Raw genomic sequence first — 138,096 nt, 5'->3', positions numbered from 1 at the left:
GGCAGCTACATCTGCAGGAAAATGGCCTCGGCTGAGTGCGAGGGGATGGGGGATTTTCTTCCTTTAGGTATCTGCCCTAGAAGACCAGGGGGCATGCTTGGCTAGAGAAGAACCTTTATTGTTCAGCCGCTCGTTATTTTGTATGTTAGAGAAGTTGCTATGAAACCACTCCCTTTTCTCTGTACCATTATTGGACTAAATATACTTTGGCTCCCGGGACTTTGTGAATTGTCTTCGGAGCGTGAGAATCTTGGCGGGTGCCCTCAGCTCCCCTCCAGTCCCTTGGCACCAGGCTGGCTCCTTCTCCCCGGGTATCTCTGCAAAGGCTCCCAGGATTGCAATAGGGTTCCTTTCGCTGGGTTGGAACCATCCCCGCTCTTCCACTGTCCCTCTGTCCATGACGAGGGTGGAAGAGTTTATAGCCCCACATCCACGCGTGGGAGTGGCTGTGAGGGCACAGGGTGGCAATGCCAGATAGTGCCGGTGGTCTGGCTAGCGGCCATCCTCAAGGGCTCCAACCTGGCGCACTCAGACAGATGAATTTCGAACGCCAGATGAGAGGATCTAAGTCCAGGCGTGGGCAGATGTGAACCGCTGGAGTCCGCTGTGTGCGGGTTAATTAGGCTCTGATTCCACTCCCGCCTTTCCGGGTGAGCCACGACTCTCAGTTTTTAGCTGATTCCAGAGTAAATAACATCATGGAAGTACAGTCAGCTGTCGCGTATGTAAGAATGGGATTTAGCCTTCAACAGAGTCACATATGTAACTGCTTATCTAAAGAAGACATAAAATACAATAAGCTTTGGAAAAATTCATGATTCAGCAAAAAGGGAGTAATATGCTTACCCAGAGATGCAAGTTATCGACTAGTCTGCATTTGGCTGGTGTTATGTTTAAAGGAAAACACTGTATAATTCCTATTTAGAAAATGTGTTCACGGTATGGATAGAAAGACATTAGTTCCATCTAACATGAAGAGTAGCAAATGTCTCTCGTCATGAAAGACAGCAAGTATTATGTATACCTGAGAAATGTATTCTAGGCACTAGAACGCATTTTCTAGACCCCGGGTTTACTGGGATTTCACCAAATAAACTTTTAGCAAAAATGCGTGTGCTTGGCGAAATGAAAAGCTAATCAGGGAAGACGGGATCACATCACGGTATCGAGTAGCGCTCTGCTGGTAGGTGGTTGGTTGGTACTGGGAGCACCCGCGACATGGACGAAGGTCATTTTAGCATGCTGAGGACTCAGCCGAATCCAGCTGCCTCTTCCTGCTCTAAAGTGATCACAGATCCGTGCAGATCTGTGCATTGCTTTTTTGTGAAACGTGTCCCCAGGGCTGTCCCTGCGGGGTCCCACCCACGCAAGAAGGCGGCTCTAGCCAAGCCAGAGGTGGGATGCTCTAAGGGGTGGGAGAGGTCCCCCGCTCCCCTCCTTGCTCCAGCAGAGGGATGAGCATAGGGTGCGCCAAGGCGAGAGGCACATGTGCGGTCACACAGACACACTAGCCAGGGCCAGGGGACACAACGCTGGCTTCAGGTGTGCGCGCCTGCCGCCCGTGGGTGCGCGATTCCCGGCTGCGCTGACGGCCGCCCCACTCCCTCCTCACCCACTGCCGCTCCATGTGCACACAGAGCAAAGGAATACCGACTGCCTAAACCCCCCCCCGTCTGTGCTCGAGGGCTGGAAAGAGTGATGAAGAGGAGCCGAGGCGGGACGGCGGAGCTGCCCGGGGGCAGGAGGCGGCGGCGCGGCCGGGCGCAGGTGCGAGTGTGCCTCTGGGCGAGCTGGGCCCAGCCCCGGGCGGGTGCTCAGGGCCGGCCATGGCCTTCCCTGCCGGCCACGGGCTGAGGGCAGCGAGAGCCCCGAGGCCGTCCTGCAACCACCCGGCCTGCTGGAGGAGCCAGAGGGAAACGGGATGGCAGCCACGGGACTTCTCCAGCGCCCGCTCCAGCCCCTCTCCACCGCATTTGACAAGACAGGGTTTTCTCAGATCCAGTGTTTTGGCTTCAGTTGTTGGTGTTGTTTGGGGGATTTTTTCCCCTCTCCGCAGGCAAGACTTCCACTCGTGGCTCAGGTGGAAATCTTCCAGCTAGAGCCATCCTCCCCTCCCGCCAGTGCGGTGAGTCCCCGTGCCTCTGAAGACATTTCCTAAGACAGCCGCGAACACAGCCCCGAGTATGTACAGTCTCAACGGAGCTAAGGGCTGAAAAAGAGAGGAAAAGAGTTGAAGACAGAGCTAGACATTAGAGATAAACTGCCTCCATCAAGTCAATGTTTTAATCACTCAAACCACTTCTGAAAAGGGAACCAAAAAACTCTCTTGAAGAATGTACTCAAACAGCTGTCTTCCAGTAAAGGCAAACATGTCCAATGTTTCCTGTATGATTTTTTTTCTCTCTCTCCCTCTTTTTTTTTCTTTTTTTTTTTTTTTTTTTTTTCTCTCTAGATACCGCTCGCGGACGTCTTTAACACTGAGACCCTCACTGTTTCCCTCCCTAGGTGAAGATACGACTTTGGGCTCAGCGTGGGGAAAAAAAAAATTAAAAACCATTAAAAAAATAAAGACCGTGCAACTTCTTGCACAGAGCAGCAGCGTCCACTTCTGTCCCCGAGCCCCCCTGGTTGGATGTAATGTGTAAATGTCACGCTATTACAAGAAAGTTATGGTGAGAAAGGGTTTTTGGAAACGCTTTCTCTCTCTCTGTAAAGGAAAGAGAGACTTCGGCTTCTTTCCGACAGCTTTTCAAAGGGAAATAAAACAGCACAAAGTGGGCCTGAAGCTCAGGAAGAACTTTTTTTTCCTTCCTCTAATGAAAAAGGTGGAGGGATAAGTTTAATTGTAATCAGGCTGCAACAATACACCATGTGATCATGTGGTAGCAATTATTACAAGCTCACAGCAGAAATAAAGAGGATATGTTATTGTAGCTTACTGTACTTTTTCTTTTCTTTTCTTTTCTTTTCTTTTCTTTTCTTTTCTTTTCTTTTCTTTTCTTTTCTTTTCTTTTCTTTTCTTTTCTCTTTTTTCTTTTCTTTTTTTCTTTTCTTTTCTTTTCTTTTCTTTTCTTTTCTTTTCTTTTCTTTTCTTTTCTTTTCTTTTCTTTTCTTTTCTTTTCTTTTCTTTTCTTTTCTTTTCTTTTCTTTTCTTTTCTTTTCTTTTCTTTTCTTTTCTTTTCTTTCCCACTGGTAGATAAGGTGAGAAATTAATTTACCCTCAAAATGCTAAATCTCGAAAATCGGAGGATAAACCAAAGAATATCAAGGAAGAGTAACTTGAGTATAATTTTGTCATCTGTTCCTATCACACGTTCAGAACATTACAACTAGATGATGGAATCGACCAGATAAACTACTGCACGGCCAGCCAGGCCTCCTCCTTATCAGAATTTGCTAGGGGAAAAATAAAAACTTTCTCACCACTCTTGGTGCGAAAAAGCAGACCTGATGGCAAATAAGTCCATCTCAGTTTGCATGGCAAAATTAATTTAAATTATAAGGGGGGGATTTATCACTATGTTCAAGCAGCTCACGGCTGACAGAGAGCCGGCAAAGACTTCTCCTCATCACTCCATTTACACGGCAGTGTAAGTAAAAAATTTTCTGTGGGCTACTAACATCTAATGCCAGACTTAAGCTGCTTCCACCCGCCACATATGAACAGAAAGCTATCACACACACCCTCTCCACCGAAAATACTACGGAAAAAATGTATAGCAAAGCAAAACAAATCAGAAAAGAGACCTCTCCTGCAAAAGAGATTTCAAGATCATTCCCATTTTAATTTCTAATCACATTAAATACCTCCAGCGTGTTTTCTGAAGCTGAAATACGAGAAAAAAAAATCATAAACAAAACACCACCACCCCCCCCCCCAAAAAAAAAAAAAAAAACAAAACACTGAGTGAAACGATCTGCTGAGACCTGGTTGCATTAAGATTAGATCGTGTCTCACACTTGGGGTGGAAGCGGTGACATTGTTTTCCAGCACACCTTTTTCATAGGAGGTGCCGTTTCAATGTTTGGGTCGACTGAAATAGATAGGTTCGTATCTAGTGTGAGCCTGAGGATTTTTAGGACGTCTTCACAAATTTTCCCGAGCTCTTCCCTTTTTGCATTTGCTGTTACAAATTATTCTTATTTTGTAATTATCACAACACCCCCCTTAGCACGCAGTGGGAGGGAGAGAGTTAAGATGTCCTGCGAAACCCGCTCGTAAAGCTGCTTACTTCCATTAGAAACACATGAATATCCTGAAAGACACAGTGTATTCAAAACGGACTCAGGAATGTTTATCTCAATCCCTGATGCTTTAGAAATTGTGGAAGAAAACAGCCGTGACAGTACTGCTCCAAACTACCCTTCTGGCAGGTAAATTTCATTTGCTCCTGAAAATCAAATTCGATTAAGGCTCTTGGTCCTGCTATCACTTTACTCCCGCTTCTTCCAAGAGTCCTGAACTCTACAGGGCGATTATTATTAGTGACTAAGATCATCCTCTAGCTCCTCCATTATCAGCTAAGATATTTTATCGGGTTTAGAAGGATTTAACTCCGTGACAAACACATATTTTCAGGAATCAAACGCGATCTTTTTCCTTCATGCTTATTAATTAGCTCGAAGCAGTGCATGGAAAAGTAAGAGTGGATTTCTTTGGGCAACAGTTTGGGGTTGGGCTGGATTTTTTGGTGGTTTTCTTTCTGTATTCGTAGATTGTAATAAACCTACAAGAAATCAGTGCTCTCCTCAGCTGGGCATTCCCGCGGCAGGGCTGTGGAGGGTGCGTGTGTGTTATCACACAAAGACGGGTCTGGGAGGGGGAAAAAAAACCTTTTTAGATACTGAGCCGACAAACTCTGTGTTTTCAAAACTTGTCTTTCAGCTGAAAGGACTTCTGGTTTCTCTAAGAGAAATCTTAGGGCCTCTTTAGAAGTGGATGAGTGGCCATATTCCTATCACATACAAAGGCTTAAAAATACTTTATATTTTCACGTTTAAGGCCATATTGCTGCAGTCCTCACTGGCAAGACTATTCTTAGCTTCATGGCGCCAGGAACACACACAATGACCTGTTTTAAAGCACTTGTAAGGGCCAAATTCCGCTCTCGCTTACACCTGCGAAGTGGGTGAAATGCTTCTGACCACTCTCTATGCAACGAGGTTAAAAAATGCCACTTCAGCATTTTATAATACCTGAGATGAGCATGGCCGTGTACAGCGATGGGTGACTGCCATCAGTTAGAAATTGCCTGCCTATGAAAAGATTCAGGACCTTTTAAAATCTTCCTACTGATCATGGTTGTTCATAGTCCCTCTCCCCCAGGAATTAAAACTCTTCTTAGAGGAAACGATTCAACAGATGTATTTCTCTCCAAGTTGTTTCACACTCTATATAAATGCAAAGCAGTTCGGAGGTTTGCATTAGTTCTCCTGGAAATCGCTATGGTTCTACCATGTGCTTGTATGTGCTGTATTCTAACATTATTTCACAAGAAAAGGACAAAAAAATAATTGGAAGAAGCTTTGATTGGTCTGCTGGTTGCATGTATGGAAGAATTTAATTACCAATTAACTTTTCTAAAGATGCTCAAATCAAATATTGGCTTCAAGTAAACTCCTTTGTTTTGGTTAATTTATCCAGCTCATCCCAAGAGTTACATTGGGAAAAGTAAAAGCTCTTCCACAAGTTGTAGGGAATGGTATAAGTTCAGGGCAAGGGGGGTAGGCTCGGGAGTGTTTTTATCCTTGGTGTTCATTACAAGGTCCGCGATTTTCGAAGAACATCTGTTCTGCCCGATTCCTTCAGTCCTCACGATTCCTTTCTAATATTTAATGGCAGATACCATAAAAGTAGGAAGAAATTATAGCAGAGGAATGAAAATTTGGTATCGGAGGCATCAAAAATATCTGACGAGGCTTTTCTGTTCTCTCGGTGTCAATAATTTATTAAAAGTCATCTAAATGAGGAAGGGAAAACAAAGCGTGGAGTCCCGTGTCCAACAACAGTTTTTCTGCACCCTGCAGATGTCATTTTTGCCTATTTTGAGGAAACAGTCCCGTTCCCAAAATCCTCCTCACATCATGGCAAACAGGGAAAGAGAACTGTTGTATTACTGCTCTTATCATCAGTGACAAGCATGGCCTTCTTCCATAATTATTAAATAGACCTCTAGAGTGAGTAAGAGATGCGGAGAAGGGAGAAAAGTAAGCTCTCTAATCTAATCTCCCTTCTTCTTCTAGCATACAAGGCTGGAACAGCCCCAGGAGGGTAAACAAAATAAAATAACAACCACCAAAAGTCAGCAGACCGGATGCTCCCCCTTGCCCCCCGCCCGGACACCCCACACACACTGCTCGTGCAGTTTGCACCGGGGCTGAAAGCTACGGCTTCACAAGACTTCTCCCTCCTTATGGAAAGGAGCTTGAAAAGTAGAGGCAGATAAGCGAGAAACTCTCTGCGGCTGAGGGTGAGGGGAGTTTGGAGAGTGGGGGCGGGCTGGGGAGGGAGCGTAGATGGGAGCTGGTGAGTTTAGTGTTCTCATGGCTACCCGCTTTTTAACAAATCAGACAGATCTTCGGGCTGTGAATGACAGTTCTCACATTGGCTAGACTGCAACTTTCACCTTGACCTTGGCCTCTAGCCGTGTCTAACCCGTATGTAAAACAGCGCTGCCCCATAGAGCTGCCTCCCCTTCCCACTTCTCCTCCCTCGTCCTGCAAAGCGATTTTCAGAAGCAGCCTCGAGAAAACCGAGGGAAACAAACCGAACCAACTCATGGCAGTCAAACAATGTTTGGCCGGGGGAATCCACAGGTTTCAAAACTGGAGCCTGAAAGAAAAGGGAAAATATGAGTGGAATAAATATTTGCTTTTGGCCATGAGGAAAAATGCGGAAAAGAGTGTGCGAAGTCAAAGTGGGAACATTTTACTGGCTACAATTAAGGGAAAAAGCGGCTAAATGCTGCCAAATTAGGAGGGGGATGACAGAGACTTCAGGTATCCCATCTCAGGGCACGGAAAAAGCACCTTGAAAAAATATCCCTGGGCGCCAAAGAGCTATTTCTCATGGCTGGCAGCTCTGCGCTAGGCAAGGAAAAGCCTGCTCGGTAACAATGTACGTCCCGGGATTGCTCTGCGCTTGTAGCCATGAGGGCAAAACAATACTACAACGTCAATGGAAAGCACAATAGGATAATAAATACGCCGAGCTGTCAGACTCAAAACAAAGCAGCACGCAATTGGGGGAAAAAAATTAGTTTTCAGGATGGGAGTATTTGTGGCTGTTTTGTGCACACGCGTGAGGGCTGAGAGCTGTTAACGATGAGACGAACGCTGCTTTAGGTCAAGTTTATTGATAGCTCAGTGATGGAGGGTTCGGGGTTCAAGGCTGTGTGCAAAAAGCTTGGGAGAACAGCATTCGCGCCGGTGGGAGGTGGGAGGATATTAAAAATTGAAATTATTTCACCCTATGAAAAATTCATCCCGAAAAGAGAACGGAGTTGTTGGTGGTTTTTTTTTTCTAAAATTCACTTGCATAGTGGTACGGCCTTCAAAAAAAATCCCTATTTTTCAGACGACAATCCGTTTTGTTTTCCCAGCACACACATACACACAAAAAACGCCATGAGTCCGTGCACACATCATGCAAGCCGACGCGATATTTTACAGCCGAAAAAGATTCAAGTCGAATCGTAGGCCCAGGGTTTTATTATTACGGCAACAAATAATACAGCTGTATCACGATGAATATCCAGTTAACTCTCCCACTTCCCAAGACCTTCCTAAAAGATAATCACAAATAAAATGGGGATTTCCCGGTCAGTTCCTCTTATCTGACTTCTGAGACTTTGTGGCGAGAGGAGCGAGATGGGTCTTGGGCTTTCGACGGGCGGGAAGGAAGGAGGAAAACACCCAGAAAAGACCCCGGGAGGCTCCGTTTCCACAGCCTTATGTGTCCCAGCGTTGCGCGCGAGGAACGATTCTCTCCTCCCTCAGCTTGCGGTGGGCTCTCCGCGTCACCCGGACGGGGCCCCGCCAACTCTCCCGGGGGAGAGGCGGCGGCTCAGACCGGCGGAGGAAGGGGGTAGAAGGGGTGCGGCTCATCTTCCCCCCCGAGACGAGGGGAGGCCTCCGGGCTTTACGCGGCGCTCGGGGCGGGGAGGGCTCGAGGAAAGCGGCGCAAGGAGAAATCAGGCGGGGTGCCAAGGGGAGCCCCGCACCTCGGGGGGTGCGCCGCGGCAACAACGGGGCCAAAAAGCTCACGCCTCGGTGGCGAGGGAGGGCCGGAGGGAGGAAGGGAGGGAAGGAGAAGGGACGGGGCGGCCCCCCCTCCGGCGCCCTCGTCCCGCGCGGCAGCGGGACCGCGCCCGCACCCGTGCCCGCGCCCCGGGCCGGGACCCAGCCCCGCGCGCTGATTGCGTTATTTAATTATCTCCACTTTATTCCCTCAGATGTTTATCAGCTGCTTTGCATATCACGTGGGGGCGGGCGGGCCAATGAGGGCCGGCCTGGCGCGACGCTGGCGCGTCAGCCCTGGTCAAGTCCCGGAGATTGAGTATCTCTTTTTTCAGTCTTTGGGGCTTTTAAAAAAGAGCCACTAGTCTCAATGCGGAGCGGGCTATGACAGCCTCCGTGCTCCTCCACCCCCGCTGGATCGAGCCCGTCATGTTCCTCTACGACAACAGCCTGGATGAGATCAATAAGAACATGGACGGGTTTCACGCCGGCAGCAACTTCGCGGCGGCGGCGGCGGCCAACCCCTGCCGCAACCTGATGGCTCACCCCGCGCCCCTGGCCGCCCCCAGCGCCGCCGCCTACACCTCCAGCGAGGCCCCCGCCGCCGGCATGGCCGAGCCCACTGTCAAGCAGTGCAGCCCCTGCTCCGCCGCCGTGCAGAGCTCCTCCGGCGCCGCGCTGCCCTACGGCTACTTCGGCAGCGGCTACTACCCCTGTCGCATGACCCACCACAACGCCATCAAGTCCTGCGCCCAACCAGCCTCCACCTTCGCCGACAAGTACATGGACACCTCGGTCTCCGGCGAGGAGTTCACGTCGCGGGCCAAGGAGTTCGCCTTCTACCAGGGCTACGCCGCCGGGCCCTACCAGCCGGTGCCGGGTTATCTGGATATGCCCGTGGTGCCCGCCATCGGCGGCCCCGGCGAGCCGCGCCACGACCCCCTTCTCCCCATGGACAGCTACCAGCCTTGGGCCATCACGAACGGGTGGAACGGGCAAGTGTACTGCCCCAAGGAGCAGAGCCAGCCGCCTCACCTCTGGAAATCCACTCTCCCGGGTAATACACCTGCATGGCTCCCCCTGTCTCTTCTTTTCATCCTGCCCCGCTGGCCTCTCCCGGCTGTCCCGCCGGCAGGGCTCCGTGATAACCCGTACCCAGCCGACCCTTCGCCGTCCCGCCCGCCGTCCCCGGTCCCATCCCGCCCCGGTCCACACATGCCCCAGCGCCGCTGGAAAGGCACCGGTGCCGCCCCCTGCCCCCCGCCGGCGCACGGCACATCCCGCCTCGCCTGGCCAGCCCCGGTGCCGGCCCCGGGAGAGGAAACAGCTGAAAAGGGCCGCGGGAAGGTCTGTGGTATTATTTTCCATAGACCACGAAGTAAGCGAGCTGTGTAAATCTCTGTAGTCCCTCTCGATCCTTTCCAGAGTCCCTGGCCGAGCTACACGGGGTTTGTTATTATTTGTCTGTCTGACAGAAATGAGCCTTTCCCTGCCTAAAAGCTGCCTGCGGCGGCCAGGAGAGAGGAGTCCCCAGTGCTTCAGCCGGGCTTTATAGTAGCTAAATCGGAGCGGAGCAGGCGGAGGAGTGTGCTCTAACGCTAGTCCTTGTACCTCTTGAAGATGTCCTAACCGGTTCGAGCGATTTTCTAACGCTTCTCTGCACGGTTTTTCTGTTCCAGACGTCGTTTCTCATCCCTCGGATGCGAACTCGTACAGACGTGGAAGAAAGAAAAGAGTGCCTTACACAAAGGTCCAGTTAAAAGAACTCGAAAGGGAATATGCTACAAATAAATTCATAACCAAAGACAAGAGGAGGAGGATATCGGCGACTACAAATCTATCAGAGAGACAGGTCACAATCTGGTTCCAAAACAGAAGGGTCAAAGAGAAAAAAGTGATCAACAAATTGAAGACTACCAGTTAATGGATTAAAAATGGAGAAGCAGCAATTCAAGAGTTTCAGAACTTTTTTTTTTTGTGTGTGTGTTCAGATTAAAGTAATTATTAATAATAATTAAAAAGAGAAAAGACAATGAACCTCTTCTTTCAGAGCAAGAGATCTGTATCTTTGGAATTATAGCCTTTCTTTCTTATTCTTCTTCCTTTTTTTTCCTTTTTTTTTTTTTTTTTTAACATTGCTGTAGCAAAATGGTGAAAACTGACAGTTCTCCTGAAATCCCAAACAGCCAGCCAGTATCACTGACAGACTATACAGCCCACAAGGCCAGCTCCGAGAGATCCACTTTCAATTAGACACGATTTTCTGAGAAACTTGTAAATACTTCTAGGACCCTGCTATTTGAAAGAAGACCCTTCGTGGCCACGATGCGAGAGCTGGTTAACGTGAGGAGGTCGATGTGGACACATGATCTGGTTTTCTTCCATTGCAATCCAAACTGTATGTTGAATGACTGCTCAGGTAAACCATAGTGAAACAATTACAATTACTGTATGTTTTTAAGCAATGCATTTATTGTCAAAAAGTAATAATAAACCTCGAAGGTACTGAATAAGGATTTCAGAGACATCAGTAATGAAGGAAGTTCTGTGGAAGATCTGTCTTGATAGTAAATCTAAACATCGCAAATTAGTGAGGATAGAAAGGAAAATATTTGCTTGGAGATGTCTTTCGGTTTTATTTTTTGTTTTCCACAGAATAATTCTTGTCATCTAAACTGGGGGTTTTTGTCTGTTTGGGGGTTTTAATTTTATTTTTTTTTTTCTCCTGCAGACCATACAATAGATACATTTTAAAGGACTCTGCCTATTTTAAACCTGAAATAATCTTCAATAATTAATATTCTAAAAGTCCCCGGAAATTTTTAATATTTGAATATTGGCATTTCTTTACAGTAGGAAAAGAAAAGTCCTGGGGAAAAAAATACTCAAGAACTTTGAACTGAAATACATTTTTTTTTCCCAGAAATATTTTGATTTATGTAATCTATATTTGATCTATAAGTAATTAGTCGTTTCTCCTTGTTTATTGTCTGTTATGAGGCCGCAGTAGAATGTTTAGGGATTCTTTTTACAGCACCTTTTAATCCAATCAGTTATTTCAACCAGCACATTATTTTGTTTTTATTCACTATAAGAAGCTATCTTGTAAATAAAAAAAAAATCAGCGCACTGTGAAAATGTACTTATGCACCCTTTTTTTTTATATATTTCTACTGAAAAAAATGAAAACCCATGAAGTGTAGAAGTATAGTAGTATTAATACTGTTAATAAAATAGTCACTGTAATAAAACCTGAAAGAAATACTCTCTATTTTTTCCATTCCTACGCACATTTAATAGAAAAAATATAACGTTTCTGTCTTATGATTGTGATACTGTTGTCTTTCAGTATGCATCTTGTGTATAGATGGTGGATTTTGTTTTATTTTTCTTGGCGGTGTTTATCTGCGGGCAGGCACGCCTGATAACCAGCGTTCCTAAACTATAAATGTTTCGGTAATGTTAAACAGTGGTTTTGCAGCCGCGCTGGGGGACGGGGGGCGGAAGACCAGGATGATACGAGCGCAGCTCTGCAGCCCTCGCCGGGAAATGGAGGCCGGCGGCCGACCCCTGGGATGGGGGCGCGCTGCCCAGCCTGCCGATGCCTCGACGGGGCGGTGGGGGGGCTGCGTGGCGATGACAGGACGGGGAAGGCCCGAAACCTTGACCTTGAGGGAAAAAAAACCGATTTGTGACCTTGACTTTTGACAGCTCCTGGCGCCGGCGACATCCGCGGGCCGACAGCGCCACCTCGTGGCCAGCGCGGGGCAGCGTCCGCACCTGGCCGCGCCCGCGCAGCATCCCGCTCCGGGAGCGCCGCTCCGCCCGGAACGCCGTGTAAAATGTCTGTGTAAAGTGCCTCTGGACGTGCAAGGCAGGGCTCGGAGCAGACTGTGCTTCGCGTGCTCCCTCTGTCTCGGGCGGTGGCAGGGCAGCGGCGGCGCTGAGCCGGGCTGACACGGTGCCCAGCCGGTGCCAGGCTGAAGGATGCCTGGTGCCGTACGAGGAGCCGCAGGCCAGCCGGGATTGTGAGTGGAGGGCGACTTTGGCAGGGCACAAAGAGAAGTTTGCCTTAGCCCCCTGTCTCCTGCGGTGGTCTGTAGCTCTAATTAGAGCTATTGGGGAACCTTTACGGTACATTTAGAGGGTATCATATACCGCGCTCGCTGTGCGCTTCTAGCCTTACATTTCTGAAATTCAAAAGGACCCACCTCTGCAGGGATCAGCGCAGAGCGATTTCCGTCCCTCAGATCTGACTGTAACGCGTTCGTGCGATAACTGACATGAAAACTACCTGCAGGAGTGGGATTTATTTTCCAGGAGGCTTTCGTGTCGGGGGCTTTGCCCTGAATTCGGGATTTTTGCCTTCCCGCCGTGTGCGGCCGCGCAGGGGCTGTGAACCGCTGTGGTTTCTCGGACTGCGAAGCCCTGCGGTTTCTCAGGCCGCGGGAAACCCGCGGCCGCGGAGCGTGGGAATTTTGGATGCATCCCTTCTGAGGCCGGTCAGGGAATTTCTGAGCGAGAAACCCCATCCTGCTGCGAAAATAGCCTAGGAGTGTCACATTATTGGCAGGCGGTTCCCAGAGCATGCAGTTCGGTTGTGCTTTGGGGTGACAGGGTGTCGGCCCCCTGTGACAAGCACCCGGCCTTCCTGTGGCCTGCGACACCGTGCGAGGGACCACGGGTAGAGATCCACGGGCGCAACCGCACCCGTCCATGACGGGCAGGGCCCTGGGCTGCCCACGGGTGTGGGGAACCTCTGGGGAGCCAGCAGTCTCCAGAACCTCCGCGGTTGCCCCGCGGCCTGGGATTTTCAGCGGAGCTGGAGCAGGCAGAAAACTCCTGTCTGGAGCTGTTGTAGCTGCAGGAAGCCCTGATACCCTGCTCGAAAGTCCGGGGCTGTGGACTGGCGCCGGGGACCTGTCTCCCACCGGCTGTACCTGCTGCCCACGGGCTGTCTGCCTCGGCCGCAGGCACCGGACAGTCGCCTTTCCACCGTCTACTTGCGACGTTTTCTGCTGAAGGGGAGAAATTGCCTGCAGAAGGCCACTAGTGAATTACACTTGTTCTTCCTCCGAGTGAATAATTTTGTTTATTTCGTTATATTTCCTAACCTGTGCCACTTCGCAGCCTGTGTAATTATTGCACGAGACGCCGCAAATTATATTTACTTCAGGTGGGAGTTGGGGGTGAATACAGAGGACTGAATCCTGCTTACCTTAGTTAGGATCTTCTATTTTCAGACCTTGCCCCGGAGAGATACAACTCAGGGACGCCTTGAAAGAAGCCCACAATGAGAACATGGCCGACATTAGTATCATTGCAGTTTTTTGTTTTTGTTTGTTTGGGGGTTTTATTTTGTTTTGGGGTTTTTGTTTTTTTTTTTTTTGGTTGGTTGGTTTTGTTTTTAAGGTAACTTTTAATCGGAGCTGGCGTTTGAAGATTATGTTTTCGCACTGAACTACCTACCGTTCAAATTTGCTAAGCATTTCAAGACTGACTGTGGATTAGCGAATTTAAATTCCCACTACTGTTCAAATAGCTCAGCCGTGTATATATTTCACAGGGTAAAAAGGGGAGCGTTTGACTCGCGATCGCTGGCAGGAGTAAGGTAACATTTTGGATCCGACCCCTGCTACCATGTAAGTCAGCATCGAGGCTCTCGTAGGCTTTAGCAGGACGAGCAGGTCATGTTTCCCGGCCCCGCAGCGGAGAGTCCCCATCAGGGAAGCGGGACCCCAGGCCAGCGATGGAGCCCTCCCCACCCCACAGGGGTGTCTCCCCCAAAGCCTCGGGCGTGCGGCGGCCGCGGCGGAGGCTTCGTGCCCAGTCCCGCGGGGAGGCCGCTCCGAGCCGAGCCGCTACTCCTCCTCGGGCCCGGCTTTTTCTGGAGAAATATCCCACTGTGCGAGTGGCTGGATCAGGTGAGCAAAGACAGGGAGCTCCGTGCCTCTCTCTCCAGGACACCGAGAAGAGGGAGCTGAGGGGAGCGGAGGTGGCCGTGGGAGCACTCCGCGGCCATGCGGCGACTCAGGGCACCAAGACCGTGGGGTCTGCGGTTTTCCGAGTCACCAAAGATTCGCTCTCCGCGGGCCTCGCGTGCACTCCTGCCCTCGTTTCTATCGTCCCGCGTGTCCGCCTACCCACGGCTGCACCCGCGCAGCCCCCCGGGCCTCCATCTCTCCATCTCCCTCCGTCCCTTAGCCGTGTAGATGCGGCCTCCGAGCGTGGGGGAGAGCGGGCATGTAGGTGTGTGTGTGTTCATGTTATTTATTACCTTCATTTACCGTCCAAAAGCTGTTGGCACATACATTTTCAAGTACAAATTGCTGTTGTACTATATATTCCCCTCTCACCAATCCGCCGCCAGAGTCCTAAAACACATCCCTAATACGTTTTACAAGTGAATATTATCACCAACGAAAATAATTAAGCAACGCGATGCATTAATTCACGACCTCCGTCCTCGCACACGATTCGAAGATAATTATTATTTATACTCCCCGCGTTACAGAGAATGATTTAAAATGGTGGTAGGGAATTTACTGTGCCTAGATTGCTGTGTAGAGTTACGGGTGCAAGGAGTTTTATTTGCAAACGTTAAGAAAATACGCCGGAAGAAGGATTTGGAAGGAAAAGGAACACAAAATTGAAAAACTAAACGTATGTAAACATAGTACAGTCTTTATTTTCTCAGCTTCCCTTGAGTCAAGAAAGTTAGGTATAATATTTTAGCAGATTGGAGAGAGATGCAAGGGACAGAGGGAGCAAGCTATTGCTTTTACTATATATTTAGTGTATTTATCGGAGCACTAATATCAGAGCACCATTTCATTCCTAGCGCAAAACGCGCAATATAATCAAAGACAGAAAAAAAAAAAAAAAGTTCCGTTTCACTTCAATCTCCACGTAGTTCACTTTCAGTCTTGGATTCAGAGACATACATTTTAACTCCCAGTGTCTGGAAATGTTAGTTTATAATCTCCTGATTCTTGGCTTCGTGGGTCTCTCAGTTTTCCCATGAGCAGAAAATGTCCTTAAGTCTTTGACGCGGACAGACAGGTATAACAAATGTACACTTTTTCCCACCCAGCGAATAATCCGGTATTTCATCTGTCCCCGCCTAGAGCACTTGGCAGTGGCAAAGATGGTTTGCTATGGGAAATAAACCTTGACAGGAGCATATTTCTGAAAAAGAATAACTCTAAATCTATTTTTTTGGCTACCTTTTGCTCAGAAAGATTCCCGCTTAAAATACCCCGGAATGTTGTTCTTAATATTGAAATGTTAGGAAAATCGCCTGTTACTTCCAGAAAAACGAGTTTATACATATATAAATATATATATGTCTGAGAGAACGGGTAAGAATCTCGGCCTCTAGCCTATACATTAAAAATATCTACGGTGTAAATAAAATCCCATTCCTGGTGCATTTCGGCATTCTCCGTGGGCAGCATTAGCAATAAAATCAAGACAGCGTTTAATACAAAAAAAATATTGGCAGGCGCTAAAAGGCCGTTTGTCGCCATTCATAACATTTAGATGAGTTTCAATGCACTTCCATGAGGATCTGAAGAGATGTCCTTGCCTACTCTCGGCCCTTAAAGGAGCCCAAATAGAAGAGGGGGAGGGAACCAGGGGGTGGCTTTCCCAGGCGGGCCGGGGGGAATGTGGGGCGGTGGGTGCCGGGATGGGCCCGTGCGCCCCGGCCGAGTCCGCAGGGGTCCGGCCGCGGGTGTTCTGGCCACGCCGTGAGCCTTTCCCTGCCCCCTGGGCCCCCTCCCCCTTGAATGCAGTTGATTCATGAACTAGGGTACGAAATGCTAATGTTCATTAGGTCTATCCTCCTCCTTCCTCCCTTCGGCCTCCTTCCCGCCCCCGCACCCCCAAAAAGAATTTATTTTCTCTCTCCAGTGGATAGCTTCAACATGGCGTACTGCAAGGCAGAAGCTTTGCCCGTTCCTAGATCTGAACTGTGATTAAACATCCCCAAAGAGAGCATCTCTCTTCCTCCCGCCGCTTCCCCCTCCCTTCCCTCCCCTTAGCGTAAAGCGCCCTCTTCTACGTAGGAAAGGTCAAGTCCTACAACGCACAACCCACGGTCATTACTGTACTGTGACCCGGGGTGTACTGGGGAGGAACGGCCGGGTGTCTCGTGATCAAAAACACTGGGACTTTTTCTTTTCTTTTTTTTTCTTTTTCCCTTTTTTTTTTTTTTTTTTTTTTTTCCTTTTATTTCTCCTACTCGTGCGATGAGAATCCGTGGAATTAGACATCATTTTATCCTCCTGCAGCCACCTTGTGTGCAAATCGCCATCGGAAATCCTAAGGGACCACGAGAGAAACAGAGAGAGGGGGAGAGAGAGAGAGAGAGAGAGGGCGGGGGGGAAGAGAGAGAGGGGAAAAAAATAGCTATAATAGTAATAGAAATAATAATAGCAATAATCGTCATTAGCCTGTGATATCGCTGCATTTTGCCTGAAGCTGGCAGGAAGGACGATGTGCCCCTGTGGCTAGATTTCTCTCCATCTAAAGGCAAACCAACAGCAACTAGAACAAAAAAAAAATACGAACCCCCACATCAACAGCAACCCAAGACACTGAAAAATCGAGAAGGAATGTTTGGTGGACCGTGTATATTTAATCTGTAAGAGAGGAAACCAAAAAATATGCAATCCATCCTCACTGAACTGGAGATCTACAGCCCAGCGCGGGATCCTAACTGTCAGTCTCCGTGGGGATATATTTTTGCACAGGAGAGAGACTTCTGGATGCTGGGGTAAGATTTTCGTGCTCTTCCTGGAGGCGGCTCAATGTTTCTCCTCTCTCCCTGCTCGGTGGTGAACTAAGCAAACAAGCCAACAGCAAACACCCACCCGGTCCCCTCGCAAAAAGCCTCCTGCATGACTGGAGCAAAGTCATTCGGGAGGCCTTTGTGGAGAGTTTCCCAGGCCCCTGCTCTCCCCTCCAGCCCACCCACCCGCCCCACTCCGTTTCTCCCACGGGGTATGAGGCCGAAGTGCCGCTTCTCCTGCGGGGACCTGGGGGCAGGCGGCTGCCTGAGCTGATGCTAATTGAGCCGAAGAGCCAGTGGAGAAAAGTAAGACTGTTTCTCCAAGCTTAGGTGCCGGCTCCACCTTCCCCAGGGATGCTGCTTTCCTCTCTAACATAGGTGGGAAGCAAAGAGGTCTCTTGGCAGGAAAGTGCGCCAAGAGAGGCTGGGGTCAGAGCCCAGGACGAGAGCAGACTCGCAGATAGAGCTGCTGGTTGTTTGGCTTTGTGCAGCGCCGTGTTGTACTGCGGAGCTGGGTCAGGCTGCATGGAAAAGCGTCTCCTGGTTTTTATCCCCGGTTGTTTTATTCCCGTGTACTTGCCTCTGAAATTATTTTAATCATTCAAGTGTCGGGGAGGAGGGTGGACGGCTGTGTGTGGAAGAAATATGGGGAAGGATGTTTAACCGGTCTGCTTTTCGCCATTGTTTGTGTGTATCTAGAGAGAAAAATGCCAGCCGGGCATTGTAACCTGTCAGTTTTAATTAATCTGAATTTCGTCGTAATCGCCTTGATTTGAACGCACTAAGCAAATTGCTTTCATTTATTCCTGATCGTATAAACCGACCTATATGATCGGCTTGGGTGAGGAGTAATGGAAAAGCGGGTTATTCCCATCCTGGCTTCGAAATGCCTTCGGGTAGGCGAAAAAAAAGAAAAAAAAAGAAAAAAAAAAAAGAAAAGGAAAAACAGTGGGTTTTGGTACTAAGCAATCTTGCATGGACTTCGTCTCCAGATAGTGGCTCGTTTACATTTAAATATGTGCAGATTTCTAAATATTGTGCTGCATGACCACTTGATGGAAAAAATAAAACCGAAAGAGAAAGAACGATTAACACCCGCACTTCGCCTGGTCCCATTCTGGATGTTCTGCCCAAATTCACTCGGGCCCTGCTGCAATGCGGATCTCTCATGCTTATGAGACCCGATTTCTGAAAGGATTTCTATTAGTATCATCATTTGTTGAAAAGTCGGGAAAGTGAAACAAGCGGGACAGTGAGCGGGCTTCCACCCAGGCATAGGCAAGAGCAGCCATATTAGGCTTAGAGGAAGAGCTGTTTTTATGGGTATCTTTGCTGTACATATGAGAGAGGAGACGAGAAACGATCCTTACGAGCTGGCTGAGTTGTACATGGGCATATGATCGCATCCTAGATCGCAGCACGTACTTTAGGCTCATGTTATACAAATAGCTTCCTATAAAACTTACACAAGTACAGGTACCTTAATTATAATACAATTCTGAAAGTCGATCAAAATATGAAGTTGGAGCTTTGAAGTCGTTGATTTGACAGTCCCGCTATAGTGATACTTCCTGTACCCGCCCCCTAAAGCAAGCATCGATGTAGAAATGTCTTTAGTTCGGTGGGTTTCACGATATGGGAATAAGGCTCTCCTATAAAGTTAGCAGTGGTACAGTAAAATCTGATGTGTTTCTTGGCGAGTTGGGCAAAATAATTAAATAAAAAATTGAAATACCTTTATAAATCATTGTTAAAATTTAATGTGCATTAGAGAGAACCTTATATCCTATAAAATTCAATTTAGCTTAGAATCCCAGTCAATTACCTTGACGTCAATTTCTGTGGCATAGTGTGGATCTCGGCATCTCAGAAACAGTCTAGCTACGACAGGCTGGGCTCGGCCTTGAGGCATTTCACTTTCTGTGGCTTTTTAGACTTAATCTAGAGGGCACATTATATATCTCATAGCTCTTGTGCGTTGTTTATATCCTGAATTAGAAGGCAGAAAATGCTCGTTTGCCAGAGGCAACGCGATAGGATTATTTTTTCTTCTCAGTGAATATATTTCCTGGATTAACAAATCTAAGGTCAAGTTCAAGGCATCGATTCTAGCAATAGTTTTAAATGTAAGTCGACACGGGAATGTTTTGGCGGACTTTTTTTTTTTTTTCCTTCTTCTTCTTCTTCTTTTTTTTTTTTTTTTTTAATTTTTATTTAATGCGTAAAGCGGCACTTTCGGTTGCGGGTGAACTTTGCATGGGAACATCGCCTGCGATATGGCAGTCCGCAGGGATAACTGTCGATTACTAACACCTCACTTTCAAGGGATCACTGGGGATGTTTTCCTAAACCGCTTTGCTTAATTTTTCATAAAATACATTGGCAAGAAAGGGGACTGGTACCTGCCTCCTACAAATGGTGCTAACGACACGGCGCTTTGTGGGTCTGGGTGGGAGTGGGTGGAAGTGCCCGCTCTTCTGTACCGGCGCACTATAAGCAAGGAAATTTGCTTTCGCACCAGTTTAGAGCCCGCCGCTGGCTCTAGACACCCCTCTCCCGCAGACTAAGTTTGCTAGTAGTCTCTTGCACCTGTATCTGGATAGACCGGTGGAGGGGGGGAAGTGACTATGTGTATGTTTTCTTGTGCTGGGAAAGCCTCCGTGAGTGTTCAAGGGGAGAAAAAGAGACATTTATAGAAGCATCATCAGTCAATCAATTTCTGATATACTAGTTGGTCTGAGAAAATCTCTTCTTGCCACCCTCTGATTGCCAATTCCCCAAGCATTGTCTTTCAGGACTAGGCTCCGAGCAGTAAATGTAAACATTTTAGAGGTGTTCAGAGCCCCCAGACCCTGGAGCTCTGGGCTGGGAAACCGGGGGGTGAGGAGACACGACATTGTGAGAGACTCCCCGCGCGTTGGGAAGGCGCCGGGAGGCTGTCAGAGCAGCAAATCGTTCGTCTGCTGGTGAGCAAGAGAATAGCTGCCGAAACATGAAGTTTTCTATCTAGAAGTAGCTTCTCTCCTGAAAAAAAGCCCGCAATATTCGGGCTACTTGCGGCTATCATAGAGCCCTCAGATGTTCATCAGCTCAAAGGGATGCAAAATATCATGATTGGTGTCCAACAACGAGTATATCTCTGTAGGTCCGTAGTCGTTTAATCCCAAAATTCAAACTAGACGGGAGGCTTGGTAGGAAAAAACCCAATCACCCTCTTCATTTCAGCAACTTAAAAAGACACAGAGGGTGACAGAGGAAAGGAAAGGATTTTGCTAATTTATATAAAAAATTAATCTAAAGTATTCTAGCCCAGATGAGTGCAGCCTTTTGGGGTGTTCAAGCCTCTGAAACAATGTAATGTAAAAAAAAAAAAAGAAAAAAAAAACACAGAATTAGAATGAATCGTGTTTACATCTGCTCGTTCTCTTTACATGTATTCTGCAGTTTCCTAGCAAAATCACAACCACGCCGCGTCACGTTTTGGAAAATACACACATAGCCACAGTACGGGGCTTCCACCTAATCCATATATACACATACACAAATACATACAATAATTCACCTATTATTTAAATTATTTAGCTAGCTATTGTAGCACTTCATTCTATTGCAATCTTACGGAAACATATTTAGTAAAAAAAAAAAAAAAAAAAAAAAAAAAGAAGAAGAAGAAAAAGAAAAAAAAAGTATACCTATAGCTTCTTTCCATAACAGACAAAACGGCAAACTGGAAAGAAATGCCTTTTAAGAACTGCTGAGCCTGAGATATTTAAAATACAAATAATTAACAGGTTTTTCTGAAGCTGCATTCCTGGCAAAATTTGCGACGAATTATCGTCTTGTGCCCCTATTTGCACTGGTAAGGATGTAAAGACGGTGCGCTTTTTTTTTTTGTTGGCAGCGACATTTCAAATTCCCTAATGCTACGCTTTTCTAATAAGCCTTTGTAGACTGTAATCAACCCTCAGTTTTACAAAACACTGCCCTAACTCCTTAGATATTTTCTCCTGCTCGAGTCGTAATAGCCCTCACCCTCCCCGTGCGAGAGAAGCAGCAGAGATTGAAGCCAGCGATCCTGTAATATTTTAATTAGCTCCTCTTGACGCAAATTCCTTCCAGCACACGTTCCTCCTGTTAATTAGAGGTACCCACCCTACTGGCAAGGTAAATGGTCGGCTTCAAATATTTTCCAAGCAAAGCCTGGTACAAAAAGACAACAATTTAGATACAATAGAACTTGACCTTTTGGAGAAGCAGTAGTGAGTTAAACAGTTCCCTTTGCACACCATCTGTATATGTAAAAGCTAGACTATCGAGGCGTCCTAGTTCTGTTTATATTCCTCCAAAGAAGAAGAGATGCAGCTTTTTTCTCCTCCCTTTGTTTAGCTTAGCTATGGGTAAGAGTCTCCCCACCTCTTGGCCACGCTTCTCCTTTGCAAAACCGTCCTGCAGCAGAGGTTCCAAATTCAGAGCGGTTTTACCCTCTCTAATCCGGTCGAAATACATGGAAAGGCGTAACGAATGCATTTTGCTTCTCCAAACGAAATGCCTGCCTTTGTTTATGTTGTTCTCAGTGAGGTTAGAGAGGGGAAGGCTCGGTTTTCCCCCTTCCTCAACGCGGAAGTCCCAATTACTGTATTAAAAGAGCAATTCAACATTAGACCAAATAATCAACATTGATAATTGTGCTGAACACAGCAACTTAACAGCAGGCTCCCTGCAATTACCCACACATTCCGGGACTTAAGGCGTACATTATCTCTTGTTTCACTTAACAGCAAATAAAGCAGAGAACAGCCTGTGCCTTGGGTGTCTACTCGCTCCCAGACGAGCTGTGCCCCCCTCGGTTTTCCCCATCGCCCTTGGCGCTTGCTGTGCAGGCGGCACCCGGAGGCGTTTTGGGGTCCCCCTGCGTTACAAACCCGCTTGAAGAGAAATAGGCTGCCGGCTTTGGAGAGGTGGGGGAGAGAGCCAGAGCGATTCAAAAGCAGGCATCGGGGCTGCACGTGTGCATGCTGTGCAAGCACATATATGCCCAGACACACGCACACCCACGCACACACACTCCTATTTCCAGTTGCCTTCTCGCCCTTCTTGCCTTAATTTCCCTTTGTTTCCCAGAGGCAGCCCCGACCTCTGGCACGGCGAAGCCTCGCACGGCGCCGCAGCCCCCGCTGCAGAGAGGAGCGGCAAAGAGCCCCATACAAACCTGTGCCAGCTCTGCTCCCCATTTCTAGCCCCAAGGTTTGAAATTTATTGAAATGCAAGAGGGCGGCTGCAGTGAGTCCGAGGAGGTGGCGTCCCGCGATTAAGTGTTGGGCAGCTCTGTCATGTCTGCTCTGACACAAGCTGAAGTTGACTGCCAAAGTGCTATAAAACCGCAGGTCAGTCTAGAACTGTTTTCGGTTCCCCTAGACGCGCCGTGTTCAATTATAGCCTTAAAAGCCCTAATACAAGTGCAAGAATTTGTTTGCCATCACACAGAGGCGGGGCGAGGCTCGGCAATGGTGGCGCCTTTGTTATCTCAAAGTCACTGAAATCCTTATACATTCCTTTTTGTTCGAAGGGAGGAGTGTCTGCGTGTGTGCAGGGTGTGGGGAGAGGTTTTCATCGACGGAATTGAACGGTGCGGGGTATACAGGGAAAATAACCAATGCTCGGACACCAAAAGAGGGCTTCCGACCCCCCAGTCCACTCCACCCACCATCCCACCACGACCACCCCCCGCAAAAAAAATAGGGGGAAAATAAATGAGAGCAAAATTACAGCATTAAGGAAAAAGCCAACCAGAGCTCTGGCACACCCCTCCCCACCTCAAGTTTAAAAAAAAAAAAAAAAAAAAAAAATTAAGAGGGAGAGAGAGAGGGAAAGTCCCCAAACCTTTTTACAATCCCTAAACGACATTGCAGTCTTCTGCTAGCGGTTTTGACGACATGCAATCTCTTTCCATCCACTTTCTAGCAAATATGTCAAGCTGGAAGATTAATTCATTAATTTCAAGTTCAGCTCACAGACGTGCAGTAAGCATAAGAAGTTCTTGCAGCAAACCAAAATAAAGAGTTCATTACAGGGATACGTCCGGAGCATTTGATTTGTGAAGGGTTACCCTTGTAAAATAAGAAAAAGGCATATAAACATTAATGCTAATAAATTAGTTTACTCCACTACAAAGTAATTACTTGATAATCTTGAATTTACAGCTTGAATTCAAACGCAATAGTTAACTGTAATGTAGGGGAAATACATAATGAGAATATTTTCTCTCTGCATAACATGATTAGATTTGTTATTGAGTCGGTTACGATAAGCTAAGCAATAAATAAACAAATCGATGTTGACATTTAAATACCGAGGATCTCCAGAATTTAGTAGAGAACTTTCTCCGGATATATAAATACTTCCACAGCACTGCAGAGGAAGAGGGGGAGGAAATCCAAATATTATTTCCCTAACATTTTCGTTTCCCTTCCACTAGCCTCCCAAGTCCACGGGGGCATGGATCTAGAACTTAGTCTGATGTCCTAAGAGTACCGACTTCACAATAGCCGTTTGCCACCCTGTTTTTCTATTTTGATAAAATCCAGCCGGAACTCAAATATTTCTTTTCTGAAATCGAGAATCAGAAGAGAAAAAAAAAAAAACTTTCTCCGAGAGCTTAGGGATGTCCGTGCCTCAAAAGGTGCTGTATTCTTTGGCGTATTTCTGTGTTTTCTTTGGCTCTGCTCATTCGGAGGGGTGTGCATTTTTATTGGCAGAAAAGTACTTTTTCGTCTCTGCCCTGTACAATCCGCTTTCTATATCATCCCTTTCATGCAACAATAGTAAAAGTTTAACCAGGTTTTTAAAATAGGTCTCCCTGGGTGTCAGCCTTCAGCGACGACACGAAGCTAAAAGGAAAGTATCTCGGTACGGCGAGTTTGTTCCTACGGGTTAACAGTATGTCAAATAATTTTAACTAAGCTTCTGGCAATTAAACTCGGAGTGTTTGTCAAGCTGGGGTAGCCCAATATCCACTGGTTTTCCAAGCATTTAGCAGCAGAGTTGAGGCGGAGAGACCAGCGAACAGTTTTTAGCTCCGTGGTCTGGATTTTAAAGGGCTTGCTGGCTTTCTGGCGTTGCGACTGAGGCAAGGGATGATTTGGAGAGGGTGAGGAGGGGAAACCTGCGTCCCGGGGACCCAACACTGTTAACTACCTCCGGTAAAGCTTGGCTGAAGCCGCGCGGGGTATTTGAGGTTAATATGTAAGTAAGGGAAGGAAGACACTAAGCGCTTCGGAAGTGAACATGAATGCAAGCATGTAATCTATTCACCATGAAAATCAGTAAAGACTTGACCCTGGCACATTCTTCCTAGTAAGGTTTCCAGAAAAACCCTGAAGAGTGAGGGCTTTTTTTCCTTTTTTTTTGTTTAGGGGGAGGAGGGAAAGCTCAAACCGATCCCCCGGGAAAAAAAAAAAAAAAAAAAAAGGAAAAAAAAAGAAAAAAAAAAAAAAAGACGTTTTCTTCAGGAGCGTTTTCCCCCTCCTCGTAAACAGCTTTCCACAAGAAAGCGTGAGTGCATCTCTGCTACGGTGCCCTCCTTCTCGGAGCCTGCCAGCGAGCCGCCGAACGCCCCAGCAAGCCCACAAACAAACAGAAAGGTCTCACCTAACCCTGGGGGGAATTGATAAGCCTCTCTGCTCCAGAGCCAGAGGGTGCCAGGGACCGGGCGGCTAAGTCTGGGGCAGTGGCAGGGCGGCTGTGTGTCCCCCTGGGCTCCCCCCCGGCCAACCTGCGCTCGGCTCGCCCCTGGGCGCTGGCGACGAGCTGTTGCTTTCCCCCGCGACGGCCACAAAGGGAGCGGGGCCCGGGCCCGCCGCTCGTCAATGTCAACGTCGGGCCACGTGACCGCACCTCCCTGCCGCCGCCGGGAGAGCTCTCCACGTCAGCCTACGTCTCCCCATCTCTTACTTCACGGATCCGCTTCAAAGGGGCAGCTGCGTTAGAGAATCATGTTAAGCTCAGCTAATGCGGAGAAGCCGAGGTAGCCCTAATGATGGATTTTGATGAGCGTGTTCCTTGTTCCTCTAACATGTATTTGCCAAGTTGTACTTACTACGTCTCGGGTCCTGATTTTTCCAGCCTCCCTTCTTTTTTGCCCCAAACCCCGTCTTCTCGCCCTATGACATACTCCTACTCCTCCAACCTACCCCAGGTCCAACCTGTGAGAGAAGTTACCTTCAGGGAATATGCCATTGATCCCTCCAGTAAATGGCACCCCAGGAACAATCTGCCCCACTGCTACTCCGCAGAGGAGATCATGCACAGAGACTGCCTGCCTGCCACCAACACTGCTAGCATGGGCGAGATGTTCGGCAAAAACACAGCTAACGTCTACCACCCCAGCACCAACGTCTCCTCCAATTTCTATAGCACGGTGGGCAGGAACGGGGTCCTGCCCCAGGCTTTCGACCAATTTTTCGAGACGGCTTATGGCACGGCGGAAAACCTGGCCTCGGCGGACTACCCGGTAGACAAGAGTGGCGAGAAGGCGCCCGCGGCCGCCGGGGCGGCGGCGGCGGCAACTTCAAGTTCGGAGGGCGGCTGCGGCAGGGCGGCGGCGACGGCGGCGGAGAAGGAGAGGAGGAGGCGGCCGGAGAGCAGCAGCAGCCCCGAGTCATCTTCCGGCAACAATGAGGAGAAATCCGGCAGTTCCAGTACGTATAAAGGCAGCGCCGGAGCGCTTTTAGGAAAGGCAGCTTGAAATCTAGCGCACCGCCGCTGTTAAATTTTTATATGCTGTTTTATAAGCATATAAGGTTTATGAAGGGCCTTTAGATTTCCCCCAACAAAACTTTGTTATAAAAGGCGAGATCACGTGTTTAGTGCTGAAATTGGCCGTGAAATACCCACCGGGCAATGGATGCCTATTTTTTTTTCCTTTTTCTTCTCCTTTTCCCCCCTTTTTTCTGCTTAAAAAAAAAAAATAAAATAAAAAAACAGTTCAGTGGTCAGCTCTTGAAAATATAATAACGTTAGTTCTGTGCCTGTAAATTCGGCAAAAAAAAAGGAGATCCTGACTCCTTTGATATCAATGTAATCCAGTGATTTTATAAAAGCCATGTGTTGCACCAGAAGTCTAGTTAGGAGCTGAATTCAAAGCCCTCGCCGTTTTAACGATTGCGCTAGAATAGCGTTTAACAGATAAAGTAGCCGCCTGAACTGTAGCAATATATTAAAAGAAGCAAATTAACCTAAAGCTGGCCTTTTTGTCTAAAGGAAGCCATTTTACTAAGGCACTGTGGCAATTACGTGTTGCCTTCTGTCCAACAGTTTGTTACTTACAATTGTTATTCAATCTGTCAAAGTCTGATTTTTTTATGTGGGCTTTTTAAAAGGCAAAGCTAGTATACGGCCGGGGGAAAAAAATACCTCGACAATGAACTGTACCAGAAAAGGAAGTTTTTAAAGGGATAGCAGCTACGTTTAATGTAAAGAGTTCCTGAACCTTGAAACCTTTTATATTCTGCTTAATGAACTTTAAAACCGTAATGGCTAATCGAGAGGAGAATACCTCGATGCGGTGGAGAACGTGCTTGAAAATAGCAGGCTAGGGGGAGAAGGAGACGCCTCAGCCTTGGGCTCAGGGGTTTTTCCTCTGCTCGGGACGTAGGGACGGGATTAGGCCGGGGAGCGAGGGCGAGATCCAAGCGGGTAGGGGCTCGGGGAGGGTTGGGCGCGGGCCCCCCCGCCCGCTGCAGCGCTGCCCGCTGCAGGCAGCCAGGTGATGGCTGCTCCCTGGGCAGCTCCGCGTGCGGGGTGGCGCCCGGCCGAGCAGTCTACAAAGGCTTTCCTCCGCCTCGTGAAATCCGCAAGAACCCCCCGCCACCGCTCTTTCCTCCAGCTGCCCTCCCCGCGGAGGAAGCGAGGCCGGATCCCCGCGTCTCGGCGGGGGTTTCGCCCTGCACGCTGCCCGGGGCCGCGGCGCTGCAGGGGCCGGGGTGTGCCGGCCGGTCCCGGGCCCGGCCGCACGCACCCGCCAAGGCGGAGGGCTGGCGCCAAGCCCCAGACCCACCAACTCCGACCCCGGAGCGGGCAAACCGCGTCTTTTCCACGTTAACGTGCTTTCCCTGAGAGCACCCCCGTCCCTTCTCAGCCCCCGCCGCCCGCCATCGCCGGGTCTCAAATGTTTCTGCCTTTTTTCGCTCCACAGGTGGACAACGTACACGTAAAAAGAGATGCCCATACACCAAATACCAGATTAGAGAGTTAGAAAGAGAATTCTTCTTCAGTGTCTACATAAACAAAGAGAAACGCCTCCAGCTCTCCCGAATGCTCAATCTGACCGACCGTCAAGTCAAAATATGGTTTCAGAACAGAAGAATGAAAGAAAAAAAAATTAACAGGGACCGATTACAATATTACTCAGCTAATCCACTACTTTAAAACTCATAGCGTTTTTCAAGATGAGATTAAATTCAGATTTCGCCCTTGACAAGGTCAAGCCAAGGGGTTACGTGGAGGAAGGAGGTGTGTATCTGACGGGACTAGAAGAATCTAAGGTTTTACACACATGTAAACCTACTCTGGAACTGCGATGATGATTTTTTTTTATATATATATATTTACATATCAACTGGAATCGATTTGATTTTGACACACATGGGATCCATTTCTAAACGTGCACGTCACCTCTGAGTGCAAAATCCATACCTCTTACCTTTCCAGGCACTGCGGCTCACCCTGCCACCGCTTTCGGCAGGCACGGGCGGGGACGGTCCTTCTCCATCCCCGGACTCGCCCATCCTCGGCCCTTTCTCGCCCCTGTGCTGCTGTGGAACAGCTGTCTGGAGATTGCCAGGTCGGGCTCGCCCAACCAGGACCACTGCAGAATATAAACTCTGCGAAATAATCTTTTGTTCTTCCTTAGGAAAATATCTGGGTTAGAGGCAGTGTTCCATTGCTCATGGGTTTGAAATAAGATTTGAAGGACACACACACACAACTAAAGAAAGGGGGGGATGTCATGTCCACACCTTCCTGGGGCCAACCGCGAGTAGTTGTAATATGGATGTAGTGATGGTTATAGTAGTGTTTCCTTTGGGGACGTGGGATGGGATGGGATGGGAGCGAGGGGAAAAAAGACCGAAATGAAAAAATTAATTATTTACTTTTAAAAATCAGGTATAAATTCGCCATATGTCGTAAAGAAACAATCACTAAAAATAAAATTAGAAAAATTTAATTAGCTCTTGTTTTATTTATGACAACAGACTATGCGTTGCCATCTTTTTGGAGACAAATCATACACAAATACTAAAAATAAATCGGCAAAAAAGTGTGAATTTCAGCATTTTAAAAGAAACAACTCCTTAAAGGAAACTAACCTTCTGGCTTCTGGCTCACAAACTTTCTTCAGGAAATACCTGTGGAGAACGACAGTTTAGCAAATACCACACAACACTTAATTGAAACTTGGAGTTGTGCAATGCACTAACATTGGATGATTAAAATAACTCTATTGCATGTTCGTTTAAAGGTGACTAGTGAGAAGTTTAAACAGAAGCCAAACAATGTAAATATGGTAATTTTGTTGTTGTCTACTTTAAATGTCATGAGCTCTACTTTGTCGCCCAGTCGACGTATGCAAAGAATGGAGAGTTGTTTGAACTTATTTTAAATATCTATAAATATATATATTTCCCTGCAGGAACCAAAGCGTGAAAAAATGCAATTTAAAAAAAAAAAAAAAAAGAGGAAAAGAAAGGAAAATATTTAAAATTCTATATCAGTTTACAAAGGATACCGTGTTCTATCGTTGAGGTAATTTGCTGTCGAGAATATCTGAATGTATATTTCATACAGGAATGGTGTTTTACAAGACTTGTAAATAATAATAAAAAAAAAAAGAACCCATGACCTATTTTGTTCGAATGCCCTTTTTTTTTCCCCCTGGTCGGTTTTTTTTTCCGTGGTGTTTTTTTTGGTTTTTTTAATTGTTCCTTTGGGGCTAAAGGGTGTGGGATTTCTTTACATGTGCAACAAAGTGGTGATAAGAATGTTTTTGACTAATAAATTTTACCAAATGGATGTAATTTCTTTGTCACAATTCACAAAATGCAATATCTTTATATGACGTCACTGTTTTCAATATGTATCATCTATATGTATATACAGTTTTCTTTTAATAAGCGCAAGTATTTGGTTGCATGTATACAGTGGAACAGCGCACAAGGAAAATAAAACAAAACAAACAAAAAAAAAGGAAACTTTATAGTTTTACTCTGGTGTTATGTTACTACATGTTCTTTTATCCGATGTAACTCTGGGACCCGAAATTCCTCGTGACCTTCTTCGGCCATTTGGGGCGAATTACTCTTCTTTTGTGAACTTCATCGTTAAGTCTTCTACTCTGGAGTTAACAAGTGAACCTAGGCTTGTTTGAGCATACTTCCAGCGGGTCACAGGAAAAGGAAAATTAAGTGTGTACATAGCCGGCTACGTGTTAGGCCTTCTCCTCCTCCTGCCAGCACTGGCGGGGCAAGGTCCTGTGCTCCAGGGTTGGATGTGCCATTGCTGTTTGCTCCCCGCCACATGTGTCCAGGAGAAATGCCTGTCGGTAGTATTTGGGACACGTTTTATAAGCTGGCACCAAAGGGAAGTTTCAAGCCAGCTGATGGATGTGGCCAGAATCTGAGAGCCCTAAGAAAATTGTTGTCTTTGGGGAAAAGAATCCGCGTGGCAGTGTGGTGGAAATGGGCTGTTTGAAATTGTCCTTGATCTCCAAGGCAGGGAGGGGGTGGACTGAGGCGGGCAGCGGGGGGAGGAGGGCTGGAGGGAGAAAGCTGGAGAGGGCAGGGGGGAGAAAACCCCAAACACCAAACAATAGCTGAGATAGGAATGTGTTTTGAGGAGAGTATTTGAATCTTTAATGTTGACCCTAATCCTAATCAGGAGAAGAAAGTGGATTCTGTTTTTGCATTGTTTACTGGCTTTGAACTTCTGTATTGCTTGGACATCACCCATAACCTTGAGGTGAAGGACCTACTGACTTTGGGCCTTTGTTGACCACCGCCACCCGGCCAGACAAGGTTTACCCAAAGGGAATGTCGAAAAGTGAAGGGGAAAAGAGGGGACTTTGTTTGTTTGTTCGTCTAGTATGCAAGGGGAAATGCCAGTTAAGAGGAGACAGACAGATGGATGGACAGACGGTGAGAGAGGGATAGAGGGATGGATGGAGAGCTGAATGGCAATGAAAGTTAAGCCTGCAAGCTTCCTTTCCTGGTTAAAAATTAACTGGTATTCAGAGCCAATCCTAGAGACAGTAAAAACATGGAGTTTCTGTGGTCGGGGTTTGGATTTCCTAGCCCAATAAAATCGCATCCTCTGTGTTGCTGTGACATTGCGGCCATAAAAACTGTCCGTGACTCGTCCGCTCGCCTGTACCAAACGCATCGCTCTAAAGGCAGCGGAGGTTCGCCCAGAGGTTTTTACCCCGGGAGGTGAGCCACCATTGCTCTCCGCCGCCGTCTGTCCGTCCCCCCGCCCGCCCGCCGTCCTGCCGCGGGGCCCCGGCGGGCGGGCGGGCGGGCAGACGGACGGACGGACGGGCGGACGTCGGCCGCGGTTTAGGGGCTGCTTTGCCACAAGATGGCGATCTTCAGATCAATGTCAAAGCCGCCCGGGGCAAGGGGAGCAGCCCTGCAAAGGGAAAAAAAAAAAAAAAGAAAAAAAAAAAGAAAGAAAATCTTGGCCTTTGTTCACTTTGCATCCCTGGAGCCACACGGGTAATTATTGCACTTACCGGGCTCCGCTGTACAAAAACCCTCTCGGGATGCCGGGGGAGGGGGGAGACGCTGGGGCTTCTCGGTGGAGTTAAAGCCTCTGGGCTTTGGGTTAGGAAATGCGCGAAGGTAAGTGTTTTATACATCTATCCGGCATGGAGAACGGTGAGGAGTGTGCGGTGACCGGAATGGTACCCTGCGATGTGGGGTGGCCCTCGCCCTGACCGCTGAGCACCGCGGAAAAGAAATGTAGGGAGGGGAAAGGATGCAAAAAGTTCGTGATTAAGATGTGAAATAATATAGAAGGGACTTTCTAAGCTGCAGTTGACCTTTTATTTTCTCTTAGTTTTGGCCAGCCGCGTGGAAAATCCACGTTATCTGGAAATATTTTTTCAGAGTAACTTGTAGCTTTCTTCCACTTATTAAAAAGAAGAAAAAAAAAGAAGGGGAAAAAAAAGTGTAGCATTGGAAATATTATGAAACTTGACATTTATGTGTGGAACAGTAGGTGTCTTCAATCAAATAGATCTATGGCAACACAGTCAGCAAATGACAGACAATTCTGACGATCTTATTAGTCTTGAACTATAGTTTAGTTAGGGTCGTTTGGTAACTTTAAAGGGTAGTCTGCTTCCTTGCAGCTGGACACAGATTGTGGTAAACAACTTTTGACATACTTATGCTAAAAACTGTTTATGTGATTGCATATTAAGCCAATGTTCGTGCAAGACCAGATTTAGATTTCTATTCTTTCTTTCTTTCTTTCTTAATCAGCACATATGCTGTAAACAAACAATAGTCACTCATTCTCATGTGCTCAGGGCTGCTCTGGATTGTAGCTTTGAAACTCTATCCTCTCTACGAGTACCCCTAACTCCAGGTTACTTTTCATGCCCATAAAATTTTCACATGTTTTTCTTATGTCTCCATTTGAGAAGGGTGGGCGGGAAGGTGGTATTGCATGGAGAAGGTACTGGTTTGGCTACATACTTTAATACACGTGTTTCTCAGGGCAGAGTTTAAAATATCTGCCCGAAAAATTTAAAAATATTATTTTATCCTTTATCTTCTATGTATATAATGCCTGTTGCCTGCAGTATTTTTTAAATTATGCTTCCAGGGGACTGTTGCAAGCGTAGTTAAAAGCACATGCTCAGTCGACAGAGAGCAGTTTCAGATGATTATTGGAACCTATCGATTTCATCAAAGATGCTCCATTAAAAGCTCGGGGATGTTGATCCCTTTTGACTTCCCTCAGCAATGCCAGGACGCAAGAAGCCACGTGAGAAGCAGGGAGATTTGAGGGTCCCTTTGCAACGTTTCATTTTACACCAGTCAAGTTAAACTCCGCATATTTGATCAAATATTTATTTTTCCCCTTGTTGTTTCCCTGTCCCATTCAATACTTGGCTGAATAAATCAAAGGGACCCCAGCAGCAGTTAAAGCGCCCTCTGGTTACGAATTGTTTACTGACGGCCGCGGTCATAGGATAATATTTTAAAAAAACAAGCTTGTTTCTTACAATAACTGTTTATTATTTCACATTATTTGGGTTTGCATGTTTTGGAGGGAAGAGGGGAAGCCAGCTCAGTGTCTACACTGTGTTTAATTAATCGTGTACTCAACTTCAGCTCACATACCACATCCAAACCCCTGGGAGGCTTTTTCATAAGCTCATTGGGTTTGTGTTTTGTTGTCTATATTTTTTTAATTTTTTTTTTTTGTTTGGGTCACAATCTTTTCATTAAATGCACTGAAATCGAAACTTCTGGCCAACGTGTGTGTCTGACAGCCAAGCTATACCACAACCAAAAAAAAAAAAAAATTCTATATGCATTCAGATCTTCTTTAAAGGGAAGACAGCTAAAAAGAAAAAGGAGAAAGGCTACAGTTTCAAATGCTTACTAGAGCTGCGCGGAGCATCTCTCGCAATAGAAGGGGTACACTTAAAAGACAGACTTGGGCACGCAGTATTTTCCCCACACATATATAACCCGATACCGTTGTTGCTTCTGCATGGTGTTTGGGGCTCTCTGGACAATAGAAAGCCCCGTTGTTCTCGTCAGTGCCGGAAAACGGCGAGGAAATAAAGCCCTAATGAATTGGTTTGGGTGTATTTTGTCCTGCCGCACACTAGCATTTGAAACTCGTCAGAATTACTTGCAAAATATGTTCTTAATCCAAATAAGTAAAACGATACATGTATAATATAAAACATGGTTAGGCGAGCAAGCCTCCGGATGGCTGGAATAAAATTAAATCGCAGCCTAATTTTTAACAAGATAATCCGCCAAAACAAGCCAACCTCCCCAGCAGCACCACCAGCGTGAAAGAATTTCTAGTAAAGATAAAATTAGTGGGGCCGTCATTTGTCACCTAACTTGGCACAGACGCTGTTCCTAAACCTCCTGTCTGAAATCCGCCTTCTTTGGAGCAAATCCAGAAAAGAAAAAAAAAGGAAAAAAGGAAAAAGAGTAATCTGGCACACACACACGTTCCAGGGAGCTGACAGTTCCAATATTAAATAACTATAGTCTGATCGCATTAATTTTTGGAGCTGTATAAAATGTAGTCCACGGCTGTATTCTCAGATAGGCGGCGCATGCACTCCCGCACAGACTGCAAGGCCGTTTACGTTTTCACAAATTGCAGCTTGCCCATGTCTACAAATAAAAGCATATTTTAATTAGCTCGCAAAATGCGTCTCTGGATTAACAGCGCTGATCTTTTGGGTTATACGGGCCAATAATAAAATGATAAATCACGGTTTAACACGATACGTTTTGAGATTTCCAGTCAGAGTTTGCTTAGGCAGAGCTGTCGGGTTTTATTTATTCCCTTTTTGTTTTTAATTTTAGTTCAACCAATAAAACGGCTTAACGACGCTATTAATGCATCTATTATATTTTTCTTAGATCAATAAAATTTTATTTTGATAGTATTGTCTATGTACGCCATGAATTTAGATTCTCCACGAAAACACCTTCTCGCTGGCTTTGATATTTATCAGAATTTTATTTGCTCGGTTTTATAGACCCTCGGATAGCTTTACTTACAGAAGTAGAATTAAAAAGAAAGTAATTCTCCCCTGGCGTCCACAATATTCTTTAAAATTTCTTTTAAATAGGGGTTAAGTTCCAAGGGACACATTGTTAAGCGCTGGTAACGCAGTAGCTGCACTCAGCGCATGCCAAATTAGCTCAGTTTAGTCAGAATTGACCATTATCTTTTATAGTTACGAATCAAGTGAACATTATTAGTTTTACTTCGCTGGGTTTGATGATGCTGGTTACTATTTGCCTTGGCCTTGTTAGCGATTAAAGAAAGCGGAGATAATGCAGCGCCGAGCTGAGTTCATGATCTAGCCGGGGTCGGTGCCTTGACCATCAAACCGGCTCCGTTTACTGCGGTCAACACAACACCCCACGGCAGCTCCCGCGGGACCTGACACGGGGGTGAGGTAACCCACTGCTGCAAACCCTAAACGGGGAGGCTAAAGAACACCTTCAAAAATTCTCACCGGCCACCGTGCCTTTTGTCTGATTCCCCTGCATTAGATCGCAGAGGGAGGAGAAGCCAACTCGCGTCTCACCGATGCACTCCCAGTCATTTCGGCTGACGAGGATTGCAGCGTACTTTTTATAGTACTTTCCTTCACTTTAATCCAATTTTTAAAAGGGAGCTGCTTATTTTAAAAACAGCTTTGGAATGATTTCAAGCGTTTCTCCTCGGTTCCGTATGGCTTTTAGATTTGCAATCCGTTTCTATTTAATTTGGCAAATGCAAAATAAACATACCGCAAGAGCGGACTTCCCCAGAGTAATTTTTATACCTGACCTGTGTAGAGAAATGTATTTGGAAGGAGGCGCTGGGGCTCACGTTTCTTTTTATTTAGATCTGTATTTATGAAGCTAAGCCTATTGATAATAGCCTTCCTGTATACCAGCCAATAAACCAGTTCCTTATGCGGTATTAATTTTGTTAGTAATGGCATGGCCCTCATAGGAATCTGATAAGGGTTCGTCCATCGCACATTAACGCATCCGAAGTTAGTCGGGTTGGCAAATCACAAACAATATTGCAGGAGGAAATGCGGGAAGGAAAAAAACCTCGAAGGGCTTCTATAGGCTGGGAGATCTACTCCTGTCACCGCATCCCACGGGCTGGTCAGAAGGAAATCGCGCTGTGATGCTCGCCCCACCACGTTGGAAAAATCAGGCGCCTTTCCACAGAGATTTTATGGGTGTTTCAAAGTTGTAGCATCCTCTGCCTGCCCTAGTGCTTCCCGGGGGCGCGGAGGGACCCCGGGGAGGGCCCCGCGGGAAGGGACACTGCCCTCCTGCAGCAAGGAGGGATTCCTCCAGGGAAATGTCACGCTGTGGAAAAAAAGCTTTTCCCCGTGGCAGGCAAGTCTTGCGAGACAAGATCACGTGGGGCTTGACAGATCCGAGGGGGAAGAAGTGCTCCCTGGGGGTTTCGAAGGCCGAGGGTAGGGGCCGGGGAATTCGGGGCACCGCGCCTGCTCCGGCACCACCTCTCCCCGCGGGCAGTGGCCCCAACACCGCCGCCGGTGCCCTCCTGGACACGGCAGCCGGGTGCCCGGCAGCGGCTCTCGTCCTGGCCGGTGATGACGCCCGGTCGGCGGCCGCTCTCACCCGCCCGACCTGCTGGAAGCGGAAACCGGCCGATGGCTGCTTCTCCAGGAGGAGTGAGGGAGAGAGGAGCGAGTGATGCTCCTCAGGGATGGGCAGCGGGAACTGGGCAGCCTCAGGCTCCCCTTGAACTAAAGTGCCCTTGGTTCCGCAGGCCAGGCAGTGAGGCGACTTCAAAATGGCATAAGCGAGAGATGATGGAAGTGAAAGCAAGTCATCATTAAGCATTTCATTACGAAATCTATCTGTCTCTCTGCCTGCGTCCCTGCCTGTCTGCTATCTGTCTCCTACCTCCGCCGCAATTACATATCGACTGGACTGGGCTGTCTAGTATCTCGGTATTTATCTAGCTACTCTTATTTCTATTATTTAGTACATTGCTTAACGGAGACGATGCTTTTGAAGAGGCGAAAGTGAAAAGACCCAAATGGAGCGGGAGGGAGGGGAGATATAAAAATGATCGTCCAAATATAAACACATCAATAAACACGGTGCGCAGCATCCTGCGAGGATCCATTTGAACTGCTCGCGTCTGGATTCTTTCTGTGACATATGTCTGGCTTTATATTTTAAATGGTAATCAGACCTCAGTAAGAATCCAGCGTTAACTAAAGCATTAGAAGCTGCAACCGCACAATCAATCCTCCCAGAGTGGCATTGCTCCCTAAGAGATTCCTCAGCGCAGCGGCGAGCATTTTATCTCCAGGAAAATTAAGCCCAGCCTGGCGTCGTGGCGGTGATGTTAGGCTGCAAGCAGCCCCCTTCCTCGGTAGTTTAACGCGGGAGGCACCAGGCCCCTTTACGGTTTCCAATGATCCGTGATAAACAATAACACGTCTTTTATTTCTTAAAAAAACGAGACAATCAAATAAAATGAGCAGAGGCTGGGCATAAAACACCGGGCGAGCCGTGGCTTTATTAATTTCGTGTGACACATAGGCTGCGGAGGGAGGTGAGCAGGCATTGCTTCTGGAAAGCCCAACCACGGGGAGAGAGGAGCGATAGTAAAAGCTTCATCTGGACACGGCCTCAGCCTAGGTATAATAAACATCAGGACCGCCGGGCTATTTTATAGCGGTGTGTGTGATAAGAGGGGAGCAAAACTTGGAGCCAGTACCAGAACAGCCCTTTCTTTCCCCTTCCCCTTCCCCTTCCCCTTCCCCTTCCCCTTCCCCTTCCCCTTCCCCTTCCCCTTCCCCTTCCCCTTCCCCTTCCCCTTCCCCTTCCCCTTCCCCTTCCCCTTCCCCTTCCCCTTCCCCTTCCCCTTCCCCGGAGCGCGGCTCCCGCCTGGGCGCAGGCGCTCGCCCATATGGTGGAAGTGCGCCCGTCTGTGTGTATGGAAATCCATATTACACATTAATATACATCTATCTTCCAAATTCAGAGGTCGACCTGAGAGCAGCTCTGTGCATACGAAACCAGACGGGGAGGGGTTGCTGGGGAGGCCCGGGCTTCCATTGGCTGCGGGCGCCTGCCGTGGTGCGGGGGTATCTCTCATCATATTCAGCATGTTTTGCACAAGAAATGTCAGCCAGAAAGGGCTATCTGCTCCCTTCGCCAAATTATTCCACAACAATGTCATGCTCCGAGAGCCCGGCTGCAAACTCTTTTTTGGTAGACTCCCTGATCAGCTCGGGCAGAGGGGAAGCGGCGGGAGCAGGAGGCGGAGGCGGAGGAGGAGGCGGCTACTATCCCAACAGTGGTATCTACCTGCCACAGGCGTCCGATCTGTCCTACGGGCTGCAAAGCTGCGGACTTTTTCCCGTTCTGGGCAAACGCAATGAAGGTACTTCTCAAAGCATGGTCCCCAACTCGCACTCCTACGTGTCAGGGATGGAAGTGTGGCTAGATCCTCCCCGGTCCTGTCGCATGGAAGAGCCGGAGAGCCAGCAGGCCACCTCGTGCTCCTTCGCTACAAGCATTAAGGAGGAGAGCTCCTACTGCCTCTATGACTCAGAGAAATGCCCCAAGGGCTCGGCCGCCACAGACCTCGCTCCCTTCCCCCGGCTGAGTGCCGAGGTCAGCCCAGCCAGCGGCGGCGGCGGGGTCCCCGTCCCGGGCTACTTCCGCCTCTCCCAGGCTTATGGCACTTCCAAGAACTACGGCGCGGGGCCAGCCGGGGCTGCCCCTTTCCCTCCGCAGCCCCCCGGCCGCTTCCAGACGCCTCCATCTTTGCCTCCCGTCCCGGAGCCGGGGAGGAAGGAGGATGAGGAGCGCTCCCCAAGCCCCTTGGCGTGCGTCTCCCAGAGGGAGGACGAGACTCAGGCTTCATCTTCCACCGCAGAAGAGCTCTCTCCAGCTCCGTCAGAGAGCAGCAAAGCTTCTCCAGAGAAAGAGCCTGTAGGTAAGCAAATGATGATGGTGATGGTGGTAGTGATGATTAAAGAGAAAAAAAAAAAAAAAAAAGAAAGAAAGTAAGAAAAATAGTCGTTGAGGATCATAGTGGCATTGAAATGCGAAAGGAGGATCCCAGCTGCCCCGCGGGGCTGCCAAGAAGCGCTGCTCAGACTGACCTTCTGAACTTTGTAATATTCGGGCATGGGGTTGCCGTAAAAATTAATGTCCATCCTATAGTTTAAAACCCTTAGAGCCTACGCTATGGGCAACTTTAGCCTGCATGCTGCTAAAACATATAGAAAAACAAGATCAATCTCTCCCCCGTGATGTGAAGGTGCCTACCAGATAACAGAGATGTTTGTAAAGCATCCAAAATAAGCAATAGGCAGTGCCAATAAATAAACCTATTAACGCGGTAAGTTATATTTTACGATCCAGAATGCTTTTCGGAATAACAACCGCGCTGAAATGTGCCATCTATGAGCTGCTATCAAATTAGACTGATGAATGCACGGCGAATATCCTTCAGCATCTACACTAGATAACAGAGCTGTTATTTATACTTTTCCTTATTTATTTCCCTTTCGTGTCCCCATGGCAAAAAATAACTCCCCTTCCCGGACGGCAGACTTAGCAGGAGCTTCTCTCCGTCCGCCTTTTGGACGCCCTTTTATTCCTTTCAGGCGACCCTTTGGAAAGTAGCATTTAAAGAAAAGGGGAAAAAAAAAAAAAAAAAAAAAAGGGTCAGCGAAAAACTGTTAGAGAGCCAACCCCAAACCACTAACCACTCTAAGCCATCAAGGGACTGGTGTTACCTCTTTCCCAGTCAGTTCCACTGTTAGAAATCACCTCAGAACGTTTTTATTGTTGTTATGACCGTATTTTTTCTTCCCCGAAATGGTTGGAAATGAGAAGGCCAGGGCGAAGCTCTCCGAAAAGGCAGGGGCTGAAGGCATGGAGCTCCGGCTCCCCAGCTCACCTTGTTTTCCACCTCCGTAACACGCTTGCAAAATCCGGATCCGGAGGCTTTGTTTTTGGTTTGGTTTTTTTTTTTTTTTTTTTGGAAGCAGGTGCCTGGGGGTAAGGAAATAAGACTGCAGGCCCTTCAGCAACTGGCCCCAGTACCAAAGGGCTCGGAATGGCCGACAGGGAGAGGGTAGGAGCTCGTTTTGGAGGGTCGCAGATAAACTACAATCCGGATCACCATGCCCCACCAGAGGCTGTCCGGAGGTTTTTGAGCAGTGGCAGTTCTTACCCACACCTATCCAAAACCTTCGGGAAACCGTTCTGAAGCTCTCGGTTCCCTCAAGGACGCCCTGCATTCCAATTCTCCGCAGCTGGCGGAGCGAGCCCATCGCACACACAGGCACAGGCACACGCACAGACGCTCCTTCCACCTTCTCCCCCCCAGCTCTTTGCCTCCTACCCGATGGTAACGTCCATTTTTTACTTTCTCAAAACTAGGCAATTCAAAAGGAGAAAATGCAGCAAACTGGCTCACGGCAAAAAGTGGCAGAAAGAAACGATGCCCTTATACCAAGCATCAAACTCTCGAGCTGGAAAAGGAGTTTCTATTCAATATGTACCTGACTCGTGAGCGTCGCCTAGAGATCAGCCGCACAGTCCACCTCACAGACAGACAAGTTAAAATCTGGTTTCAAAACCGCAGAATGAAACTGAAGAAAATGAACAGAGAGAATAGGATTCGGGAGCTCACAGCCAACTTTAATTTCTCTTGATGAACCTATAAACACATCTTTATGGTTTAAAGAGCCAGTATCATTTTCCTAGGCTGTATTCATCCGCACCTGTATGGATTAACGATTTTAGGCTCTCTCAATATGTCCTTAACCTCTTAAGAGCTACTTCGGGGGGTGGGCGGACTAAAGTCACGCTAAAGCACAAAACGCAGTGTGTGAACCTCCCCTCTTCCTTCAGCCTTTCCCGGGGCCAATTTGTTCCTCTAAGCTTTGAAACACAAAAATACCATTTCAGGAGCTGCAAATATGTTTCTCCCTATCTGTCTCTCTGAAAAGTAAACAATCCTAGTTAAAGGTGCATTCTTTTAAAATATAAGTGCTGTAACTTGGACTGTACGTAGCTGCACAATGAAGAATTTAAGCGTTGCCATATTTCTATATATTGGGAGCTTTCCCCTTCTCTGTTTGCCTTTTCTCCCCCTCCCCCTTTTTTCCTTCCAAAAGCGGGACTTAAAATAATGAAATGCAGGCATCCTTTAAAAGGGTTTCACGGGAACGGGTGTTAGGAATGATTTTTCCTTTTTTTTTTTTTTTTTTACACTTTACCTGAAAAGCCAATATTACAGCTTTAAATTTGGCCAGGAAAATGAAATATCTTCTCTTTAAAGGTATAAAAGATTTCGTTTTACTCATGGACTAAATTATTACACTTACCTCTGAATTTCTCTCTCTGGTTGTAGATATTTACTTAATGTAGTTTTGCTTAAATATGTGAATTTGGTGATTTTCTTTTGTGTCTATATATAACGTTACCATTGGTAACGCGTGACAAGCACACAGAAATTCCCCCTTGAAAATAAAATAGTCACTTTTATCCTCACTAATTTCACTGAAAGTATATATCCTGAACATCAGATGGACTTTCTGAGCCAGAGTCTGAGATTGCGAGGGAGAATATGTTCGTCTTCCTTTATACTGTGAAGTTACATTCATTAAAGGGTCAAACATATAGGTCAAAAAAATTAAAAAAGATTTAAAAAAAAGAGAAAGAAGGGGAAAAGCTATAAATACAGATATGGATAAATGTCTATTATTATTAAAATGCCGATACTGTTTTAAGCAAATGCATTCTATCGTTATTATAAATGTTAGTTCTAGCTATATCTAGTTCTTACCTTAAATCGGAATAAATTAATATTGTAATGCTGCTGTGCGTGAAAAAGACGATGTTTATGTTCTCATAGAAGAATAAAAAAAAAACGTGGAATGAATCCTTTTAATTTTACCTCTTTTTGTGACTGTTTATCCTCAGGTTCTACTTTATGTCTTCGAGAACTTTTACAACAGGAATAGTTGCCTAAACCCCCTGCAATTACTTTAGGAATCTATTTAAATATTACCTAGACGGTCGTAATTTGTCTGGGCCATATAGCGATGGTGCTCTAAGGTTTGTCGGCTTTTGTTCAGTTTTATGACTTGCTAGTATATCTGGATTGTTGCTGTCTTGAACGAGTGGTTTCAGTTGACTGAGGAACTGCATAGACTGAGGAAGCAAATTACTATTTCTCGAGGGTAGGGAAACGATATATTTCTTCTCTTTTTTTTTCCTTTTATTTTTTTTTTCCTTTTGGTTAATCGAACACCTACAAGTGTGCGGAGATCTTTAACTCCAGAGGACGTTGACAAAATTCTAGCTTTATCTCAGGGCTGAGAAGAAATCGTAAAGGTGAGATCATGGGGGGGGGGGGGACCCCAGCCTCTCCTCCCTGCCAGCGGGCCCCACCAGACAAGGCTATTCCCTACCTGGCTGCATGTGGAAGAGCTTATTTCACACAGGCTGCTTTTTTTTTTTTTTTTCCCCTTTTTCTTTTTTTTTCTTTCTTTCTTTCTTTCTTTCTTTTTTTTTTTTTTTTTTTTTTTTGCATCCTTTCTTCCTTGCTGCATGTTTAGCTAGTAGGGTCTTGCACAAAGGGAACGCAAAAGGAAGGCTGGAAGAAAAGAGACAGCTAATGCTTCCTTGCAAGTGTATATGTATGCCGGGAGGAGGGGGGGACAGACTTTGAACCCGGGCTTCTTGGGAGCCGTTAGCTTTTCGTGATGTAACATTGTCGTGCACGGCCCTTCTTTCCCCGATTACATCTGCATGGAAAGGCGAAAGCTGCCCGCGCGCGTGTGTGTGGGTGGTTGTTATTATATTTTACTCTTGTTTTCATTAACCCACCCGAGGCTGGCTGGGGGGCGCGGAGGGACGCCGGCGGGGTGGGCGGGAGGGCGAGAGGCATGTTTTAGTCACGTTTCTGGTTTTATTTTCGTAGCGGGATCCTTGCGTTAAGGACCACGGCAATGGGGAAAGTAATAATTAGCGCCTGAGAACTGCTCTGTGGTTTAGGTAGTTTCATGTTGTTGGGGCTCCACCTTTCTCTCTACAGCACGAAACTGCCTTAATTACTTCAGTTGATATCATCACCAGGTATGCTTGGTGCGAGGGTCCTTTCTACCCGAAGAAATCTTAGCGCTGAAGTGAACTGTAGGCGTCAAGTCCCAATGCCATTGTTTCCCATCTGCAGCGGAGCCTCCTTTGATTCCTCAGATAAACACGGCAGCCGAGGGGGGAAGCTTGACAAGTTCTTCAAGGTTAGCTAGCTCCTAAGCGAGTCCCTGCCTGCTTGCGGGTTTTTAATATATCTCGTTGGCTGCATTCAAGGTCAGGTGCGTTTTTGCATTCCGCTCGGCGTGGGTCGAGCTCGGGGGCCGGGGGGAGGTGGGTGACTGTTTTATTTTTCAATCTGAATTTATTAAAAACCGAGAGACCTGAAAGCGTGCCTGGGGGAGGGGGTGGGGAGAGATCAAATCTACCTGCCCCACTCCAGGCGTCATCAAAAACTGGGGCCCGGAGCTCAGCGACCGCGGCCGGGTGGACCCACCGGCGGCGGGGGTGCCCTGCCCCGCCGCGGCTCTCGGCCCCCGTGCTGGGGAGGCTGGTGCTACCGGAGCCTGGTGCCGGCTCCGCGCTTCTGCCGTCGGGCCCGCTACCTCGGGGCTGCCCGGGGGCGCCGGCTGCCCCGCGGCCCGCAAGGCCTCGGTTACGATCACGATTGCAGTGCGGGCTCTCCGCGGCGGCGGAACGGGCAACAGCGACCTCTCCGGGCCCGCTGCCGTCGCCGCCACCGCCGCCTTTTGTGTTCGCAGCGCGACCGCGGGCAATGGGCGGGCTCCCGCCGGGCCCTCCGCCAGCAGCCAGCGCCGCCGCGGCCGCGGAGCGGAGCACCCTTCGCGGAGGAAAGGAGGGCGGGGAAAACTCACTCGTTGCTCGTTTATTTCTATTTATTTTTTAGTGGTCGTGATTATGTTTGCCTTAAAAAAAAATAGCAATAGTAAAACCTAAGAACTTTTTCGAAACTTCAGGCTGGGCTGCAGGAGCTCAGACGAGTTTGGAATAGCGGATTTGTGCCATACTCAAAAAAGCAGTCGTCCCCGGCCGGGGCAGGAGCAGAGCTCTGCATTGCAGTCAAATTTAAGTGCTTGTGTTTGCCTCTCCACACCAGGTCTGACGGGCTATCTGCAGTGTCTGTGTACATTTCGGGGAGTGTATTTACAGTTCTGTGTTTGTGTGCGTGCCTGTATGGCGTCTTTTGCCTCTGCCCTTTTGATTCCCAGTTGAATCGCCTCGTCCTGATTTTGGACTGCTTCCTCTAAATTCTGAATCATTTTTTCTCTTCACTGTGCCAAAACCCCTCCGTGGCTTCGTACCACCACTGGTTCTGTGAGAGAGCTCTGCAGTGGCAGGAAACCCTGGGAAAGGCGATCCTGAACTTCCCGTTCAGGAGAGATCGCCAAGGCCCTCGAATTCCTGCCCCGCGCCCGGGTATGCTGAGCGCCTCCGTGGTGCGTGGCTAATGAAGCAGCGCTTGCAGATGCCCTCCTGCTTAAAAAACCGACGGGATGCTTCCTGATGCAGCTGGGTGCTGAAGCTAGCGGAATGGGAGCTCTGCTCGTTCGGTTATGTTGGGATGGAGGACAGGGAGTACTTTTATTCGGACACGATCGCTCCAGCAGTGCTTCGTTCCTGGGAATTCTGGTTTCATATAGCATTTTAATGTCAATGTCTGTTTCTGCCCTGTTTGGGGTCTTTTGCCCCCGAAGGTGCAAGTCACCAAAACCTTAAGTAATTTGCAAAGTAAATTGATGAAGCGAAATCGCCTACGTGGCTCTATGAAAAATGTACTTTGGGTGAAAATGGATCTAAAACGGAGATAAAAGAGTTGAATATCCCGGCATAATTATCAGCAACGTGACCGCGTGAAAAAGATCTAATTGTTTGCTGTATTTCTCCTCTTACTTTCTGTACAACCTCTCCTGCCTCTTGGATGTTGGCAGCGAACAAATGCGGAATTTTACAGGGGAAATAAAAATGGAGTCACGTTCTTTTAAGCGCTATTGTTATTGTTATTCATTTACTATTAGTTTTGGTGACGAACCAAAAAAATAAAACCCGCTGCTGAAGTTGAGAACCCAAATTCGAATATAAACATCCAGGACTCCTGCAGCTAGAATGATTTTTTCTGAATGGAAAAAGGAAGTTCTACAATCACATTTCACCACAGCTGACTCTTAATAATAAATACAAATGACGTGGAGTTCCGTCTTTCCAGGAAAGAAATACAATTATTTTTTTCTATTACGGAGTGTCTATACAATGGGGAAAAAAAAAAAAAAAAGAGAGAGCTTTATTTGCATTTTTAAAATTGTTAGAAAATAACGGCCCCCTTGTTTATTGAGATCTTGAACTGTTCCACGATTTTCGAACTCTAATGGAGGATAATAGTTTCATTATGAGCCTTTGTAATTTTGAATGTGGGAGAGAGCGGTGTTAAAATAGGCCCTCTGTAAGATTTCGGATTAAACTGTTGAGAAGACATGAAAAGAAAAAGAAAGAAGGAGAGCGAGAGAGAAATAGGGAGGGAGACAGCCCACATAGCGATGTAAAACTAATTAAAACCACACTTTCGTATCCACAATATTTACACGCGATTTTAATCATTACTCAGTCGTCCCTACCATTTGCTGGGCTCTATTTTCAATACAAGATATTTCGAGTAAATTGAGCCTCTCACGGAGATTTTTTTGTGCTCCCTGCATCTTAGTGACCGCGCTCCTTCGCCAGCCACGGGGATAAACAGCGTGAATGTCCGCCAGGGAGAAACCAGGGAGTCGCAGGCATGTTTGCCTAGAGCTCAGCCACTACTTTAATTCCTAACACTGGACTTGGATCTGGCCGCCTCTTACTTTCCCCCGCGCACCCTCCCCTCCTTCTGAGGAGGACTGTAACCCTCCGCTCGGCTTCCGATGCCGCTAGCGTGTGTCCTGCAGTCACAGGAGGTGCCAGCAAATAAATAACTATATTTGCACATAAATTTGATTCACCAGAATGCCGGACGGCCGGCTGCGAACGCCCTTTTGATAGCCGCCTGGAGAAGCAGGGTGCCTTTCGGCAGAGGGGAGACGGGGCATTTTCTCCCCTTTCCCCCCGCTGCTTCCCTGCATAGTTGAAGAATTAATTGTGGTGATAAATACCGCCGCCCGGCTCTGCCCGCACTCCTTCCATCCCGGCCAGGACGGCGGCTCCCCTCCGGCCGTCGCCGCACAGCCGCCCAGCCCGGGCTCCTCTCCCCGGCCTGGCGAAGGGGTCCCCGGTCCAAGGGCAGGGGCTGCGGGGAGGACGAGGAGGGTGTTTCGGTCACTGCCACACCGTGCCCGGCGGGGTGGGGTGGTGAAGTGCAGTTTGGTGCGGGCCGGGCTAAATACCGAGCCAGCGCCTGCCCCTGCCCTTCTCCGGCCGGGCGGGGAGGGCCGGCTCTGCGCCGGGGTTTCAGAAAGGGGATACGTTGAATTTGGCTTTCCGCTGCCAGCTCTGAGCCGAACGGAACGGTATTATTTACACTGGGTTCCCAAACTAAACACAATAGTATAATTTAACCTTTCCAAGCACTCGTAAATTTTTACTGCTGTGAAACACAGCGATGCAAATGAGCGCGCTCATAGTTACTGACTTAATAACAACCCCGTGGCTCCCGAAACAATAACTCCTTATGAAATATAATAAATGTATATTTAAATACAGTATACCGCAACTACTATTTTGCTCCTTTTATTGCTTCTGTTATTGTATCATTTTATGTGAAGGTCTCCGATCACAAGGGTGGCGGGATTTTTTTTTCGCGGAGAACACGACCCACTGATGGGATGATTAATTTTGATATAAAATAGTCCGCTTAAACGAAGAAAAAAAAAAAAGAGAGAAAAAGAGAGAGAGAGGAGAGAGAGAGGAAGAGAGAGAGAAAGAGGGGAGGGGGGCTGTAATACGGAATCTGATCTTTTAATCTCAGTTGGCCGCAATTAAAACAAACCCCGCCGTATAACTCAAATATCCCTTTGCATAAAAACATATGGCCTCGCTATAAAAATTATGGCTGGAAAACACTGACCCATTAATAGCCCGCGGACTGATTTATACTTTATTGTTCTGCTCCCCCGCCACGTGACAGGCGCAGCCAATGGGCGCCTGCGCTGCCCTCAACTTATTACTGACTCTACTTCTCCGCCAGCACCAAGTTGTTACGTGAAACCCGCAGCCCCGAACCGCGGCGGGTCCGCCGCCGCCCGCCCGCCCGCCATGTCGGCTCCCGGGACCCTCAGCAATTACTACGTGGACTCCTTCCTGGTGCCGGAGGGGGACGAGCTGGCGGCGTCCCGCTACGCCCCCGCCCCGCTGGGGCCGCCGCCGCGGCCGGCGGCGCTGGCCGAGCACCCCGAGCTGGCCCCCTGCAGCTTCCAGCCCAAGGCGCCCGTCTTCGGCCCCCCCTGGAGCCCCGCGCACCCCGCCGGCGCCAGCGGCGTCCCCGCCGTCTACCACCCCTACGCGCACCACCAGGCGCCCGTGGCACCGCCCGACGGCAGGTACATGCGTTCGTGGCTTGAGCCTGTGCCGGGCTCCTTGTCTTTCCCCGGGTTACCTACCAGCAGGCATTACGGCATTAAACCTGAACCGCTGGCGGCCAGGAGGGCTGACTGTACCACGTTTGACACTCACACTTTGTCTCTCTCTGATTATGCTTGTGGTTCTCCTCCAGTTGATAGGGATAAGCAAAGCCACGAAGGCGCATTCTCTGAAAGCAATGGAGAAAGTGAGGCAAACGGAGAGAAACCGCAGATCGATCCAAGTAAGTGGGACGGCGAGGGTAATGGACTTCAGGGCTCTGCGCCGGCCGCGGGGAGGTGTCGAGGCGCTGGGGCTAATTACGCGGCCGAGCACCGGCCGCTGCCGCCGCCGCTGCGCCAGCCCGCCCGGGTCTGCCATCTGCAGAAGCCAGCGCTGCCTTTCTCAGGCTCGAACGGGATCTAGGACGGCTCTGGCTTTCCAGGGTGAAAGGAAAACAAAAAACTACCCTACAACTGCAACTTAAAAGAAAAAAAAAAAAACATTAAAAAAAAAAAAGGAAAAAAAAAAAAAAAAAAGAGCGAGAAAGAGAGATGCAATAGCCGCCCATCCCCACTCCTGCCCCCCCAGCAAAGTCAGCAGGACGTGCTCACATCCTCCTGCCTCGCCGCGCTCCCAGGCGTGGGCAGACGCCGGGGAGAGGGGTGCCTAGAAAGCACTGGATGTGAATCAGATCTTTTTTGAGACGGCTCTTAGGACAGGGCGGCTATTGCTGGGCTGAGAACAGAAACCTCGCCGTTGACTTGGTTCCTCCCCTCCCCCTTTCGTCTCCTCGGTGGAAAACCCCGGGCTGGATGCTCCCAGGACTACGAGAATGGTGGCAGAGCGCCCCGGGATTATTATCGCGATTAACGCCATGCGAATAAGGGTCCTAAGAGGGCGAGGGTTTAATTATGCCAGCTGTAGATTAACTCGCCAGCTCCCTGAGTTTTGCCAGGGATGACACAGGAGAAGGTAGAGATTAAAAAGACAAACAATTTCGATGACATGCTGATCTGGCTGGTTACTCCCCGGGCTGGCAGTTTGAGGTGTGGGGAGGCCAGGAAGGAGGGAGGGAGTTAGAGAGTGAGGAAGAGAGAGGAGGAGAAAGTATTTAAAAATTGTATTCTCTCCAAACAATAAAAAAGGCCAGGGGAGGCGGGGGCAACGGGGCTTTGCCGCGTGTGGTTGCGTGTGACCTTCCCATGTGTCTGTATTTTGGAGTCCATTGTGCCTCACGAGCCTCTGTGCCTGGGGAAATGAGAGCCACGTCCTAAACACGAATACCGGGACACCTGATGGGCTCTTTCTGGGTGGATTTCCCTCCCAGCCCCCTCCCTCCACCTCCCACCCTCCCCATCAGCCTGAACTTTTGTTGTTTTCGTTGTAGATAATCCAGCTGCAAACTGGCTCCACGCAAGGTCCACGAGGAAAAAGCGATGCCCTTACACCAAGCATCAGACACTGGAACTGGAGAAGGAGTTTCTGTTCAATATGTATCTCACTAGGGACCGTAGATACGAGGTAGCCAGACTCCTCAATTTAACAGAGAGACAAGTGAAAATCTGGTTTCAGAACAGGAGGATGAAAATGAAGAAAATCAACAAAGATCGAGCGAAGGACGAATGATGGTGACACGTGGGTTAAAATGAAAATGCTTAAGTAAAAGAAAAAAAAAAAAAGAAAAAAGTTAAAACAAACAAACAAACAAAAAATCATCCCCTCGAGCCCTGCCATGCAATGCGTCTGGGTCCAGGCCTCATTTTTCCCTTGGCAAATTCTGATTATGATTGTACAATGATAGTCACAGAGGCCAGATTGCCAGGAGAGGTACAGTAAGACTTTTAATTTTCTAATAGGAAAGAAAAAGGGGGCATTAGCACGAAAAGGCTGTCTAACTGGCTTGTATAAATCTACCTGTTTCTTCACTTATGGAAAGAGAAAAAAAAAAAAGAAAAAACTACCTTTTCATAATGCACAACTATTTACGGACTGTATAGTTTAGTCTACGTAGTTAATTTTATTCGCTTTTTGCGTGGCAGAGAGATCTCTGCTCTAATACTTGAACACTGTGTTTTATTGTGGTAATTATGTTTGTGACTCAATTTATGTGCTTGGGTGCTGTACCGGATGTAATGGTGTAAGCTAGAATTCAATTTGAACTCAGGTTGTTTATTATAAAAATTGCATAGAGTATAGCTCTGTAGTGTATTAAGTCTTTTCTGTATAATTAGACAGTTAACCTTTGATTGTAAAATATATATATTATATATATCCCAATGCAAAAAAAAAAAAAAAAAGGTAGAAAAAACCGTTCGTTCGGGATGTCTGGGAATTACGGTTCTCAAAATATGAAGCAAGTCATTTTAGTATGCACAGTTGATACATATATAGTACTGTCTTTGTCGGTTGTATATATAATCTATATATTAAAAAAAAAAGTAAATAAACAGACTAGCTTAAATATTGTTTTTGCACCAGTGAGCAGTTAGCAGATTTCGGAGCTATACGTATATGTGAAAAGGGTAACTACCTATGGTTTATGTTTGAATTTTAATCGAATGATTTGATGGTTATTGTAATGAAGGTTAATTTTATTGATAATAAATTATACATTATAAAAACCTACATTTGGTTACTGTAAATTTGTATCGATTTGAAAAAAAAAATCTGGGAAGTTATGTTAATGCAGAACGTACACTGTCTATTTTGAAACAGTTACCTCATGGCCTACTGACCAAATCGTTGTGTTGAAATGATATTTAACTTTTTGCCAAATAAAATATATTGATTCTTTTATATTTTGTGATGTTTTAAGATTATTGAGGAGAGATTCTTCCACGGCACACCGAATCTCGCCAGCAGATATGGCGGGGCTATTTCAGCTGCAGAGGCGAGGCGAGGAATGGTATTATTTTCGAGCCAAGGCAAACTCACGATTTTATAAACGCAGCCCCCAGGTGATGGAAATTTGGTCTTATTTTTATCCGAAATGGACAGATTCCTGTCCTAAATGCCATAGCTTCTCTGAGGGTAGGGATTTCTTCCCCGCTTCGGGGCGTGATTTGGTAAGTTGGTGCTTAGCAGTGCGCGGAGGGAGCCCCTCGGATGGCAGCGGGGCACGGTGTCGAGCCAACGCCGTTTTAATAAAATTCGCCGCCGGGGCGGGGGAACTAGGACCGAACCAAAATGTCCGACGTTCTTTAGCGCGGACAATAATGTAAATCTGCTCAGACAGCGACATTTAAACTGAGATTGTTAATTAGCCTCCACCAGAAAATGTCCAGCGCTGAGTGTGCTTCCACAACCCCTGTGAGAAGGCTCGCCTTACCGGGGCGTTCATTTCAAATTCCCTGCTAGAGATAATTGCCCATGCAAAATATGTTATTTCAAACGTCATCCACTTTTTTCCTTCCCTTGCCTTCATTTTTGTATTTTTTTTTCCTTTTAAATGTCCCATGGCAAATAAATACAACCCGTTGCGTTTTACTAGAGCCTCAGATTATATATGTATTTATAGACAGATATAGAATCAGATAAAATTTTACTGACAACTATGGTAGAATTTATGGTGTCAATTTTAGTCGCTGATTTAGCCGAAGGAAAGCGGTGAGCTGGCAACAGTCTACAGCAGAGAACAAGAAATTGTATTTATTTTTAAAAAGAGAATGGTGATTTCTTTGGAGTGGAAGATTTCCATACATCCCCTCCCCATTGCACCTACCCCTCCCCCGCCGCCCCAAGCCAAACCAAGCTCAGCAACAAAAGAAAATAGCAAAGTCTATGAGCTTGCTGAAATTTACCCTTGTTTTGGGCGGACATCTTACTGCTCACGGTGGATATCCTCCATAACATGAATCGCAGCACAGCTCTACATCACACAGACCCTTGTTTGCAAATATGGCGAATAACAATAAAATCCTTCTTGTTTTATGAAGCTACCTTTACAAATATATACATATATATATATGTATATGTATCTGTATATGTATACGTATTGGAAGCAAAATAGGACGGAACTCGCTTATGGTCTTGGCAGAAGAAGTTGTTGTTAGGAAAATTCAGAGCCATACTACAGTGCAATAAAAGAAAATGACTGCTGTAACCGTTTATGGGGTGTAAAACGCTGCAGGGCTGAAGACAAAACTTAGGGAGCCGGCAAGAAGTTTACAGATGTGCAGAACTGCGGGAAGAAAAAAAATGCTTTCGACTTCATCTTAAAAAAAAAAAAAAGGAAATAAATCCGAGGTAAGATTTGATGAGTTCTAATTAGCAAAGGGGAGCTCGTTCTGGCGTGCACACACACACAAAAAAACCCCTAATTGATCCCCGAGTAAGTATTTGGGGATGCTGGGACGCCCTCTGTTGTTGCAGACAGAGGCAACTTCAAAGAATCAGCATTAAGAGTGTGTAATAAATGACGGGTCTGCAAACTGTCTGGAATTCGGCTCTTAATGAGTTTACAACTGTCCAGCCACAATTAAGATTTTCTACAAAAGCCTTTTCATTTGTTTTGTCTGGCTGTTTTAGATAAAGCGGGAGAGCGGAAATAACAACCTTTTATTGGCCTTCCCGTGCTTAAATCCAGGCTGGGCGGTGGACATTTATCTTGCCGCGGGCTGGCGGGCCGGGGCGCGGGCTCCGGCGGGCCGGGCCGGGCGGCGGCGGCGCGGCAGTGGCGGCCGAGCGGCGGCAGGTGGCGCTGTGAGCCCGCGAAACGGCGCCCGGCCGCCCTCCGCCATCAAGCGCTCGGCCGCCTCCCGACAGCTCCTAAAATGTCGACTTTATGGGAACATAACTGGGCTTGGAAGAGCTGAGATGGTTTTGACAAAGGCCGATAGGTTAGAGGGTGCTTTTTGCCCCCCTTATCCCCGAGTTTTTTCTCGCCTTATCCCGCCGACCGGGCGCCGTCAGGGTGGCGTTTGCCGCCTGGCCACGCTCAGGGCACACGAGGAGAAAGTGAAGCTTGATCTGCACCAAGCACACACTGTGCATTTATTATTCTCAAAATATCGAGACATTTCCTATTTTGTAATACGGACGGATTGAGCCCTGGCACCGACCTGCCAGCTCCTCTTTTTCTCCCTTGCCCCAAACCTTTGCTCTTCTCTGCTTAAGCTCCGAGCCTGCAAACAGTGTATCCTGATTTCCCGAAGGGCTGGTGTGAAATGAAATATTGGGAGAAAGGGGGAATTGAAGGGTTCGGACAGGATGTAAGAGGGTCTCCCCGGCTCAGTCTGGGAGGAGAGAGCCCGAAGAGCTTCACCCTTGGAGCTCTGGGGCCAACCGGTGGATTTTCCAATGCCCTTGTCCGCTCCGCGCGGCTGAGACAGCCGTGCGGGGAACCGGCAGTGGTGCAAAAATCTAGTTTGAAAATTATTTACCGGCCGGTGAAATTCTTCAACAGCTGTCTTTGATACAAATAAAAAGCCCTGCTTGTGTCCGAAGCAATTTCAGCTCTGTGGGACCCGTTGTGATTATATTACACAGATGTGAGAAGGCTGATGTTCTGCAAACTTGACATGTCTCTCAAAGTCATTCCTAACTTGTTCTCGCCGTCTATTTTGTTTCCTCGAATCGTTTTCCTTTTTTTTTTTTTTTCCTCCTCTTTTTTTGCCTTTATTTTTCCTTTTTTTTTTCCGCTTTGCTTTTGTTGGCTCCCGCGTCTTGAGAATGAGGCTTAGTGTGGAGTTGTGGAATATTTTCAGATGGCAATTGCCAAAAGAGACGGGGGAAAAAGTAATTGGAAGGAAAATAAATGCATGAGGAAAGGAAGCATAAAATATGGGCTGAAGTATAAACGTTGTATTTCATAAGTTTAAGCCAGACAACTAAACAAATCCCTGCATAGTCCTCTGTAACAGAGCAACTTTCTCTGCATCTTACTTACATTTCCTTAAATCAAAGCCATTCTCTTTATATCGAAATTCAGCAGTAGGAATGTAGTAAGCTAGTTTTTTTCCCGCACACGATTCAGAGATTTAATACTTTCTAGGGATAAGGATCAACAGCCACTCCCTGCTTTCTAACAAGAGCCTTCCTATCAAATGTTTGTCTACAATGGCATTGCTAAACTTATTATGAGTAATTATTTTTTTCCTTGGGCAGTAAAATTATATTGAAATTAAAAAGTGTTTATGCATCGTCATACTAAGTAATAACTTGGCACAGCATGTTCCATTATAATCGTGGATAAATTATGGCGAGAACAGATTCCAAACCAGCAAAATCTTCTCTACTATGAACCACATCAAGATACTGCTTAGTACACAAGCCATAATCATGTAGTGCTCCCAGGTCGCTTATAACTTACGAGCACCGTTTTATCACTACGTTTTACTTCCCGGAAAGCTCAGTGCCAAAGAGGGGTAGTCCAGAGTTTACAAGGAAAAAAAAAATACATCCTAGAGGATTATTTTTTAAAGTGTGTAAGAATATTACCATGACCAAAACCTTGAAATATGCGCCTGTTCACCCTTTCTCGATTGGAAAAAAATAAATTCAAATGAAAAGCGTGTTTACAGGCGCGGTTATCTAGCTTGATCCTGTAAGCGACAAAACGAGAGATTTCAGAGGGTGTTTCAGAAGCAGCGTTACGCCCAGCTCGCAGAGGGTGGGGGGACTCAACAAGGTGGTGGGGACCCAAGTCTAGGGGTCCTTCTAGCATTTATTCAGTGAAGTCTTTTTGATAAATCTAAACGGCTGGCAGGGAAAAATAAGCTGAAAGCAAAATACATTTAAAAAAAAAAAAACGTGGCGGCGCAAACACACATAAGCAAAGAAAAATACATAAACGTGCAAATTGTAGAGAATCAGAGAGCTCGAAATGCAACCACCCAGACAATCTATTCGGTCCTACGCTATCCATATTTAAGTCTAGACATTGGTTATATTTGCTGTTTCTTTTTTCTTGCATCTTGGTATGTTGTCACCAGAGGAGCAATTTATTGGTCTAATGCCATCTACTTCAGTCTCTTTGATCTTCTTGGTCGTCGTTTTGTTTGCATCGCATTCGTTTAAGTTCTTGGGCCTCAATTCCCTTCCAGCAGCCTCTTCTGCCGGCATGCTCCGGCACCGCGATTGCGACCGCAGGGATGTTGTCTAATATTGGTGAATTGGAAGAAATAGCCGAAGGGGCTCTTTCGGCTGCTTCTCCCTTAATGCCTGCGAATAATAACTGCGTTTTCACATACTTAACACTTGGCAAACATTTACATACATCCACCACATCTGCATGCTCCGAAGCACCAGTATCTCAGGGATCTGGCTTTCAAGAATTGACTTGCTTCTGTCAGTAACCTGTGTTCATGGGGCTGCGATAACCACGCGTAAAGGGTGCCAAAGGGTGCGCGGGTGTGTGTTGGAGGTGTGCAGGGGGGCAGAGGGTGCTCCACGTTTACAAAACACAAAGTTTAGGGTCCGTGCGGAATATCGGCAAGAACAATTTTAACTGGTGAGAAAGTCTTTGTACACGGGGCACCAAACTATAATTGAAAGGAGAATTTCCGGGGCAATTCCATTGTGCTTCTTCCAGTTTATGATGTGCAATACAGGCAGGCAGTAAAAGCTGTCTTTACCAGGACTCCCTGTCTGAGGGAAGGAAACTCATTTTACGATCCGTTTAAAGGAAGGGCACGGAGCAGTATCCTCAATGGAGAGCCATTCGCATTGTTGGGGATCCCAGTGTTTAGAAAAGCAGCAACTCTCCCCGACATGCGAGCGTACCGCTGCCGCCTAACGCTCTGGACTGCAAGGTATGTAGGGCGGAAAGGTAACTCGGGTAGTGAAGAGGCTGCGGCGATTTGAAGCCATTTGCAGGCGATTTCTTCAACTTTAGGGTTTCAGTTTATTCTGTATTTTCTTCTTCAGACATTCAGAAAGTTGAGTCCTCGATTTTTTTTTTTTTTTGGGCCATTATTTGTGGTGGGTGCTAGGGGTTTTTTGTGCCTTCTCTTGCTGGGTGGGAGTTTTTCGTTTAGCTGGATGTCGTTGTTAGTTTTGGGGTTTGGTTTTTTGGGGGTGTTTTTTCGGGTTTTTTCCTCCTTTAGTTTCCCGGGGAGGGCGACTGTGATTTTCGCCCCCCTCGGGGTCTGGCTGCTGGGAAGCGCCCTGGTTCCCGAGGCTCGGCAGCCCCAGGGGAGCGGCGGGGGTGCCCTGGCACACCCTGCGGCAGGGTTACCGCCTGCCTCCTGCCACTGCGCGCAAACTGCGCGGGGGGAGAGGGCGGAGAGGAGCCACCTCCTTTAAACCTGACGCACATAGAGAACTCCACGCGTACATACACATTTAAAGCTTTAAAATTTGATTTCTCCCAGCGCCCCGCGGTCCGTCAGCGCCCAGGCGGGGCGCGGTGCCGCCGGGGGCCGGGCGGGTGGCGGCTGAGGGCGCTGGCGGGCGGGCGGGCCCGGCCCGTCCATGGCCGGGCACCGTCGGGCCCCGGCCGGCACCACCTGTGAGGCGGGCGGGGATTGGCGGGCGGCGTCACATGACCGGTCACGTGCTGCGGGCAGCTCGGTCCAAAAGAAAATGGGGTTTGGTGTAAATCTGGGGGTGTAATGTTATCATATATCACGCTACCTCGTAAAACCGACACTGAAGCCTGCCGGACAACAAATCACAGGTCAAAATTATGAGCTCTTCGTATTATGTGAATGCGCTTTTTAGCAAATATACGGCGGGGGCTTCTCTTTTCCAAAATGCGGAGCCTACTTCTTGCTCCTTTGCAAGCAACTCCCAGAGAAGCGGCTATGGACCAGGCGCGGGTGCCTTCGCCTCCTCCATGCCCGGCTTGTACAATGTGAACAGTTCCATATATCAAAGCCCGTTCTCTTCCGGATACAGCCTGGGCTCTGATGCCTACAACCTGCATTGTTCCTCTTTTGATCAGAACATTCCCGTCCTCTGCAATGAGCTAACCAAACCCAGCTGTGAGAAAGCGGAGGAAAGCAACCTGCACAACCAGGCTGAGCCTAATTTCCGGATATACCCCTGGATGAGGTCTTCAGGTAGGGGCGAGCGGAGAGGGCTCGGAGCCGTGGCAGCCAGGCAAAGCGTGTCGCCAGGATTACTGTCAGCACAGCCTTTATGGTTTTAATTATAGCCGAGGCGCCATTGCGTAGAAAGCCCGTGGCATTGTATGTAAATGAGTATCATAAAACTTTTTATTGCCCAATTAATGGGTTCTAGCCTCGTAAATTTATTTAACTCCATTTGCTATGGAATTTTAGCATTGAGTTGATTTGCGCTGTTTGCTATGGAAAAGCGGAGAGCTGGCTGCGGGCTCCCAGAGCCCCCACGGATTAAGCGTCTCCCCTGCCCTCTTGTCGAAGTTGGGGGAAAAAAATCCCGCTCGCTGGGCTAGGCGGAGGGGACAGAGGCGTTCAGGAGCGAGGGACGGCGTGTCGAGGACTTTGCCAGCTCGCGTTGCCGAGACGTGCCACTCTCGTCCCCCCTGCCCTTTCCACGGAGATAAGAATCTATAGAAATGTACTAAACAGGAAAACGGAGGGGGGAGGGGGGCACTGGGGCACGAGAGTGTGTGTGAAAAAGGAGAGCTCTCTTCTGGAGCTAAATGCTATGTATTGTTTACGATCCAGGCGGGATGGGTGGGGGGAGCCCACGACATTAAAATAAAATAAATACAGCCCAGCCTTCCAGCTTTTTATTTCCCCTTGCGAAACGGGAAAGTCTGGAAGGTTTTAGGGAAATACATCGCCTGGGGGAAAAGTTCCTCCTCCCAAAAGCAATTTCCTCCCCCACCTCCTCTCCTGAACGCTTTCTCTTCACTTTTTCTAGGTCTCGAGCAACTTAATTTTTGCCCTGCCTGAGCAGGGCAGGTCGTGTGGCTGAAATGTCTTTGTTAGAGCAAAGTGGGGGGGCGGGTGGAAGTCGAAGAAGGGGATCGTTCACTCTGTCTCGGCCACTTTTTTGTTTGTATATATGTTTATTTATTTATTTATTTATTAAAAAATTAAATAAGAAAAATAAAAAGAGAAAACTTTCCACTTCTTGTCTAACTCCTGGCCGTCTGTGTGCCTGTTTTCAGGTCCAGATAGGAAGCGAGGGCGCCAGACCTACACCCGCTACCAGACCCTGGAGCTGGAGAAGGAATTCCACTTCAATCGTTATCTGACTCGGCGGCGAAGGATAGAGATCGCCCATGCCCTCTGCCTGACGGAGAGGCAGATCAAAATCTGGTTCCAAAACCGGAGGATGAAGTGGAAGAAGGAGCACAAGGAGGAGAGCTCCAGCACCCCGGCTCCCAACGAGCCCACGTCAGCAGCAGCCTCTGTCGAGAAAGTGGAAGAAGACGAAGAGGAGGAGGACTAAGGAGTCCCACTCGAGGAAGTGATCTCTTAGAATAGTGTGTGCACATGACAGTTGGAAAAGCTCCCTTTAAAGGAGAAAAGAGGAAAAAAAAAAAAAAAGAGACTTTTTATTAAAAAAGAAATCAGTTCCCTTTAATGATCATCTTGAAAGCAAGCGTTTGCAAACATGAAAACATTTCTTGGGTTGGTTTTCCAGCCTTCTCTCCACTCTCCCATACTCCCCAAACCTGCCCTATACCGAACCTTTCGGTAATATCTCCTAAGAGCATCTTACAATCAGCTTGGTTTTTTTAATCTTCATTAACCCAAACCTGGGTGGGCTTCTTCAGGGGACATTTCAGTGGGAGAACTGCTGCTTGCACAGATAGTAAACCATGACCTTCCGAAGTAACTACCTGACTCCATAGTCCCAATCATGTGTAAGGGGAAAAGTGCATTAGGCTCACATTAAGAAAAACTACCTAATTTTGAATAAGTAGCTCTGCACTTCTCTTTTTGTTTTCTTTTTTTTTTAATTGTTGTTAGAAAAGTATCTTAAGTAACAGCTACACTAACAAAAGGTTAAACAGCAAGTAAGGGGGGAAAAATGTTCCACAAACCACTACAATCTACAGCAATTATTTGTACTACCTATTTTCCAGACTACCTAGCTAGATATCTTGCTCTGCCTACCTATCTTCGAAAGTATACTGTATTTTAGTAGTCAAAAGGATGTTACAAGGTTACTAATGTGAATCGCAAAATGCTTTTAGACATGTAAGTGTAGTCGTTCGAAAAGCACGCATCAATAGCTTTGGTATAGAATTTGGTACCGAAAAGTCTGAATATATTTAAATTTAAAATAATATATTTATTCCAAAGCAATTATAAATGAAAACCATATGCTGCAATATATCTTTGTTCTCGATTCTTTGCTATTTCGAGAGAGGAAGCAAACACACGCCAATATTGTACAAAGCGGTTTAATATCTCCCGTTGGCTTCTACCTTCAGCTGCTTCTGCTAAAGGCCGTTTTCTTATTCTACGTTGATCTTACTTAATATAGCGGAAAGTGTTCTTTGAAAAGTGAATTTAAATGATCATGTAACCACCTTTAAAAAAAAAAAATCCACAAACTATTTGTCCTGATTATCTGAATGTGTTAATATGTAATACCATGAATTTTCCTACGATAGCAGATATTGTAATTTTTTTGTCATTTATATTCGTCTTGAACCTCATTTGTAAGATCATGTCATAAATTGGGAAGTATGTAATTAATTTGGAAACTTTGTAGCATGATGTATCGTTAAGAACTCTGTATAAATCCGTCTTGAAGGTTTGGCTAAAGTTTATTCACAAATTGTATGTTACAATGTGTTTCGGTGTGTTCGTTGTGAACATTTGGATATGCTGTGTAAGTATTGGAAGTGGGGAAAAAAATGTCTGTGAACTCTCTTTGGAAGTGATACCGTGTTCAACTATCTCCCACGATAAATGTGTTTTATGTTACACAGAAAATAAATATGCTTGTTGACAATGAATTGTGTTTCTTTATTGAGGAACCAGTTCGAGGGAAGCAACAAAAAATATATTACATAGACTAATAAATTAGACCATCTAAACATTTTTTTTCGGTAATCAGAAAGGGAAAAAAAAAAAACCCAACAACAAAGTGATGAATTGATAGGAATCAGTCAATATCTCTATCACGACTTTGTGATTTTTTTTCCCTAGCGTTTTTGATTAATAAAGCGGAAAGCCTTCTTTATGGGAGAGCTTCCTTCCACCGTGTTCCCGTGTCCTCTTGCCGTCATTACCCCAGTCCAGACGATCGGCGATCAAGTCGAAATCTCATGCCGTGAAAGAATATTTTGTAATGAACAGAAAGTGAAAGACGAAACTTCCAAATGTAAATGATCTAATCGGGTACATGTGTGGTTTGTGTGTGCGGCTTTCGGGGGCCAGGGGGCATCACGGTAGCACGAAAATGGGGGGAAACTGCCCCGCTTTAGAAAACGTCTTATTTTTGCCTGGTACCACGTAATATCAATGAGATCTAATATCCCCACACACACCTTTTTTTTTTTCTAATTAAAAGGAAAAAAAAAAAAATCGAACCTGAAAAGTCCTTTTATTCGGCCGAGTAAATACAGGTAAGACCTGGAGTATTATTTGCGCTGAAGTTCCCTTTTTTCTACTACACTCCGTTCCTGGTCAATGCACTAACTGTAATTTTAATAAAATTAGTACAAAGTCCAGGTCTTTTAAAAAACTCCAGGGCTGCCTCTGTGGTAAGATGGCGCCTCTCTAAGACCTGCCTCTTCTTAGTGATGAGGAAAAGGCCATAAATCCGTTGTTGTTTATGAAAATTTACAACTTTGCAATACAACTTTATGAGTTGTTCGGTTTTTCCATTGGTCGTTGTCGGTCATGTGGATGGTAACCGTGAACATGAACTTTTTTATAATTTCCCTTGCGAGAATAGAGCCGCATTCTTTTGCTGAGCTCTGTCCTGCTTCGGATCTCTCTGGCTTTCAATCCCCATTTCATTTGTTCTTTGTAAGGCAATAGTGAACAAAGTGCGCTGAGGTTCGGCATAAGCAGCCGCCTAGAACACAGATCCGGGATGGCAATTTCCAGTTCCCCCGCTGGAAGGTGTGGCATATTGGATTCAAAGCACTGGCGTGGCAGATTTTCAACTTGCAACCTGGCTAATTTCCTGCTTCTTCTGGCACCAAAAGGAGGGCGATTCGTCTCCTGTGCAGCCAAAGCGACAGCTGTCAAAGTCGCAGGGGCTCCTGTGAGCCAGAACCTAAAAGGTGAGAAATGTATATGACACTACTGTAAGCAGGGAAAAATGGTTTAATACGTTTAAATATTAGACGTGTGCAATTAAACCAAATGGAAATGTTACCGGCCAAAAATAGAGATGGCTGCAGCTCAGCTGATTTTAACTTAGGCAGTGCATGCAAAAATATGCCTAAATAAAATGTTTATTTTCTGTGATTTATCAAGGAAGCAGTGGATTTTTTTTTTTTTTAAGTTGATTTCTTTTTGCCTTAGGCGGGGGTATGTTGTTACGTTCATGTTGTTTTCTAATAATTCAGTTTTACAGCATCAGTGGAGGGGATTTTTTTTTTCCCAGCATGGGGGGAAAAAAAAAGGTGATATCCCTAAACATTTTAAAATATTAATTCGCAGCATTAACTCATTAGCCTAAATTTCATTTGCGGTGGACGAAATTTAGATGTGATTTATTTTTTTACTACTTCATTAAAAAAAACCCGAAAAAACAAAAAAACAAAACCCACAACAACAAACAAACAGCACAATATCTCCTAGCTTCTCTGCCACGTCCGAGAGGTTATTTCTAGACGGGGGGAAGCGGCGGGAATGTGTCTTATATTTTCTTTATCGGATCAAGCGCTGCCTGCATAAATCCCTTGCCCCGCCGTGGGTCCGCTGCCGGCGGTTCGCGGCGTGGGCGGCTTGCGCGCCTCGGGTGCGCGGAGCGGGCTTCGCGGTGGAGCTGAACCCATTTCAGGGCCGGAGACGGAGCTTCCCCCCCCCCCCTTTCTCTCCTTGTTGTGACTGTTACGGTGCGGCGCTGGGGCGGGGGAGCGGCGGCCGGCGGGCCGGTGCCCCGCGGTGTGCGCCGGAGGGGGGCAGCGAGGACCCGGGGACGGAGCCCCCGGGACCCCCCGCCGCTGCCGCCCGGCTCCACTCCAGCCTCCTCATGGCGAAAGAGCGGCTCGGAGGGCTTTAAACGGGGGGCCCGGCTCTGGCTGTGCCGCCGGGCTGATAAAGCACTGCATTTGCATTGCATTGCGGTATCCGCCGGACTGGAGCTGCAGTGAGCGCCGGATTATTTATTGCGGGTCGCGGGTGCTCAGTGCTGCCACGGCGTGGCGGGATGGCGGAGGCGGGCGCCGAGTGGAGCGGCCCCCGCAGCCCCTGGAGCAGCAGCGCTGGAAGCCTGCGCTGCTCCTGGGAGCCCAAATAAAAGACCAAGAGGGAAAAAAAAAAAAAAATAACGCGGCCTATCTTTTTCTATGGGATTATCGGAGCTCGCCCCCGGGCAAAATATTCCGGCAGGACCGGCTCTTCCCACTCCCCTTCCCCTCCGATTCTACCTCGGTGTGTGTCAACTGCAAGTTACCACGGTGGGAGCCGGCTGGGGAGGACCCACCCGCGTCCCCCCGGCCGGGCTCTCTGTACCCCGCCAGTCTAAACAACGGTCCGCCTTGCCCAAACTGTTTGGATTAAGAGCTATTAGTTAAAGGTTGGTTTTGATGACGCTGGCGAGCACGAGAATGATTTGAAAGTGATTTTATATACGAAGAGAAGGAGGCTTTTAAGCTTAAGAGGGTAACTACTCCCGCACCTGTATCCGAAAGTGGCTGGGGTCGCGGACGCGTTTGCGGCAGGAGAAGGAAGGCGAAATGTTCTGTGGAGGAGGTGCTGGGGGTGCGTGGGATTACGAAAACAAATAAACGGGGTATGAAATACACAGGTACCGCGAAGTGTGACTTTGTTGCGGTGGCAAAATGCAGCGATTGGCTTTCTTTCTGCTTTCCAGAGTGAGGGCGGCAATGGTGAAGAAAAACTGCAGTGAAATGTGTCCAGGCCGGACATTTCCTCGGCAGACTTGGGGGGCAGCAGATTATTGTGATTCGGGGTTTTCTGGGGTAGGGGGAGGAGCGGAAAGGACGCCTGAATGTGACTGAAGCAGAGATTGCGGTGCAGATTGCTTGGCTGTCACTCTTAACTACTCGAACACGACCCAGTCAGGCAAACGCGCAGATTTCATTCCTTTTTGTGTTATGGGATCGGCGAATAAATATTTTCGCTGCCTGCGATCGGGCTTTCACAACTTGGTTTGGAAGCAAACAGTAACTTGAAAAACGGGAAAGAAACAAAAATAAATGGGGGGGGAGGGGAATCAAACTGTAACCCATGCTACAAAATGTAAATATAACTAAGCCTGGAGCGATTTTTATTATAAATTTTGTTTTGGTCTTTGTGTGATGGATTCAAACAAAATATCGTCTGCCCACAACTTTTTGGAAGTAAGGCCGGTGGGGTTTGTTTGTCCCGAGTATTCTTTTTTTCATGGTGTGTTTTCGTTCTGACTTAAACTGGCGGAAATATGCTATTTTAAAATCCTTTTCGCATTTAGCATGCTGTGTATGAGTGTTTTCTTTCTGGTATTTCCTCCATTTTAAACTCTATTCTCACGGAGTAAAGAAACCCTTATTTTTCCGGAGAAATCTGCTTTTCAGGAAATACATGTTTCTGAAATGACCTCTCAAAGCATGCAGCTAGTGAGCTGTAATTCTACCAGGTGTGTTTGTTGATTAGCTGGTCTGAAGAGGTTAAGGAAGTTGAAAAAAAACCCGAAGGCAATCAACATCTGAATGTGAAAGTCCAGCTGAGACTGCAAACAATACAAACTATTGTGGAGCGGTGTTTTAACTCACTACTGTTTTATAGGTATCGTAATCTGCCCCCGGAAATGAGACAAATAGTCTCCCAACAACAACAAAACTCTCCTTTGAAAGCTGCTTTAGGAAACGCTGCTCGTACGAATGTCACTTTACGTGACAGAGCGCGTTTAAAATTAGTCTATTCAATCTGTTGTAATGAGCACGGATTGTGAGTAAACACATATTTTGGAATGAACAACCTCATGTTATCTGCAGGAACTGCAGGGTTACGGCTGAATTAAACCCGCATCAGCGAATTTCATCAGAACAGTTACTGTCCGAGCCCTGGGCCAAGAATTATATTTCCGCTATGGGGTAACTGCCATATTGAAAAATGAAGGTGGAAATGTTTGTTTCGTGTATTGTTCTTCCCCTCTTAAAGACACGAATGCACGTTTAATGAAATTATTCCAAGCAACAACGAAACCGATTGGCTTTCGCTGACTCACGAGAGGGGTTGTATTAATTAGGAATAGTCCTACTGGCTCGTTTTTGAATTTGAATGTTTGATACCCTCGGCTCTACTCTGGCGGGAGGAGGGTAGACTTGGGGAGAACAGACACATGGAACTTCATCTGGGCTGCCGGGGGGCGCCGGGAGCCCATGCGGCTCTTCCCGAGGGCCTCCTCGGGCACTTGGTGCAAATCAAAAATCCCACTCCCCAGAAGGCCACCGCCCCAATCTCCTAATTATGGGGATGCTCATTAAGATACGAGACCTCTTCCATTGCAGGACGCGTTAGCCTCTCTCACAAAAGCTGCATTCGACGCTGGGGAGGGCTCCCTGAGCTCCGAAGGGAAGCCTTAGTGGAGGGGCAATTTTCGACTGAATGGATAAATAAATAGGTTTTAGAATAGTTTAAAAATTCTTGGATGCAGTTATGGCATCGCGGCAGCAAAACGGAGAGAGGCCGCCCCCCCCCCCATCGACCCCCACGCTGCGCGGCGCTCCGCTCCCCCTTTCACGTGCTCCCTCCGCTCCAAAGTTTCCCTTCGCAGCATCCTCCACCGCCGTCTCCTTCCCTCCCTCCTCCTTCCCTCCGCCGGAGAGCCGGGGGCAGTTCGCCCACCCTTCCCACGGGGTTGCGCGACTCCCTTGTCGTGGGGCCTCCAACTTTTAAGGGCGCCCCTCTACCCACACCTCCGGCAGCCGGGGGGGTGTCCCCGCTACCCGCTCTCGCACCGCCCGCGCTGCCGGGAATTATCGCCGCTACTGTTGTTATTATTATTGGATTATTTTCCCGCGTGGGGGCGGTGCCGCGGCGGGGGCGCGGCCGGTCCCGCGGGCTGCGCGGCGCGGCGCGGGGGGCGCGGGGCGGCGCGGCGGGGCCGGGGCTGCCGGTAAGTTGGCGGCGCGGTGGCGGCGGCCCCGGGGGAGCGGGCGCCGCGCGCGCTCCCATTGGCCGCCCCGCCGTCAGCTGCTCCTATTTTCTGCTGTCGCTTTTGGCGCTCGGCCATCCAGAAACAAACCACTTCGATGACTCCTAATAGTTATCGCCAGATGTACTAATACACAACAAATCACGGTCCGGGAGAGGGGGAGAGCAAATGAGTTCCTATTTTGTGAATCCCACTTTCCCGGGGAGCCTGCCCGGGGGCCAGGACTCCTTCCTCGGGCAGATCCCCCTATACCCGACGGGCTATGATGCTCTCAGGCATTTTCCGGCTTCGTACGGGGCAAGCAGCCTGCAGGACAAGACTTACACCTCACCTTGTTTCTACCAACAGTCCAACACCGTCATTGCTTGCAGTCGGGCTTCCTATGAGTACGGAGCCTCTTGTTTTTATTCGGACAAGGACATTAGTAGCGCCTCTCCTTCCGGCAGTGGCAAACAGAGGGGGCCCGGGGACTACCTGCACTTTTCTCCCGATCAACAGTACAAAACCAGCGGCGGCCAAGCCAAAATTATAAATGACGAAGGCACCGACCGGAAGTACACGAGCCCTGTTTACCCCTGGATGCAGCGGATGAACTCCTGCGCTGGTAAGGCATCTCGGTGCAGTCAAGGGCGGAGAGGGGAGGAAAAGGAGAAGTTTCTTTTTTTTTTTTTTTTTTTTTTTTTCCTAGATAAAGTCCAGATTGCTGGAGAAACACGGTTCCTTCAGGGCAAAATGTAACATGAAACCTTCGCAGGTTTAGACCTGGCACGTTGGCACCCAGGGAATGGTGGCCAAGATCCCAGTATGTAGGCTTACTGGTGAAAGTTACAGGGGAATCCTTGGAAAGTGGGGGGGGGAAAAAATTAAAAAGAACAAAGCACTTTTATCACTCTCTTAAAGCCATCCCAAAGCCTCTGCTCTGCTTCTTCATTGTCAGAGAGCGATGCATGGAATATGCCCTCTGTACTGAGGATCCAAAGCATTTGTGGTACATTCCTCCTCGCCCCCCTCCCCCAGCTCATTAGCCTGTGAGTATTGGATATTGAGAGCACGTTTCTGGGGCCGTGGGCGCACTTCCATGGCATCGCGAATTTTTTCAGACTTAGGAGTGAACTTCACATAATTGAACTATTCTGTACAGGAGTGGTGCTGGGGGAATGGGGGGTGGAGTGGGAGGGTTGTACTGGGGTGACATTTATTTTTTATAATCCCAAATTTAAACGTTTACTTCAAGTGTTTGCTAATGACTCGCCTTCTCTCCCATCCTCCCGAGTTTATGTTTGCTGCAGGGCAGGTCTCACTCCTTTTTTTGAAAATTAAACTTTTAGCAAGACCATTCCGATGCTGCTTTGCAGTCAAGAGCCATAAATTCCGGAGCAAATGGCAAAACGCTCTTCTATGATCTTTAGCTGATGTCTATAATTATACTTAGAGACCTTCTGTAGTCCCAGCCATGGCAATGGCTGTGTGTTTGTGTCAACACAGCCACATGTGCGTGCACACACACACGCACAGAACATGCGTGAGGCTCCCCGGGTAGCACACGTGTGCCTGTGCCTGTGTGTGCGCACAGGCTCCCAGCGCGCACAGAGCAGCCTCTGCCCAGCGACTCGCACCGTGCTACCTCCTGCACCTTCCCTAGATCCACCTTAAAGCCTCTTTGTACCCCACTTACCCCGCCACCGTAAGCACGCTGCACATCTGCATTTACAGCTCGTCAGGCAGGAGCAAAGGAAAAGAGAGAATTAAAAAAAAAAAAAAAAAAAAAGGAAAAAAAAGCCTCCAGGAAACCAGAGCAGCTTCCCCCACTCCCCGCGATTGTGCCTAAAAAAGGAGGCAGAATATACTAATCGCTCTTTCTGGTCTGAAATCACTGGGCCCTGTCCAATGCGATCGTTTTGTCTTTACTTCTACAGGTACAGTATATGGAACACATGGGAGACGAGGGAGGCAAACTTACACCAGATACCAAACGCTAGAGTTAGAGAAGGAATTTCATTTTAACAGATACTTAACCCGAAGACGACGTATTGAGATTGCAAACGCTCTCTGCCTTACTGAACGCCAGATTAAAATATGGTTTCAAAACAGGCGGATGAAATGGAAAAAGGAAAACAAATTCATAAATTCCACACAGCCCAGCAGCGAAGAAACAGAGGAAAAGTCAGGGGAGTAGAACCACGTTTAATAAACGCTACCAGGCCTTTCCTTAGCGCTTACTACTACTATTATTATTATTATTTACCTTGTGTTCCTTCTGCTACTGAAATCCTATAGGTTTGTCACAGTCTATTAATCCCCAAAAGGCTTGGTTAAAAGATGTATATTTGCAATCATCTGTGACTTACTCTAATATATGTGGAAGCCCCAGCTTTCGAGCTACAGGCATGTATGTATGTAACCACCTTCCTAAAGCGTATATGGCGTCGGTTAAAGCATTAGAGAATTGGCCCAGAATTTTAAATGTTTGAGATTAGCATCTCAAATGGGTGAGTGGGTGGGTGTCCCTGGTGTGCTTGTGTGAGAAAAGATAAGCAAATTATTTTTTATCTTTTTTTCTTTTTAATTAGAAATGCTTATATTGTAGAAAGACAAGAGATTTTAGAAAATATTTGGTTTATGTTTTTGCTAGCTCCCGTTACGGCGGGCCATCTTGTTATTCTGTGTTTAGGAGTTTATGATCTGCAGGGGAGAAAAAAGTTTTAGTCATGTATAAGATATTTAAATAGCAAAAGGAAGAAAATTTCTTTAAAAAAACATTGTATGAATCCCTGTGTATAAACTTTCAGTTAAAGCAAAGATGAATTGCAGGGAGATTTTTTTTTTTTTTTAATGCCGCTAAACTGCTTAGTCTGCACTATAGTATTAAAGTAAAAACTCGGCGTTAAACTTCAGGGGAAGCGAGGGAAGAGGTTTTGAAGAGGGCAATTTTCTATGGTTCCCGTTGAGCTTACGCTAAGGTTTTGGTGAGCTCAGCTCTGCACTGAAGGGGCTTTGAATTATGGACTACATTTCTTGGAGCTTCGTGAGCTTAGATCGATCTTTTTTCCTTTTATCTTTCTTTCTTTCTCTCTTTCTTTCTTCCTTCCTTCCTCCCTTCCTTCCTTCCTTCCTCTCTTTCTTATTCGAAGAAAAGATCTTATTAACTTGGGGATTTTCTTTCCTGCTTCTGCGGTATCTTAATTCACATTCGCATTACTTAGCACTGGAAAAAAATAAATTGGTACTTTGAAGAAAAATAGCTGTCATAAAATGCTTCCACTTCGAGATTTGTAAAAGTAAAATAAGCGCAGAAAAAAATATTGACTAATATATATGTTATATCTCTCTATATTATATTGCGTGTGCATGAGTGTGCATGTGAAGCTGTGTACAAATGCACTTGTATACGCATCGAGGCTCTTTTGTTTGGAAGGCAGCACAATTTGGGCTACCACTCTAAATGTTTTAAAAGCCAAATTTGGAGAATATAGTGCAAAATGGCTACCACCGCATTTAGAGGATTTTTTTCTCTCCGAGAGGCGATGAAATAACGGCAGCCGTAAAGTCGCCTGGAATCTGACCCCCTAGTTGGAAAAAACGCTGCACGATATTCATCTTTAATAGATATCTGCCATTTCACATCGGCAGGACCCGGCTGCCTCTCGAAAGCTCCGGCACGGGAATAAGTGTGGGGAAAATTATAAATCTATGTATATATATGTAGAAGGGACATAAGCCTTGCCAGCACCCGAGAACGGATCGTATAGGATTTGTGAAGCGGTGTAAAAAAGCCTCGCACGGAGGAGAAGGCAGGCACAAAGCGGAGCTCTCTCTGCACACCCATCTCCCCGGCGGCCGGCTCGGACGAGCAATGCCCGCCAGCCCCGCAGCCTCGCCGCGGGAACCGGTGCCGGCGGCGGCGAGCCCCGCTCCACTCCGCGCCGCTCCGCGCCGCTCCGCGCCGCCGTCGGGGGCCGTCACCCCGGGCCGACCCCGCGGAGCCGCCGCCATCCCCCGCGCCGCCAGCGGGTGGCGCTGGAGGCCGGCGGACGGGCGGGCGGCGGCGGCGGCGGCGCGCACGGGAGGCGCGCCCCGGGCCGCCCGCGCCCTCCCAGCTCCCCCACCAGTGCACGAGTTTACCTCTAGAGGTCATCAGGCAGGATTTACGACTGGACAACAAAAGCACGTGATGTGAAGCCGTACCCCATATTTGGGTGCCTACGTAGGAGGGAACCAAGTACATGTCCCAGTCATTTCCATAATTCATCATAAATTGTGCAAGGGTGCTATAGACGCACAAAACGACCAAGAGCCACAAATCAAGCACACATATCAAAAAACAAATGAGCTCTTATTTTGTAAACTCATTTTGCGGTCGCTATCCAAATGGCCCGGACTACCAGTTACATAATTATGGAGATCACAGCTCGGTGAGCGAGCAATACAGGGACTCCGCCAGCATGCACTCCGGCAGGTACGGATACGGCTACAATGGCATGGACCTCAGCGTCGGGCGCTCTGCTTCCACTCACTTTGGTGCCAATGAGAGACCCCGCAGTTACCCGGCCAACACCACCTCTGCCTCGACAGAGCCCAGGTACAACCAGCCCGCGACGTCTTCCCACTCGCCTCCCCCTGACCCTCTGCCCTGCACCGCCGTGGCCGGTTCGCCTGTCAGCGAGAGTCACCACGGGGTGAAAAACTCCCTCGCCAACTCCACCAGCACTTCGTCCAATTCCAGCAGCAACACGCACATCAGCAGAGACGGGGTTGGCACCTCGTCTGGGACTGAGGAAGACACTCCAGCAAGCAGCGAGCAGGCAAGTGCCCCGACCGACCAAAGCACAGCCCAGCCTTCACAGCCCCAGATCTACCCCTGGATGCGAAAACTGCACATAAGTCATGGTAAAGCAAATACCCTGTTCTTTCTTTATTTCTCTGGAGGAAAAGGAGGATTTAATGTAAACCGGGTGGCTGCGCCGAGCAAGGTCGGGGAGAGGGGGAGAGGAGGGCGTGAGAGCGGGCAGTCTCCGCGCACACCACAACTCTGCTCGCAGGGAAGCACGCTCCCTTCTCTGGGCGAGTCCCCCCCGAAAGGAAAAAAAAAAAAACCTCTCGGCCCCGAAAACACCGCCTGCCTGGCTCCCAGCGCCGGCGGGGGGAGCAGAAGGCGCCTTGCCGAAGGGAGATCGGGAGCAGAGGCTGCTCCCGGCTCTCCTCTGAATGGGGGATCTTCCAGTGGGAACGGCGCGGCTGACCCCATTTATTTTGCTTAGACATATTAAAAAGAGAATAGGAAAGGGCGAAAAGGGCAGTTTTCACTGCTGGGAAGCCGTGGGGGAGGGGGCAGGGCGAGTCGCCCCAAACTCGGGGTAGAGGGCTCGAGGGGCGCGGGGGAGCAAAGCAACTTTCAGCCCCGGGTACCTGCCCAGCCCTCGCTGCTGGGAGAGCGGCCGGAGGCTCGCTGCCTCCCAGAGCCTTCCCCAGCTCAGCCGTGGGAAAGGGCTGCACGCTTCAGCTTTGCTCTCTCAGCTCTGAAAACCCAGTTATCAGCAGAGACATCCTCCAAATCAGCTTATCTGGGGGAGGCATGGGGGAGAACTAACCTTATTAAAAAAGAAAAAATAAAAAAAGCCCCAAAAAATTAAATTAGAAAAAAATCGAATGGCAAATCCAAGCGAAAACTTACCGAGACTACCAAATCCCCCTCCCCCAAGCCTTTCCTAAGAGGGGCTGGAGGGGGAAACTTGTTGAGCGTTTATCCAAACCAGAAACAAAACCAAAGCAGGACTGAGAATAACGGTCCTGGTTGCTGGTAGCTGCAGTGAGACACGAAGGCTCCGAGAGGCTGCTGAGAATCTAAATCATGTACTTTTCTCTTCCAGACAACATAGGGGGACCAGAAGGGAAAAGGGCTCGGACTGCTTACACCCGCTATCAGACCTTGGAGCTCGAAAAGGAATTTCACTTCAATAGATACCTGACCCGCAGAAGAAGGATTGAAATAGCACATGCTCTTTGCCTCTCAGAGAGACAAATAAAGATCTGGTTCCAAAACAGGAGAATGAAATGGAAAAAGGATAATAAGCTGAAAAGTATGAGCATGGCAGCTGCAGGAGGGGCATTCCGTCCCTAAGCGTTTGATCAATTAAAAGTACTGAGCAGTATTAGCTGACCCTGCGTCGTCTCATGTCAGTACTAAGTTGACTTTCTAAAACTTCCTTGTGTTACTTCTGTGAAGAAACCCTGTTCTTGTCGCCCTTATTCATCTTTTAATCATGAGCCTGTTTATTACCATTCTCTCGCGTGTATAAGTAGATCTGCTTTTATCGTACATTTCTTTGTCTTGAATGGCTTTGTCTTGAAAAAAATAATAGATGTTTTAACTTATTTATATGAAGCGAGCTGTGTTACTTGAAGTAACTGTTAAAACAAAACAAAACTAAACAAAAAAGAACAAAAAGAAAAAAAAAAAAAGAAGTTAAAAAAAAAAAAGGAGAGAGAGAAAGGAAACCCTCCCCCGGTTTAGTACAAATGTTATGTGTTGCACTCAACCTGCTTAACTGTGCATGTGTGGTCAAGTGTTAATGTCTGTATAGCTCCAAGCTGTTAAAAATATTTTTATTCAAACTACCTATATAATTCCTGTGTAATAAATGCTGTTGTAGAGGTGAAATGATGAAATCAACTGAACTTGTCCTACGTGTAGTGAATAGTGAATCTGTGACGAAAACTGTGATTCCAAGCAGTATGTCCTTGCTGTGCCTTTGTATATGACTCTTTGCACGAACTCTTAGAAGTGGCTTTTATTAAGCGCAGCTTCTGTGATGTATGTTTTTTGTGAACAAAGTTACAAATATAGTCAAAGTCTGGCTGTTTGAGCAAACTGTGATCAGCTTTTTTTTTTTAATTATTATTATTATTATTTGTTTTTAAAAAAACCTGACTGGAAATCAACAAAAAAAAAATAAACTTTCTATTGTAAAGTTTTTGTGATCTGATTTGTGCAAAGCAAGAAGTTGTGCTTCCTGATTTGCCTCTGAAAAAGAAAAAAAAAAAAATTAGCCCGTGCAGAGTTTGTTGTAATATTTTACCTGGCTCCTGCTGCACGTTGCATATGGTGGATGCTGCAATTGTCCGCTACCAGTATTTTTAATTGAAAGTTTGACCATAAGTTCTTCCTTACTTGTTTCTCGCTAGGTGGAAAGCTGCATCGCAGGACCACAATCAACACCCTTTGTGGCTGAATCAACTGTTAACTGTTTGCTGATGGTTGAAATTAAAAAAAAAAAAAAAAAAAAAACACCAAAAAAAAAAAAAACCCAAACCACAACCCAAACCCCAAAACATGTGCTTTGTTAAAATACGCTGTGAACTCCAGGGTGTGTTTGCATCGCTCTAGAATTTCTCCTGTGGTTTCATTAAGTATATTTTAGGACAGCCATGTCCAAGCCCTCTGCGCCTATTAGTAACCCTCTCTAGCCACATTCCCACTCTTCACTCTTTAAAGATTTTTGGTTTTCTTCGCTAGAATTAGTTTGCTATAAACGTAATGTTACTTACCCCATCAGAGCTTGAATGGTTAACTCTTCTGAGCTTCTAAGAGCAACTAAAGATTTGCACATTTACTGACTGGTTACATTGATGCCTTCCCTTAAAAGTTATAAAACAGTAAACTTTATAAGCCCCAGTTCCGGCTATATGACATTTGGGTGCCAAATGAATAGGGTTTTGTCTATGAATTAGATCGTAAAATCATCCATAGCACAGACAGATAGGCTCACTGGCTATAAAAAGTCACGTGGTGCCATTAAAGTAAGTTTTATGGTTTTGGGGAGTTGACATCCAACATTATATACCACATAACATATAATCTCACTGACGCTGGACTTCATTTGACTCTTTTGCAGGCTACGTGTGCCTCCTGGCCATTCAAATTGTCAGGTTTAGGGACAGAAGTATCCAAACCACAAGTTCTCAGTACTATGTGAAAAATGGCTCCTTGCAAGTCAAAGGTAAGTTTTGTGCACAAGTTCCTTAAAGTTTATTTGTACAGTGGGGAAGCCGAGGCTCCTGATCGCTCTCGCTGCCTCTCGCCTCTCTCTTTCTTTCTCTTTCTCTTTCCCTTCCTCTCCGCCTGGAGGTTTTCAGGACGGTCCCACCGAGCCCGAGAGGCAGGATCAAGCACTAATGATCCAGGTTGCGCTGCAAATACCTCCCCCCATCCCTTCACTCGCAGCAGCTAGCTCTCTATTTTAACGATCAAATCAAAGTAAACCACAATAAGCGACTTTGGCAGAGATGGATTTTGGGGCCTAGCTTTAATCACTTTGACTACCGCAGAAGATAATTACTTCCTTTGCTCCAATAGACTCTCCAAGTTTGGAGAGGTTTTGTTTAGCAAAGAGTAGTTACTGCAGGCGATTAAAAAAAGGGAAAAACAAAATAGATTGGGCTTGATATTATCTGGGCAGTATCTTATGTAGGCATGATAGAGTTGGAGGCGTGATGATATGGTAATAATCTTTGGATTGGTGAAATATGTTGCACATCAGAGCCAGTATTAAAATGGCACAGACTGTACTGGAGTGTTTAGATGCATATTTTCTGCATTGGGTTGTGCAGAAAGCTTTAGCTGTGTGTATATGTTCATCTGCGAGTGCGTAGTGTGTTTTGGGGTTGCGCATTTGTAACGCTGCTGTAACTTTTTCCCGGTTCTATACGTAACTGCATAAATAGAAATGTATTTAAATTATATGCATGTGTGCCTGCATGTACAAATCAGTTTGTACTTCCGTGTAAAGCCGTGCAGACGCATATATGTGTCTTATATTGGTGTATTCATGTACACAAAGGGTGGGTACGTGTGTACACATATATATGTTCCTGTGACTTCCTTTTTTTTTTTTTTTTTTTTAAGCGAACCAATTGACTGTAACTTGTAGCATTAATACAAGAGACTACAGGTCATTAGAGTGCTGCAAATTATGAAATACGGGCTTGGTTTATTGAAGATTGTAAATATCCCCCTAGCTCTCTTCTCTCCCTTTCTGCCTTATATTGCTGGCTGCCATTGTGGGGTAGGCCCCAGCTGCGTGTTTACTTCAACATTCTTTTTATTTAAGTGGACTGTTCTCACTAGAGTGTGATTACTCAGCAATAAACTTTATGGCCGGATTTAACTTCAGTCTTTGAATTTCCAGGACTTGAATGAAAGGGTGAAAGGAACTCTATCTTTCTCTGGGTAACATTAAGGCCTGATCCTTATCCTCAGAGCTGTTACTTTGGCGAGTGATCTCGGGGGGTAGAAACAGACTAGTCAGGGGCTATGGTAGAATTCTGAGAATTGCCTATTATCTATCTATCTATCTATCTATCTATCTATCTATCTATCTATCTATCTATCTATCTATCTCTCCAAACCAGATGTGGGTATCTCTTTCTCTGCACAGGTTTGGAGTAACATTGATTCAGCAGATTGCATTGTTTTCTTTTATGTGTCATAAAGTCGGGTTTGCAAAAGAATGGAGTGGTTTGATGTGAGAGAGAGATGAGCTTTGTTTTATTTCACTAGTGCTATGCCATTTGAATGTTGTGGTTTAGGCTAGTTTGGCCACTGTGAGCGAAATGGGAGAAAGGCGCAGGGTTTTAGGAGGGTAAGGTTGTTGTGTACCTCTGCATATTGCTGACTGATTCCTATTTTTAATTTATTTGTCTTTAACTTTAAAAAATGGTAGTATCTAAGGTAGGTTCATCCCAAAGAGCTCACTTTTAAAAGCATTTAATATTTAAAGACAAGCCTTGTAGAGGATAAATAGACTGATGCCTTTGTGTCTGTCGATCCTTCCTGTCAGCACTAAACAAACAGATCTGCATATATTTCATATTTTAAAAATGAGAAAGGCTTTAAAAGAACATATCCAAATGCACATTTGAAAATCATTTCCTTTTAAACAGCTGGAGATTTTATAGTACTCTAGTTGACACATTTTCGTCAATAGGAATATCAGAAAGTTGTACATGATAGGCGTGTATTATATTATACTATATGCCATAAAATTTTATAGTTTGAGGCAAGGCATGAAAAACCCTTAAATGTTTGGTTTTCATTTATATATAGGTCCTTTTCCAAGGAAAACCCTTTGCTTGTAGACGGGAACTATACCAGGCACAAAGAGCTCGTGATTACTCAGTATTTAACAACACTGCCCTATTTGAATTAACTGGCTAATATACAAGCACGCACGGACGCCCGTTGGACTAATATTTTAGGATCCTGGATATCATCCTGGATTGTAATTTTTCATTGCCTAGGGTGAAAAGATTTGCTACTGCGTATTTTCCACATTTTTGAATGTGGCTTCTGGACCATATCCCGCACAAAACAATGTACAGTCGCTCAAGAACTATGGAAAAGAAAAATATCCCCAGGTCCAGAAGCATACAAACCCTCCTGTACTGCAAAAAACACTAGCAAAGAAAAAGAAAGTTAGCTAGAAATCACAACTTCACCCTGTTTCTGGCCCTGCCCTGTATTAAGCATCACAGTTGAAACCATTCAAACACAGAAATGCCTTAAGATTTCCTAATACGCTTTGAAATTTGAAATTCAAACGAGCCCAGACTGCCGAACTCTGCGAAAATAGTCCCAGGTCCGAATTGTTTTTTAAGTGAAAATGTCATGGGAAATTGTACCTGGGAATCAGAAGAGAGGTTTTATCTGCACACGTTATTTTTCTGATGAGTTTGGGGGATCAAAAAGTGCAAGTTTTTTTCTATTTTAGGAATGGCAAGTTGCGTTCTGAGATTTGAAATACAGTTTACTTAATCCTTTGAAATAAATACTTGCCTGTAGTGTCGCATGCCTAAGTGTAAACCAATTAAAGATTAGGCAGCTCTCTTAATGTGTGGAACTGGCGACTTTGCAAGACTTAACTTTATCTAAACCAGGAATGTGACAATCCAATGGAAAGTCATCCGTAAATTACAGCTCTGCAGCCTTGTCTAAACCATGCAAATGCCCTAATTTCAGAACAAGGAAATTATTATTCTGCCATTTTCTTACACGTGCTAAGTATGTATCTGTGGAAAGGTGAAAATAGAGGCGTTTGCAATTTGCTCCATGGGAAATTGAATGGAACCGATCATGAGGAGGGGATCAGGAGGTTTCGATTTCTAACGCTGAATACGGGAGCAATGCGTTTTCCCTCCCCGTAAATACAGATTTGACGCATTTAATGCAGACTCAAGTAAATCTCCTGACCAAGTTAAGATGTCGTTGGCTTTCTTAGCCCTTTCTCTTTCTGCCCTCAAGATCTCCCGGATTTGAGGCTAGGGTTACTAGCTAGAGCGGAAAGCCACAGTTCCCACAATCTTCTGGTCATCTTTGAAGATATTATCCCTTTCAAATTAAAGCATCTTCACTAATGTCGCTCTGTAAGGCAAATACTCGTGGACCACCCCGGTCACATGTTCCTGTAGCTATGCGCACAAACAATTTCAAATCTGACACAGAGATCGTGTAAAATTTGCATGGATTTTGCCTTATAAAAAGCAAAAGGAATCTTTTCTATATCCCCTCCCCCCAAAAAATGTCTTTTCAATAATAATATTTGCTATGAAGGTTATTGGGTAATTATTGCAATTTTGTGGAACAGTCCTTGCTTGAGGTGAAGTCTGTCTCCGGATAATAAATGGCAGCCCGTGCAGTTCACTGCCAGGTTAAGTAAATGCAGAAAAGATAAATCTGCACACCCTAGGAATCACCAGCAGAGCTCGCTTTAGACCAAGTTCACAGTCAACTCGTTTGCCTAGACAAGGCTTCGCAAACAATTAGACTTGTTTCTTTATGTTTAAATCAAGGAGAAATGACTAAAACCCTTCAGCAGAGAGCTGCAGCTTTTCCCCCAACGCTCGTCGTTCCATTCCTTCCAACCTCACGCCCGGAACTTACCCAGCATTTCACCTGCAATTGTAACCATATAGCGCCTTTGAGCCTCCAACGCTGCCGAAAGGCTGTGCAAACTGATCTAACAGCATTTTACAAAGCTGAGAGATTAAGGAAAATAAAAAAAAAAAAAAAAAAAACAATTAAAAATGCAAAAGTATCCGATTTCTCAGCAGCAATAAGAAGGAAAAAAAAAGCAACAATAAAAAAGAGAGCCCTTAGAAAGCTGGGGGAAACAAGCAGAAGTATTGAAACAAACAGTGCGAGTCTCTTACTCCTAAAAGAAGCTGCATAGCTTTTGTATATCTTTGTGGTTAAGGGCGTTACAACTGCAGGTCAAAAAGTTGAGGGTCAAAAGTTTACGTTTTGCACCACTCTTAGTCATTCGCCCAGACAGAGTTTGATGTCAATGTTATAGCCGAGATCTTGACTATCAGCACAAAAGATAAAATAGCTTTGAGTTACGTGTGTATCACAGTATGGACTCCAGGTGAACCCTACTGGCTGAATGACCTCAATTACCAAGGAAAGGATAGAAAATTCCTCTTTTCAAGAGTAATACACGTTGTATTTCATCTTGAATTATCAGCCACATTTGTGTCTGAATATCTCGGGTTCAGCCGCGGCAGGTAAACACGCGTGTTACCCCCACAGAAGCCACTGATGTTGCCTCCTCCAAAAGTCAGGTAGCAAAATGCCTCACCCTTGTTTATTATATAATAACCTGCTCTAAGAGGTTTAATGTTAAGCCTTCTCACTTTGCAAAATGGCAGGAAGATAAGATAGGAGCGAAGCTATTAACGCGTGTATCGATCCTAGCCGCGTCTTTGTTTTTGCTCTCATTTCTGTAGCGACCGCTAAACTGTGCTTAAACAGGACATGCCGGAGATAATACGGGCTATATGTTTGGTCCGAAGGAGCTCGTTTAAAATGCGGAGCGGTGGAGCCGTGGTGCGATACCCATGGAAAATATTACGGAGAAGCTGGCGCCCTGCGCCTCTCCGTGATTTGGAGGGTTCTCACAGCCTTCTGGAATTACCCGAGGCGGCAGTTCCCAGCGAAATTTGGAGTGGGACGCGATGTTTTCCCTCTCGCCACCCACCCCTCTTCACCCTTCCAAGAAAAAAGTTTAGTGGAATTTCTTAGCGCGGAGAGATTCCCACATTGCTGGGATATTTTTGTTCCCAGTGCCGCCTCTGAGTAAAAGCTTTAGCTCTTTGGTTAGACGTATCTGCAGGGAGAACTAGCCAATATTGCTCAAGCAACTTCGTTTTGGAGGACATCATCGCAGACGGGATTCACCCTGAAATTTTAAGGCTGAGGGGTCCGTGGAAGAGGGAAAGGATATTCGAATATAGCCATAATCAGACCTGAAAGGTGTGGAGGAGGCGACAGTGCGACAAGGAAATCCGAGAAAGAGCTCACCTCACCCCCAACCACGCATTGCTGCCTTTCCACCCCCAAGGCAGCAGCCTACACCGGCCTCTGTGTAACTGGTACGCGTGAATTATTTGCCAGAGACACAGCTGGATCGTGGCAGGCGAGCGCTGTATCTTGGGAACAAGTACGCGAGAGGTTAGATATCAGATTAGCCAAAGTGATTATCGGAGATTGTGCCTAAAGTACCTGCTGAAGCCTGGAAAGTGTGTAATGCAAGTGTTTGCTCGGCGTGTAGACGCTGTTCACAAGTTGTTGCTGCTGCTCACTTGTAGCGAGCCCTGGCACTGCACGTTTAGGGAGCCTGCCCGCTCTGGAGATAGTATATAACCTTTCACATCCAGACTATTTATTTGGTGTAAGAGCGAAGCCTGATAACAAGCTAAAAACCGTAGCCAAATATCTATTTTGTTAGAGAATAGCAGGCGGATTGTTTCCAAGAATAACAATGCGTCTTTGATATACCCAGAATGAAAGCTGTTACTATAACCGGCTTACTCAAGAGTAGGTGACAGAAATCCATTTACTTCCTCACTAAAACAATTAGTGGTCCGAGTTCCATATTTTAAATCTGGTTTAGAATAAAAATATCAATGAGAATAATTTCAAAGGAGTTGAAACAGCGACTTACATACTTACATAAATATTGACTCTTTTCAATTATTGTTTAAATTGTTTCCCCCTCCCAAAAAAAAAAAAAAAAAAAAAAAAAAAAAAAAAAAAAAAGAGCCAACAGGCTAGAACAGGACAGTTAATAATTTGAGACGAACTCTTTCTGTCCTTTCACTCTCTGCATTCAGCACGCTGCTCTGTGGCGTGGAAGGTCTGCTCAAAAGACCATTCATTTAAAATCCGGGCACAAATCACATTTTACATGTGTTTATTTAAGCGCACCAGGACAGGGTGAGCAAACCCCGCCAACCATCCCGTTGTTAAGAGAAGCCCCAGTGCCAGGGAAACCACGGCTTTTATCAAATGCTGAACTTGGGGCAAAAATGCCAACATTGCCCCGGCAGCGCCCATCGGGAAGGACGCTCTCATGCGCGGAGGCAGGAGCAGCCTCGGGGCTGTATCATTCCCAGGAACAAAGAAGGGAATACAGTCGATGCATTCCATAACGTTTACATTTTCCCTCGATTTTTTTCTTATTTTTCCCTTAGAAGAAGTGACCTGGGCAAAGCACCCTGCTATCTAAAAGACACTGTTATAGACCTTTTAGAAAAACTAAGTCCAAGGCCGAGGTGAACTTCAGGTCACCGCGTCTAACAAATATGAAAATGTCGCCTGGTGAAGGGCACGCCTTGTTATTTAACAAAGACTGTCAATGTGTAAGATTAATAAGAAACAAAATGCACACGGTGTCACTTTTCGGTCACTTTGAAACTTGGGACAGCCTCGCATTCAAGAGGGGAAAGCTGGGACTAAATATATTCAAAATGGTTCAAATCAAAGTCAAACCAGGCTGCTAGTACGATTCTTCCTCCTCCTACCGCTCTCGGTGGAGGATGCCCGGCACGGCAAAAGGTTGACTTGAATTATTATTATTATTATTATTATTATTATTATTATTATTATTATTATTATTATTATTACTACTACTACTACTATTACTATTACTATTACTACACTAGTAGTACTATTATTATTGTTGCCGTTATTATTCTTTTCTCTTTCATGGTAATTATGTTTTAGCTGCGTATGTGGAGGGTAACAGGAATGCTTGCCTGTTTCACAAGAAAAAGAGGGATCCCCTTTTTCTCCCTCTTTCGGTATGTATTGAGTTGCTTCTTCTTGGTGCATGAAAATTTACTCTCTCCCTCTCAACTTAATTCCACTGCTGTCCCCATCCCATTCTCGGCCAGCCTCGGCCAGGAAACTCTCGTTTCTTTATTAATTGATTGAAGTCTCCTTCTCCAGTGAAATCGAGCCTTTAGTCCTTCTGGAAAAATAAGGGATCTGGCCTATTTTATCCTATCCTTTTCTTTCTTTGAGAACTTAGGGTGATGGTACAAGTTTGTTAAAGGGAAGTACTGGGGGAAAAAAGGGTTTGAGATTGTTTATTACAGCCATAAATCTTGCAGTAAAATGTCGAAATGGCCGTGTGCAAGATAACACTTGGTGGTCTTGGCTGGGTTCTTGTTTATGATAACAAAACCAGAAAGACACGGAACAGGCCTTTTGGAGGTCCTGCCTCAGCACATCTTCACAGACTAAGAGAACCACACGAAAAAGCCAGACTTGAGCTGGGCAGCTCAGGTCACCTTGCAGATTTACACTCGTATACAAAATTGAGTCCTTCTCTCTGTTACCAAGCGCCAAAGCCCTACTGTAGAAAAGGGCACGGGGAAACTTTGAGATCTAATCACAGTAAATAATATGAAGGAGAGTCTGGTCAACTCTCCCAATATAGCGCTGATCTTACAAACCGAGACAGCACTTCTCGTTGTGTTTTACTGTGGCGTGGGAACACGGCAGCCCGCTGTAGTGCTCCGGCCATAGAGCCTCAGGACTTATGCCGAGGATAATATTTACGATACCCCAGTGTAATTCATCTGGTGCTAGCAGGCAGGTATTTGTATGTATGCGTCTCTGTGTGTGCATGTATCTCTTCATACCGGGAAAATGCTATCGTGGTGGACTTCGGCGATCTTTTATTCTTAACAGTCATGCAGATGGGAGCTTTTTTTCTTTTAGGAAATGGGTTTGCTGTTGTTTTGTTGTTTGGAATATAAATAAAACAATCTCCCCTTTTCTATCAAATGTGTGCTGTTGAGCAGTTGCGGCTGTCTCTGTGTGTAACCGCGTGTGTGTAACCGCATTTCCTCTCCACGCAGAGTAAATAGAGAAACTTATCTATTGCGCTAGTTAGAGTTCCATAGATGTGTTGTTGGGAATGAGTAAGTAAATGTGTTTTAACTCTCTTTACAAATTAGACATTCGATAGTAGGAGGAAATGAGTGATTGTTTAGATAAGTACCCCAGTATACCCAAGTGCTGGAAATGTTCTAACATATTACAAGCCGCATGCAATGTGCGTGCCTATGTGTCTGTGGATAAAATATAAATCGATACGCTGTGTGTCTTGTTAGATAGAATATATATTCAAATAGAATTTTATTGCATGTATCCATTATCTATTAAACTGCAAAAGACAATAATCTGAATTTAAACCAGGGTGACTGTTAGTGTAATATCTTTAGGAAGGCAAGATCTAAACTGTATCATATTTACGCTTGATATATTAGAAGTATTTTCCCATACCAGCAGATGAGATTTAGCCACTCAGCAATTATATTCTCTAAGGGTGTGGTAAATATTTCTATCTGTTTATATTCTTTCCTGTACAGATGAAAAAATAATCTGAAAAAGTTCGCGCCTACTCCAAATGTGGCAGACTAGCTGATGTTCAATAAGTATCTTTTTTCCCCTTAGAATAAGAGCGTAATTAGTTTAACCATCAAATTTCAATTACCTAAGGTCAGGGCCGTTGCCTCGTTTCCCCCTGAGCTGCAAATACCGTTAACAGTCTCAGATTTGGCAACGTAGAAGTGCCCGAGTGCCCTCTCCCTCCTACAACCAGGGTTTGCGAGCTACTGCTGCGAAGGCGCTAGGGATTTCATATGGAAGTGAAAATTAAAAATAAACCCCAGACGAGGAGCACCAAACCAACGGACTTAAATTCGTAGTTCAGAGAGCTCTGCTCCGCGGGGAGGTATGATCACAGTGAGCCCTGTAATCGCCGGTAGGAAGTGTTTGATACCGTGGTGTCCGTCTTCCCCTCTCTCTTCCCCCTCTGTTCCCCGTTATTTTCAGGCTCGCTCTATGCCTCACGCCCCGCAAGCCCCTCGAGGACTCTCCTCGGCCTCCCCGCGACCTTCGTTCTAACTTTTCCTCCAATTAACCCAGCTTCAAAGGGGCAAAAGGCTGCCCCTGGAGCTCGCGGCCGCCCGCGGTCAGCAGCGGCGGGGCGCTGGGGACAGAGCTTGGAGGGCGGCCGGTGGCCTGTGCCCGACAGCCGCTGCCGCCCTCTGCCTGCGCGCAGCCCCGGCGTTTGGAGATGGGCTTGTTTAAAAGGATTGTGCAACGCCTTGTGCAACGCCTGCCTCCCTCTGGATCACGCAGCTGGGCTGAGCTCCGCTTCCTCGCCCTGCTTCCTCCACTCTCCCACGGGAGAACGAAGACACAAAAAGTGCTGGGGCGGGCGGACTGTCAAAGCCGGATTAGTTTTATCTCGCTTGACACCGCGACTGCTGGACGCGGCCCGGGCCGGCGGGCGGGAGGAGCCGGGGATGCTGGTGAGGAGCGGACGCGGGGCGCTCCCTCGCCAGACAGCCGCCGCCCGTGGGGGAGGCGCGGTCCCTGCGAAGGGTCCGCGGGCGCGGAGCTGCCCTGCGGCCGCTCGTCCCTCTTCCATTTCCTGATCCGGGGTCCGCGGCCCCGCGCGGTAATTGGCGCTGGCGGTCAGGTGGTGGCGGGGCGGCGGGGGGTGCGGGTGTGTGTGTGCGCGGGTGTGTGTTTGTGTGTGTTGTAGGCGCTCCAGGGGTGGGAAGAGAGGAAGGGAGGGGAGTACAGCGGGGAAGGGGGGGGGGGGGGAAGGGCTGGAGGCCCAAACTTTGGCAGCGGCAGCACTTGACAGCAGCGGGAGGGGGAGAGGGAGGGAAGGGAGGGAAAGGGGGGGGGGAAGGGGAGGGGCCTCGCCGAGCCCAGAAAAACGACAACGCGAGAAAAATTAGTATTTTTGCACTTCACAAATTAATGACCATGAGTTCGTTTTTGATAAACTCCAACTACATCGAGCCCAAATTCCCTCCCTGCGAGGAATACACGCAGCACAGCGGCAGCGCCGGCAGCTCCGCCAGCTACCACCCGCACCACTCGCACCCGCACGCCCCGCCGCCGCCGCCGCCTCCGCCGCACCTGCACGCCGCGCACCCGGGCCCGGCGCTGCCCGAGTACTTCCCGCGGCCGCGCCGGGAACCGGGCTACCAGGCTCCCGCGGCGCCGCCGGGGCCGCCGGGGCCGCCTCCCGAGGCGCTCTACCCCGCGCAGGCACCCTCCTACCCCCAGGCGCCCTACAGCTACAGCAGCGCCGGCAGCGCCGCCCCGGGCCCCGAGCAGCCGCCCCCGGGCGCCTCGCCGCCGCCGCCCGCCAAGGGCCACCCCGGCCCGCCCCAGCCCCTGCTCCCAGGCCATGCCCTGCAGCGCCGCTGCGAAGCAGCCCCCGCCGCCGGGGCCGGCACCGGGCCCGCCTGTTCGCTGCTGCCCGACAAGAGCCTGCCCGGGCTGAAGGGGAAGGAGCCGGTGGTCTACCCCTGGATGAAGAAGATCCATGTGAGCACGGGTGAGTTGCCCTTGCCAGGGGGAGGTGGGGATGCGCCTGCAGAGGAGGGAAGGGGGGAGGTTGCTCCCGGGACCGGGATGGGTCGCGTTGCGTGTGTGGCTTTTTTTTTCCCCTCCTTCTCCCTCCGCGTTTCCTCATAGTAAAGGAAAAAAAAAAAAAAAAAAAAAAAAAAAAAAAGAAAGAAAGAAAGAAAGAAAGAAAGAAAAATCAAGGAAAAAAAAAAGAAAGAAAAAAAAGAAAAAAAAAAAAAGTGAGAAACCTTTTGTATCCGGGGTCCTTTATCAAAAGATTTACGAGACGCCAAACTGTTAGGGCAGTAATTATAGCCCCCATAAATTTAATTGCCCTGCAGTGGCTCTGGGCCATGTGTCTTTGAAGCTTTTCTTCTAACCCAAATGCCCATCACCATTTTTTATTGCTCCTCGATTGTCCCCACTGTCGATAGGCTGGGAAACAATTTTTCTTGCCGTTTATGTATCTTATGTGAACCTGATGTCAAGTTATTATATAATGATTATGTTCCATCCCTTCCCCTCTCCTTCTTTCCTCTCCGCGTGTGTATGTGTGTGCCTGTGTGTGCACGTTTCAGTCAATCCCAATTACAACGGAGGGGAGCCCAAGAGGTCTCGCACTGCCTACACCAGACAGCAGGTCCTGGAGCTGGAGAAGGAGTTTCACTTCAACCGCTACCTGACCAGAAGGCGACGCATCGAGATCGCGCACACCCTCTGCCTCTCCGAGCGCCAGGTCAAAATCTGGTTCCAGAACAGGCGCATGAAGTGGAAGAAAGACCATAAACTGCCTAACACAAAGATGCGCTCCTCAAACCAGTCCACACTGAGCCAGCAGTCCAAAGCACAGACACAGGGCCACCCCCATCCGCTCGATGGGGCTACACCCAACGCAGCTGCGCTATAAATACGGTTTTGGTTTGAGTCTTTTTGGTCTTTTTTTGTTTGGTTGGCTTTTTTTTTTTTTTGTCGTTGTTGTTGTTGGTTTTTTTAATATATATATATATATATATATATACCTATCTATTGGGGTTTTCAAGCTGCCTCGAGGTGGAGGCTGGCCTTTTGGACCAAACTGTGTAAAACAAAACAGGAGCAGAAAAGGAAGACGAGACGTGTCCAAGAACGGGCACATGTTTAAACCAAAACCCGGACGATTGTCTACATTGTATATAGATAATGGTTCCATGCCCATCATTTTTTTCTATTTATGGAAACACTCTCTTGCCCTCGGTGTAAGAGAGGGATGGATGCTGTCATGGACGAATTCTCTGTACCTAAGACGGACTCTTTTTTTTTTTTTTTTTTTTTTTTTAGGGAACACGGTAAAATAAAAAACATTTAAAACAAAGCAAAGAGCTCGTGAGACACTTGTGTAAGGCATTGACTTGAATAGCGCTGTTTTGTGGTGTGTTCATGGATTTCTCTGTGTGTGCTTGTGTGTGTGATGGTGCACGGGCACGTATACACACACAGACCAGCATGGGAGAACGAACACGTCCTCAAGAGGTTAAAGACTTATGAAAAAGTCCCCTTACGCTGTCTAAAGGAAAATGTTTTATGTATCAAAGGTAACTTAACTGGTTTTAAGTGTAGCCCCCTCAGTAGCTGTGATCTATTAGTTTTTCTCCACATTCCCTATTGCATTTATTTAAAGAAATATTGCTATAAAGGCTGTTGCTGTCTTCATATTTGGCACCGTCTAAATAGTTTGGGTCCATGTACAATTTGTGGATTTTTGGTGTAATGTATAACAGTGCCAAATGCTAGTAATAAAGATTATTCTGTACAAAAGAATTAAACGCTTGAAACACAAGTCCACTACGTGCTGTTTCATCCACCTTGTGTTTGGCTGGTGTTGGCATCAGGGATGGAAAACAACAGTTTAATGCGTTGTTTTGACTTGGATTCATCTTGTCAATAAGGTAATGGTTATTTTAAATGTGGTGAAAAACCTCCTGACTCCTACTCGCCTGGCTGGGAAAAACTGAGTTGCAGGACGAGGAAAGGTCTTGCTTCATTGTATAGGTGAGTGGTGCTCTCTTTAGACAGAATGAGTCTGACTCCACCGCTGGCCGTGCAACTGTTTTCAGCTGCCTGACAAGAGAAACTGTGCTTCTTCTGGGAGCCAATAAGCTCCCATGCCATGATAACACTTTAAATCTTTAGCCAGTCGTGGTTTATTCATTCATTTTCCCCTGATTATGATTTCTTAGCTGGCTAGCACTGTTTAAGGGAGATACATGAACGGTAACCTAAAATTTCTTTTTAAGCTGCCTTTTCTATTTCCTTTTTTTTTTTTTTTTTTTTTTTTGTTTTAAGATTATTTCAAAATATGTTGAGAAAACCTTGGTAGACACATGAATTTGGATACAACTCATGAGGGGTTTTGACTGAGATTGTCACAACTACTGTGGCAAAATGGGATTCAGCTGGTTCAAGCTCAGGCTGTGCATCTTCCTGCTTCCAGGCAGCTAAGGAGTTCAGGCAAAGCAGAGCTGCTAACAGAGAGCCCTGCTTGGGGCTTTCACAACACGGTGTAGCATTGAGCTGGGTAGGAAAAGTCTTGGAAAGGAGCTCAGGTGCTACTAAATCTTCCAGAGAAAACCTGAAGGCCAATAGTTATTTATTTACTCACCCAAATACATACAAGATGGATTCTTGGAATCAGTGCTTGTCTTCGCTCAAGTGGGGCCACCAGGACCAGGGGGCATCATAATCCCTGGTTGAGGTTGCACCAGGCTCCAAAGGTTTTGCCAGCATCCCTGCCTAGCCATGGAATATGTACCATCCCAGAGGAAAGTGTAACATGCCACTGGCAGAACACGTTCAGCATCAGGAAAGTGGCAGCTGTAAACACCCTCAGCAAACACAGCCGTACCCATACCTGACCAAGGAGCAGGCCTGAAAAGCACACTTCTGCTCACATATTACTGTTTACTAAATCCTGACTCGCCAGTTGTCTCTTTATAAAGGGAAAAAAAATATAGCTGTATGTCAGGTAACTGCTGTCCACAAATGTGGAACTCTTCATTTGGTTTATTGCTTGAGAATCCCTTAATGTGTTTAGAGCCAAAATTAGCACAACTGAGCAAAATTCCAGCTGAAATGTATTAACTGGCAGTGCAGGATTTCTTTAGTGTGCAGCCTCTGCGTATAAACCTGGTTTGCTCCCATTGTAAAGAGAAATGAAATCACGCTGCAAATAGCAATTTTAGCGAGAATCATTAATCACCTCCTACAATAAATACTTCTTTGTAATTCAACAGCGGTTCTGAAAGGCATTCTCTTGGAAAAGTCTGTGAAGACGCAAAGGATTTTCCTGGGGAAAAAAAAAAGTGGTCATGTGTAAAGACACAGCATCTTGGCTGTCTCCTAAAAAAATGTACATTCTTTTGCTGGAGATTGAACTGCGGACTGCAAAATACCCCATGGCCGATTATCATCGTTTAAGGTAAATTCTCCTTCCTTCTCTTCCCCTTCTGCCTGTGCTGAGAGCAGAATGCTGCTCCCGGGCTGGGAGCCCTCTGCTCCCCGTCCAATACCTCCCGTCTTTACAATAACCTCAAAAATTACATCGTCCTGTTTAAATTCTCGCATTGTGCTCCCTTTGCTAAGGCAACCAGGAGTTCACCGAGAGGACAAATTTTCTATCCCATTAATTGTTTTTTTTAGAGGAGCAGACTGACCCTTCAAACCCTTGACCTTTAAAGACAGTATTCTTTTTAATCCGGCACTTGGACCTAAATGTCTCTCCCCCCCTCCCTCTCTCTCGCTCTCCCGGTGTCTCTCACACACGAATTTATCTGCTCCGGCCACAAAGGCGAGCACAGCTCAAAACGCTGGAAGTGGAAGTGTGTCAATATTTCAAAGAAAGACCAAATCACCTCGGAGTCAATTTGCTGTCAGCAGGGAACGCCACTCGGTTAACCCCGGCACCCACCTCCCCTCCACCCACTAAGAAAAATACTCCTCTTCCGAGATCCCCATCCTCGTTTCTCCTGCAAGCTCTTGCTATACCTGGTGTTTCATTACAGGAGGAGCTGAACTGTGACAAGCGCCTTGTGGTATTTAATAACCAGGGCCATCCTGCACCGGGGGATTACGCAATGCTAGGATTTTTTTCTTTATTTTTTTCTTTATTTTTTTCTTTTTTTTTTTTTTTTTTAAATTTTTTTCCCCCTAGCATGCTTGCAGTCCCAGGTCTTCTTGTCCTGTGTTTGTAAACGAGGAAGGGGTGGGGAGAGCCCTCACACAGGCGGAGATCCTGACAGGCTTGCAGTGAAACTCCAACTCTCCGGGCCCCCCCGCTCGGGTCGGGGCCGCGTTCGGGCAGCGCGGGCTCTCCCGCCGTTCCCGCACCTCCGCCCGAGCCGGGCGGGCTGCGCGGCCGCGGGACCCGCACGTCACGTCCCCGAGGAGGCGGAGGCTCTGCCCGTGCCCTCAGCCTCAGGGCCTGGCCGGGCCGCGGCGGGGTGGGACCCCGGGGTGTCGCTCCAGGGTTGTCCCCTCCTGCGCGGGCGCCCAGGCCCGGCCCACGCGGGTGCCGGCGGGGTCGGGGCTCCCCGCGTGGGCAGGGGAAGCTCCGCGGCCGCCTCCCTCCGGCCCTGGGCAGCCCTGCTGGCTCCGCCCGGGCCCGCGGACAGGCAGCACTCACCCGTGGAAGACGGCCCGTGCAATGCCGCCCTGATGCTCTCCCGTCCCCCTGCCAGCAGCGCAGAGCCCCCTCCCCGCTGCAGACAATGACGATTTGGGTTCAACTGATTCATTTGGAGTGGGGGGGGGAGGGGCGGGGGAGTGGGTAGGAGGGTGTAAAGCTGCCCCGGCTCGCTGTGCAGAACGGGACAAACCCTTGTTAATAATGCCCCAGATCTCTCCCGGGAAACTGAGGAGCTGTCAAAGGCAGTGGAGATTAGGGGACCCAAGTACGAGCATCCCTGAGCTCGCAGATAAAGGTGTTGCGTCTGTTCTGGGGGAGATACTGAAATTTTAATCTTTAGGGTCACGTGACTCATTAAATAATTAATGCAGATAGTCAGGAATGGATCTGTGGCCGTCAGTCCTCACTAGGAGTGATTCTCTCAGAAGTGAAACTCAACTCCTTGTTACTGGAGTTTGTTTTTCTTTCTTTCTTTCCCTTTTTTTTTTTTTTTTCCTTTAAAAAACCCCTACCTGATTTATCTTGAAAGATTCTAAACTTCTTAAGCAAGCAATAGGGTCTGTGTTGGTAAGTAGGTAGTGTGTATTTCTAGCTTGATGACTTTAATTGTTTGTGCTTGCTTTGTCTGCTGAGCATTTGCTTAACAAGTTTAATATTTAGAAATGTTAAATCTTTGTTTTAGCTGCCTTGTGGTCACATTATGGCTTTTGGTGATTAAGTGTTACGGAGGCAAACACACTTGATAATGTTCTAATTCACACTGTGGAAGGCTGGGTGCCACAGTGCAGGAGGACCTGCTTTGTTCAATTTTCCTGGCGTTAATAAATCACCGTCTCTTAATACATGGCCAAAAAAGCAATGGAAAGGCAGTGAGCATTGCAAAGGAAAAGTCATGGGCGAATTTCTCTATGACTCATTAGTCTGAACGATTTATGTACGAACTTTGAGTGCCGCAATGAATATTAGAGCTTGGGATAACAACAAATTTTAAAAAATTAAAAAAAAAAGTCATAGTTTTTGTAACGTGCTTTATTGCTACTTAGCAACTCTTTCAAGAAACAGCATACTTTAAAGGACCGTGGCAGTGTAAAATATGGTAGCGTGACCTAATAGCTCCAAAATAAATAACAGAAAGTTGCTGGCACCATTTTCAGATACACGCTCCATATTTAACACGAGTGGGACAACCCAGTCACGACACGCTTGATCGATGATTATTGTTGTTTGTAACATGATTATTGATTAGGGATCAAAACGGCTAAGGTACGACTTTGAGGCTAAAATGCCGGGGGGTTCCCCCTGTGCTGAAGCCGAGTGGAAGGAAAGGTAGAGCTAAGGATAAACCCAGGAAGCAGCGCACGGGCTCTGTGATTGCAGTTCGAACTTTCCATTTTCTTTTGTGTTTGCCAGTAGATTTTAACAGTCAGCGCTCGCAAATTTATGAGACAGCAATAAACAGTTTAGTAGGCTATTATTGCATGATTTTATGTAGACTGGAGTTCAACACCAAATTTAAAATTATTAGACTAATTATGGAACTACTAAATTACCAAACAAAGTATCTGCTAGAAAAGTTGTCCCAAGACAGACTTAATATTTCCAGGGCTCAGATAACACCCTTCAGCAAGAACGGTGTTATTTAATTATTAGCATTTACATTTACTGACGATTGTAAGATGCGTTAAATGGGTTTTTTTAGCAAGACGGAATACAGATGTAGAATATTAATTCATATGTAAAACTGATGCAGTAAGTGGCATGCAAATAACCTGACTCTTGTCTTTTTGGACCAGCAATACTGTTTATCTTAGGGGAAAAGAAGCAGCCCAGTTTTTCCCCCTCCGTCAATGGCTTTCATGGATGTCGGCTTTTTCGTTGCTTTTTTTTTTTTTTTTTTTTTTTTTTTTTTGGTGTGTGTTGTGTTGGTGGATTTTTTTTTTTTAACCATTTGGGCCCGATCCCGCTTCGCTGAGGTCAATTGTTAGTCTCTTAGTGAGCTTGTGGTGGCAGGATTGGGCCCCGGCTAACCGTTTGAATAAAAGCCCAACCACAATACGCCCCGCATTTAAACTGGAATCCTTTCCGAGTTTTATTCAGCAGAGATGAACACCACGACTTGTGTTTAATGTCTGTTCTTGATTAAATGATCCTAAACAAAGGTTTCCCAGAGGAAAATAAAGCAGACATTCATGTAACAAGAGTTAGGAATGACAATATTTCCAAACACTTGGAGACAGAAGGCATAGCTGTCTACAGGGAAAAAAAAATAAGGAAAAAACCCCAACCAAAACAACCGCACGCTTTTATTTCTCAGCTCCCCGTGCTCTTCACCCGGGTGGGAATCCACGCTCCTCGCGGGAGCCCAAGCCCGCTCCATCCCCGCCCGCCCCTCTCCGGGCTCTCCCAGCGCACCCGGCAAACCATGTATTGCCAATGAAGGAGCAAAATACCTCCCCCTGCACTCCCCGGTAAGGCACTGTTTGTTGCTTGTTTACAGGGAGCCCCGAAACGAAGCCGCTCGGCCGGGGCGGTGGAAGAAGTTGGGAGCGCCTCTGCCCAACCCTGCGCAGCTGGAGGAGGTAAGAGCCGGGCAGCGGCCGCTGCTTTTGCGCCGGTGGCGGCTGTAAGAATGCGATTTGCCTGGTACCTGCATGAAGAACAAGACTGCTGGAATGAGATTTTGTTGTTGTTGCGATAAATATTTAACCTAGCTGGAATTTTTTTTTCCTGGATTGGCTCTATTCATCTTCCGTGGGTGGTGAATGCGCGTGTCTGGGCAGACAAAGAAGCGTACGGGACCTGAGTGATCGCCATCCTTATAAAGGCATTGGGGACAGGAAGGATGCAAAGTCATCTGAAGAGCGAAAGAGTTAGAGAATTTCTTTGTCCGTTCTTAGCTCCTTCCGAAATCAAAGGCACCGGGCGAGGGAGAGAGGGTTGGAGCCAGTTCGGTATTGAATGGCTGCTTATCGCGGCTTGTCTGTTCGCCTCCTCCTCGAGGAGTTCCGCAGCCAGTCCTGGAAACGAGAAGTGCATGTGGGAATGTTAGAAAACCTGATTTTTGTCTGCGTGCATACGACAGAATGGTTCGCGAATAAATTTCGGGTATTTGTCCGTCCTGGCCTGCTTTGCACTGTGTGGAGGTCGGTGTCTGGTGGTTCGGAGTTACTGAAGTCGTTGATGTGCTTGGTCCTCTGGCAGGAGAAAAGAAATGCTTTCCATAGTGACAAATTTTTTTTATGCCGGCCGTCGAGAGGGGAGGATTACATAGAATTAGCTCAAATTCCTGCCAGATTTACCTGCTCCTTTTTGGATATTGATGTACAATTAGTGTATTTTACTACCTTTTAAAAGCGGCCATAAATTACAGGACTACAAGGGCTCTTTGTGTTGGCTTAATGAGCTGCTTAAATCTTAACTACAAAAAGGCGCTGCAAATGTCTATTCACGCTTGCGTTCGGAAATTGAAAGCGAAAACACGGTGCGAAGGAACCTTCCTCCGGTGGCATGTACCCACAGCATTGCGGGCAGAGATATTTGGGATTCCTTAACGGACCCAACACCGGCAGACTCAGCTGACTCTGAGCAGAACTTCTCTCACAAGGGCACAGTCGATAACGCTGCTCTTTTTATCTGCTTGGGAATGATCAAAGACCAACTTTATCAGGCGCACGGATGTAGGTAAACAGCTCTGCACCCCAGCAGATTGCAAATCTTTCGAGGTAGCGAGGAAATAAGTACTTATATCGTACGGGTGATTCCCATTTCATCTCCACATGGGAGTGATAGGCACACCTCTTACCGACTGGCATAAAAGTAAACCTGAAGCACAGTAAAAATTCTAACTCTAATTATATTGGAGGTAACTTCAAGTAGCATTAATGCTAAGATTGGCTATTAATGCCAGAACGGGCTGTTAATGCCAGAACGGGCACAAAGGGTCTCCCTTAATGAAGGCACGTTATGAACTCAGATCTGTTTGTTGTTACTGAGGCTGGAATTCAAACTCAGCTCCAAGGCATGTGTATAAAGCACAGAAAAATCAGTAGTACACCTACTGATAAACTCCACATTTTTTCTACTAGAAACACTCTTTCGGGTCTCCAAATCATCAAGGTAAACAACGTTGAGTGTCCAGGAACAGGAACAAAGCAAGAAATGGGGTGGCGAGGGAAGTCTAGCGCCTGCGACTCGCAGCATCATTTGAATTTGCATCTGAAACCTCGTAATCACGCTACTAGAGCAAAGAAAACTTTCTCCAAATTCGGCGGAAGGGAATAATTTTCAGCTGCAATTCAGGACAGCACAAAGTTAGGCAGACTCCCCCTTCTGCCTTCCCAAAGCACACTCTGTGAAAGGTATTCACACGTCAAGAAGTTACTTTTCTTAAGAATTAATTAGTTTCCCCACTATATACACCAAGTTAATTGTTAAACAGTAGTTTTAGGATTAACTTGGCCATTAATACCAATAAAGATGTTCACAGAAACAAGGTTTTGAAGCCAATAGCCACAGCTAGCGTTAAGGCATTTCAGATGACTTATGATTGTGATTTATTGCTTTTGTAGTTTCTATTTGCTCAAGACTGTAACTTCTAAAGCCATCTTTCTACTTTTGACGCAAAGCAGTCGATAACTTTTTACAACAGCCCCAAGAAAGACTTGCTCCGCTTTTTTCAACATCTGCTCCATTCCCCATTAATTTCAGTTTCATTGTTGCAGAAGAACTTCTCTGTGTGTTTCCTCTATGGGATGCAAACGCACCAAATTTAAAAGAGCCATGAATCCACCTCAAGCAAATATCGGCCTTGGTTTACAATAACTATGAGAGCTGTGGAGTTACCAGGCAAGCTGATAGTTACAGACTCGGGCATGTCGAGTGTGCCTAATGCCCCCTCTTTTTTGGGGTATTTGTAGTTTTTATTCCAGTTCCTAGTGAGGGATAATGTATGTATACCCTGGTACTAGCTTAGTCACTTCCATGTGAAAATTGCAAAGTTTTCTCTTGCTGAAACATCACGCTGACTTTGCTGCAATGCCACTACTGTACACTGTTACCAATGGATTTACATTCCAGTGGCCCACTTTTACAATTCAGGAGGGAGTATAATAAGGCTTGTCACTAACAAACCTTACACTAACACTAAAAGTCAACTTTGAAAAGAATTCTCCTTCCATTCTGTTCAATGAAGTGTAGGTGAAAGAGTAAGAGGGGATATGTAGTTATCTTCTTTGAGCTCATGGGAGATGGTGGAAGGATCTGGGCAAGGGTGTATATGTGATGATGCACGATGCTGGAGCCACAGAACTGAACCAGGAGCTCGGTAAAAGCGTGAACTATCTGATTTACTTTGACTCCTTCCAGAAAAGTTGTGTGAGTGGAGGGTTTCTTTTGTTTGTTTAGCTTATTGTGTCAATAGCACAAGTTAAACAATCTTACAGGGAAGATGTGATGGGTTCACACACAGGCGAAGCTGCCTGGCTCAGGGGCCACATACAACTTAGGGTTTTTTTTCTTTTTTCCTTAATTTTTCCCCTTAGGCAAAGAACTCCCCCTCCCCAATTTTTTTTTTCCCCTTTTCCAACGCTAGAAACCTATAATTTTGTGCATCACTCAAACTAGCTGTATAGGAAATGCGTAAGCACAGGTTTAACAGCAAGGTCCCAAAAGATTTTGCAAAATTCAGAGGCACGCCAGTGAAGGAAGGTGTATTCTTCATAGTGTGTTACGAGGACAAAAATCAACTAGCCTCTTAGAAGAGACTCTTTTTTGCCTTTGTCAGGTAATTATAGGTCTTTTTAGTTTCTACAGGAGCCCTGATGTAGCGTGTGGGAGTTGAGCAAGCCCTGTACAATGGCAGGGTAGAGGGAGCTGGGGGTGGGGGGAAGGCTGGTAATCGTCCCGTTTAGAAGGGGGCTGGAAATAATAGCTTTAAGATTTGGGCTTTCTTCGGGGCTTGCAGAGGACATGCGACGCGGAGCAGAGTGCCGGGCCTCGGGAGCCAGCGCCGGTTAATTAGGCTAAGTATCAAAGTGCAGCGTTATAAGGATTCCTCTTACCTTCCAATGGGTTTTGTGTAAAGAAATATTGGTGTGGGAGGAAAGAGAATCTGACCAGTCTTCCCCCATAGTCATCTGCATCTCTTAGATTTTTTTTCTCCTCCCTTTAAACTCTTCTTTAACATATTGGGTTAAGGCTTTAAAAAGCAAAGGCTCGCGCTAAGAAACCCTGTTCCTTCAATGATTCCCTATTTCAAATAAAAGGATTTAAGTTGACGTATGACCACGTGAGCACATAATACAGCGCATTATTGTGGCATTTGGAGTGGAGACCCGGTCTGGCTCCGTCTGCGATTACGCTTTTCCAGTTTCTGTTCAGAGCAAGCACTGCTTTCTATTATTTTTTTTTCCCTCCTGCCCCCATCACCGTCCCCACAAGAGCTGGCCATTTCGCTGACAGCTTTCGTTCCTTATGGAAAGGTTATTGTCGAGCCGAGAGGACGAAATGCTTCGTTAGAAAGGATGGATTTTATTTTAAGGTATTTCCGTTGATTGTTCATTTATGTGGTGAGTTATTGCTGTTCGAGGCAAAGGTCAGTAGCAGAGGCTGGAGTGAGTGCGTGTGTGTGCGTGCGGGTGTGTGTGCACCCGGAGCCAGGCTGCTTCCCCCTTTGTTTCAATTTGCTGTGGTAAATATTCAACTCTACCCTTGCAGCGAGCAGAGCAGGCAGAGTTTGCTTCTTTATTTATTTTTCTCCATAGAGATCCCACACTGCTGCTGATGGCCAGCTGCCTCCGCTACAGCCCCTCGATTGCCATTTTACCATTATTTATGACCGGCTGGAGATAGGAAGCCTCTTTTATTGTCGTGTTTGAATATTTCCCCCCTTCATTTTATTCTATTATTTTATTTGTGTGTTTATTTATTTATGTATTTGGGCAAGTAGGAGAAAGCGATGTGGGGGGTGTGTGATGCGCCTCTGTCGGGGTCGTGCTCGAGTGTGCGGCGGCGGTTGTTGTTTTATGGGTGTTTGTTCGGCCGCTGCCGCTCCGTAAATCGATGACTGTGCGATCGTGCTGCCATTTTATTTATGATGCTTTGGTGGTACTTTGTTTATTGTGCGAGGAGCGCTGCATGAGTGCTCAGCTCTATGGCAAAGCTTCCCCTTCCCAAATGAGCCAAGGCGCTCCTCTTTATTTCTCCGCGGTGAGAAGGAGCTGAACCAAGAGCCAACCACGGCTTCTAACAATAAATCAGCCTTGAAAATGTGGAGGTTTATTCTGCCTCTCTGCATGGGGATCTGGAAAGAGTGAATTAAAAGGAGAGAAGCGGAAAGTATCTTCTAGGAGAACAGATACTAGCTCTAAATTAATATCCATGTCGTCGCATACATAAATATAGATATATCCGTATATATAAATATGTAAGTATTTGTGTATACTTATCAATGTGAATGCATAGATATAAGTGCACTTTAAATGACAAAAATGAAAGATTACTTGGCTATCCAAAGAGGGCAAAACGCTAAATGAAACCCTGTTTCCCCGATCTGCCCCGGCTTTGGGAAAGGTTGGAGCCCTGGGACTCGCTTTCCTCCAGTTCGTTCCATGCCTCTCGCTTATTCCTGTTGAGCCATTTTGTGTCCAGTTACGCGCTGTTTGTAATTGGTCTTCTTCTAAGGGGTCAGAAAAAGAGGGAGAGAGGAAGAAAAGTGAACGATGATAAAAACTTCGCTGAGAGCACCAAAAAAAAGGGTAAATTCCACTCAGAGCTATTCGCGGCCATTCTGCAGGGACCTTCAGGGTGATGTTAGGGATAGTCTCACGTTTCCCTGCTCTTTAAAGCAGCTCTCGATGCAGAACTGACCCAAATAAATTTTATTTCCCCTTCTCGCCACACTGAAGCACTTCTCTCTCTTCAGCAAGAGAAAGAGAGTTCTTTTTCTCCCATCTGTGTGTCTAAAAGCCAACATTGGCGTTGCCGTATTTTGAAATGGGCCAAAATGTGCCTCAAAAATAAAATCCAAGCTTTAATTGCAGCTAAATTACTTGGCAGTGTTTCCTCTGATTTATGACCTAGTTTGGATGCATATTGACCCAGTTAAAACACTCATAAATAATACGGTCCTGCTCTAGAGTAAAAGAAAGCAAGAAGAGTTCTGGAGGAAAGGGGGATATCGGCGAGTTGTGTAAATAACTTCAGCCTGTTGAGCAAATAGCAAAGAGTGCGTTGCCTCTCTAGCGTTAGAAAATATAAACAACAATTTAGATTGACCACGGCTTGCTTCGATTGTCCAGTCCTTCTCTAATTCAGCTGATATCCCCTTCTAACTCTCTAACGACTTGGACAAGCACCACTTCCAGGACTGGTCCCTTCTCCCTCAACTCCCTGCCTTGCTATTTCATCTCTAAGAGATCCCCCAGAAGCAGCCCTGAATTATGGTGCTGCCTGCTTCCATTTCGGGGCATCCAAGGACAAGGCACTTTACAGGCATTATTTTATTCGGAAAATAGTAATTCGGGGGAGGTGGGGGGAGGGAGGGGAGGGAGTGCCACGGAGTGGGACTCTTCGGGGAGAAAAGGCAGGTCATTTCTGACTCAGAAATCAGCCCCAAACACTGCCCGTCCCCCCCCGAGCTGAGCCCTATCTCTCTCCGTGGAATGGAGCAGAAAGAAAATATTCGGCCTCTGGGAGGGAAAGACAGATAAAAGCAGCGGGGATCTGTGCGTTGGGACACTTATCCCGACATCATAGGAGACATAAAAAAAAATAATCATCTTCTCATGTTTAAAATTACCTCTTTAGGGAGAGGGAGGGGGCGTGGGGAAATGGGACTAATTGGAGAAATCTCGCAAAATACTCTTTGCAGGCAGTAAGATCAATGGAAGAAACGCTTCCATATTCCTATGAACCACTTTGGTTCTCACGATTAAAGTCCTTACATATCCTTTCATTTTTAAAAAGCTCCCCCCCGCTTCCCGTTCCCCGTTCTTAAATACAGACATTTAGTCAGAAAATCCCGCTGGAGATGGCTCCCACGTTGAAACGCGCTCTTAGGAAAAACTCGCCCGGCTTTCGGCGGGGCCCCCCAAACCGGCAGGCTCCCCGGTGTCCGCAGGTTTCGGCAGTCCCCATCTTTTCTCTCCCTGTCCAAATCCTCCTCGCCAGTCCGGGGGGCTCCGTCGGGGCGCAGCGCTGCCTCTCTCAGTATTTGGCCGGGCAAGTGGGCGAATGGCAGATCAGCAGTTTCAGAAGAAAGTGTGGGGTTGATTATTGACTAAAAAGACTTTTTTTTTTTTTCTTCCCAAGCAACATTCACAGGATTGTTTGAAGCAAAACGCATACGAAGGATTTTTGCCTCTTCTCTCCTCCTACGCTGGCCGCTTCCCCTTTCATGTGGTGCCTTCTCACTTATGCCATAAGGAGCAAGTGTTTTCTGTTTTAGTGCTCTGTTTACAGCTTTGGTGCACGAAGTCATAAATCTTGCATAGCCATAAATGACAAAAACCATTGGTATGCGTAAGAGGCCACCCCAGCCTTATAGTGCTTTTTATTTCTCGCTTCCCCCTCGCTTTGTTTGTGTTTAAAGATGACGCTGGGTTCCCTCGTGTTTTAAACGGACTAGTTATATTTATAATGCCTTAATTAACGAAGTAACGTCAAGTTTACACCTAGATTTTATTCGCAGGCTCCGCTTAATGCTCGGAGCCCAGAGCCCCGTTACCGCCTGCCAGACGGGCAGGATCCGCAACTTTGTTTAAGTTCTCTTTCGCACGGTCGCTGCCGTGTTTCTGGTGCAGGAAACTGGGGAGACACCACCACCCCCAAAGCCCGTGGCGCTGAGAGAAGAGGCCAGCGCCTTCCTCAGCTGTGCCGTGGAAAGAAGGCGAGCCGTGAGGCGCCGGGCCCGCGTCCACGCGAGGCTCCCACCCACGCGTCCCCACGGGGTGCTGCGGGCACCCCGACCCGTCTGTGCAGCACATGTGCGTGCGTGAGCGCCTCTGTGCCCCTCCCGGGCTCTGGGGGTATTTGAGGGGGGCAGGAGGGTGTCTGTGTGTACATCTGTGTGTGTGTGTGCGCTCACGCATGCATGAGTTAATAATTAGTAACTCTAATGATTTCCAGCGTGGCTCTGAAAGCATTGCCCAGAGCGGGGATCCTGGTGGGCTTCGGTTGGCTCTCCGGACCCAGCCCCGGCTCTCCGGGCTTTGCTCCCCTCCTCTGGACTCAGTCGGGGCTGTGCGGGGCTCCCGGCCGTGGGGAGCGGCACAGGGGCTATTCTGCAGCTGCCCCCCAAGCCCACCGGTAAGAGGGACAAACTCAAACCCCCACAGCAGCACCCTGGAGGCTGGTGAGAGCGACCCTTTGTGAGCGCCGTTTGTCTTCATTAGCATAATTTTCCTGGACTTCGGTGACGCCCGGGTGCGGGGGGGCCGCACTCCTTCACTGCCGTGCTCCTGCGCTCCCTTCCCAGCCCCCACCCTGCCCCATGCTTCCCCAGGCGGCCGCCTTTCTTTCTTCCTTCTTCTTTTTTTTTTTTTTTTTAATATTTTCCTATTTTCCCCGCTCCAACTCCCCCCACCCCACCCCCACCCCCCTCCTTCCCTCTTTCTCCTTCCCAGAGCAGCCCTGGGAAACATCCCCGTCCTCCGTGCCCCGCACAGGGGGAGCACGGTACGCCGAGGACCGGCTCGGGGTAGGGTGCGCAGCTTGAAGCGTCAGGGGAGCGGGGTAGGCGGGTGTGCGGAGCAATCGACCCCATCCCGTGCGGGGCAGGGCTCTCCCCTCTCGCCCGGGGGGTGCCGGCTGCAGATGAGCTGAGCCGGTGCCCACCCCGCCGCCACGGGGATCGAGTTGGGGCAGACAGCCCCCGCTCTCTGGGTTGTGTCGCCTCAAAAAAAAGAAAAAAAAAAAAAAAAAAAGAGAGAGGGAGAGAGAGAGAGGGAGAGAGAGAGAGAGTATGCTGGCTTCCGCCTCAGTCGTCAGAAGTTAAGGTAAGCAGGCCACAAATACGCTGCTATCAGTCGTGAATGGCGGAGTTTATGTCCCAGTGATTTATGACCGTAGACTTAAATGTCGGTTCAAGAAGAGTTCACAAGCTGGGGCTTCCTTCCAGGCAGTGACTGATACCCTTACACTTCGTGTTCAGGCAGCTCTCTCTCCTCTCTTCCCCCCACCCCCCACCTTCCCTCAACTTTGTCTTTATCTTTCAGGAAATCTTTCAGGGGGGCTGCCTGGTTTTTCGTCCTAGAGTCAGAGTTTGGGGCTCGGTTGGGAGTTACAGGGTAAAGGTCTGGTGTGCTTGGGAAGGGGGGAAGCGTAGGAAAGGACAGGGCAGGAGAGAGCTGAAGTGGGGAGTGGGGGAAAAGAAGCGGACTTGCCTCCCCTAGCAATTTTCATCTGCTGTTTCTGGGCTGTCTGGGTGGGGGGAGAGAAGTTGGTAAAGTGCCGAGCCGTGTATTGCACGGACCGAGACGGAGCCGATAAAACTGGCATTGGAAAGATTGGGGGCACAATTGTGTTTGTAAGACCTGCCTTTTTGTCTTCGAAGGGGAGAGGATAGCTCTTCCCATCCCAGGCACCGTCTGGATTTACCACGGGGTGGTAAATCCACCTCGTCTATCCTTTCCCGTTAGGACGCTGCCGGGATCGTTGTCGCTCTTAATCCCGCTATTCCCACTTTCTCCCAGAATGACCGGGCGCTCCTCAGGTTACCCCCGCTTCTCTATAACTTTGTAGGAAGTGATTAACTTGGCGAACCCATACTCGGGATCTGATTTTTTTTTTTTTTTTTTTTTTTTTTTTACTCGCTGGCAGACGGCCGAAGCTCCAATAATATTTTACCTTCCAAGTAAAGTTGCCTATTGTCTGCGGGCCGGCAGCTACGGGAGCAGAGCACCCCGCATCCTCGCTCCGCGCTGCCCGTCCTGCCAGCGCCACAAAACTTCGCAGCGGCCGAAGGAAGGTGAAATATTTGGTGTCGCGGTCATGAAAGGCGGGTGCCTTAGTGAAATCACCGCTGGGTGATTGTTTCCTCCTTCTCCTCTGGTAGTAGTGTCTATAGTCTCTCTTTCAAAGGAATTGAGAAAAATCACACCAGGCCTCGATAGCAAAGGCAAGGAGAGGCGAGGAGCTGGAAATTGTGTATGTGCCTCAGATCTCCATTGGCTTATTAGCTTAATAACATCCAAAGAGCTTGATTAGTGCAATAACAGGGTAACCGCCCTGCTGTAGGTGTGTTACCTTCATTTTGCTACGATCTAACAAAGGGAATACTGTTTTCTAAGAACTTGTATAACTTGAAAGGCGTAGAATGAGCTCGTTTGGTGCTTGTGTAAGGCTTTTCGCCCCTAAGCATTTGTCCTCGTTAGATGTTTTGGGGGGAAAATACCCAGCTGCTTAAGAACAGGGAAAGTGGTAAAAGGAAAGAGGCCCTTCTGATCTGAAAAGACGTGGTTATTTGCCAGCAAGGGGTTAGGAGGATGATGAGAAACACACTTCAGTTTCTGAGAACAATGTGAGTGCGTGTGGAAACACCTTCTATATCGGAGGTTATGCATAGGTCTCCCCTCTTATTAATACGGGCGATTCTTTAATTGGTTATTTTCAGGCAGGTGACGAGTAGTCTTTAATTTGGGCGGGGGGGATCCCAGAAAGAAAGGAGGATGGGTGACCAAAAAAAAAAAAAAAAAAAAGGTGGGGGGGAAGGGATTCGCCCGGGCAGGAGAAGCATTCTCTGAGTTTGTGTCCACCCTCTCCCCAGCCAAGTGACCCTCATACATCAAATTACATAGCAGTTTCCAAGACAGAACCTATTATCGCTAAGTTGGAAGGAAAGTTCAAGCCGTGGTCATGGAGATGAACGCTGGTTTTTCAGGTTTCTGGTGTGTTTTTTTCCCTCAATCCATCATGTTTTAACAGGTAGGATCTGGCTGATTCCACGAAAAGTTAGTGTCTTGAAAATAACTGCTGAAAAAAACAAACCAACGACCGCCCCTGCTGGCCTCTCTGGAGGGGCTTTGAGCGGCGCCGGGCGCAGTTGAGGCCGGACCCACTCGCGAGTGGGAGGCAGGCTCGGGGGCTCCGTGGAACGGCCCAAGCCGCGCTCCAGGACCGAGAGGGAGCCGCTGCGGGCGGCGGGCGGGGCTCGCCCGGGCAGAAACCACTGCTGCCAGGGTGCGTGACCTGGGCGGCTCGGGGTGGTGTGCGGGCACGGAGGGGAGAAGGTGCTGGCTTGGTTTATTTTCCTATCGAGCGTTTCATAGACAAGCCAAAATCCATCACTTGGGGTCGGGGTGTTTAAATATCCCTGCCTAGGAAACCTTTCCACCCTGCTCCTGCCCCCTGCCACACGCAGACAGGAACCGTCTCATATATTTCTTTGAAGTTGTATGAAGAGCTGTAACCAGAAGAGAAAGGCTAAAAATATAACAACGTTGGTTAAAGGAGAGGGTTTGATCTTAGAGTTGGACTGGAGTATTAGCCCAGCCCCTTTATATTACCTATTCCTCGATCACCCTTATCTCAGAGACCGGGACTAAAACAGCCTCCTGGTGATAAACGATCAACCCGCTTGCTCTGTTCCTTAAGAAGAAAGAAATAATAATAAAAAAAAAAACCTAGAAAGCCTCTATCCTGGTGCAGCAAAGCACATATTTGTAGCTGCCAGTAAATCCAGGCAGCTTTTATATCGAAATGCTCCACGCCTGAGGCCAAGTCATGCTGCTAAATATTGCTGACCACTTTTTCTTTTATGGCTTTCATGTCACTTAGCTATTGAAAGTAAGATGGATTTGTACCATTTCTTCACCCTGCTCTGCTCTCCCCACACCCCAGGTCTGCCCGGAGAGGCCATTGGAGGAAGAGTGCCACGTGACAGAGGGGTGCCAATGTTATTCTCCAAGGGTGTCAAGACCCTGTCAGTTTGCGAAATAAATATTGGGAAACAACGAAATGCAAAAAGCGACCTACTACGACAGCTCTGCAATCTATGGTGCCTACCCCTACCAAGGAGCAAATGGTTTCACTTATAATGCGAGTCAGCAGCAATATCCTCCATCTTCATCACTTGTGGAAACTGAGTACCACCGCCCCGCGTGCTCCCTCCAGTCCCCTGGCAGCTCTGTGTCCCACCACAAGGCCAATGACATCAGTGAGAGTTGCATGAGGACCCTCCCCAGCCAGACTCTCCAGCCCCCCAGCCTCGCTGACCCACAGGCTCCACCGCAGCCGCCTCCAGCCCAGCAGTCACAACCTCCACCTCCGGCCTCCACCTCACCATCTCAAAATGCCAGCAGCAACCCTGCCCCGGCCAACCCTACCAAGAGCCCAGCTCTTAACTCACCCACCGTGTCCAAACAGATATTCCCATGGATGAAGGAGTCTCGGCAAAACACAAAGCAGAAAAACAGCAGTTCCAGTTCAGGTATGAAACATGCTCCCCCTCTCCCTGGGTACTCCTGGGCTGACTGTGCATCCCGTGGGGAGGAGGGCTGTCTTACCCACCTTCACTTCAGGGAGGGGAGGGTGGGGGCTTTTTTAGCCTCTGAGCTGACCCCATGAAACTTTTGGAAAGGGCTTGCCATCGCTCAGCTTATTCACTGAGGGGAGCTCGGTGCAAAAAACACCCCATACAAAACTTTCCCAGCCTTGCAGAGGGGATCTGAACTGGCTTTTCTTTCTAGTGGCAGAACCACTTGTGCCCTCCAGCATCTATCACATTTCTTAGGTAATCCCCCCTTCAGTAAATCATGTCAGTGTGGAGCAGCCCAGGCCTTAAGCCAGAGGCTTGTCCCGAGTACTTTGTTGGCATGGTGCTGTTAGATTAATAAGACAGTGACCTATCTCTGCTGAAGTGTAACGGGAATAAAATAGCTCATAATCATGTGCAGGCAGGATCAATGCCCTGCATGCAGTCAGAACCTCTTCCTATTTTAATAAGCTGATTGGCAAAGTTACAAGCCTGGTAAACAAAAATCATTCAGGAGTGCTATAAACTTCAGCCCATAAAACATTATTTGAGGGATGGAAGTGTATATCAACACTTTTATTACTCAAGGAAACCCAAACTGATAACACCAGTGCTAGCTCCAAAGCCCAGAAGTCAGGTTATTCTGATTTCTTCCTCTTTTTTGCTTGAATGTGCCTTGGAAATAGAGTTCAAAACTTTAGCAAATGTTTTGCTGGTCTGCTTTTTAAAACCGTGGTAACACTGCTGTTTTCAACCTTCCATATCATGTATTTATTTAATTAAAAAGCAGCGAGATTTAGATATATCTCTATGCCTATATCCAAGCCTAGCTACTGTATATTCTTCTTTATATATACTACACTTCCCAATCGCTACCATATGCTCATGCTGTATACCAGACATGATAAAAAAAAAATCCACTATGCTGATAATTCTATATTTATATGTTAAAAAATTTGTATTGTAGATATCTAACTTTCAGGCATTTGTGGCTGATGTATATATGTGTAAATATACATCTATATATGGAGAACAGCTATTTCATGAAGACTCTGATCCCACTATGTCAGCAGAGCCACAGGTTCAGTTTCAGCACTTCTAAACCTCACTGTGTTTCCCTGAACCTTCCTTGCTCCTCTTTACCAAGCTGGAGATATGTTGGATGCTGTCATTCTTAGGGGAAGCGAGTGTAGTCATACAGTGACACTAATGAGGTCAAGGCAATCTTTCGAGGCTTGGAGCCTGGCACAACTGAGCTCATGCCTTGGGGGAGTACTCGTTGCACGCATGGGCATCCATCTTGCCTTTGGGAGCTGAAATCTCCAGGTGCTGGTGCTGTTGGCCATTTTCTCATGTTGCCATGTGTAGGTTTGCCATGCTGATTGTGTTCTTTGTGTGATTTACATAGGTGAGAGTTGTGCTGGTGATAAAAGCCCTCCAGGGCAAGCCTCCTCTAAGCGAGCCCGTACAGCTTACACAAGTGCCCAGCTGGTAGAACTGGAAAAGGAGTTCCACTTCAATAGGTACCTTTGCAGGCCACGAAGGGTAGAAATGGCTAATTTGCTCAATCTCACAGAAAGACAGATCAAAATCTGGTTTCAAAATCGCAGAATGAAATACAAAAAGGATCAAAAGGGAAAGGGTATGATGACCTCTTCAGGAGGACAGTCCCCAAGCAGAAGCCCTGTCCCTCCAGCTGCTGGGGGATATCTAAACTCTATGCATTCTTTAGTAAACAGTGTCCCCTATGAACCCCAGTCGCCTCCACCATTTAACAAGCCTCATCAAAACACCTATGGCATCCCTGCATCGTATACTGCTCCTCTTAATAATTGCCCACCTCCTCAAAAGAGATACACGGGGACAGCAGCTGTGACACCTGAATATGATACTCATCCTCTTCAAGGCAACGGTTATGGGAATCCACATATACAGGGAAGCCCCGTCTACGTAGGGGGCAACTACGTGGAGACCATGACCAATTCTGGGCCTTCCATCTTTGGTCTAACTCATCTCCCTCATCCTCCCTCTGCCAACATGGACTACAGCGGGGCTGGGCCAATGGCCAACAATCACCACCATGGACCTTGTGATCCACATCCAACATACACAGACCTTACCGCTCACCATCCTTCTCAGGGAAGAATTCAGGAAGCGCCCAAACTCACTCATCTGTAAGAGACAGGAGTCACTAAGAGGAACAGCAAGCCCCCAAGTTTTGGAAAGTACTCACCCCTTCCCTTCTCTCTCCTCCCCCCAACATGTGCCCTCCCCTTCCCTTCTCGTTTCTTTTGTTCGTTTTGGTTTGTTTTGTTTCCTTTCGTAAAAGCGTTTTCTAGTTTATGTGACGTAGCAATATTTGTTGCTTGAATTGCTCTATAGTTTCACTAGTGGATATTTATCTTCTTGAACTGTAGCCTTGTGTCTCACTTTGGGAGTATGCAGAGGCTTTATACTTTACCTTCTACACTTTTATCAAAACAGGGTATATGAACAAATTTTCTATAAAAGGAATTCTTAAATGTGAATTTGTTCGTACATGATTGATCCCACGGGGAAGCAATTTTTTTTATTGCACTTCTTTTAAATAGCAAGAAAGACATCAAAAGCGCTTGGACAGGGACTTCCTGGACAATTATTGATACGTGTAAGTCTTTCAATGTGTGTATGCTGGTGAACATTCAGATTTATTTATATTTTTTTTTTCGCAAACATTGAATAATCTAAGTGTTTAAAATTTTATTTATCCCCATTTGTTCATATTTATATATATATAAAAGAATCTGTACCCTGAATATTCAGGAGGCCATATATTAGATGGCATATCGGCACGTGTTAGAAATATCATTTGAAAGGAAACTATTAACTCCTTTTATTAAAAATAGTGATAATAATGATGATGACGATGCAATAAAATCTGGGAAAAAAGATCGCGGTTTGAATACTTTATGCTTGTAACATCCAGCTAGGCAAAAAGTGTGTGAAGCTGAAAAGGCTAGATTTGTTTTGAAAGTTATACATTCCTTGCTGCTCACGTTCTGGAAAAAAAAAAAAATAAAGTTTTTATTCTGAATAATAAAGAGTTAAGGACATGTTCTTCGCAGCGCAGGGGAATGGAGAGCCCTTCATGACGTGGGGAGCTAGGAAACTCGTCTGTAAACTTACACGAGGGTCTGCTCACCCGAAGGGCCCCACGATGCCTTTCCAGCATTTCATAGGCAGGAAGAGAGATTTTTCTTTCCCTTCTCTCTCTCTCCCCCCCCCCCCCTTTTTTTTTTTTTTCTTTCTTCCAGCAGGGTTTCAGGGCCCGCGGCAGCCGCCTCCTCCGGCACCCGCTGCGCGGTGCCCGGCGGGCGCGGATCGCCCCCTCCCCGAGGGGTCTGGAGGGGAATCGGCCGCGGAGAAGCGCCGGGAGGACAGCCGGGGGTGTGGATGTGGGTGTACGAGCGTGCGTGGGAAGCACAGGCACCGCTGCTCAGGATAAAGCTCCGCGTGGGTGCAGGCGCGGAGGGGCCTCCTGGTCGCTGGGCTGAGCCGGGCGGTGAAGGCTGCGGTGCCCCGCCAGCCCGGGGGCGCAGCGCGGGGAGCAGGGTCCGGCCGAACCGCGAATGCGCTGGGGGTGGATGCGCGCACTGCTGCTCCTTCCACTCGCTAACCCCGCCGTTTTCCCCTTTTCCTTTAGGAAGTGGATTTTACCTTTTTCTTTCCCTATTTTTTCCCCGAATTATCATTTTAAGAAAATATTTTACTGGGGCTGATTTCATTTTTGCTGAGCCGCCTTTCCTCTTACGGCAGCCTGAAGGTGTGGGGGAGGGGAGCGTTGTGTTCCGTTTCTTCCCGCGGGGGGGGGGGTGTGGATGTGTGTGCGGGTGTGTGTTTGTGTCGGGGGGCGGTGGGGGGGACACCGTACTGTAGAAGGGCGATGGTCCCGGCCCCAAACGGGCACGCGTAGGGGTCCCCGGTCCGAATCGGCTCGAGGTAGAATGGAGAAACCCGCAAGCTTGTGCTTAAATCCGATTTTTCTTCCTTTCAGGCAAAATGTCCGTAATTTTTAGATTGAAACTTGAAAGATAAATCAAAACGGACCTTAATAGACTAGGTAAAATATACCCCTGCACGTTTATAAAGACATATTCCTATGCTGTGTAGATAATAACGCACGCTGTTCACCATCTGTATCTTTTAGAGCACAGAAAAAAAATGTCGCCATTTTGGTCTCATGCTGAAATATTATTAATCTTTGGGCTTTACCTTGTTCCCAGAACCATCCTTGTCGGATGCTGAAACATTGTCATGCATCTGTGAATCTATATAGAGCTTTTCTGCATAAATAGATAAAGCATGCCCAGTCAAAGAAAAGGATAGCAAACAGATTTATACCGTGCTGTTTATTGTATACATAGACATGTAACCGTGGAAGAAAAGGCTATGCAGGCTAATATTTTTCACTGAAATCTGATTATTACACAATACAGACCAGCGACTGATTATTACTTTTGTAGGCGAAGGAAGCATTTTTGCAACATTGCAGGACAATGCTCGTTTCAAAGGAGCGCCCGTATAAAATTCCAGCCGCCCCCCCCAGCTCTCGGATCAGTTAGGTTAGATACAACAAAAGGTAACGGTACAGTCACGATACTTACTGCGTGGTTCCTTTAGCACCACGAATTGCATTTAGGAAAACGTTCAAATAGAAGGAAGTTGGCGTTTCTCTCCCCTCCCACCCCGAAGAAAGAAAAATACAGGCGATTTTCCCCCCTTCTTTTCATAAAACTTATTCAATCCTCTCTTCAGAGCCTGTAGGTTGCAAATAAGAATTTGTAATTTTGCATTTAAGATTCGTCCGATTAAAAGGTGACCCTGGAGACAGAAGTAATTGATTCTCCCAAGAATTTCGCGTCCTCTCTGCAAAGGTTTTGTTCCAGGTGGTTTTTGTATTAGACTGACCACAAGAAACAAATGTGCAGAATAGAGACACCCACACAGGTTTTACTCACAAAGCCTGGTTAAAGTCCAAACCTCTCTCTTTATTATTTGTCATCCTGCTCTTAATCCCAATATTTTCCAGAGGGGTAAAAAAAAAAAAAAAAAAAGAAAAAAAAGAGAAAAGAAAACGTAGGCATCAAGAAGCAAAATAAAACCGGACTTTTCCCACAAGCAACCCAGTCCTCTGCCAGCATATTTTAAAAGCAGCTTTTTTCCTTGTTTACTTGCGTTTCTTGCTCTGCCTCTTTTCACGGCCACATTTGATCTTGGAAAGAGCAAGAAGCTTTAAATGTGTTCTTAAGGGCCAGTAGCTGTCAAACCTTTTGGCGGCCAAGATTGATCGCGGGCAGACACCACCAGAGCTTTGTTTGGACTAAAAGCAAGAAAATTAAACCCCTTGCATTTTCCAACAGCATCGATATTTGTAAGGCATCCCTTTTGAGGGATTAAATGACAAGTCTCGTTCTATATTTTATTTAAACAAGCAACCACCAAAAAGCCCATTTAAAGCCTCTCGGCCCCTCCCCTCCCCCTCTCTCCAATGCCTTCGCAGATATGCTATATCTTGTGGGTGCATTAACTTAAAACCGATTTTTTAAAATGCACTTCGTGCAGACTGGACGCAGACTGATCCACTGAGTGCTTTGGGTCTTGTTTTCTGTTTCCCCTCCCTCCACCCCCCCGTATTTTTTTTATTTTTTTCTTTCTTTCTTTTTTTTTTTTTTTTTTAATATAATTACGAAGACGGTTGCCGACCCCTGTTTGGCAACTCCGAAAATAGAGCGAGACGGCACCTCATCGCGCTGGCGATGGTTTCTGGCTCCTGGAGGACGCGGAGAGCGGCTCGGAAGCGCCTTCCCCCGGCCCCCGGCGCACCCCACCCCGCCGTGCACCCCGGGCTCTGCGGGCAAGCAAGCCCCGTCCGGGCTGTCTAGGGCGGCTGTGACCATAGGATTCATCGGGTTGGTGATTGTGGCCACCATTGTCATCACTCTCCCTGTCGCCTCAGTATGGTTGGAAAATTATGCCAAAAGCATCCAAATTCTGGACTTGCCTCGACCTGGCGGGGGTGACTGGAGGCGGCGGCGGCAAGAGCCAAGCATCGGAGGCGAGTGCAGTCTCTCAAGTCAGAACCCCGCAGCATTTTCGCTCTGTCTGGCCCCTTGAAAACAAACCCGCTACCAGCCCATATATTTCCTGGTAATCGAAAATACTCACCAGACCCAGCCTACTACGGTTATTAAGCAAATTATGCCAGCAGACGGGAGTATCGTTTGCAAGCTAAGGCACGGGATATATACTTTTTTTTAAAGAGTAAACAGCCAGACGCATTTGCAGCCTCGCGATTTGGCTCGCCCAGAGAGGTTCTCCTAGGGTTATGTGTTACGGTCCAATCCCGGGAAGCCAACTGGAGAGGGAAGTCATGAAGCGCCAGGGCTGCTGCCTATGTGACTCTTCCCCTCGAAGCAAGGTTGCTGAGGAAGATCCTGATAAACAATGGCTCAGCACCGGCGACCGATTGTTCTCCATACTGTACACCCGATAGCCATCAAAAAAGAAGAAGAAAAAAAAAAGAGGAAAAGTGGAAAAAAAGAAAAAAAAAAGAGAGAAAAACCAAACAAGAACACAAAGCCAAACAAACAAGCAACCAAACAAAAAATACAAAGGAGCCCATTGAGGCTGAGTTGGGAAGGAGAAACTAGTTTTGGAGAAAGTGCTATTCCTAGGAAAAAATCAAGACCCTCTGCTTCAGACTCCTGCTTGGGTGCAACTTCTTATGCGGGGGCCTGACGGTGTCAAAACTTTGAAGATTAATGGATTACTTTGTTAATGACTCAAGGCGTCAGATTGAGGTGCTTAAATGATTTGTGAGGTGCAAAGCGTTTTCCTGACAGTCCCAAACAATGAGAGAAGAGTGTGCGGGTGGATGCGAGGAAGGCAGCAGGCTGCAGGACAAGCAGCCACACACACACACACACACACAACACGCACACACACACACACACACACACACACACACACACACACACACACGCACACACACACACACTCTCGCAGCCTCTCTCACAAACATATCCACGCGCACGCACCCTACTCCCCACCCCCGATCATTTCAGATTAGGACGCCAAGGGGATAGATACTCGAGATATCATTTCCCCTTTTAAAAAAAAGTGTAAATAAAGCCTTTCTGGCCCCCAATGAGGCGTTCCTTCCCGACTTTTTTGGATCAATCAAACAGACAGTGGCTTCTTTTGATTAAAGCCCAAATTGTCATTGGGCAGAGGCAATCATGTGACAGCCAATTCGGTCCAATTTCAACCTTGTCTCCATGAATTCAATAGTTTAATAGTAGCACGGTCCCCATACGGCTGTAATCAGTGAATTAGAAAAAAAACACCCCACCAGCGATCTTCTATGCTATATTTTTTTTCTCCTCTCTCTCCTTTTTCCTGGGCCTTCCCCTCCCCCCGAGGCCCCTGAATCCGAGGGAACTTTTTCTCCGCGGGGGCTGCCAGTTGAAGGCCATGAATTTCGCATTTGAGCGAGAGATCGGTTTTATCAATAGCCAGCCATCGCTTGCTGAGTGCCTGACATCTTTTCCCCCTGTCGGTGATACATTTCAAAGTTCATCAATCAAGAACTCGACGCTTTCACACTCGACACTGATTCCTCCTCCTTTCGAGCAGACCATCCCCAGCCTGAACCCCGGCAGCCACCCTCGCCACAGCGGCGGCGGTCGCCCCAAGGCGAGCCCCCGCGGCCGCAGCGGCAGCCCGGGCCCCGCCGGCGCCCCGCCGCCCCCGGAGTACCCCTGGATGAAAGAGAAAAAGGCGTCCAAGCGATCCGCGCTGCCACCCGCTTCGGCCTCCGCCTCAGCCGCTGGACCTGCCTGCCTCAGCCACAAAGGTCAGTCCAAAGACGAGCCGCCAGCCCCGCCGGGCCACTATTTTGGCTCCCCGCATCCCCCCGGCTTCGCGGGGGGACGAGGCGGAGGGCGGGCGGGCGGGAAGGACGGAGCTGGCGGGGCTCGGTGGAAACCCAAACTTTCCCCAAACTTGCCTAATGCGGGATGATTTATTTGAGTTGGAGCTGACCTCTCTTGTCTAGCCGTCCTAGAGTTAGGATATTTGACAGTAATGAAGAGTGATAGATTGCTCCCGCTCAGCTAAGCAGCTGATGCATTAATTATAAATTGCGGTATGGCTAATATAAAGTTTGCTCTGGTGTGGGGAGGTTGGGGAGCTGGAGGCAGCGATTTGGTGGAGGTGGCCGAGGGGCACGCAGCACCGGGCGCTCAGCAGTGCAACACAATGGGTTTACTGCATCCAAAGGCGGCCATTTTGTTGCAGTTGCTATTTTATGCTATATGGACATATAGATATAGACACATACATGCAGAGAGAGCACTCCCCCCCCACCCCCCCGGGATGCTATGAGCTGGGGTGCTGAATTCAATCCGTGCATTTATCTGTTTTGTATGTGTGTCCTTGTGCCTCTGCTTTCGCTGTTCGGGCGGGGATGCTTTGGGGTGCGTGTGGTGGTGGTGTTTTTCTTTTTTTTTTTTCTTTCTTTTTTAACAGACCCCCTTGAAATCCCCGATAGCGGTAGCGGTGGATCTAGGCGCCTGAGGACGGCTTACACCAACACCCAGCTTTTGGAGCTAGAGAAAGAATTTCATTTCAACAAGTATCTCTGTAGACCAAGGAGGGTTGAGATTGCAGCCTTGCTGGATCTGACTGAGAGACAAGTCAAAGTCTGGTTCCAGAACAGGAGGATGAAGCACAAGAGACAGACCCAGTGCAAGGAGAATCAAAACAGCGAGGGGAAATTTAAGAACTTAGAGGACCCCGAAAAAGCAGTGGACGAGGAGGAAGAGGAGGAGGAGGAGAAATCCCTCTTCGAGCAAGCCCTCAGCAACGTCTCCGGCGCTCTCCTGGAGCGGGAAGGCTACGCTTTCCAGCAAAATGCCCTCTCCCAGCAGCAGGCGCAGAATGCGCACAATGGCGAATCCCAAACTTTCCCCGTTTCGCCTTTAACGAGCAATGAGAAAAATCTGAAACATTTTCAACATCAGTCACCCACTGTTCAAAACTGCCTCTCAACAATGGCCCAGAACTGTGCAGCTGGCCTGAACAATGACAGTCCTGAGGCCCTAGATGTCCCTTCTTTACAGGACTTCAACGTTTTCTCCACAGATTCCTGCCTACAGCTTTCAGATGCAGTTTCCCCCAGTTTGCCAGGATCTCTGGACAGTCCCGTAGATATCTCTGCTGACAGTTTTGACTTTTTTACAGACACACTCACCACAATTGACTTGCAGCATCTGAATTACTAAGAAATTAAAGAAGTCCTCCCCAAGGGTCCTGCTTTCTCCTCCTTATTCGTCTTAATTTTTTCCCCCCAGCGAATTAATTTTATGTTTCCCCTCCCTTTCCCTCTTCACTATTTTCTGTTTGTTACTTCCCTCTGATATGCCATTTTGCCGTTTCTTATGAAGTTTAAGTTGTGTTCAATTTTAACCTAGCCACATTCTAGGTCCTTCTATGAAAGCAATATATGAGGTCTGTAAGAAAGTGATCATATAGGAATGTATCTTCACTTTCTTTTTATTTTTGTATTACATTAGGATGCGTTGTCATAAGTATTTTTGGTAGAATAAATTCTTGTTTGCTACAAGGAGCTTTCTCTTTTTTCTTTCTCTTTCTGCTCTCTTTCTATCTGCTTTCAAGATGGATAACATGACGGGTATCTCTCCCCATCCCTTCCACTATTAATTTACTAATAATCAAAATCCAACGTTCTGACAACGAGGTCTTCCCTTTTGGCAATTTAGGACACTCGTTAGAGAGGAAAAAAATCTTTAATTTTCTTTATTATAAGGATTCTCATAAGGGAAGGAAAAACAAACTGCAGAAATTAAAACCGTTCACAGGTTTGATGGAGATTTGTTCCTTTTAACGTATAAATGTGGCATCTTATCTCTGTGAGGATACAAAGCTTGGAAATCCTGAGCTGTAACAAAAGCATGAAGGAGGACTTTCTCTGTTACAGGCAGAACGTAACAGAGACTCAGTAGGATAAGCGTCTCCTGCAGAAACCAGCCTGTTACATGAATGAAAGGAAAGGTGCTTTAAAAAAAAAATTAAAATAATCCTGTTTTTCTAGAAAGTAGTGCTTAGCAGGCAGCAAGATATTTCAGAAAACGTATCTTTTAAAATATCAGAGCTCACAAAGATTGTGGTTGGTTACTTCTCACGTGCTGAGTAATCCAAGAAATCAGCCCTAGGAGGAGAGGAAATAGAGAAGTTAGTGTCTGCGAAATCAAAAGGGTGGCAGAAAGGCAGGGGGAAGAAAAAAAATGTTTAGGGAGGAACCGGCCTCTCCACTCCATCCTTCTCGGGGGCGGTGCGGGGGCAGACCCGCAGATATTTTTCTGTGTAAGCCCTCCTTGAGAGGTGAAAGACTGATAACGGAAAGGGGAAACTCTGACTTTAAAGTTCCGATTTCCTCGGGCTCCCCGCTCTTCTGCTGGGAGGCGGCATAGACAGGCTTTCAGAGATCTCCACCAAATTGCCTGCCAGCCGGCGTTGCCGAACCCCAATGCGGAGGGTGAGCCCCGTTCTTCGAGCTAAAACGGTGCAACAGATGCCAGCGGAGCTCTGCCGCCCCGGGGCCGGGGGATCCCGGGCGGGGACCGTCGCTGCTCCTTGCGTGAGTGCGACTGAGTGCGAGTGGTTGCATTACACAAGCGAGTGGGGCTTGGGTGAGGGGTTGTGAACGGGGCTCTGCTGTCCGTCCATGCGAGCAGTGCTGTCTCCCAGCCCTGGAACACGCTGTGGAGCTGGGATGCGTGGGTTATAGTTGGAAGGGCTGAACGCAATTCTTCCGAAAGTCATAAATCAAACTCTTTCTATGAATGAGAATGTCATCAAAGAGATCAATTGCAGGAACACATTCACAAATAAAAATCCTCTTACGTATTTGCAGAGGCTGGGGATCCCCGTCTAAAACCATTAAGCGAGAAGGCGTTTAGTCATAATTCACTTTTATTGCTCCTTTAAAACAACAGCTTGGCTGAGCTGCGGGTGCGGTGAAACCTCGGCCTCGGTTCCCCTCCTTCCCTCTGCTCTAGCCATGTCCCTGCGGAAAGCGAGCAGCCTCACCGGCATTTTCACTCCTCTGCCACTGGGTTAAATTGGACCGCAACGTTCGTGTAAGGGTTGGGGTTTCTTTTGTGCCCAGATTTCCGGATGCTGACTAAGCTTAAAGAAAACCAAAGCAGAACGAACTAAAAAAAACCCCCAAACAATAAAATAACAACCCCCCCCCCCCAAAAAAAAAAAACCCCAAAAACAAACAAACCCCAGAAACATCAAACAAAAAGAAAATAGAAATAAAAAGAAAAAAGAAACGTGCTACAAAGTTTAAACTTCTCACAAACTCAATTTAAATAAATGGGGGGATTGAGCAAGGAGGAGCCGCCTCCGAGGCTCCGGGTGAACTCTGGGGCCACAGCGGGGGCACACTCCCACGGAAAAGTCTACACAGCCGGGATCGCCCCCTCAGCCTCAGTTCCGTGGCAGGAAACGCGGAGCGAAGCCGCGGAGGGGCCGGGGTGGCCTGAGGGCAGGGGGAAGGGGCAGTAGCTCCCCCTCGCCTGGCCGCGGAGGAGGGAGGGTGTGGTGTGTGTTCCTCCTCTGCTCCGACCCTTCTCATGGTGTTGCCCCCATGCTTAGTGCGGGCAGCAAAACCCGAGAGCCCCTCCAGAGAGACAATGCAACAAGAGACAATGGCACCAAAAAGGCAGAGAAAAAAGGATTTCAGGATGCTGGAGACTAAGAAAAGTGATTCATCGGAATTTACGGGTAAAAGGGAGCTACTTGTAGTAATTTTTTTTTTCTTGGCTGAAGGAAAAAGCACTGAGAAGATGTCAGCCCTTTTATTAGTAGCAGTCCTAATCGCTGTCTCTTTTCTCTGCTGTATGCGGTATTTATCACAACTGGTTTACAAGAATGAAATGAATGTGTTTACAGCTATAACCATAACCAAAATTGGCTCAGTATAAAATCATAAATGCCCCTGGAGTGTTGTTGCTCTTGTCCTCCACTCCGCCCCCCTGCAGTTTAAGAAACTGAACCTTTCCAGAGGGCCCTTAACCATCCCTGCCTCTGTAGTAAATCAGAACAAATAGACGTACTGAGGGCACCGGGACAGACGCGTGGTGGAGAGAGGCGCCCTTCGGTTTTGGCTGGCAGCAGAGCGGCCGTGCAGATGCCGTGGGATAAGGGCTGACCTAGCAGCGGTGGGAAGGAGGGCTTTGCACTTAATGCTGCTGTGTTGTAGCTCGTGTGGGGGGGAGGAGCTTGAGGGTGTGTATGTGGGTGTGTGCGTGTGTATTCGTGAGCGGGGAGTGGTGGAAGAACATTTTGGATTTCAAAACAAGGAAGGATCGAGCGTGAGAACAGAGGGACGTAAGAGTCGGCACCTGCAGAAACAGAGGAGGTAGCCCCTCCTGGGGCTAATGTCAGGGGAAATGACTTTCCATCCATCTTTCTCGGAGGCTGACTCTTCGCAGAACTTCTTTCGAAGACTTTTGGTACCGTCCTTTCTGCCTGCAGAAGGCTGGGTGCGCTGGGACAGACGGATGCCTGGCCTTTACCTCCCCTTTCCCTTTCCGCCTACGTAAAACGCATATGAGGTCATAACCCACATCTCACCGCCATCCCTCCATCTCTGCCCACGGACCCAGTTTTTGACCCACCTCCCCACGGTGTTGGGGAAGGGTGGGTTGGAGTCGATGCTCAGCGCGGTTCCCGAGGGTCCTGGGGCCGCCTCTGCCACTGGCCATCTGCCACCTCTCCCCACCGCCGACCCTGGTGGCGGAGCGCAGGGACAAAAGGGCCAGGGCGGAGGCTCTGCGCCTCCCTCCGCTCCTCTGCCCCTGTCCCGGGTCGCTTCCTGGGGCTGCGACCCGCGACACCCCGGACAGCCGTCCTCCCACCCTGTCCCAGGGCGGACGGGCGGCAGCGGCGCTGCGGGAGCACAGCAGATGGGCTGCGGAGCCCCCGGGTCCCCGTCCAATCGTTCGTCCTCCTGCCCCCGGCTCCTCCTTCCCTACCCCAGCCCTAGGCTGGCAAGGGTGAGCCCGGCGGAGGTGCGGGGGGAGCAGGGATGGGGGCCAGAGGGTGGCCGGTGAGCCTGAGAGAGCACAATGGCCGTCAGTCCCAAAAGCGCCTCATTTCCATGCTAATATCCGCGGCCGCCTGGTGATGCGGCTGGACAAGCCCCTTTAACTATTGGCGTGGCGTCGCGTTGGGACTGCGGCGGGGCTGGACCAGCTAGACCCCTCGGCACCGGCACTGTTACCGTCTCTACCTCCACCCGCATGCCATCCACATCCGTATCCTCGGTCCCATGCCTGTTCTCTACCTTATTCTTACCTTCATTCCTGTCCTTATCTCAATTCCCATCCCGGCAGAAGTCCCCAACCGCATCCACAATCCCATTCTCATTCCCATTCCAAGGGCTGATGCTCTCAGCACTGTCTCTGCCTCTCTCCTTCCCATCCCTCGCCCCGCGCCTTGGATGCAGTCGCGTCCTCTATCACCCCCACCCCGCGCCGCTGCCCTGGCCGGGGGTTGGCGGGCAGCAGAGGTGCCCGGTGCAAGCTTGACAGCGCCGACAGCAGGGTGATGCTGGGGCACCCTGGCAGCAGCACTCACCCTGCAGGGGACGGCCGGTGGGCTCCGCGGGCCGGGCGCAGCCTCCAGGTCTCTCCTGCCTTCCTCTCTCAGCTGGCGGACGAGACCCAGGGGGCTGTCGCTGCGGGGTTGTGCGTGTACAGCCCGGCCCGGCCCGCCCCCCACCCCCTGGGGGGGCACCGCCACCGCCTCCTTGCCCCGCGGTGCCGGCGGTCGGAGCGCTCGGCGTTTAAATGTCCCCGACGCGGCGCTGTCTCAGCGACAGGAGCCGGGGAAGCCCCGCGGGCGCCGCAGCCATTGGCTGCCGCCCCCCACGTGCCTGCCCGCTGCCGGCGCCTTCGTGTCATTTTCCTGCCGGCCCCATGGAGGAAGTGGGAAAGTTGGCGCGGCCCCGCCGGACGCTGAAGACCCGGTGGCGGCGTGACAGAGGGACGCGGCGAGGATGAGCTCCTTCCTCGAGTACCCCGTCCTCGGCGGCGAGGCGGGGGGCTGCGCCGCCCGCGCCTACCACCCCGACCACGGGATTACAACTTTCCAGCCCTGCGCCGTCAGCGCCGGCAGCTGCAGCGGAGAGGACCGCTTCCTGGCGGGCCGCGGGGTGCCCATCAGCCCCCACCGCCACCATCACCACACCCCGGCCCAGCCCGCCGCCTACCAGCACCACGGCGGGCTGGGGGTGTCCTACTCGCACCCCGGCTGCGGCCCGACCTACAGCGCGCAGGGCTTCGGACCGGCGTACGGCCCCTACCCCCTGGGGCAGGACGCGGAGCTGGGCGGCGGCTTCCCTCCCTGTGCCCCCGCCGTGTACTCGGGGAGCATCTCCTCCTCCGCCGCTGCGCAGCACCCGCTCCCGCACCAGGGCTACGCGGGGGCCTCCGCTCAGTACGTGCCTCCCCCTTACGGGCAGGAGCAGCAGAGCCTGCCCCTGGGCACCTACAACCATGCCCTGTCTCCCCTCCACGCTGGCCACCGGGAAAACGCCCGCTCCCCCTCCACCGAGACCTCGCCGCCGGCGCAAACATTCGACTGGATGAAAGTGAAAAGAAACCCACCCAAAACAGGTCAGTGGCCGGCGGGAGGGCCGGGTCGGGGACCGCTCTTCTCTCTCTCCGCCGAGGGTGCGGGGAAAGAGGCGCGGTATCCCGCGGGGCTCTGGGCAGGTAGGTCGGCCGCACCTCTGGGAGCAGTCGCGGCTGCCTGCCCGCGGAGCTGAAAGCCAGCGCCGCTTATTCCTCACTTACTCCTGACTCCCCTTTCTCCTCCTCTCCCGTGGTCATATTTCTGGTAATTCATAAACCACTTATCAAGTTTGCTCTGACACTAGAGGCTGACTCCGGTTTAGCACCTCGCACTCCATCACTCACCCTGCCGGGGTTTCCCTCTTATCCTAAGAAGTTCTTGCTCCCTATTGCTTAGCCGGTGTGGACATATTGATTACATCGCCTATAAATCATTTGCGCTCACTTACTTACCGCTGCATGTCCCCTCGCAGGCAAGGCTGGAGAGTACGGCTTCGTGGGGCAGCCCAACACCGTCAGAACTAACTTCACCACCAAGCAACTCACCGAGCTGGAGAAGGAGTTTCATTTCAACAAATACCTGACCAGGGCCAGGCGGGTGGAGATCGCCGCCTCCCTCCAGCTCAACGAGACGCAGGTGAAGATCTGGTTCCAGAACCGGCGGATGAAGCAAAAGAAACGGGAGAAAGAGGGGCTGCTGCCCATCTCCCCCGCCACCCCCACGGGCTGCGAGGAGAAGGCGGAGGACTCTTCGGAGAAGTCCTGCTCCTCGCCCTGCAGCGCCTCGCCCGCCTCCTCCGCCTCGGACACGCTCGCTGCCTCCAACTGAGACCGGCCGCGCCCCGACGGCCGCTGGGCGCGACGCCCCCGCCAGCGCGGCACACGCGTCCCTACACCGCCGTTATGTCGGTCCCTCGGTCGGTCGCTCGGTCGGTATCCCCGTGAGGTCCCGGCGAGCTGCCGCTCCCTCCCCCGCTACCTCCGCTGCCGTCCGGCCCCGGGGGTGTCAGCTCCCCCGGGTCCCGGCGCCTTGGTGCCAGGGGAATTTTCTTCCCGGCTCCCCCTTCCTTTTCTGTTGGTGGAGCTGCGTTGGCATAGGCGTAAGAGTCTCCCTCCTCCACCGAGTTTCCCTGAGTGAAAGACAGGTTATTTAGGGTACATAACCTCACAAAGAGATGCACTATTGCAAGTGTTTACACGACTTATAGGACTTTCATCCCCTTAATTTAATGTATTCTTTGTTCGTGTCAATGAGTTTGTTGCTTGTAAATACTTTGTCCGAGAGATTTATCTTTTTACAGATTTTTCTAGAATGATGTTTCGATTATCAGGTTAAGCAGGGTGAGTACATTCGCCAAACTGGATCCATTTTTATATTGGTAAAGTAGACGACCATATCAAGTAAACGTCTTAAGCTCAAGCAGATACCTCAAAAAAGTAGCGCTATTTCTTTAAATGTGACAAACAAGGCTTCAATTGCACTAGGTTTTTTAAACCTTGCCCGGTGTGCTTGCTCCCTCTCCTTTCCCCCCTGCCCCAGAAGCTGTCTTGGATTATGTGCAGCTGAAGGGTACAACCATCCAAAAGACCTCGCCTCTTCCTATTTTCATATTAACTTTCCTTTAGACTCGATGTCTTTTCAAACTACTCGTGAATGTGACAAATGGCCAAATGAATGTATAATTTCTGTGGTTGGTGTCCAGACCTTTGCATGACGCACCGTGCTTTGCTGTACTGCGGGTACACTGAGTTCTATCAGTTGTCGTGTGTGAGCAAAATGTCCTCCTGATTTTTCTGTACAATCATGAAAGGCCCTGTGATTCCACCAGTGGTGGAATCCAGGGCAGGATTTACGGGTCCTTATAATGTCTGTAATAAATATATTCCACTTTCAGGTAGCCCTCGTCTGCCTACCTCTGCTTGACGTCAGCGCTGAGTCACAGGCTGGGCTCAGCACTTTTGTTTCCCTTCTTTTCTTCTACTGGGGTCTTTCCAAGGGGGAGTAAGAGTCTCACAACCCCTCCTATGTTGTTTTGTCAAGAGTCAGAGCTCTGGCTGCCCAATCTGACTTCCCCCACAAAACTTCTTCCTCTCCTATGCTCAAATAATATGATATTTAGACAATATAAGGCACTTCTCTCCATTCTCTGTAACTGGGAGGAATTTATGATCCCAATCTAATTCTGAAGCACAAACAGGAGAACTTCCTGGGTCAAGTGCTAACCTTTTCACCTCGGGATGGTTGCTGACACTTAAATAAACAGAGCACCCTTCAAAAGCAGAAACTCTCTTCAGCCAGTCTTTCCTCACACTGCAGGCCCCTCTCCAAGGACGGCGCATTTAATTAGCCCGGGCACTAAGCTTGTCCTGCCTCCCTCTCCCACCCCAAGCTGCTATCCCCAGTGCTTGATGGGGTGCCAAAGTGGGAGATGGTTCATAGTGTGTTTTTGGTGTTAACACCAGCCCATTCCACCGTCCTTTCCCCTCTTTCTCCGCGCCTCCCCCCTTCCCCCCCAGTGTACAAGAGAAAGCTCTTGCAGGTAAATATAATAAGTGTTCCAAGAAATGTCAAGTGAACAGCAGGTGGGGAAGGGAGAGGAGCCTCTGTGGGGAGAACCTGGGTGGCGGGACACAGCAGAGGCATGCTCAACTGGACGGGGGATGTCTCAAGTCACTGATGCCTCTTGAATTACAAGGCAAACACGCCTAACATCTCCTTCACCCGGCCCAGCTGCGGAAAGTGCTACCGGGCTTCTCCTGGGGCTGGTCTGCCCACGCAAGCTTCGCTTTGCGGGATCCGCAGAGAGTCAACGAAATTTTCTTCACTTCGGTGTCAAAAGAGACAAGCCCTGATTTGCAAGGCGCGGCGGCCATATCAAGAGCCGAGCTATCTGCAAGGGAGCGGGCTGTCTCCAAAGGCTCCCGCCGATGCCTCTATTTCTTTCATTTCCCCGCCTGCCATATACTTTACCTTTTGTTTATTAGTGTAAAGCCACAAAGCAAAACAGATGGCCTTCTTCCAGAGTCTTGGATGTGTTAAAGTGGCATTAACATGCCAATGAGGGCATTTCAATATAGAAATCTGGGTCTAAACGTTGCTGGAATCCGGATCTACAACTCGATTCCACCGGTGTTGACTTAATGAGTTAGAAAGAGCAGCCATAAATTACAGCCTAAATACAAGAGACAAGACGCTTGTCAGTGCGTCAATCCGAGATTCGCGATTCGCGGGCAAAGAATCCCATCTCCTTCCAAGCCCAAACCCCATAAACATTTATATATATACATATACATACATATATCTATCTCTCTATATATATAGATATAATATTTCCCACCCCCGACCCGCCCACCCCTCAGTCATAATATATTTCAAGTAAAGACGCTCCAAACCTCCCGATCCTGTCTCATTTTGTTAGCCTTAATACTATTTCGATACCGTCAACCTTCGGCTTCAGGGGTGCAGTGAAGAAAAATTAAAATCTCTAGTTTCTAGTTTCTACCACAAAAATATCGCTAAAGCTCCCCCACAAAGCGCTTTCAATGAAGGCACTAATTTACCCTTCAGGTTGTAGGGATTTTTTTACACATTTTAAAATTAAAAAAAAAACCAACTCTCTAGACTCTCAGCGTGAAAAATGAAGAAAAAACCCGCATCTCATCAAAATCCGTCAACACAAATCGCATTCAAATGTCAAACGGAGTTTACTATCTTCCTATCATACTTAAGGCCATTTCTGCTGTTCACCTTTAAAGTTTACTTTTGGAGGCTATTGAGATGCTTTGGTGTTTTCCTCTGGGGCAATCAGATTGAAACCGATCAATATTTACTCAGTCTGAAAGGGCTGTTGAAAAGGCAGCTAACAACAAACTGCTTAGCTGCTCTCCCCTCTTTAATCTCAGGTTCACCGAAAGTTCAAGCAGAAATGAATTCGGTGATGGGTCACTTTAGAATAAATCCCAGTAGTTAATCTCACAGCCTTGATAAAGGCAACAATTACAGAGTCATCCCTCTCCCTCTCTCTCTCTCTCTCTGTCTTCCCAGCAGCGGCAACTTTCCTCTCACTTTTGCCCAGAATATTTTTACTAAATTTTAACAGCTTTCCGTTGTTTTGCGGAGACAGCAAAAACTCGGCATCTTCCCCGCGCTGCATCCGACGCTCAGGCGGGTATCCCCGGCGAGAGGTACCGGAGTGAGGGGAAAAAAAGCCATCACGTAAAGCGCCCGGCATTTTCAAGCGGGGGTCCGGGGACAAAGGGAGGGGTGCTTGGGGCTTTCTCCTCAGCAGTGATGAGGAAAGCGATGACTGGAGAGGCACCTGGCAGCTGGAGGCGCTGGTGGAGCCGTGCTCCCCTCTCCATCCTGAATGGGAAAAGAATAGAAATCTGGGCAAAACGCGATAGACGTCGCCGTTAATTGCTGGGACTCTGCAAAGGCCAAAGTTCACATAATCACTGCATAAATGCATGCTTAATAGGGATTTATTAGTAACTCTCTAATGGCAGCTCACGTTTGGGCCATAGACTCGAGCTGCCCTTTACCGGCAAACTGCTTTTCCGGAGCGATGCCCCCTCCCACCCAGAAATTGTCCGGGCATCCTGGGCACGGAAGGCGATGAGCTCCCGGTCAGGCCCCGGGGATGTTCCGAGCAAGGCCGGAGCCCGGGGCCGCCGGCGGGAGAGCCCGGGCGGCAGCGCAGCGCTGGGGACGGCCCCGGGGGAGACAGAGACTGCTCCCGTCCGTGGCACGGCCGGGCCCTGGACCCGGCGGGAACACCGGGGTGTCTTTTTTTTTGAAGGGGGAAGAGTAGTTCAGGAATGTTTTTTGCGTCAGTTTAGGAGCAAGATCTCTTGTTTGTTTTTCTTAAGCAATTAGTTCTGTGAGATCACAGTAAATTTGTAACCACAAAAAAGCATTACATAAATAACGAAATTAATAATAAATGAATAAACAGATATGTAGTGAATTTTGAGAATCTTTCTTTCTTTCTTTCTTTCTTTCTTTCTTTCTTTCTTTCTTTCTTTCTTTCTTTCTTTCTTTCTTTCTTTCTTTCTTCCTTCCTTCCTTCCTTCCTTCCTTCCTTCCTTCCTTCCTTCCTCCCTTCCTCCCTTCCTCCCTTCCTCCCTTCCTCCCTTCCTCCCTTCCTTCCTTCCTTCCTTCCTTCCTTCCTTCCTTCCTTCCTTCCTTCCTTCCTTCCTTCCTTCCTTCCTTCCTTCCTTCCTTCCTTCCTTCCGTTTTTTTTTTTTTTGGTCTGCCTTTCTCACTTTTGCTCTCTTTCTCTCCCTCTTTCTCTTTCCCTTTTGCCTTTCTCCTTTTCCAACACAAACATTCCTTTTCTCCCTTAGGCACACTACTTGGCCAACTCTCATTGTTAACATTATTCTTTTATGGTTTATGTGTCATAAAATATTACAGGTCACAGTTTCTCCTGTTTCAAGCTTGGAAAGACCAATGAAATCAATGGGCGCTCTAGGGGAAAAAAAAAATCTTCTCTTGTGCCTAGGTATTTGGTAGCAAACTGTGTTGATTTTGATCATGCAAGGAGTCCTCTTTGCCATGTAACTTCAAAAGGATTACACATTTCACTAATACGAGCAGGAATGGATCCAGAGAATGCTTCTGTGCTACTTTTCATCCGGCAGTGACACAGTGTAAGCCTTTGTTCCCCACGGAGAATGTTTCAACTATTACTTTTATCAATATTTTGGCATTCCAATATATTTTTTTTGAAAGTGTATATCTCAGAAAGTTAAATCGGAACTACTGGTTCTGATAAAAATGTGGTCAAATAATGATCAGACTGGACTACAACAAAACCGGTAGCCAGTTGATGACTTCTCCGAGTGCCCGTTTTATAAACACAAACTCAATGTATTTCAAAACTTCTTCCGATCAAGAAAGTAAAAATAGCAAAAAGAAAAAAAAAATTCAAATAACCCCAAACACAAGGGGGACAGCGGGAGGTACGAAGCCAATCTCAACCACAAACTCTCGTGCCTGTGTTCACATCGGTCTCAGATGTGGTGCAGCCGGCGGCAGGCGGAGGGATTAGGAGCACACAGGGACTCATGGAGAGTTTTGCTCGCCAGAGTTGTAGACAGTGTTCGAGAGGTGGAGAGCCAGGGGACCAGCTCTCCCTGCCCCAGTGCCTGTCTCGATGCCAGTCCGGCGTCTCGGCACTGCTCAGCCGTTCCTCTTTGCCTCCAATAAGCTTGGCTTTGCTAAGTTACTTATGCATGTTCTAACTCTATCCCATGCGGAGTTGTAACTCCCCGCCAGGAAAGAGGAAAAAAAAGAAAAGAAAAGAAAAGTAAAAAAAAAAAAAATAGCAATATTTTATCGACTATTATAAATTAAAGATTAAAAAAAAGAACAAGGAAATATCTACTTAGACTGAACACTTCACTAACACATTTTGTAGGGATCGATTTCATTCGCAGCTGTCTTTGTATTTCATCTTCATGAAATTACTAATACGAGGGAAATTCGTTGTGTGGATTGGAATAACAACGGAGAGGGGCTGCGACCGCCGGGCCGCTCCGCTCCTCTCGGCGCCGGGCGCGGGGGCGGCGGGGGCGCGGTACGCGGCGGCCGCGCTCCTCCGCGCCCAGCTCGGCGGGTCTCTCCCTCGGGACCCGCCTGCAGGGACGGCAAAAGTCAGGTTCACCCGAGGGGTGCCCCGGCGCCCACCCCATCTCTGTGGGCCGGCTGGCCGAACCTGAGGTGGCACGGCAGAGCTGAGCAGGGGATATCGCTTCTGTTGTCCTTTGTCTATTAATACAGCCATCACCAAATCCCGGATAACCTCCCTTTCCCTCTGTCAACACCCCTCTGCTCCAGCCCGTGCTGGGGGAAGAGGGATGGGACCTGCCATCGGGGTCCTGTAGCAAGGGGTGCCCCTTTTAGGGGTAACTTGGTGACAGATGTTGACGTTTCTAGGGAGCTCGGTAAACAGAAAGTTGGACTGGACTTTTTCATAGCCCATGTGTTTTTCATCATTCCCCGTCAGGCTCAGACCAAAGGCAGAAGCTTCCCTCTTCACACTCCTCATCCCCTCTCATCTTCAGCAGTCACTCAGCCCCGGTGACAAGCAATAAAGAGCAGAGAAAACACAGGAGACCAGCTTCGTTAAGTAATGAAAAGAGATGGGGGTGAGGATGAGGCTGGTGGTGGAAGCAGGGGGCCTCCTCCACTGCACACCAGTGAACTTTCAGGTGCAAAGCACACCTGTATAAATCACAGGCCCCTTCTGGGAGCAGTGGGGGCATATTGGAGAGGTCTTGGAGAACAACCACGTGTCCAAACTTCCCACCTCATAAGGTGAAGGTCATGGAAGGGGCTAAGGCACAGAAGTGGGAATCTCTACACAGTTTTAATTGAAACTCTACTGTTCCAATAAAACCAAGCTTTTTCTTTACTTTTGCGATGGGCATTTTACCTCAAATAACTCTAGTGCCAAACATCTGTTGCAGTGGAAATGTCATCCAAACCTCAATTTATTTTCTTAGCATAGTTGTACAATATTCCCACTAGCACCCAGTAAAGGTAGACACTCAGACCAGATTACTCTATTTTGCAAGAAATAAAATCCCTGCAGCACAGCTCTGCACTATCAGTGGATTTAACATCCTTGCATAGTTCTGTGGACAGATGGGTCATAAAACAAAAGGCATTGGTGGGATAGTGTTGTGTTCTCCAAGCTGTGATGGGGGGAAAAAAAAAGGGTAAAAAAACCCCCACTGTCTAGAAACTGAAAGGTGATCCCATCTGAGCTGAGCCATCTGAGAGCCATGCATATTTCACTGCACAAAAATGTTATCTTGGAGGAACACTCCTACCAGCAAACAGTATTAACATGAACAATATGCTTAGACATCAGAGTGGGTATTGCAGACAGGCAGGACCCCATGGGGCTTTGCAGTTCATTACATTCCCCTGTATATTTTATTTTCTGTGTTTCTGACAGTGCTATGAGGAAAGGCAGTGATCATGGAAATAGAAGGTGGGGCAAAAAGGGCCTGATAAGACTGGTCTTCAGTGGCAGAGCTCAGATCCCACTGCACAGGGAACATGCAGTGTTTTTCTATATCCACAGGAACATGTATGTCCCCAAAAATTTAGATTCATGTTAAACGGCATCACCCAGGCTTCTTTCAAGTCAGCTCACAAAATGAAAGATTGAGCTCACAAATTTGAAAGACTTTCAGGCTTGTACCTGATACATATCTTGGTTTTGAGTGGGACCTACCATGGCTCATTATTCAGGGAGACTCAGCTCACATGAGACCCACAAATCTGCCAATCCAAAAATTAGCCTCACTGACCCTGGTAATCCACCAGCAAAGATAAGTTTTCTCTCTTCAGATCACATCTTTCTCACCCCAGGGGTTGAACAGCATTTATACAGTAAAGTATATAAGGAATGCAGCCAAACCCACAGAAAATTCTGCTTAGGACCTTCTAACAAGACAGTTTGATTGCAGATCAGATGAGAGATGCTAGAAATCCAGATAATCTCTATGTAATCCCCTTTTTTGAACATCATGATGTGTTTTGAGACTGGTCAGCCATGCAGGGTGGCTCCCACTTTTGCTGGAGCTGAAAGGGAAGAAGACATAGCTATTACCTTGGGCTTTGGATCAGGCCCTAACTGGAAACTCCATATTCAGCAACAGGCAAAATTTCCCCTTTGCTTTTCACTGAAAAGTCAGCAGATTAGGCTGTGCACTGAAAGCAGTGAAAATCTAGCAAGAAATCTTCTGATCATAGGTTTGGGTTTTTTTTTTTTTTTGTATCCTACATGTAATCAACCATAGATGAATTGATGAATTCTGATTGTGGAAGGGGAAGGTGATGCATTTAAAGTATTTTTGCTATCAGAAAGAACAATTTTTCTCACCCTATCCTGTAGGTGGGAATCAAAATAATTGCAAATCTTTGAAGTTTAAATACAAGTCTTAGCTGCAACCTGAACGATGATATTGGGAAGAATATCATCACTCAGAATATGGGAAGGGAGGAAGACCTTTAGTAACCAGTCTTAACCAGGATAAAATACAGAACACATAATGGGACCTTTTTCTACAGATTTTATTCATTAAAATCAGTGGGGTTTTGCCTTAGAAAATTCCCCAACAGGATTTTTTAGCCAGTAAACATTTTTCAGTGTGACATTTCATAAATTAAAAAAAGAATTGAAAATTAGTTAGCACAAATGCAGCATTTAAAGCAACAGTGAGCTCATGTTAACATTGATTTCTCTCTCTGTGTCTCCTTCTCTCCTTCTTTATAAAACTTATGTACTCTGTCGATAAAATACCATCCTCTTTGATAATAAATCTGTTGTTTCAAGCAAGGATGCTACCGTTTCCTTTCCCATGTAATTTATGGTTGTATTGATTCTGCAGCTGTGGTTCTCTATTTCCCGCCTGTTGTATTAAAAATGAGTTCTAATTGCGAGGCAGATAATCTTTGGTCAGAGGACCTCACAGAGTATTTTAACTGTAGCTAAGGAGATTTAATTTGATCAATAGAGAAATGAAAGCCTTGAATATTTAAAATGATAATTTTCAGTTTAGGAAAAAAAGAGAGACAGACAAAGAAAGGAGGTTAATGGATCCAGGAAAAGCATTCATAGATCAGCATGAGCAGATGTTCTTTTACTTTTCTGTCAACGTTTCTGGTTTGTTGTGCATATAGAAAAACAAGCTTTTCAACTCTCACCGTGATTTCAGCCTGTTGCCAGCTTTGCTTGCCTGCAGGATATCTGCTTATCTAGCACGGGAGCAGAATCAGGCCTCCTCCCCTTTGGTCTAGAAGCAAAGCAACCTTTCACATGGGCTGCAAGGTTTGTCACACTCCCCACCCCCCACTCCTCTGCACGCACATTTTCAGCCCTTAGATCTTTATTTCATAAAATTCCTTTCCTCTTAGAGACCGAAATACTGGCCAGGAGATGAATGGAAGAGCTGAACAATATTAACTGCATTCAGGTGTGTTGGCTAAGACAAACCTGGCCCCTTTCCTTGGGGGCAGGATGCATGTTCAGCCAGGTGGGACAGCCATCCCCATGCAGCTGTACAGGGTCTCTGTAGCCCTGGTGTCTGACTCAGCGTGGAACCTCAGAGTGAGAAGGATGCTGTTACTACATATAGGAAATTCCAATAGCCTTTTTCCTTGGTGAGACACCTTTGAGAGCTGCCCCATGTGCTGACATGTCTAAAGTGTCCATGTTGAAGGAAAAGACTGATCTAAGGGTGCAGGGTGTGTCCTATAGGATTCGTGGGAATGAGGCATGTTATTTCATGTTTTTAATCCTTAAAGCAGGTATTTTGTAGAGTGCAATTCCTTATTAGTTTGGAGCAACAACACTAAAAGTGATGGAGTCCAGCCTGAGCCTCAAAATTAGGTTTGTCTCTAAATATTCTCCAGGGCAAGGAATATATATCAGCCTTTGGAAAAAAAACAGTCTGCATTTAAGTGAAGATTTAATTATCTAAGATATATTTTTTGCATCTCAGAGGGTAGGACTTTTTTTTTTTTTTTAATATTATTGTAGTAAAATATTTAGAGTAAAAAAAATGCCAGCAGGCATCAAATAGATTTCCTTTCATCACAAAAGGTTAACTCCTGCTGTATTTGCGCTATATAAAAAGGCCTAGTATTTTCAGTGGGGAGTTTCTCAGAAAAAGGAGTGTGGAAGCAGCCCCAAAAGTCACACTATTCATGAGGCAATCATTATATAAGCTTGAAAAGAAGAGGGAGAAAGGAATGAAATCTGTCAGCGGCACTGTCTTGAGACATACCTGCTTAATGTGAGTTTGTCCGAAGGCAGGCACAGTGCTCTGCTCCAGAGATCCTGTCTGCTGGATCTGAAGGACACCCCTTGGGCTCTCATGTCACCACATCCCTTTAATTGTGAGCAGGAGTATGTGGGATTAGCCAGAATGCCACTACTGAAAATATGGCTTTTTCTTGAGCAGCAAAATGAATTCTAGATGTACTCAAAAGCTGAAGAGCTGCAAAATTATTTTTAGGAAAATGGAGGAAATGAATTCTTTCTTGCATCCACTGTACTCTCCTACTTAAAAGAATATTAAAAACAAAGCTTTATCTAGATGTTTCCCAGATGCTTACCCACAGCTATGAGACAAGCTCTTCAGCATCTGCTCACTGGTGACCCAAGCCTTTTCCAGACTTCAGAGCTTACATTCTCCAGCCTTGGGTGCAGTTCTTCCATTGCTACAATCTAGGTTAGAATGAAGGTGGTCAAAAGGGCAAGGATTGTGTGGAGAAGGAAGAAGGACAGCTGTTCAGGGGCTTTGCTGGACACTGCTGCCACTGTCCCCAAGAATACTGGCTATAGAGCAGTGGGGTAGCTGTAAGGAAAGACTGCTGCCCAGGAGCAGGGGCAGGAGTGGGTGCACAGCACAGAGAGGAGAGTCCTCAGTGGTGATAGCTTGTCCTTTCTCAAGCACAGTGTGAAATTCTATGTTACACAGAGATGCATTTCAAGTTACACTTCACACTACTCTCCAACAGGATTGCTATTACTTAATGCATTTTTAATTCTTCAATGGTTTTTCACTCTTTAGTTTGCCTACCATCACTCATGGTTTTATGCTTTTGGTAGATCAAAAAAACTTGCCTTTCTTTAAAAGGCATATGGAGCACAGGATAGAAAATGAATGACCTGAAGTTTTTTTAATACAATTTTTACAAAAGCAGATCCATCCTTCCTTCCTTCCTTCCTTCCTTCCTTCCTTCCTTCCTTCCTTCCTTCCTTCCTTCCTTCCTTCCTTCCTTCCTTCCTTCCTTCCTTCCTTCCTTCCTTCCTTCCTTCCTTCCTTCCTTCCTTCCTTCCTTCCTTCCTTCCTTCCTTCCTTCCTTCCTTCCGCCACTTCCTTCCTTCCGCCACTTCCTTCCTTCCGCCACTTCCTTCCGCCACTTCCTTCCTTCCTTCCTTCCTTCCTTCCTTCCTTCCTTCCTTCCTTCCTTCCTTCCTTCCTTCCTTCCTTCCTTCCTTCCTTCCTTCCTTCCTTCCTTCCTTCCTTCCTTCCGCCACTTCCTTCCGCCACTTCCTTCCGCCACTTCCTTCCGCCACTTCCTTCCGCCACTTCCTTCCTTCCTTCCTTCCGCCACTTCCTTCCTTCCTTCCTTCCTTCCTTCCTTCCTTCCTTCCTTCCTTCCTTCCTTCCGCCACTTCCTTCCGCCACTTCCTTCCTTCCTTCCTTCCTTCCTTCCTTCCTTCCTTCCTTCCTTCCTTCCTTCCTTCCTTCCTTCCGCCACTTCCTTCCTTCCGCCACTTCCTTCCTTCCGCCACTTCCTTCCGCCACTTCCTTCCTTCCTTCCTTCCTTCCTTCCTTCCTTCCTTCCTTCCTTCCTTCCTTCCTTCCTTCCTTCCTTCCTTCCTTCCTTCCTTCCTTCCTTCCTTCCTTCCTTCCGCCACTTCCTTCCGCCACTTCCTTCCGCCACTTCCTTCCGCCACTTCCTTCCGCCATTTCCTTCCTTCCGCCACTTCGTTCCTTCCGCAACTTCCTTCTGCCACTTTCTTCCTTCCTCCCGCCACTTCCGCCACGTCCTTCCGCCACTTCCGCCACTTCCTTCCCTTGATAACTCTGCTGAGGGTAAGGGTGATGTTTTATTGTCATTGGACACTTGTTTGTTGTTTGCTGTTGATTTCATGTCTTCCCCCAATTTCTTCAGTCTGGAATTCACAGACTTCTGCTGCAGGGAAAACATGGAAATTGTTTTTTTTCCCTAGTCACAACGTGTTCTCTAATGGTTGCCTCCTTTTCTGCTGTCTTTTCTTCCGCTTTAATATCTTTATTAAGTGTTACCATCTGCTTGGGTGCGGGTTCTACAGATTTTGAGCAAGGCCAAGAGTTTCTGAGGGGCTGGAACACTCACTATTAGGCTTAATGGAGATTGTTGTCTTTGCCTGGGGCAGGTGTGCTGTGGCTGGGGCAGACATAGAAATGCAGAACATGTGCTGGGGTTCAGCTGTCTACAGTTTTCTTAAAAGGATGTTTGGCTGCTGATCTGTTGGTGTTTACTTGGTACACAAGGACTCTTTTCTGCTGCTCTCCTCTGGCCCCTAACACGCTTAACCTTTGAGAGAAAGACACAATACATTGTGATGCTAGTAACTGGTCAAAAGGCACTATCAATTTTAGATGAGATAGGTACATGCCAGAATCAGCATAATTAACTGGAATGACAATCCTGTTAAATGTGTTCATGCCATTGCACCGGTAATAAAGCATGTGTAAATTTACAATTAAGACATGTCTTTCTTCTATACCTTGGAGACCAGTGACAAACATTAAGAAGTTGTATAGCTGCAGATGCTGAAGAGAGGTATTTATCACAATAAAAACATTAGGTGATGCATTTCCCAGATTATCTGTCCTTCTTATGCAAAAACTCTTTTTGCTGGAAATTTCAGGCTAAGTAATAATTATATTTCTGATCTGAAAGGTGATATTTCACCTTCTGAATTATTGTTTTAATTTTCAAGATGGATGACAACCATATTGTTAACTACCTTGCATAAAGGTATTTGAAATAGTTCCCATTTCACATTATGCATCAAGCTGCACTTTCTTTATATTGAGAGCACTGCACATTGCAGATCCACAGAGAAATATTCAGGGATGCTGTAAGACATTTCCCCGTATTGTACATAGATGCTACAGCTCCTGCTACAGTGATGGCTGGAAAACATCAGCACAAGTAAGATAAAGGTGATTTAAAGTTCGTCTGTGAGTCAGGCAGAGAACTGACAGCCATCTTTAAGCAGCGTGACCCTGGGATGACCCCGAGCTCAGCTGGTTGTGAGATAGTTGGGTCTATTATGGGACAAAGGATCATATGTCTGACAGGATGCAGAGAACACATTACAGGATCACAGCTGAGTAACAGTGCAAGACATAATGTACATTTATTTGACGAACAACACAAGCAAATCTTGCCAAGAAAATTAAATTTCAACTATTTTGTTTATTTCAAGTCAATCTCTTTCTGTTGCCTATTTCAAGAAATTAATATAGCTTTTTCTCTTCTAGGAATGAAATAGATGATCCTGCTAGTGAAATTTATAAAGCATGCAGAATGTACACTGACAAATTCTTATAATGGGGTTCCACATTTCTACTGTATTTCCCTCCCATGTGGGCTCAATCTGCATCTATTCAACATTAAATTTCAAATGTCTTTGCCTACAACCCCATATAATTTGGTCAAGTGAGGCTGGAAATGTCAGAGCTAGTGCAGCAGTGGCTAGAGAGGGAGCCATGGGCTTGAAACTGCATATGGTCTTGTAAGTGAGTAGCTACACGCTCGTGAAAAGTGCCAGAACCCCAAAATTTTGGCATGACAGCCTTCTCAAGATGGGGGAGAAATACCCGAGTACTTTGATGTGCTGAGCTTCCTTCAGTTCTAGTTTCAGAGATAATTCTGTGGCAAGGGATTTGATATCTTCAATCTCAGCACTGGGAAAGGGGCTGACAGAGATATGGGAAACCTGTATAACCTTGGACATCAAAAATTAGATCAGCTCTAGCCTCTCCACTGCAGAGCTCATCATAGGCCATGGAAGGGAGTGATTGCTGGGCTGAAGATGTGGCAGGCAAGGCTGGGGATTGCTGGGCCTTGCCTGGTTGGTTGGTCAGGCATTATCCAACATGCCCTGACCCTGTTGCTGGCCACACCGGGTCTCTGTTGTGGGGGAAAAGGAGAGTGGGTGTCTTATTGCTAGTGCATCAAGCAAGAGAGGCGGAGTGATGGGGAAGGAGGTCAGTGCGCCTCTCAAATGACAAGTCTCTTGTCTCCCTATGAGCGAGACAGGACCACATCTGCCACAATTCCTGGCAGCCTGTGCCCCGTCCCTCTGCTGCCCCAAAGCTGCCATCCGGCATCACCAGGCAGGAGGCAAAAGCTTCAATCAGCAGAAGGAAAATTGCATGTTAACCCCCTGCCCTTGGCGCGACCCCCACCCCCGATGTGGAGGGGTGATGAGAGAGAGAGGGGCTGAGAAGCTGCACCACAGGCAGAGCCGAGAGCAGCGCTTTGCCTCGGCCAGCTTCCGTGGGGACAGGGGGTTAATCTGCTTCCCAGGCCCTGTTGTCAGTAGCCACACGTCCTATTGCTCCAGGCAGGCTTGGATCTGGCTCGGAGTCCTGTACAAACAGCTCACTCTTTACAGAGCTACTGCGCTGGGTGACCTCTCCTAATGTATTACTGGTTTATATTTGCGCTGATTGCTTCCAAAGGGGAAATGACAAGAAGTGAATCAGTGTGACCTCATTAGCGTGGCTCACACTGGTAAATGGATGACCACCATTAGGAAGGCTCTGTTGTGGCAGTGCTTCCATCGTGTTACCTGTGGATAGTATCATCATCTTGCTATAACCTGCTGCAAAGATTTATGCACTATGCTAACTTGCGTGCTGCAGCTGCTTTCTGTCTTATAAATATTGACTTCTGTGCCAAAAACAACAACTTGGTACAACAGGAATTAATCTTCTGCTTGACTGATGCATCTTTACAGACCAGTTTGTCTTTAGAAAATAGAGCTCAAGAGAGTTTTATGATTTAGAAAAATACTTTATAAGTTGATTTAAAATATAGGCTGTGATAAGCAGAGGCATCATTAAAGTGACACGGGGGCTATATTTTGCCTTCTAGATTTTCCTAACCGTGCCATCTGTTTGTCATCTCGACTCGTGTGAAATTTTAAAGAAATTGCCAGACTCTGGGTCCTGAATCTTTTCTGTATGTTACAGCTTCTCAGACAATTTATCTATCACACAATTCAACTGGTTTTAATTATTTTGATTTTTTTTTAATTAAAAAGAAAAAGAAAAATCTTTAGGCTATCTGATTTATCAGAAGACTTGCAGATGTCCTTCACTGACAGAGGATACCTTTTGTCCTCAGCAATAGCATTGCAGTGCCAAGGGAGGTAAAGCACATCCCAACTTGATGTTAGACAGTAGGATTAGGTCACAATATTGCAGAATTCTGGATTTGACAGTAAATAACAGCACACAGAGTCAGGGTTCTAAAAGATTTAAAGACAGGACATCAGCTTATCTTAACCAAGGTCCTTCTAGGAAGACTCGTGCACTCTAATGCCTAAACAAAGGAACTGTGCAAAGGAACCATTGATGATATTTGATCTGAAGATGAACTTACAGTATTTTGACAGCTGCCCTCTGTTGAAGTTCAGGTGTTCATGGCTCCAATTACAGGCATTTTTTGTAAATCTGTCCATACTATGTATGGCAGTGAGAGAAAGTGAGTACTCCCTACTACAACAGAGTTTCTGACTTAATTATGCTCTTATGGATCACGTGAAAATTAAAAGATGGTGTGCTTTAGAACAGTATTGTCTCAGATACATTACCATGTGTTATGATATTATACTGCATAGGCCAGATCTGATGGACTTGCAACTGAATTTTTTTCAGATGGAGAATTCAGTGCTCGTTCTCTAAGGGTTTTCATAGAGCTCATTGCCATGTATCTTTTAATAAGCAGGTTGGAGTGAATTTTATCTCCAAAATGGAGCCAGTCACTGGGTTTTCTCAGAGTCCCCATCCAGGCAGATGTTTAGTTCGTGTAGTGTCACAGTGATGCCTTTAGAGCCACTAGCTTATGCTCTCCTCACTGAAGTACACTTTTAGGTCAGTAAAATTTGTAGTAAAATACCAATAACCACTGTGGTTTGGAGCCTTGAATAGGGAGCTGATCTGGCTGAGGCCTTCACTGATATGAAATTTGAGAAATCCTAGATCACAACCCCTCTGAAGGCTGAAATAATCCAAATGGTTCATGTTAGCTATTCCACACCAATGGTTATTTTTGCCATAAATATGAGGTTTATACATCTCAGAAAAAAAGAACAATGAGAGATGCTACAGGTGCATAATATAAAAAATATTAATAGTCTTTTAGAAAGCTTACTTCTTATGTAGTGATATTAAGAATTTGGGTTTTACATTTGATAAACCAGAAGCTTTTTTCTCTTATAGCTGATTCCTGTTCTTGCACAGTGTTTAAGAATTCAAGCAGGTAGATGCTTGCACTGGCTGAGCTGTTTGGCAGCCTCAGAAATGGGCTTTAAAACATTTTCTGATGTCTTATCTGTTGGAGATGAATATGCCCATGCATTTAAAATTATTGTGCTGAGTGTCTTCAAAAGAAGAGTTGATTTTCCCTTCAGAGGAGACAGCTAGACAAAGTAAACCAACACCAAATTTTAAGCTTCATCCCTGTATGGCTCCTAGTAATACAAATATTCTCATATGGGAGAAGAATATTTATTTTGTGGTCAATCCTCTAAAAAAACAACAGAACAGATTCAGATCACTTTCAATCAATAGGAATTGTAACCAGCAGGAATTTTCATCAATAGGACTTCGGAATTGTTAACTGAGAATTCAATTTCTGTTGTGATTATAAGCTCCACATCTATTTAATTACTTCAGGTGCAATGCTGTTACTAGGAAAAGATTCATTCATAGTAAAAGACATATAATTGAAGCATTTTAATATATAGTTCCAAACTGTGGCAGTGATTAGTTTACAAAAAAAAAAAAAAGTCTTCTGTAACTGACTGATGAACTGTGCATCTAATTACAAATACGCCAAAGCACAGATGGGATCTTCAGTAAATACATGTTCATACTGCCCATTAAGGGATTTGTATTAAGCAAATGAACATATTTTGAGCTCCAGGAATGATTAATGTATGGAAAGCAACACGAACCTGTGGTTTAGATCTGTTGCAGACTTCAGAGTCCAATGTAGGAAACCTTATGATAGTTTAGTCCTAATTCCAAAGTCAAACCTACAAAGCAAAGGGTCTTTAGTTCTTTTTTCAAGAATGGGATACGGATCAACTACAGACTAGTAATTGCTACTGATTTGTATTTACAGAAAGCAAATCCACTGGCATTTGGGCAGCTCTCTGGATGTGTGGTGTGGGCTCATCAGCAGGAGCTGCGACTGGAGGCCCAGAACTGGACAAGATCATGTGAACCCTCATCTCTTCTACAGAAGTTGCCTGCTCTGCCAGTGTAGCTGTCTGTGTTCCTGAGGCGTGGGTTGCCCAGCCACTTTGTATTATTTCAGGAAATTATGAATTTATTACACTCTGGACTCAATGATATCTTTGTTTCTGAGAAGGTGAAGGTTTTGTGGAAAGGGTTTTCTTCCTTATCCAACCTTAATCTTGAGATCTTATTCAAACAAGCAGATCAGAGTCAGTGATATATGGACAATGTTTCATGTTTTTGTGGCTCTCTTGAGGCATAGTCCACTAATATTTCAATCCCTGACAGCTCTGGTAGTTTTTCATGTGTGTGCTACTTGTTATTACTGATTTCCTTAGGCTGTGATGTTGCATGCACTTGTAATGCTGTCCCAGAGGTATGAGGCCAAGCACAGGCATTTCTCTGGATTTCTGGATCAAAGAAAAGCTGTGAACAGGTATCCTATTGCTTCAGTCACAGCTGAGTCCTCAGGTGGCAGCTGAGCCCAGCTCTGTGCCAGTCCAGCTGCAAGACTTCAGGCAGACACTGTCTGTACAAGGTGTGCAACCCTCAAGTTGCCTGAAAAGTCCCCTTGGACTATGAGTTGTCCGTCAGAGGGATGAGGTGAGCATTCCTCTGCTGGAGGTTCAGTACAGGCATTCATTTATATTTAGGAGAGATCTTTCCTATTCCCACATCTCCCTCCTCACTTTCCTTCTGCTGTATTAAGGTGAACCTGAATGAAACTGCTGGAAAGCCAAGTGAAAAAAAGCAAGTGGAAGACTTGGCCTTGAGCCCTTCTCATGTTGCTCTGAAAAAGTTGAAATTTGTTTTAACTGGAGGCAATGGCATGGGCAGAGGCAAGAGCAGCATTTCTCCAGGTGTCAGGGAAGTCACTCTTGGCATGAATTGTTTTTTTCCCCTCCAATTTAAAATACTTGTAAATTTCTCCCAGGTTTCTCTAAGGCTGAAAGATGTGATGCCTGATTTTATCTCATAAAACACTTTTTCTTCCTGCTGAAATTTTGAGACAAATTATTTGATCAAACTTTGAATCACAGAAGAATAGGATGGTGAACCGTCTTACAGACAACAGCTTAAAAACAAGCAAGCAAACAAACAAACAAGAAGCACTCCAGAGAAAATGATATCTAATTTTGACATATCAATGTTCTTTTGTAAAGGCTGACATCCTACCCCAGATGCACAAAATTCAAGAAATGCCATGCACAGAAGAATCCTATGTAAAATCTCAAGTTCATAAAACAGTGTTCAAAGACAATTTCTAAGTGTGCATAGCAAAAGTATTCCTTTGAGAAACACAAACAAAGGCAAACCCTCTCATGTGACAAGCTGGGAATTGGAGAAGCACTGTCTGTTCCATTTGGCTGAATGCCACACCAGGACCAGGCTGCTGTGGGGGATTTGGAAATGCCTTCAGATGGATCCATTTCAGCGTAGTCAGGAATTGCCCATCCCATGTAACTGATGGCCTTTTTGGGAAACAGATCAAGCACTGAATTTTAATAACTGCTTTATGCATTCACAATGATCCAAGCAACATATTTGCTACTAGTGTTTATGGCATTTAAGCAGTAAGTTTGCGGCAAATATCCTACTGTAAGTCTTCTAACAATTTAAAGCTATGGCGGAATGAGGAGATGGCAGGAGGACATCTCAATTGCCAATATGGACCCATAGACACGGGGGGGGATTTGGGCTTGGTACTGATAATCACCTCTCTCTGATCCAGTAGTGAGTGTGAATGCCTGCTTAACTGGACTGTGGAATGTCCAAGCATACAGAGATGCATGTTGTTATCCACAATATTCCCTCGTGTGTTATTGGCTGCAGAAGTTCAGTGAGCTTTAACATTTTTCATCTGATGGGTCATCTAGACCTGGGCAGATATTTATATGGATGCACAGATTCTGTTTGAAATTCAAGTGCTTGTCCTTCATAAAACACCAAGTTGATTTTGGGTGTTTTAAACTGTGAGGTGCTAAGCATGTTCTGATGGCCTGATTTTATATGATGCCAAACAATAGCTGGTAAAAGAGCTGATGCCGTGAAATAATACCAGCAGGAATATGTAATGAAAGCAAAGTAATAGTGTTTACAAAATCAAGGCTTATCATGCTGTGAAAAGCAAGGCTCTTATTTCAGCTGTATTCAAATCTGGGCTCTTCTCACTGGTTTTGTCTTAATAAAAACCCCACATCTCATACTGGCAAATAGAGCAATCCCTATTGAGAATAAAATGCCCATTGTTGTCATAATGGATCTCCACTGACACATTTAACAGCTTGAATGTATACATTTCAGACGCTATAACTTTCACTAATTAATCTTTATTACATCGTTAGTGCCTTGTAAAAAAACCCAAACCAACAAGCAGAACCTCTGCAAGAACGTGTCATTGGCATTAAAGGATAAGCCTGTCTGATGTTGCTAAAGTTAAACTTCATTTTGAAACAGAGATGCTCTAAGAACTTTATGCAGGGAGTGGATAAACCGAGCCAAATGAAATGCTGCCCTCCATCACTTTAGAATATAAACACAACATATTCTTATCTGATGATGAGTTACGAGTTTCTGTGTTTAGAATTCAGAGGATTACTAAAGAGATTAGCTGATCTGTCAGTCAAACTGATATCTTGATGACTTGGAATACTGCAACAGATTTAGTGAAGAGTTTTTGCTCTAATGCTCATTCTGGATGTCACGGTTAACCAACATCTTAATTACATACAATGAATAATCTCTTCAATGGCTTATTCTACAAATACAAGTCTCAGGAGTGACACATAAGCATAGTACATAGCTGTGAGTCACTTCAAACTTCAGGGCCCCACAGAAGGACTGCTATAATAAAGAATTCAGGAAGCCTTACCCAGACTGAGTTGAATGACTTGGATTACAGCATGCTTTGCAAACTAAGCACCCTTCAGCCAGTCCAGGGGACTCAGATGGTCATATAGAAAGTCCAGGTACCATGGCCAAATATTTGGCCACAGAAACTAGATACCTGTGTTTGAAATAATCTGCTCGTATCAACTGCTCCTGTTATGCTGATGCAGGTGGTGAAGGGAAAAAGCCACAGCACAGTCAGCTGAAAGAAATTTTTCTCATTAAGTACTGGCCTGCATCCAGGTGTTTAGTAGGACCTGGAGGCTTTGCAATAGCCTTTTGGCCTCTGGGCTAATAGACTAATGAATTGGCAAGCTCACCTGTCTTCTTTACCTCACCCTCTCTGCTCTTCCGGATCAACTTTTTGTTCTCATCCCTCCATCTGTCTGCTATCTCACATAAGAGAAGAGACATTTAAATGAGGAAAGGAAGATTTCCCAGGTAGTGATGGACACATATCTGCATGCTACCTGAGTGCTGATGGTGTGGAATAAATGGTGTTTTGCACTCCCAGCTGTGGTGTAAGATTGTTTGAGAAAAGGGCTGGAGGAGCTGGGGCACAGGCACAAAACAATGCCATGCACAAGAGGAGGGGTGTACAGATACACCTCAAAATCCAGTGGAAAAAAACCCTAATCAGTAGAAACAGTTTCAGCACAGCAGTTCTTCATTTACCTGCCTTAGACTTGTCAGGCATGTTATCTGTGCTATTTAGGCTGCCCTGGGAATAACTGCTGAATGATCTAACATGATTTAAACATGAAAGCTTATCCTGGCTGCAGCTGACAGGGCTGACTGCTCTCCATCACAGCCTAATATGGAATTGCAGCAGAATAGTGACAGTGGGCTATCACTGCCACGTCTGTGAGGAAGGGAATGTTGCTAACGTAGCTGGATCCCTTAAAACAGGGCATTGTTGAAGGAAGTTGGTTTCACTGAAAGTTATTATAGAAAA

General features: G+C 47.1%; 11 protein-coding genes and 1 long non-coding RNA gene across 19 annotated transcripts; 11 read left to right on the top strand and 1 right to left on the bottom strand.

Annotated features, from left to right (window-relative positions):
• The first annotated feature begins 8,546 nt into the window (after positions 1–8,546).
• Positions 8,547–11,475, top strand: HOXA13 (homeobox A13). Its single transcript, XM_059853829.1, has 2 exons — positions 8,547–9,295; positions 9,918–11,475. Exons 1-2 carry the CDS (start codon positions 8,623–8,625, stop codon positions 10,160–10,162), a joined length of 918 nt encoding a protein of 305 aa, XP_059709812.1. The 5' UTR covers positions 8,547–8,622; the 3' UTR covers positions 10,163–11,475.
• A 13,434-nt stretch (positions 11,476–24,909) lies between these two features.
• Positions 24,910–27,668, top strand: HOXA11 (homeobox A11). Its single transcript, XM_059852563.1, has 2 exons — positions 24,910–25,728; positions 27,225–27,668. Exons 1-2 carry the CDS (start codon positions 25,065–25,067, stop codon positions 27,455–27,457), a joined length of 897 nt encoding a protein of 298 aa, XP_059708546.1. The 5' UTR covers positions 24,910–25,064; the 3' UTR covers positions 27,458–27,668.
• A 9,304-nt stretch (positions 27,669–36,972) lies between these two features.
• HOXA10 (homeobox A10) lies at positions 36,973–40,849 on the top strand. Its single transcript, XM_059845512.1, has 2 exons — positions 36,973–37,792; positions 39,250–40,849. The coding sequence occupies exons 1-2, from the start codon at positions 36,973–36,975 to the stop codon at positions 39,522–39,524; spliced, it is 1,095 nt and encodes a 364-aa protein (XP_059701495.1). The 3' UTR covers positions 39,525–40,849.
• Positions 40,850–46,130: 5,281 nt separating this feature from the next.
• Positions 46,131–49,258, top strand: HOXA9 (homeobox A9). Its single transcript, XM_059845498.1, has 2 exons — positions 46,131–46,705; positions 47,852–49,258. Exons 1-2 carry the CDS (start codon positions 46,159–46,161, stop codon positions 48,088–48,090), a joined length of 786 nt encoding a protein of 261 aa, XP_059701481.1. The 5' UTR covers positions 46,131–46,158; the 3' UTR covers positions 48,091–49,258.
• A 5,690-nt stretch (positions 49,259–54,948) lies between these two features.
• On the top strand, positions 54,949–58,312 carry HOXA7 (homeobox A7). The gene is made up of 2 exons (XM_059845473.1): positions 54,949–55,466; positions 56,507–58,312. Exons 1-2 carry the CDS (start codon positions 55,091–55,093, stop codon positions 56,788–56,790), a joined length of 660 nt encoding a protein of 219 aa, XP_059701456.1. The 5' UTR covers positions 54,949–55,090; the 3' UTR covers positions 56,791–58,312.
• Positions 58,313–59,457: 1,145 nt separating this feature from the next.
• HOXA6 (homeobox A6) lies at positions 59,458–66,875 on the top strand. Of its 2 annotated transcripts, XM_059845461.1 has the most exons (3): positions 59,458–59,590; positions 63,985–64,240; positions 65,553–66,875. In XM_059845461.1, exons 2-3 carry the CDS (start codon positions 64,216–64,218, stop codon positions 65,810–65,812), a joined length of 285 nt encoding a protein of 94 aa, XP_059701444.1. In that variant the 5' UTR covers positions 59,458–59,590; positions 63,985–64,215; the 3' UTR covers positions 65,813–66,875. The 2 variants fall into 2 exon arrangements, with proteins under 2 accessions (XP_059701444.1, XP_059701436.1); XM_059845453.1 differs by lacking the exon at positions 59,458–59,590 and having other exon boundaries at positions 63,672–64,240.
• On the top strand, positions 59,465–104,233 carry HOXA3 (homeobox A3). 7 transcript variants are annotated; one of them, XM_059845389.1, is made up of 6 exons: positions 59,465–59,590; positions 71,529–71,633; positions 85,624–85,808; positions 89,512–89,593; positions 100,851–101,439; positions 102,893–104,233. In XM_059845389.1, the coding sequence occupies exons 5-6, from the start codon at positions 100,968–100,970 to the stop codon at positions 103,660–103,662; spliced, it is 1,242 nt and encodes a 413-aa protein (XP_059701372.1). In that variant the 5' UTR covers positions 59,465–59,590; positions 71,529–71,633; positions 85,624–85,808; positions 89,512–89,593; positions 100,851–100,967; the 3' UTR covers positions 103,663–104,233. The 7 variants fall into 7 exon arrangements, with proteins under 7 accessions (XP_059701372.1, XP_059701381.1, XP_059701397.1 ...); XM_059845398.1 differs by lacking the exons at positions 59,465–59,590; positions 71,529–71,633; positions 85,624–85,808 and adding an exon at positions 87,244–87,581; XM_059845406.1 differs by lacking the exons at positions 59,465–59,590; positions 71,529–71,633; positions 85,624–85,808; positions 89,512–89,593 and adding exons at positions 92,917–93,552; positions 99,936–100,190.
• Positions 67,727–70,604, top strand: HOXA5 (homeobox A5). Its single transcript, XM_059845438.1, has 2 exons — positions 67,727–68,523; positions 69,504–70,604. The coding sequence occupies exons 1-2, from the start codon at positions 67,962–67,964 to the stop codon at positions 69,752–69,754; spliced, it is 813 nt and encodes a 270-aa protein (XP_059701421.1). The 5' UTR covers positions 67,727–67,961; the 3' UTR covers positions 69,755–70,604.
• HOXA4 (homeobox A4) lies at positions 81,673–84,170 on the top strand. The gene is made up of 2 exons (XM_059845485.1): positions 81,673–82,343; positions 82,933–84,170. Exons 1-2 carry the CDS (start codon positions 81,758–81,760, stop codon positions 83,259–83,261), a joined length of 915 nt encoding a protein of 304 aa, XP_059701468.1. The 5' UTR covers positions 81,673–81,757; the 3' UTR covers positions 83,262–84,170.
• A 2,999-nt stretch (positions 104,234–107,232) lies between the features above and the next one.
• Positions 107,233–110,830, top strand: HOXA2 (homeobox A2). Its single transcript, XM_059845351.1, has 2 exons — positions 107,233–109,378; positions 110,053–110,830. Exons 1-2 carry the CDS (start codon positions 108,997–108,999, stop codon positions 110,805–110,807), a joined length of 1,137 nt encoding a protein of 378 aa, XP_059701334.1. The 5' UTR covers positions 107,233–108,996; the 3' UTR covers positions 110,808–110,830.
• A 1,670-nt stretch (positions 110,831–112,500) lies between these two features.
• On the bottom strand, positions 112,501–115,399 carry LOC132326747 (uncharacterized). Its single transcript, XR_009486327.1, has 3 exons — positions 115,195–115,399; positions 113,958–114,150; positions 112,501–112,729 (listed from the first exon to the last, which is right to left on the bottom strand). It is a non-coding gene; the product is annotated as an uncharacterized LOC132326747 (long non-coding RNA).
• Positions 115,400–115,495: 96 nt separating this feature from the next.
• On the top strand, positions 115,496–117,612 carry HOXA1 (homeobox A1). The gene is made up of 2 exons (XM_059845363.1): positions 115,496–116,234; positions 116,666–117,612. Exons 1-2 carry the CDS (start codon positions 115,616–115,618, stop codon positions 117,019–117,021), a joined length of 975 nt encoding a protein of 324 aa, XP_059701346.1. The 5' UTR covers positions 115,496–115,615; the 3' UTR covers positions 117,022–117,612.
• The last annotated feature ends 20,484 nt before the right edge of the window (positions 117,613–138,096 follow it).

The sequence above is a fragment of the Haemorhous mexicanus genome, chromosome 1 (assembly GCF_027477595.1).
Source record: "Haemorhous mexicanus isolate bHaeMex1 chromosome 1, bHaeMex1.pri, whole genome shotgun sequence".
Classification (NCBI taxonomy): Eukaryota; Metazoa; Chordata; class Aves; order Passeriformes; family Fringillidae; genus Haemorhous; species Haemorhous mexicanus.
The sequence above is the reverse complement of the archived record's forward strand: the minus strand, read 5'-3'. Positions and strand labels throughout refer to the sequence as shown.

What these genes read in the sequence shown, in the direction of transcription:
- HOXA13 (XM_059853829.1), top strand. Translation starts at nt 8,623, where the DNA reads ATGACAGCCTCCGTGCTCCTCCACCCCCGCTGGATCGAGCCCGTCATG. An exon ending in CTGGAAATCCACTCTCCCGG is followed by an intron (nt 9,296 to 9,917) that starts GTAATACACCTG and finishes TTTCTGTTCCAG; the next exon opens with ACGTCGTTTCTCATCCCTCG.
- HOXA11 (XM_059852563.1), top strand. Translation starts at nt 25,065, where the DNA reads ATGATGGATTTTGATGAGCGTGTTCCTTGTTCCTCTAACATGTATTTG. An exon ending in GGAGAAATCCGGCAGTTCCA is followed by an intron (nt 25,729 to 27,224) that starts GTACGTATAAAG and finishes TTCGCTCCACAG; the next exon opens with GTGGACAACGTACACGTAAA.
- HOXA10 (XM_059845512.1), top strand. Translation starts at nt 36,973, where the DNA reads ATGTCAGCCAGAAAGGGCTATCTGCTCCCTTCGCCAAATTATTCCACA. An exon ending in TCCAGAGAAAGAGCCTGTAG is followed by an intron (nt 37,793 to 39,249) that starts GTAAGCAAATGA and finishes TCTCAAAACTAG; the next exon opens with GCAATTCAAAAGGAGAAAAT.
- HOXA9 (XM_059845498.1), top strand. Translation starts at nt 46,159, where the DNA reads ATGTCGGCTCCCGGGACCCTCAGCAATTACTACGTGGACTCCTTCCTG. An exon ending in GAAACCGCAGATCGATCCAA is followed by an intron (nt 46,706 to 47,851) that starts GTAAGTGGGACG and finishes TTTTCGTTGTAG; the next exon opens with ATAATCCAGCTGCAAACTGG.
- HOXA7 (XM_059845473.1), top strand. Translation starts at nt 55,091, where the DNA reads ATGAGCTCTTCGTATTATGTGAATGCGCTTTTTAGCAAATATACGGCG. An exon ending in CCCCTGGATGAGGTCTTCAG is followed by an intron (nt 55,467 to 56,506) that starts GTAGGGGCGAGC and finishes GCCTGTTTTCAG; the next exon opens with GTCCAGATAGGAAGCGAGGG.
- HOXA6 (XM_059845453.1), top strand. Translation starts at nt 63,805, where the DNA reads ATGAGTTCCTATTTTGTGAATCCCACTTTCCCGGGGAGCCTGCCCGGG. An exon ending in GCGGATGAACTCCTGCGCTG is followed by an intron (nt 64,241 to 65,552) that starts GTAAGGCATCTC and finishes TTACTTCTACAG; the next exon opens with GTACAGTATATGGAACACAT.
- HOXA5 (XM_059845438.1), top strand. Translation starts at nt 67,962, where the DNA reads ATGAGCTCTTATTTTGTAAACTCATTTTGCGGTCGCTATCCAAATGGC. An exon ending in AAAACTGCACATAAGTCATG is followed by an intron (nt 68,524 to 69,503) that starts GTAAAGCAAATA and finishes TTTCTCTTCCAG; the next exon opens with ACAACATAGGGGGACCAGAA.
- HOXA4 (XM_059845485.1), top strand. Translation starts at nt 81,758, where the DNA reads ATGACCATGAGTTCGTTTTTGATAAACTCCAACTACATCGAGCCCAAA. An exon ending in GAAGATCCATGTGAGCACGG is followed by an intron (nt 82,344 to 82,932) that starts GTGAGTTGCCCT and finishes TGCACGTTTCAG; the next exon opens with TCAATCCCAATTACAACGGA.
- HOXA3 (XM_059845389.1), top strand. Translation starts at nt 100,968, where the DNA reads ATGCAAAAAGCGACCTACTACGACAGCTCTGCAATCTATGGTGCCTAC. An exon ending in AAACAGCAGTTCCAGTTCAG is followed by an intron (nt 101,440 to 102,892) that starts GTATGAAACATG and finishes TGATTTACATAG; the next exon opens with GTGAGAGTTGTGCTGGTGAT.
- HOXA2 (XM_059845351.1), top strand. Translation starts at nt 108,997, where the DNA reads ATGAATTTCGCATTTGAGCGAGAGATCGGTTTTATCAATAGCCAGCCA. An exon ending in TGCCTGCCTCAGCCACAAAG is followed by an intron (nt 109,379 to 110,052) that starts GTCAGTCCAAAG and finishes CTTTTTTAACAG; the next exon opens with ACCCCCTTGAAATCCCCGAT.
- HOXA1 (XM_059845363.1), top strand. Translation starts at nt 115,616, where the DNA reads ATGAGCTCCTTCCTCGAGTACCCCGTCCTCGGCGGCGAGGCGGGGGGC. An exon ending in AAGAAACCCACCCAAAACAG is followed by an intron (nt 116,235 to 116,665) that starts GTCAGTGGCCGG and finishes GTCCCCTCGCAG; the next exon opens with GCAAGGCTGGAGAGTACGGC.